This window comes from Podarcis vaucheri (assembly GCF_965113315.1).
Source record: "Podarcis vaucheri genome assembly, chromosome: 3".
In the NCBI taxonomy this organism is placed as follows: Eukaryota; Metazoa; Chordata; class Lepidosauria; order Squamata; family Lacertidae; genus Podarcis; species Podarcis vaucheri.
Genome location: NC_138761.1, coordinates 53,728,843 through 53,873,021, shown reverse-complemented (window position 1 = coordinate 53,873,021; position 144,179 = coordinate 53,728,843). Strand labels below are relative to the sequence as shown.

The 144,179-nt window shown below is 42.7% G+C and overlaps 3 long non-coding RNA genes across 8 annotated transcripts; 2 read left to right on the top strand and 1 right to left on the bottom strand.

Annotated features, from left to right (window-relative positions):
- The first annotated feature begins 20,129 nt into the window (after positions 1-20,129).
- LOC309528142 lies at positions 20,130-50,897 on the top strand. The gene is made up of 3 exons (XR_014217565.1): positions 20,130-20,336; positions 44,521-44,614; positions 50,879-50,897. It is a non-coding gene; the product is annotated as an uncharacterized lncRNA (long non-coding RNA).
- A 21,966-nt stretch (positions 50,898-72,863) lies between these two features.
- On the top strand, positions 72,864-117,130 carry LOC309528126. 6 transcript variants are annotated; one of them, XR_014217540.1, is made up of 8 exons: positions 72,864-73,149; positions 74,971-75,156; positions 76,756-76,841; positions 102,471-102,526; positions 104,636-104,857; positions 108,729-108,798; positions 116,081-116,439; positions 116,669-117,130. It is a non-coding gene; the product is annotated as an uncharacterized lncRNA (long non-coding RNA). The 6 variants fall into 6 exon arrangements; XR_014217541.1 differs by having other exon boundaries at positions 116,081-117,130; XR_014217544.1 differs by lacking the exons at positions 116,081-116,439; positions 116,669-117,130 and adding an exon at positions 101,568-101,630 and having other exon boundaries at positions 108,729-109,238.
- A 2,413-nt stretch (positions 117,131-119,543) lies between these two features.
- On the bottom strand, positions 119,544-124,511 carry LOC309528139. The gene is made up of 3 exons (XR_014217561.1): positions 124,265-124,511; positions 123,420-123,515; positions 119,544-119,740 (listed from the first exon to the last, which is right to left on the bottom strand). It is a non-coding gene; the product is annotated as an uncharacterized lncRNA (long non-coding RNA).
- Positions 124,512-144,179: the final 19,668 nt, after the last annotated feature.

The window sequence follows — 144,179 nt, the reverse complement described above, 5'->3', positions numbered from 1 at the left end:
TAGCATTTTGTCTGAAAACCACCACAATTTGAACAACACATTACAAACCAATAACAAACCAACAGCCGACCAATTGCTTGCAGAAACCAAATAAAGAAACAAAGCCTTTCTCTTCTGCTCCAGCCAGTGCTCACTGCTGTTGACCATGTGGTGCTTTTCTTTCTTTTTTTAATAAAAGAAATGGCTTGCTCTAGACTGCATTAGAGCTAAATTATCATTTATGTTTGTCAGAGGGGTTGCTAATGTGTAATGAGATTTTAGAGTTAATGTTTTGTACAAAGCACTTAGCTGAGCTGGGATGAAATTGGTTTAGGATTTTGATGTGGTGTTTTAATTAAAGATAGTTTCCAATCAGGGTCGAGCAAACGGCTTGTCAGGAGATTTTGTTCCCATCGGCTAATACACCAATGTAATCCCAGTCTTGCTGTGTGCATTTGGATTCCACTGAGGGAATTAGAGCAGCTTTGTGGAAAGAGGACTGCTCTTTTCTGGTGACACCTCATCAAGGAGGCTGGCCATTCGATGGTAGGATGTAGATAGGGAGACTAAAACATGGGTGCGGATATAACTGTTTAACACCAGAGTTTGCTTCTTTTCAAGTGAAACAAAGTTTTCCAACTCAACTGTACTGCACAGGGCCTTGCTTATCACAAGAATTGTGCTACTGGACAATTTCCTACAGTAACAAAGACTTGTGGCACCCATTTTTAAAATCCCAAATCTTTTCCACATTTTTTGTGGGATCACGTGACATTCCACCCACATTTAGCTTCTGTTTATGGAACAAACCGGCCAGCTTTACTCTTGCAACCCTAATCTCCAAATACAACCCCGTCAAATGCCTTTCTTGGGGGCCTGTTCTCCCAGTCGCTTTCCACAGTATCTTTGTAAAGCAGGCATGAGAACTGGCCCAAAAGACCTTTAGGTAGGCAGCTCCCTTGAGCGTCTCCATTTAGGCTCTAGGCAGCAATGACAGCCTGCACAATCTGTGTATGTAGCCTTCTTATGCAAGAGAAAAGGTCAAGGGGAACAGCATAGAGGGCGGATGCTGTGTGCATGCAACATGCTTTCCTGTTATTGAAAAGGCAGAGCTGTGGATCATGTTTTGTATCTCTCTGTGAGTCTTTAACTCATTGAACAGATGGCCATTGAGGAGGAAGCTTGCTAGAATCTCTTTCCTCAGGATTCAAAGGTGATGGGTTGTATTTGACCAGTCTCCTGTATGTCTTACAGATCAGAGTAGGAAGCTAGTGGTGCTGTCAGGGGAGGATTTTGGGGCAGAGGTCTAGGGTCCCACTCAGCAGAATTAACAGGAGGGGCTCCAGATGGAGCAAAGCTGGCTTGCCACATTTTGAATAAACTTTATCATTTAAAGAGACCCCCCCTCACAGAGTCTAGAATTATCTAAAAGCACCATTGTAGGAAGTGATCCAGCAGCTGTTCACTTTTCAGCCAAGCAGCTAATGTTCCTCTCAGCCAGATATGGGGGAGAAATTCCTTGCCTTTAAATTCACATTTAAAGGAAACCTACCCAATTCACACATTCTAAAACCATATGTGGACCACAATGCCTACATCTACTGAAATTTTCATATCTCTGAATTTTGCGGTGCAGTTCTCCAGCCAAGAAATGAGTGCAAAAACATCTACTGGAATAGAGTGTACATAAAAAATACGTATATTAGTGAAAATAGTGCAGAAATATGAGGAGGAATTGCTTCGTAAAAATGTAAACATCAAGAGAAATTGCATACAAACATGTATATTGGGATAAATTTGCCCTTAAAATGCTGATGAATTTTCACAAGGACTTTAAAAAAGAGAAAGCAAATAGATATGGAAATGTGGAGAACAGCACTAAAGACTAGAAAAGTTAGTAACTGTGGGAAACCAAAAATGATAGATTTGCCCACCCCTATGCTCAATAGAGAAAAATGTTTCCTTGAAAGCAGTGCTCAAAATGCGGGCAGCCCCCAGCCCTCAGCCCCCTTTATTTTTTGCAACAGTTCCCTTATCTACTTTTTAAAAAGTAAAACATAGGGAAGTCTTGATTTGACTCAAATTGAAGCGAGTTGAAGTACATGGATTTCATTAGGGGCCCGACCTCTGCCCTCCATGATTCAAGCACTGCTTGAAAGCTGTATCATTTGTAGGTGCCTGTTGAATCAAAAGCCCTGCCATAATTTCCAACACTTTTGAAGGTCTATGGTATGGGTGGCAGGCATGTCAGGGTGTCTTTCTTCAAAGTAAATAAAGAAGGCACATCTATATTTGTCAGGGGTTCAGGAGCAGAGGCAAGGGCAAGGGAGGAAACAGAGAGCGAGGGGGAGGAGGCAGAGGAAAAGATGAGTGATGACGACGACCCGAGATCTCCGAGTCTTTCCACTGAATCAGAAGATTCACAGAAAGGAGCACCAGTGGCCAGGGCAAGGGGGGAGCCTAGGGGGACACCCCAGGGAGATAGAGCCAGAGGGGACTCAGAGGAGAGCAGTTGGAAATCGGGACCAGCGTCACCGCCAGAGAGCAGGGAAGAGGAAGAGAGCCAGGGATCAAGCGCTGGCAGCTCACAACAGGGGGGAGGGCATGAGTCAGGAGTGGCCACACCTCCATCGGGGAGCGAAGAAACGGTCAGACGGAAAGTGGAAGGTTGGGCGCGCGCGCCAAGTTCAAATGCACAGGGAAGTGACGCAGTAGGCAGCCCTGAAAGAGAGCCAGGTCCTAAAGCCCGGCGCAAGGAGACAGGAGAGTCCGGGGGATCGGCGTCAGAAGAATCCAGGAAGGAAGAGACCCCGGGGGGCAGAGGGACCCAGAGGAGAACAGTCAGGCGGAAAAGGTGGAGCAGGGCTAGGATATTAAGTTGGTGCGCAAGGGGCGGAGACTCAGACGGGACTTCGCCAATCTAGCCATTAGACGTAGAGTTGCACGCAGCAGCTTGAGAATGGAAACTGTAACTCAATAAAGACTTTTACTTAATGATCGCTGGCTAGCGTGATCCTCTGTGAGCTAGGATCTGGAAGCAGCTCTGACAACATTGTTGGTGACAAATGGCTTAATGTTCATTTCTTTTCTGAAAGGATCTCTGAACATGGGTGGGGGGAATGGGGAAAGGAGGGGATTTTGAATGTAATTTAGCACCTAGACGTCTTCTGAGGTGGGAAACCATGCCAGTTAAAGTTGTGTTTCTACAGTGACTGGTTATTTCTGTGCACATATTGGTATCAAAAGGGCATGCAAAATTGATTCTTTCTTGCTTTTGCTTCCTGGAGTGTCAAGCTAGGACTCCTAGACTAATGGTCATGGCTCAATGGAAGAGTACCTGTTTTGCATACAAAAAGTCCCAGGTTTGATCTCCAGCATCTCTGGGTAGAGATAGGAGGTGCCACAGTCTGATGCCATAATGGACTGCTACAAGTCAGCATAGACAATGTTGTGCTAGATAGATGTACCAACGGTCCTTATACTTCCACATTAAAGGAGACATGTCTTCTCAATACCCAGCAGATAATTCTGTTGTTCTCTGCCACTTCTATTGTGTCATACTGACTTTACTGACTGGATGTCAAATTTCACATCAACTTAAGGAGCTGTGTACTTCTGAGAATTGAGGAAGAAAATACATAGTTGGGAACCTTCACCCTTCCAGCCCTTAATCATATCAGAATGCAACTTCATGTTGTCACCTGCCTGATGTTTTCCAAGTAAAATATTGCAAGCAATGCCAAATGATAATTTACAGCTCCAAGAACAACACACCCTCTCACCTTTCTCTTGACCCCAGGACTGACAATCAGCACATAGGATGTAGTACACTGTCTCTTTTGGAGCACTGATTTATCAGGGGTGGCATAAATCCGGGTGTAGGGGCAAACCATATTCATAGACAGTGACACGTCTACATTGCAAACTTGCATCACTTTTACACCTCTGTATGCCAGTTGATGAGAATCACAAGTGGGGAGAGTGCTGTTGTGCTCAGGTCCTGCTTGGGGGCATGTGTCTGGCCACTCTGAGAAAAAGGGAGCTGGACTAAATGACCCATTTGACCTGATCTAGCAGGGTTCCTCCTCTGTTCCTAAGGCTTTCTGTATTGAATATTTGTCAATAACTTTGGGAATACCTTTGCGCTTCTCCTTAATCTCTTTCACTTGCTTATGCTGTTTGTGCACAGGGAATGAGAGATAATAGTGGACTTGCTGTAGTACTTGGTGTTTCCATAATAAACGACAGATTCCTCAAGTAAATGGTCTGAACGTGGAGCATTGCTCTTATTTTGTAATGATAAGAGCCCTTTTTTTGATAAGAGCCAAGCATTTTTGTTCTTCTTTTCCTCTTTCGTAATCAAGGCAGAAGAAGGAGAGCAGCAGCAACAGGTCTGAGAAACCAGATGGTGTAGAGAAAGTAGACATGGAGACACTTTAATCCCTGTCTCATAATCATAGGAGTTGTGGGCATCCAACGAAGCTGATTGTTGGAAGGTTTAGGGCAGACAAAAGTAAATACAGCATATAGTTAAATGATGGAACTCACTCCGACAGGAGGCAGTGATGGCCACCAACTTGGATGGCTTCCAAAGAGGATTAGACTAATTCATGGAGGAGAGGCCTACCAATGTCTACTAGCCATGATGGCTATGTTCCACCTCAACTGTCAAAGGCAATGTGAATACCAGTTGCTGGGAATTGCAATTGTGGGGAGCGCTGTTGTGCTCAGGCTCAGCTTGTGAGCTTCCCATGACCCTCTGTTTGGCCACTGTGAGGACAAGGAGCTGTAATATATAAACCTTTTGGTCTTACCCGACAGGGCTCTTTTTATGTTCTTAAAATGGTTTCAAATATACAATCATTACTGTAGTTCTAATGCTCATTGCACTGGCGTTGTTAATGCCTGTGATGAGTGTATAGCTTTCCTCTCTCAGGGGGGTAGGGGTGTATCTGCTATAGTACCTGTAAGTGGTAAGGGGATGGCATGATGCGCACAAAACCAAATATTATGCAACCTTACACATAACTATAACACTCCACTGGAAGAAGTTGGCCATGGGATATATTACCAGTTAAGAGGTCAGAGTTCTTTCCTTACCACTGGCAGTATTTGGAATTCAGGACAATTCTGAAAAGTACAAGGAATATTTTGAGAGAAGATTGGTTTCCCACCCAAAGCATTAGTCTGTTTTCCATTTTTGTTTTTCTCATCAGTATGTGGTTCTCGCTGCCTGGTGCAGTTCAGTGTATGGTTGGAAGATGTGTTCTCTAGAGACCAACCGGAGACCACCTGCTTAATGGGACTGGCCACTTTTGGATGCTTTTTATGAAGTCAAGAGTTTCAGAACATGTTAAAGTCCCTGATGCATTCTTCATCAATTATAAATCTGTACTTGGTGTTTACAAAGGTTCCTTGTTTATCATGAAATATTCATTTTTGAGCTGTGCATCTGCTGTCGCATTGTCGTCTTCTCTTTGCTCAGAGGAAATGAAATACTCTAAAATAACCTTTTAGTTTTGTGGCTTTGCCTTTGTTGAAAACAACCCAGTCAAGCAGTGCAAGGCAGTATGGAAGCAAGGCAGTAGATGACAGGGGTGATGGAAGCAGTTCTTTAGAAAGATATGAAGCTGCAGAATATTATTGATTCTATCATGACCGGTTTTATTTTCCAAAAGGCAATGGCTGTTAGAGTAACATAGTTGTGAAGGAACATGCACCAATTCTGGAACATCAAAAAACTGTATTAGAACTTATTAGAGTCCTGAGGATGGGATATAGGGAATCCACCACATAATCACATCTGGAGACAGATGCAGATGACAGCAGCAATACGTATAGAGTATGTGGTCCAATGAGAAGCCGACAGAAGCATTAAAGGCTCACCCACTCCATGTTAGAGTGCCTCTTGACTGCCATACCCAAAACCTCACAATATCTCACTACCAGGAACAAAATTAGTCAGTCATCTCTTCCATTCAGTAACTCACTTACAACACTATTATTTTTTTTATTTTTCTTCCATTCTATCCCACCTTTCTTCTTTCATCGAATCCACAATCACAAGGTTTCCAGGTGGTCATCCATCCAGCCGCTGAATAGATCCAGGCCTACTTAGCTTTGACATGGTGGTGATTTCCTGTGCCTTCAGACCATACCCTGAGAAAATATCTACTTTGCTGCTACCAAATCGCCTCTATTCTTTATATACTGACAATTTCCCCCACATTTATTTACACATTTTTGAAGCTGCAATCTGTCCCCCACCCTATAATCATGAGGCACTGATCCCAACTAAGTGGAGCATTAGCATGTGTTCAGTCTCTGAGGTGCCTGTAATTTCGTGTTGTAACAAGCCTTTAATATTGGAATGACATAGTCAGTCTTATAACCAGACCAAAGCAGCAAAGAAGTTAATCAGATCTTTGGTAGCATGAATTCATTTCTGAGTGAGACCTGTGCATAACCCCAGGAACTTTATGACCTCACATAATGACTTTTAATTAGAAGGCTTTCATACAATACACTCTTCACCAGCTTTTTACCTCATCTGTCCCTTGGGAACAATTTTGGGATGAGTGTATGTTAAATGGGAGTTGGGTGGATTTGGCAGAAATGACCTACTTAGCCTTTTGATAGTAAGCAATGAGTGTCATCAGAAAACAGAGGAGTGGTTGTCAAAAGCTGGCCAGGAAACATTGTATGATGGTAGTGAAGAGCTGTGACATAGCCGCACCCTTATGGATGCTTGCTGAATGTTTTTTGGAGAGGGAACATGTAAACAGGCAGCAAAGTCTGATGCCAAAGTGATGGAATGCTAGGGGAACGAACAAATGAAAGGACTCTAAATACTTCAGATTTACTTGCTGCTTCAGCAGGGCATTGTACTAAAATATGGAGAATTTCACTGGAGAAGGTTGTGGCTTTTTCTGACTTCTGATTATTGCCCAGAACATGTTCTAGACAAAGTGAGGGAAATTAACAAAGTATCTCCCTTTCAAAGAGATAGCTAACCTGCTGCATTTAATGAATAGCAAGTGATACTCCAGCAGACACAGCTGTCAATGACTTGGTCTAGAGAGTGTTCTCCAACCTTGGGTCCCCAGATGTTGTTGGACTACAACTCCCATCATCCTTGATGGGCATTATGGGAGTTGTAGTCCAACAACCTTTGGGAACCAATGTTGGAAGACACTGGTCTAGGGAATACAGGTAGGGGACCAACATAGGTTTCATGGGAGTCTGTGAAATGTCCAGGTTGCATTTTCACTGGATGTACATCCTTCTCTCTTCACCAACACCATCAAAATGTTTGCTGAGATAAAAGGACAACCATGTTACACATCCTCTTAGACCGCCTTCTTACAGTTGTGTACTACTTACAGCTGCTGTCCTCGGCTATCTTCTGTTTTTTATTTCTGGGTTTTCCAGGTCATGCAGGCATTTGTATCACAGGCTCATGAGATATTCTTCCACAAAAGAAAATTTATACTGACAGGTTTTTGAACGCTAACATGAGGGTGGATGAGTAGGGGTTGAGGATCAGCACAGGTCTCTGTTTTTATTTTGTTTGAACAGCAAATTTTTATTGAAAGGGGCATGTCTGTGTTTCTTAGGACAGGAATGTTGGTTGACATCCTCTCGCACAGCTGCTTCTGGCTGCTGCATCTTAACCGAGCCCTAAAACACATTCTTGAACTGGGAGCAGCATCCCTTCACATTTCTTCTCATAATTGTTCTCTGCAGCTATTCTTAGCTGTTTTGCATCTGATTTAAAATCTGCAGAGAAAATCTGAGGTGTGGAGATGTTTAATAGAATAAAAGGAGAAAAGACAATAAAGGCAAATTTTAGAAAATGAAAGGTGGAACTTCTTTAAAAAATCTACTACCCAGATCCAAAGCACCCATCTAATGATGCTGATGTGATGTCGCTATAATGCCAGTTCACCCATCATGGTTGTGTAATGTTGTACTGGTGCAGCTGTCAGTGAATTCATCTAACAAGCTTTACCACAATGGTCTAACTTTATGATTCCATAACAAGTAGCCTTGATTTCACACAACCCCAGTTTCATAGAACTTAAAAGTCATGAATTTGACACATGCATGTTGCTTACAACCAAGCGGTCATATAAGTAATTTAACTCACAATGTCAGAAATAAATGATTATATTTGCACAATTAAAAATAAAAACAAAGAAAGACAGGTCCCACCAGCAGGGCACTTTAAAGGGCAGTCATGTTATCATTCAAAAAAGACTTGCGGAGATGATTTATGCTGGAATTTGCCCAATAAATAAATTTTACAGAGTTTAAAAAGAGATCAGGTTGAGATGAATAGAAATATTCTGTGAATTAAAAGGCAGCCTATTCAGTCATCAATTATATTGCCATTGTAACAGCATGTGCTAAATATTAATGGACGACACAAGTGAAATAGGAATGGTGCAAGCAAACTAGTGGTCTTTGGCTGTGTACACATTACTGGCTCAAAACTCAGCAAGGTCACTCTTTTTTCAGATCAAAGCTGCTTTAGGGAGAAACACATCACACCCCAATATTTCATAAGGAATTACAAGCTAGATACAGGCTAGATAAGGATTGTGGCTAATGTGTGTATACTACTTCCCAAACCAGTGGTTGGGGTGCACTGGATGCAGTGAATGTGAGTGTACACACAGCCTCTCTTTCTTTTACTGATGTGCGTCTAGAGTATTTTTTAATGCTTCAGAACACGAGCCTTAAAGAAAAGTAAAGGGAGGCATGGTTAAATTAGAGCAGCTTCCCTGGAGTGAACTTGGAGGAGGATAACCAGATGAGGAGTTGTTCTTGTTTTGTTGTTGTTGCTGCTGCTGCTGTTGCTGTTGGGGAAGACCTGGAAACCAAGTCCTATGCAGAACAATCAAAAGAGCTGGGTATGTTTATTATGGAAAAGAGATTTTTGGGAGCCATGATAGAATTATTAAATATCTGAAAGGCTGTAATGCTGAAGACAAAGCAAAATGTCCTCTATTGCTCCAGAACGCAGGACTAGAACCAAAGGGTAGAAACTGCCCGGTAACAGATATTGGCTAAACTTCCTAATGGTATGAGCTATTCAAAATGGAACAGTCTACACCTAGTAGCACCTTTTATCAGCTTTGACTAAAGAAATGAGACCTGGCCACAATCATATATGCCCTGATAACATCTAGGTTAGATTTTTGCCAAGTGTCTGTATGGGACCGCCATTGAAGACTGGTGGAAAATGCTGCAGTTAGACTCTTAACTGGTACAAAAAGAAACTAAAGAAATAAAAACAACCAAGTCCATGCAGCAAAACTTCTCATTTGGAGAATGCATAAGAAGGAAATAAAGTTCTGGGAGAGGAGGAGCCAAATGACTGGTGGTCCCGGTGACACCAGTGGAGTGGGCCCTGCTCTCTCACCTCAGCCTTAGTTGCAGCAAAGTGGAATGGTTGTTAGGACATTGTTTTGTATAATAGTAGTCACTTGTGTAGAATCAGTAGGTTGGTCAGAGGCAGAGGTGGTCTCAATGAACAACCTCATGGGATCATGAACACAAGAATGGAGTGACTAGACAGGGCTCCATGTCTTCCAATTTTGTTTGCCGGTGCCCCATAAGCATGGCAGAGCTAAATGCAAGTATTTCACTGTTGATGCTGAAGGTTACATTTGACTCCAAACTTGGGGAAGGGTAAGACTGGACAGCCCCAAAGGCATGCCTGCCATCCTTGAGAGCTCATTCCCTGCCATAGCACTTGTCATAAAATTAGGTCACTGACAAGCCTGGATCTTGCTGTCTTTTCTCTGCAGAAAGGATCTCAGTCTTACAGGAAGAAAAAGGTGTCATTTTATTCATTCAGACGGAGAGTACTTACCAGGCCAAGCTTCAAGGTCAAGTCCTCCCTTGGGCCTCTTCCATCTATATGAATTAAATGGCTTCGGCAGGAATATGAAACAGTGTAAATACATCATTGTTAGTGCGTGTTCTCAGCGAGGCTTCAGGAGCACTGAACATGCAGCCACTTGCAATGAGACTCGGTTCCTAGTCATTTCATTGCAATAGCTGCTTAGGCTCAATTACAGCCAGGGCTTCTCATTATCTCTTAGTTGCCAAGTTATTACCTTGTAGGAGAACAATTATTTATTTTTTACCACCTTGCCCAGGACATGCTTGTCACAGATTCTCAGGAAGGCTCATCATCATGTTCAAAGCAGAAAGAGAGTGAGAAAGCTCTCTATGTCCCTGTACACTTTCATGGCTCCATTCATCAGAGTTTTGAGTTACGCAAGTGTCACTGGGCAGAGGAGCCTTGGCTCAGAGCAACCATCACTCTTTCTTCGTCCCTCTATACCTATGTCCCATGTCCTGTCTTCATTTTCAGGCTTGGTTTTCTCTCACTTGTATAGGCAAAAGTGGGAAGTGGGGATCAGATTTTGCACCGCCTCCAGTAGCCGGTTTTATTTTATTGCATTTATTATTGCATTTAATATATCCCATCTCTTCTCCAAGGAGATCAAGGTGGCCCTCTTCCTTCTCATTTTATACTCACAATAATCTTGTGAGGTAGACAAGCCCAAGGTCACCCAATGAGTATCATAACCCTGGGCACAAACCATGGAAGATTACATCCATACATTATCCAGCAAAGTCAATGAAACTAAAGGATAAGGGCCCAACAACACCCATTAACATCAGTGGGCCCTGACGCAGTGAGTTGTCTATGGATCACTCCTGTTGGGTCAAGGAGGAAGCTTCCTGGCTTGAGACTCAGATTCACATTCCTGCTCAGCTGAGCAAGTGACTGTGGGCAAGTGTCAGAGCTACGTCATTGGCAGCTGTTAAAGCTGAGCAAGGCATCACACCAATGGCCAGCTAGAAGTCAGTGTCAAGGAATATACCTTGAAGGCTCACTACACAAGGGCAGCTGTGAGTTGAACTGTGGATGCACAGCAATAGCTGCTGGTCACTTGTGCTGCCAATCAGTGGCTCCTGATAGCAGGTTATTGTTCATCCTGGCATGCCCAACTTTTGGGCAGATAAAACAGGATAAGAATGGTAAAAGATTATATTTCAAGACAAATCCCATAGAAATGGTAAAGATTACTGGTGGGAGGACAGCATGGCAGCAGACAAAGTGTGGATGAGAAACACCATATGAATCTCACCATTCCTACTCAAATGCTATAAAATGCATCCTCAATCAAAGGTCTTGAGCAAAGACATTCTTCTTTCAAATTGGGACAAATACTGAAAACTCCCCCCCCATGAAGCACACATAGCATTTTATACCACCTTTCCCCAAACATTTATTTCCCCATCCCTCTGGAGAATATCATCTCTACAAATGCAAATTAAGATTGGGACTGAACTCCTAATTAAAAATGTGACACATATCATCCCACACCTCCTTCTTAGGCTTAACTGTTCCTAAGATTTTTCCCGAAGGACGGCTTTATCCTTGAAGGCTCTTTCTAGACAGAGATGCTTAACTTCTCCAGGTATGCAAATCATCGAGTTAGTCACCACAGGTGAGTAAGCATGCATCTCACATATCTGGGACTGTGTGAGAGGTTGTTTTTTTTTTAATTTTATTTTTACAGGTATCAAAATGTAATAGGCAAATTCTATGCTTTTCATATATTGGTGTGTCTAATTTGTATAATAAGGAATTTTGGAGGTGGTGAAGCATGCTACTTGAATTGAAGGATGGATTTCTATTACCATTTCAGGTTTGCAATTCACAACTGAATCCAAATTGTGAAGACATTTTCTTTATTTAAAAATATAATATTTATTAGTAGTTTTCAGAATTATAAGAAGAAAAACAACATTAAAAAACAACACTATAATAGACAAAAAAGGGAAAAAAAACACAAAAACCAATACAACAATACAACAAAAAGATAAAAAGAAAAAAGAAAACAACACAAATCCCAGATTACATATCTAAAACTTCCATTTGCTTGTTTCATTGACTTCACACCTCCCTTTTTGTATTCTAGTTTAATTAGTTATTTCAGCAAATTCTTTCCATCTTTCTCAATTTTTGTTAAAAAATTTATCCTAACCTAATTTAATCTAATAATTAACTCAACCAATCCTTTCCATCTTTCCCCATATTCTATTATTCACATTACCTTAATTAATTTAACCTTATCTTACCCTAAAACACCTTAAAGCTTGAATCTTAGTTATCAAATATACATTACTCCTGATATCATTTCTGCTAAAGTCATATAGTTTCATTCCAACATTTTCCCTAATATTCATTAATTTTTAGCCAATTCCCCAATAGAAAATTTTCTTTATAAATTTTCTTCCAATCTTCATCCAACGTCCCTTCTTCCTGGTCTCGGATCGTGTCAGTTCTTACTGTCCATTCCATCTAGTCCATCAACCTGGAAGCCTTATGTCCGAGGCCCTTAAGTCTCTTCCATGTCCTTTCTGCAATTCTTCTTCTTCTTGTTTATACTTGCCCTTTTCCTTGTCTTTTGTTGGTCTCTTTCTTAGTTTCTTTCCTTTCTCATTGAGGGGTAGGCCTCTGGGGGATTCCAAGCCAAAATTGTCTCCAACTCCCTTCATCAAACCCGCCCATTCCCCACAGTCCCACTCCCCACAATCCTCAATATAGTCCAAAAAGTATTTAAAAGCATATTCCAAGGTCTCTCCAACGTTGGGAACCTCCTCAACTCCAGACGCCCCCTGGCCCACTCCAACTTCAATCTTCAATGACAACGGCTCCTGTAGGGCCTCGGGACTCTCCATTTGTATTATTTGGGGTGCAACCGCATCCTCCTCCATTATCTTCTGCACTTGCCCAGTCAGTACAGATTCATGAGTTGGTCCCTGGATAATTTCTGTATCAATATTCCCTATTTGCCCACAGTTATTAACTGCAACAGTCAAATCCATTTTCTCATTCATCAAGTCCATCTTCTCATGCATCTGTTCCAGCAGGGCACTTGTCTTGCATAAGGCAAGCACCCATTCTTCTTTCCAACTCATCTTTAGTCAAGGTCAGAAAAACCTGTTCCCACGGTCTTAATCTCACATCTGTTGAGCCCTCAAATGTACTGCAGCAACAATTTGACAAGCTCCCTCTAGAGGAGGCAATTTCTATTTGTATCCATTTTTTTTAGGCAAGTCCAACAAAGGAAAATTACTTTCGTTTTTCAGATATTTTTCAGATATTTTGTTTCTTTAAAATGCAAAAGGCAACATTGGAATCAGCTTGTTTCTCTTCTTTAGCTATCTGTCAAAATATTCCATTGACAGTCAATGAACCTCTCCAACAATTTCTGTCTCTGACACCCCGTTCCCAGGTTAGAGACAGTGGAAACTTATCCTTCTTCACTCCTCTCCTGCTAGGGTTGAACAAAGTTCCCCCCTTTTCTCCTGCTTCCAAGGGGGTTTCAGTAATTCTTAATGAAGGAAATTTAGACTTTTTTGACAGCTTTCCAGGCTTTAGCTTACAAAGTTTTTGCTTTAGTCTATATATAAAAAGCGGAAGGCAGACTTCCTGTTTTGAACCTTCCCGCTTCATTACCAAATTAAGAAATTTCTTGATCCAATTTTCCGTTTCTACTCACGGGTACTTGTTTTAAATCCAACTGTCCACAGGAAAAAGTCAGCGCTCTCCGGCAATGGCTGTGCGGCTTCACTCCGTGAAAGTAGCAGTCAGTTTGCAGCACCGCGCTTCTCACCCCACTTCGCTCCGGAGCCCCTAAATGGGATTCCCTGTGAGTAGGGGGGTGCTCCTGGTGCCCTGCCGAACCCCACGTTCCCAGGCTTCCTCTGCCTGGGATTTCTAGCGGGTCCCCACCTTCGCTGCGGCGGGAAGACCCAGTTTCCACGGAGCCCGTTCCTCCGTACAGAGGAACTCCGCCATTCACCGATGGCGCTGACCTGGAAGTCTGTGAAGACATTTTCAATACGATCCCAGTTATTTTATTTAGGGACTTTTATGTACCTAGTAAGGCCATTTCTATTTTGTTTAAGACTATATAGCCTGAAATATAATAGCATATAAACAACGTATCTTGTGGACATAATGGGAGAGATCTGGCTTCAGAGCAGTGCATGAGGAAAAGATCTCGGTGTCACCCTGAACATGAGCTACCTGCTAAAAAGAACAACACTCTAATGCAGGCATCCCCAACCTTCGGCCCTCCAGATGTTTTGGACTACAATTCCCATCATCCTTGACCACTGGTCCTGTTAGCTAGGGATCATGGGAGTTGTAGGCCAAAACATCTGGAGGGTCACAGGTTGGGGATGCTTGCTCTAATGCAATCTTAGGCTGCATTAACAGGAGCATAAGAAGGAATATTTCCATTCTGTTCTGCACTGGGTCAGGCTCTGCCCCTGAATGCCACATTTTTGGAAGGACATTGGCCAACTGGAGCATGTCCACAAGTGGGTGATGCTGATGGCGCAGAGTATTTAAACCAAGTCCCGTGAATAATGGTTGAAAAATATGAGTATGTTTAGCCTGGAGAAGAAAGGATTACGGGATGGTGCTGGATATGATAGCTGTCTTCAAATATCAGAAGGACTGTCATGCAGAAGATGGAGTAGACTTGCTCTCTCTTGTTTCCAGAGGGCAGGATGAGCACAAATGGTTGCCAATTGTAGGATGTTCTTAAGCAGAGGTGGACAGTCACGACCTTCTGCTAGGGACGCTGTAACTGCATCCTGAATTGCTTATCCTTCACTGAACAAGATGGACCAGATGGCCTCCAAGATGCCTCCCAGCACCATGGGTCTATGAATCAACTTTGTCATAGCGACCATGTCTCATACTTTTTCAAAGCATTCATTCGGATTCAGAACTTTCATTTGCCTCCAGTATTCAGAATAAAGAACCCTAGTGATAACTTTACATGGAGCCACTACCCATTTCACTGCTTTCGTGAATTTATTACACCAAGAACAAGGAATTTGCAGTCTTGATGAATCAAGTTAGGATATGTGTGTGTGTGTGTGTGTGTGTGTGAGAGAGAGAGAGAGAGAGAGAGAGAGAGAGATTCAGCGGTTCAGTGAACTCTCTGTTTTGTTTCCTCCCCATGCTAAATCTAGCCTCCTGTTAACATACCAAGTTGGTAAATAAATAATTGGCCACAGCTCTGCTGCCCATACTACTGAGTATGACTGACTCTAAGATGTACCTCATTCTTGACAAATGATGTTTGCTCCAATAACAGTTGTCTGGAAGGGTCATTAATTATTGAAACTCATTTTCCTACAAGGGGAAGAAACTCAAATGAGGATTTGCTTCTTGTCATTACAGTTGTTACGTTGTTTAAATGCCAGTGTGGCTTGTAACATTTTTCTTCCTTGCTTGGCTTTGTGGGTGTTTTCAAATGGTGCTCTGAAAAAAGGGAGCTGAAGGATGGGTGAAGTAGTCATTCAAATGCTCCAGGGCCAGCCAATAGTCTTTGCGTTTACCTGGCTCTCTCCAGGTAGTAGGTAGGAAAACGTGAATCCCCAGGTGGACAAGAGTGGCTTATTATTATTATTATTATTATTATTATTATTATTTTTATTATTTCATTGACCCGGGGTGGTGGTGTCCTGCCTCCTCCCCTTTACCAATTGATATCAATTTCCAGGGCTCAGTGATGAGAGGGAGTGCAGAGAAACAAACACCAGGCTGCATGACATCACTAGGGCCTGTTCCCTGTGACATCACCATGGATCGCCCATAGGCCTCAAGTTTGGGCCTTGAAATTTCAGGGTCTGTGATGCGCCTGACCTGGCAATTCTAATGTGAGAAGACTGTGGTCTGGATCAAATGTCACCTCAAGCCATGGTTTGGAGATTAGGAATGCACATTCAACATTCCCTTCTGTGATTGGCTGCAGCTATAGACGCTTTTGCACCCACAGCAGGGCTAACTTTGCTTGGCTATGGCCAGGATTGATGAGAACCAAATTACAAGTCATGGTTCCGATCCATGGTTTTAGTGCTGTCATGGTCAGTGCTAACCATAGCCATCCCCAGTTTGACTGTAATGGCAAGCTATTGTTACAGAAAAGCATAGAAGGGGAGTTGGTTTGTTAAGAACAGGAGGGAACATTATCCTTCTGCATCTCCACACCAATTGTAAGGGAACATGATGACTAAGTGACTTGTGCTTCTTGTTCTCTTCTTTGTAATGAAGTGGAACGAACCCCTGCCATGAGAAACACAAGCTCCAAATGTAGAGATACTTTGCACATTCCACTTCAGGGGGAGACACACAAGGGCCATTTTCGATATTACAAAACAGCTCAGAAAATACCACCCTCCATTTTCTGCTTTCTTCTCTCTTCTTCACCTCGCCTTTCTGCTTAGACAGAGTTCAGCTCTAGGACAAGTTTAAAATGATAAGGAGAATTAAAACTGTTCCTCTAATGAAGGGACAACACAAGTCCAAAGGGGCTCCCGCCAGCCTCTGCATTTAGCTTCATCTCCATTGCTGCATGTCTCCAGGTTCCCCACATGTTTCAGGATAAAATCTAAAGCAAGGAGCCTGTTTCTGACATAGGCTCCCCATGCAAAAGCCCTCATGGAGGGGCATGCAGCAAGGCTGATGAATGGCATGGCTGGGGCAGAGTTGGTGTGGCTTGAGGAGGCAGCACAGTATGAGGAGAGTCGCAAGCGCCAGACAGAGATGTCCAAGCCTGAAGTTCCCCATCTTCCCTCTAATGGATCCTGCCAGTTCAGTTTCCTGAATGCCTCCCAGGATCAAATATCTCATTTTGTTCTGATGTTCGGACATCCAGAGAACCTGCCTGGAAATTAGGAGGAGGAAACAGGCCATGAAGAGCACATCTGGCACAGCACAAGGGTAGATATGTCTGTCAGGAAGTCAGCCTTGTTGAGTTTGATGGGATTTATGCCTGGGTTAGTATAGGATTGCAACCTAAATTATTTATGGCATCTGCTTCTGAATCGCTTGGCCTTTGAATGTGGTATATTTGCCACACAAAGCGCCAAATGAAAGAATGGAATGGAGCTCTGGTGGCACATTCCCAAAGATGGTGAGTGCCTGTTGTCAGTTAGGTCAAATATTGCAAGGGACCTATGCAACTCCCAAAAGCCTTGCTGTGAAATAGGAGAATGTTGCTAAAAGCCACCAGTGGTTTGTTTTTTTAAAGGAAGAAGGTAATATGCATTCTGCAAGGTTTCTTCTACAAATGCTCCTCCATTTATTATTGCACTAAAATATTTATACTAGATGCTTTCCCAAGAACCAGGCTGATTGTGAAAACAATTTCCTGGCTTTTTCCTTTCATGGTTGTATGCTGAAGTTCAGATTTACAACCTGTGGGGCTATATTCCGTGCTTGTTTATACAATTATGAAGTTGTGTAACTCTTCTGAAAGCAGATTCCAGTTGCACCAAGCTTCTACATGCATGGAAATGAGAGCACAGCTTGACTTTCAGATGACGTGGAGCTTGCTTGATAGTTCTGTGCCACCAAGGAAGGGACTGGAAATTATGGGGGCAGTTGCATTTGTTTGGTGCCATGGTTAAGCTCAAACAGAAAAATAATAGACTTACAAATTCCATATTACGCTGCATCTTATTTGGTGTTCTGTGTATGAAACGAAGGCAAGAGCTCAAAGATTTATTAGTGGTGCTTTAGAGCATTATTGAAATTAGGATTTAACTAGCTGTGTAATTTGCTGGAACCAGAGTTTTAGCATTTTTGATATAGTATATGTTGTTATTTACAAAGATGTACTAAACTGCTTTCATGGGAGCAAAACAACCACAATGTCTTTATTTCTAAGGTACATTCCTACGAAAGTATTTTTTAATTGAGTGAACTCTGGTTACACCCACCCCTTATGCTTAAAGCATTCTGATACCTTTTAAAGTCATGGTTCCCCCCCACCAAAGCATCCTGGGAACTGTAGTTTGCTAAGGATGCTGAACATTGTTACAAACCCCTATTCCTGTAGTTTGCTTAGGATGCTGAACATTGTTACAAACCCCTATTCCCCTCCCAGAGCTATAATTCCCAGAGTTTTTTGGGAAGAAGGATTGATTTTTAAACTCCTCTAGATTGTAGCTCTGTATGGGGAACAGGGGTCACCTAACAATGCTCAGCATATTTATAAACTACAGGTCCCAGGATATTTGGACGAAGCCAAGACTACATAAGAATGCTTTTAATGTAATTTGTGGATGTGGCCCATACAGTGCTTTTTTATGGGGGTACGCAGGTGTATGCACAGGGGCGTAGCTAGCTGCTCTGACACCCAGAGCAACAGGGGCAAGGGGCAGCGCAGCGAGCTGCCCATGGAGCCTGCCTGGTGGATGCCCAAGAGAGACGCATGGCTCAGGTGCACTGCAGACCAGGCCCCGCAGTAAGTGCCGACCCACGCGGTCTGCCATTTTGTCATCCCCTTCAAGGATGACACCTGGGGCGGACCGCACTCCTGCACCCCTTTGCTATACGCATACCCCTAAACATTTTGTGATTCTAAGTTTGGCTTCATTGAGGGACAGTTTTTCAATATGAATAGGAAAATGAGAGCACCCCTAAATATATTTTTTTAGAAAAAAGCACTGGGTCCGTATATCCAGAAATGCTTACAGAAGGGGTGCTGAAACTTTTCAGCCTGTAGTGTAGATGGATCCTTAGCACCCCATCAGTTGGCATTTTGAAAAGTTGGTGGGGCCCCACACTTGCCAGTCACATGATGTCACCACGACGTCAGGTGACACATTTATTCCTTGCAGCATTACTTGAACTCAAGCTGTCCTGCAATAGAAGTGATTCTTTGGGTAACTAGGCCCAAAATTATTTAGGATTTTAAACCAACATATTACATGACTAGAAGCCAATGCAGATTATAAAGCAGTGGCATTATATGCTCATGTACTGCTAGCAATTTCGCTGCTCGATTGTAGATCGAATTATGTTTCTAAACTGTTTTCAAGGCAGCCCTGTGCACAATGCATTATAGTAATCCAGTGACATTTCCATATTTTAAGTGTTCTTCAATGCAACTCGGTCACTCCATGGGAATGAACAAATACATATTCACAATCAATACCAAGGATCATTTTCTAGTTTTCCCACCACCCAATAATTTCCCCCATTCACTTCTTTTGTCCTTACTGGTGCTGCATAATCTTTTGTATTTTCTTACCTGGGTTCCTTGGCACCTAATACAAGCTGCAGGCTTGGTGTCTCCTCTATGATACACCTGTGATACCTGCCCACTTCCAATGAATCCATTCTAATAAACCCCAGTATGAAGGCTGTTTATGAGGAGCAGGAATATTACCTTGGACTCTGGTAGGCAAAGCTTCCTGTTTTTTAGGTATAATTTTAGGCACAGTATATTAACAATACATACCTTCTGAGAACTCACTTTTGTTTCATTGGACAACTCCAGGTTCTAGTATTATGAAAGAGGGGGAAAAATCTCTCTAGCTACTTTAACCACTCTGTGAATAATCTTACCTCCATTATGCACCCACTTACTTGCATTTTTTCTGAACCAAAAGGCCTCAGACATTGAAACTTTCCTCCAAGGGGAGTGGCCCCAGCCCTTTGATCACTGTGGTGCCCTCTTCCTAGAATTGCCAGCTCTAGAATGTCTATTTTGAGATGTGCCCATCAGAGCCATCTAATTTCAATAATCATCTATTAACCAGAGCTAACCAGGTTTCCCCCCTCTCCTTCGCAATGGCCTTATTCTGAAAGGAAATGCTGCAATGTCCACAAGAATAAAGAGGGAAAAGCTGTAAACATACCTTTTAAAAAGCGAGAGAGAGAAGAAAAATGGGGCTTAAGCATTCTGATGTCTATTTTGGCTTTATCGCTATTCACTGAAATAGTCTATAACCAAGAGCACAAAAGGACACCATTCTACTGTTGCAGGTAGCAATAAGATAGATATTTTATTACTACTACTGTAGACAAATATAAACTGATAAACCAATATCATTTCTCCCCCATTATTCATTTTGTATATTCCAAGGTCTGGGCTTTGCTAGTATTGTCAATCCTGTTATGTTGGATTCTATATAAAATGGCAAAGCCTAATAATAATGGAACCTAAGAGTTTCACAAGGAAAAAAATACACACATTTCAAAGAAAAGCAGGTAACCATCTGTGATCCAGCACAGGCATCAGGGAGTTTGTATTGTACTGCTGTATTTCTTTGTTACCTGCTTACTTTTTCTTTTTCTTTTGTAAATTGCAGGCTATTTACCAAAAAGAGACAAGAAAGAATCACAACTAGTTTGGGGGAGTATCTTCTTTTTCACTTGCTTATTATCTGCATGTTTCAGCAAAGAAGAAGAAAAGATTTGCTGCAGTACAGCAGCATTGCTTCAAAGACAGGTGATTATATAAAACATTGCCAATCACATTTGTGTGGAGTTTGGAATGCAAAATGAAAACAAGTCCTGGCTTAGACAACTTGCTGCAAAGATGAGCTTTGACACTCACCTACGCTCTAAAATATTGTAATGAGACCAAGGTTGGACTAAATCAGTTTCTGGGGTTCCCCCTGCCAATCCTATAGCCCTGACCATGAAAAGAGACTGCCCAATAGGTCAAATGGGATGGAGAAGCTTGGCAGATTCCCTTTTGTTGGGAGACTAGGCCTTTGTAAAACTAAAGAGAGGGTCAGGTACGGGTGATGAGTTGCTATAGAAACTTGGCATCTGAAGAAGTGTGCATGCACACGAAAGCTCATACCAATAACTAACTTAGTTGGTCTCTAAGGTGCTACTGGAAGGAATTTTATTATTTTATTTTTTATTTTATTTATTTTGTTTTGTTTCGACTACGGCAGACCAACATGGCTACCTACCTGTATATAGAAACTAAATGACTGTAGACACTTCTGGAAAGGGTCATGTCTTTGTCCTCTCCCCTCTCTTGGCAGTAGATGATGCCATCAAGGTATCTGTTGTGTGAAAGAGAACAATAGACTACTGTGGCATTGGCAACCCTTAGAAACCTAATGGGAGAGTAGGATGTGCTAAAGCTGTGAACTTTCCAATTTTTTTAAAAATTTTTTAAATAAATATTTATTAAGTTTTCACAAGTTTTAAAAAGACATACAATACACACGATACAAAAATATACATACAATAACAAACAAACACGTATAATTTCAACTCCTTTTTTCCCATAAACTTACTTCATCGACTTCCCCATACCTCCCCTTTCTGCATTCCAATTCCCAAAATTGTTTCAGCAAATCCTTCCCCTTAATTTTATCCGGTTTTTCCCTTTTCATGTCTTTTACTTAATCTTTAACAGCTGTAACCCTTACTTTATATAACCACAACATTTTAACATTCATTAATTTTGCAATATTTCTTAAGATAAATTTTAAATTTCTTCCAATCTTCTTCCGCCATCTCTTTCCCCTGGTCTCGGATTCTGTCAGTCATTTCAGCCAGTCCCATGTAGTCAATCACCTTCATCTGCCACTCTTCCAAAGTGGGTAGATCTTGTGTCTTCCAATACTTTGCTATGAGTATTCTTGCTGCTGTTGTAGCATACAGTGAACTTTCTATTTTATGCTCAGTATAGACCAGGCATAGGCAACCTTGGCCCTCCAGATGTTTGGGACTACAGCTCCCATGATCCCTAGCTAACAGGACCAGTGGTCAAGGATGATGGGAATTGTAGTCCCAAAAAACGTCTGGATGGCTGAGGTTGCCTATGCCTGGGGTAGACAAATGTGTAATGAAAACCTTAAGGCCATAAGTCCCAGTGACTTTCAATTCAAGGAAACCAGTTCCAGAGCAGGCACTAGAATGGGGGCTTGTAACAATATAAACCATGAAGGGCTATTGGATGCAGTGAATCCATGCCTGCCTCTGCCATGATCCCACTGCACTCCTTTCCCTTCCGCTCCATTAGAAGAACATCTACACTGGTGGAACTTTTCACCAGCTTGTGGAGCAGAGGACTTCTGATGGTGTAAGTGTCATCCTGCCTTCAAACATCTGACGCTGCTCTGGAGCAGCACTTACATTGCTTCCTACTGACCCTCAGTCGCCTTCCAATGTGCGGTTTAGATTACACTATTCTATCAGGCTTGAGGAATCCTCTCCTTTCCCCCAGTGGCACCAAAAGGCAGGGAGGAAACCAGAAAGTTCTTACGTATGATTTATTCAGTCATCACAGTAAAAGACAAATAATTCCTGTCATTCCTCCATAACGGAGTTGCTTGCACTGAGCTCCTCCCCCTTCCCTCTCCAGCAACAACACCTGCTTCTACGGCATCTGTCCATGGACAATTGTCTCTGTGCTCTTTGTTCTAGCACCCTTAGCGAACGCCACGTTTTGGGAGAAGGGGGATCGGTTATGCTCTCCAGTGATGTGTCAGCTGGCTGCTCTGCCTCCCCTCCCCTCCTCCTCCTCCTAACACTCTGCTGTTTGCCTGTCTCTGAGCTGCTATCATCCTCAAAGCTTTACTGTAACTCAAGACTGTCTTCATCCTCTCTGGAAGCTACAGGAGAAGGGGAGTGGGAGAGCTCCACCATTCCTCCTCCTCTTCAGTACAATCCCGGACATCTTCTAAACCTGCTTAACTGAGAGTAATCCCATTTGAATGTCCCATTCAGGTATAGGTCATAGCTCAGGGGTAGAGTACTTCCTTTGCCTGCAGAAGGTTCCAGGTTCAATCCCTGGCATCTCCAGAAAGGGCTAGGAGAGACCCCCTGTCAAAAACCTGCTGCCAGTCAATGTTGGCCATGCAGAGCTAGATGGACCAAGGGACTGACTCAATACAAGGCCATTTCCAATGTTCCTTATGATGGAAATTGCTTCTGAGTAGGCATGTATAGATTTGCACTGTAACTGGAAGATTTAAACATGAAATATCCAATGATGTTAAATACAAAGCAAAATGTTTTAAATGCACGTTTGAATATTCTCTCCTCAAAGTCCAATTTTGAAACTCGCAATCTGATATTGGAAAACCTGTTTAGACTCTTCCATTTCTGGGGTATCTTTCCATTTGTGGAACACATTGCATGCAACTATTAAATGGGTAGGCTCTGGCCCAGTCAGCTCCTCAGCTGCATGAGTCCCATTTCATGCCCAGCAATAGGCAAGCCTTGCTTGGTCCAGAGTCCTCGTGGTGTTGGTGGCAACGCATGATTTAAATGGTATCATTTCCCAAAAATAATCAGACTGCAGATATTTCCAGGAAGCCCGGTTAGTAGCTGTTCCTCCTGCTGAGAAATGGAAGAATGTTAACAATTTCTAATGTGATTTGCTAGGTACTCCACTAATCCAATTAGTCCGTATCATCCAATTAGCTCACATAATCCAGATTAAATTATGCCGTAAGCAAAAGGGAGGTGTGCTGGGTGCCAGAGGTGCCACTAGGCTAAACCTTACAGCTGGTCGAAGCTCACCCCAAAAGCCAGCCATGCGAGCTAGGAATGAAACGAAATTTTGTACACCTTTAAAATAGGGAAGCGACTTGGTATTTACAATACAGAATTTTAAGTATCTATTATTCTATATATACCCTGGTAGGATTGTATCCATTGCCACAGCTCCACTAGCAGAGTGGATTTCCATGCATGTGATAGAGCTTCATCTTCCTTCCAGCTCCCCATCCCTGTGCACCCCCAAAATCAGCTATGGGGGGATTAGGGGCCCCTCCAAAGCAGATTTGTGGGGGGAGGAAACTGAAGTCCTGTTGCACTGGTGAACCATGCTGGTGCATAATTAGGTAGAGCCCATAATTAGGGTTGCAATCCTAAATAGACTTACTGAGTAAATTCTATTGAATGCAATTCAGACTAAAAATGTGGAGGTTTGTGGTTGAAGTCAGGAGTGTTCTAAACCTTTTTTTTTTTTTTTAACTGAAACATAGGAAATTGCCTTATACCAAGGGGTAGGTCAGGGATGCAGCCCTGGTCCTCCGTAGTTGCATGGTGCCCTTCTCACACAAGTAAGGTGTGAAGGGGGCTAGTGTGGTAGGCATTCCACAAGAAAGGTGCCACCACTAAAAGTCTCCTGCTTCTTGTGAATGCTGGCCTTGCTCAGTCCAAGGAAGGCAACCTGAAAACCCCACCCCAGATAATCTAATGGCCAAGGAGGCTCTCATAAGAGGAAATAGTCTTTAGAGCACACCTGAGCGATCATTTGTTTAACACTCTTATTGAAGCTTATGCCTAGAACTGTTCCTGTTTATCTACTGCATTATTAACCACAAAAAGGGCATGATCCAGGCAAACACCAGCACTTTTAAGTCCTCACTAATATTGATAGGAGAGAGTTTGTGCAAATACAAAGCTCATCCATTAAAATGAATGGGGACTGTAGTACTTAACTTGGGTTGCAATCCTATACGCAGTTCTGAGAGTTTGCTTCATTTAGCTTAACGGGGTTTATGTCCAAGGGACTGGACTGCAAGTTTTCTCTATGATATCTTTTTAAAAAAGAAAAAGAACTGGGCAAAGATTTTTTGAAATGCTGTTCTTAAATAAATAAATGTGAAACAGTATGAAGGCGCTCTTCCAAAGCTTGCATCATGCAAGGAATATTTGCTCAACACTTGTTTGGACTTGTTTTTCAAAATGCATATTGGTTAGACTTGAATGCTTCTCCCAGGGTGACTGCTGGAGTCTGGTGTGTAATTATGTATTTAGGACATAGGTTATCTTTCCTTTTAGAAGCAACTGATATGGAAATAAATTGGGCTGTATTTGCAATGGTTAGGGGATGTTTTCACTATTCAAAGTACTCTCAATGCATTTAGCTCAGGGGTCAAGCAAACTTTTTCAGCAGGGGGCCATTCCACTGTCCCTCAGACCTTGTGGGGGGCCCGGACTATATTTTGGGGGAAAATGAATGAATTCCTATGCCCCACAAATAACCCAGAGATGCATTTTAAATAAAAGCACATATTCTACTCATGTAAAAACACCAGGCAGGCCCCACAAATAACCCAGAGATTCCCGGACCGTCTGCGGACTGGATTTAGAAGGTGATTGGGCTGGATCCGGACCCCTGGCCTTAGTTTGCCTATCCATGATTTAGCTCAATTTCTCTCTCTCTCTCTCTCTCTCTCTCTCTCTCTCTCTCTCTCTCTCTCGTAGTAATCATTTCTCAGCTTTTGCATTCTATGGTCAGGTCAGTGTGTAGTAATAATTTGAAGAAAATGAAAACAGGTTATGCAGGATTTGTACCTTAAACCCAAGCCAATGAAAACAAAACGTTTGACCTTGTCTCTTTTTATAATGATATTATCTCAGTGACAAGATTTTGCATGTGTGTGTGTGTGTGTGTGCACATGTAAGCATTTTTCAAGCACAAAGCAAATTTGCCTAGTGGAATTGCAGCTGCTCGAGTGATCTGTGCACACCCCTGCTATGAAGTCACAATATTGCAAAGCAATTCCCTTCAAACTTCTCCATATGTAGGATGCCACATATCCGAAATTACTTTTGGAAGGGCTTCCACTGGACAAGATGACCTCTGGATCCCTTCCAGCTCTCCAGTTCAATGATTAGAAGGAGCCTTTGATTTGAAGGGCTGTCCCATCCAAGCCTGATTTAAAGATCAAGAATCATAAGAAAAGAGAATGGGGGGGGGGGGCTTAAAGTTGCCCCCAACAGGTAGCAGAGTAAGTCAGTCTTCTTCACTGTGGAGCAATGCACTGCTTTTTGTTTTGTTTTAAACTCTAGTGATTACTTCTAAATTCACATCTGTACATATAAATCAGCTCTGCCAAATTTTATGCAAATTTGTGGCACAGGGACATGGAAGCTGCCTTCTACTGAGGCCCCATCTACACTATCTATGCAAAGCCTTCTCTCCTTGCTCCCCTCACAGAGCTACAATTCTCAACCACTCTTCCCAGGTAACTCTCAAAATTGCAGCTCTGTGAGGGGAATAGGTCTCTTCTAACAACTCTCAGCACCCTTAACAGACTACAGTCTGAAAGCAGTACCATACCAAAGAACCCTGGGAACTGTAGTCTGTTAAGGGTGCTGAGAGTTGTTATGCTGCAGATGGGGCATGAGCCAGCTCATTGGTCCAGAATAGGCTAAATGCAATACTGAGCAAGATGAACTTAAGAATGGAAAAATGAGAAAGCAAAACTGACATCTTTACCTTTCTCTACTTGCTACCCATTTACACACTCCTCTCCTCTCTATTATCCTCCTCGTCTCTCCTTTCTCCGTGTCCCTCCTGGCTTCCTGGCCAAGCTCCCAGGACAGTAGCTGACCCCACTGTCATGGACCGTCCTGGTGACTCTTGATGCTTCCAGATTTCTCGTCGTCTTGCAAGATGTCAGTAATGGGTGCCAGAGACATTTGCCACGCTGGATCACTGCCTCAGGAAAGACAAGTGACAGTTCACTGCATCCCAACAGTGGCTCACAGTTCCACTAAAACAATAGTTAAAAACTATCCACAGTCTTAGATACGGAGTTGCAAGCTGTTGCACCGTAAGGTCCCCAAGTATACAGTGGTACCTCGGGTTACATACGCTTCAGGTTACATACGCTTCAGGTTACAGACTCCGCTAATCCAGAAATAGTACCTTGGGTTAAGAACTTTGCTTCAGCATGAGAACAGAAATCGTGCAGCAGCAGGCCCCATTAGCTAAAGTGGTGCTTCAGGTTAAGAACAGTTTCAGGTTAAGAACGGACCTCCGGAACGAATTAAGTACTTAACTCGAGGTACCACTGTATCTTAATTTTCATCATTTGAGGGGGGGAGTTCAAAATGAAAACCACCAAAAGGAAAGTTTCATTATGCAGGCTTAGAAAAAATATGCAGACTGTCACATTGTCATAGAAATATAAAGAAAGACATTTTTTAAATAGATATAGCTCAGAAAATAAACATTTATATATATGTAACAATTGAATTCACGCAAATTTTATTGGGATATTTCTTTTCTTTACAGAAAGGCATAAATGGGTAACATCAAAGTTGCAAAGTGGTATATTTAATAACATAGGGAGGGTCCTGCTGAATGAAGCCCATCTAGTCCAGCATCCTGTTCCACAGGACCAACCAGATGCCTTTGGGAAGCTGAGAAGCAGGACCTGAGCGTAACAGACTTCTCTCCGTTTGTGATACACAACAATAGGTTTTCAGAAGTGTACTGCATTGCTATTCCCTGAGGGCTTGCCTAAAAATAACAGTTTTTAGTACTTGTCCAAAACCACAGATTGTCGATGCACAATGCAATGCATCCATATGGAGTATATTCCACAAAATGCCATCAGGATAAATGCTGTCTTCCAAGTAGCTGCCGGGCAGACTTTAGGATCATGTGGCACTACTGAAGAGTTCAGTGTAATTTCATTACATGAGATAGACTCTAGATAATATTAGCCATCCTTATTTATTAGATTTCTTTTGCCTTGTTCCCTCCCAGTAAATGAAAGTTCATTCCTCTGTATGAAATAACTGATTCACTGTCTGAAAAAATCCAAAGCTTCTGATTCTGAGCTTCTTATAGGTGTCCAACTCTGGCACCCAACACCCAGCACCCAGGGGTAATTGCTGGGCCCTCAGCACTCTGGCAGGGCCCACTGATGTTGATGTCTGCCTTGGCCTCACCAGCACTGATGTCTGCTTTGGCTCTTCAGCCTGCCTGTTTACCTAGTAGTGGCTTTAATGGATGGTGTCTGGGAAGCCTTCTGCCATTTTAATTTCCCAGCATGCCCTGAAATAGCAATGGTTGGGCAGGCTTGTGGTTGATAGTGCTGGACTTTTGACATTACACTGTATTTATTATTATTATTATTATTATTATTATTATTATTATTATTATTATCTTTCCCAGAATGCGGAAAGGTGCAAATTGGAAACAGGGAAAGTGGAAATCACCTTCTTATTGTTGGGCTGGATTTCTCTTGCAAAGTAAGAATAAAACTGAACTGAATCAGGAATTGAACCTTCTTCCTTCCGAGTGTTGGACAAAACACCACTCCCTGTTAGTTTTTCTTTCACTTAAAAACAAACCCTGGGCCAAAGTTAAAGCAAAGAGTTGCCTTTCTAATTAAGCAGCATTCAGATATGGCCTTCGCTTTTGCTCACAGGTTGAGTGATGAACTTCAGTGAAAGCAGATGGCCACAATGGTATTAAAACCTAAAGACTTCATTTAGGCTTTTAATTGAAAACAATTGGACCCTGCTGGATGGTAATTACCTTGCCTGTTTGCAAATAACATCCCAGCACTTATACCTATGAAGGAAAAACCCCAGCAACAACCCTGAAACTGAGTTAATAAGAATGCCTTATCTGCATATTGTAAGCAAGGAGCATCAAAGACTGTTTCTGCTTTTAGACTCCCTAAGAATGCTTCCAGTGGTCAGCGCCATGAAAAAGAAACTGAACAGGAACAGGAAAGGAAAATTGAATTTTCCAATTTTTTAATGAAACAGCCTCCAACACACATAGGTGTGCCTACCTAACTTCTACTCAAGAGTCGACCGATTTGTAATTAAAGTTCGGCATGCCTATGAATTTCAGTAGGCCTATTCTGATTTTAGCTACATACAACCCCAGTCCCTCTCTCTCTGCCTCCATTTCTTTCTGAAAGTATAAACATAAATATAAAGATATAAATTGTTGAATCTCTCTCTCTCTCTCTCTCTCTCTCTCTCTCTCTCTCTCTCACACACACACACACACACACCCCAATGCAATATTCCAACATTTTCTCTCTCCCACCCTGAAATAATCCATTACAAACATTAAATATACCAGTTTTTATTTTTGAATGGTATGTACAGGAACCTAGACTGTACAAATAGACGGGAAGTTCATAGCTGCATTTCACTATGCTGTCATCTTCACTGATATAGTAATTTCCACTTCTCATTTTTAGATGGTGCAGCCTACTATTTGGTACATTTCAAGCTGGCTGTCACCAGAAATTTCAGCAAATGCTTCTGTAACCATTTATATATTATATGTTCAGCCTAATTCAGAAAATAAATCTGTGGCCATACCTAGCCATACAGTCAATATTTATTCAATTCTATTTTCATTTTCCTCTCCTAAATGCTCCTTCTGCTTTCCTCTCATTGCTGATATCCTAACCATCTCCTAGAAAAAACTACCCCTGAAATTGTTCCTTCCCTTCTATGTATGCGAGTTTTCTCTTTCTTTCCCCTAAACTAAGAATAAATATATAGACCTTCATCCCTATTACATATGATTTTCCTCCAAGTTGGCATAGACAGCTGGGAATAGTAGGTAATTTTTACAAAGAGAGGGGACAGGATTCTAGCATACTTAGAGATCACATCGAGGCTAGCCCAGCCCAACAATACAAACTACTCAAGTGCTCATTGCGATGGTGGCATCAGTGAAACATTGTGTGATTGAAGAACTGCTTCCTAGAATGCTTTGCAGTGATATGCAATCTGTATACGCAATGCAATCTGAAAGTGGCAGCCTAGCATCTTCTGTGGCAAGCTTGGGGCAAGGGTGGGCAGAAGGTCAATTGGGATCAATGGGTATTCCTCTTGTAGTAGATCAGTGAGGGTTCCTAACTCCCAACTGTTTAATAAAAGCAATAAGAAAATGACTTTCCCCCACCTATACTGCTGAGATGAAGAAAGCAAACTGGGAGTAAATGCCGAGAGCTCTGTTCAGTACTGAAAGTTTGCAGAGGAATCCTGTCCTTTAATTTTGTCGGCCTTTTGCACCATACTCTGATTGGTAGATCTATGGGTTCTTAGCTTAGGGATTGCCAAGGCAGTGAAACCCCCCCCCAACAAGATTTCAAAGATGAAAGCCAAGGAGATGGCCATATGAACAGAGAGGAAGCCTCTTCCAGCTTGTGACATCTAATTTGCAGCAATGGCTGCACTTCAGGTAGAAATTGAATAGGTGATGCTATACCCATTGTTGCATCTCCATGGAAGGAATAGTAAACACCTAATTTCTGCCTGGCATGCAGCAGTTTAGAAGTGCAAGAGGTTTACAAACAGAAACATGGTGACCCTACTTGCAGCCCTATTGAACACTTGCAATGTCTAAATTGGTCCTTGGCAGTCTTCTGGTCAATACCCCTATTCTGTAAGTTAACAAGTGTGTAATGGATACAAGCACTTGTGTTTCAGGGAATAAGTCAATCTTTAGCTGCCTAATACTGCATTCGCAGGTGCTTCCAGTGCAAGCAAAGACTCCCCAAACTGCCTCTCTCTTTTTTGGGGGGAGATAATTGCCATTTTCTTTGTGGCACTGCCATCCCTTTGGAGACAATTCTTGATAAGATCCTGCCTAGCAAATTTTCTGCATTAATACTTAGCTTCTACATGGTGGGAAGTGGCATATTGGCCAACGCATCCTGTGTATCTGTAGGTACAAAACTGCAAAGAACTGCATTTATTTTTATGCCTGGAACCTGTGACAAATAAGCAACTAGAAACTAGTTACATCTGAAAAGTAATGTGAGCAAGTGCCATTATTTTTAGCAGGTGGGTAATAACTACTCTCCACTGGTTCTATACGACATAATTGCACACTGTAATTGCTGCTTGTGGTGTATAGAAAACTATTTTAAAGGTATATGTAAGGCATAAGCTCTATTGATTTGTAGTACACAAAAGCAATAAACATCTGCTAGCTTTGATTAAAGCTGAAGTGAAGCTGAAGCTCTTAATCAATCTCTAAAGCTGCTCTGAATATATCACAAAGCGATACTGATTATTGCTATTATATGGCAAAGTAGGGCATCCAAGAAAGAATGGAAGGAAACGATTCTCTCCCTTCCTCTGGGAGCTATGGATTGTATAATGCTGTCTTTTATTCAGAAATCCACCTGGAGGGGTTACCACACAAGCTAAGATATGATGACAAACTGAGAATATGATGCTTTAAGGAAGGATATTATTCAAGGATTCTTCTTTAAGACTGGGCTGAAACGGGTAAGGGTGCTTTTCATGAACATTGGCTCCCCCTGTGAAAAATATCCCCAGTGGTTTTTTATTTGTGTGTGCAAAACTGTTGCTGGAGAGCAAGTGTGGTCCTTCTGCACATTCTGGTATTGGTGAAATTCTAGAACGGAACATCTTTGTAGCCCTGATTGGCTGCTGCCAGGTGTCCTTTACTGTTTTCCAAAAAAGCTCTTCTTCTGCCTAGGAAAGAAACTGATGTCATTATATAACTGGAATTGGTGATGTGATTACTTCATTGAGGACAAGCAAAGGCTAATGAGATGGAAATGAGGTGGCAGAAGGCTGAGGTCATAGAATGGATGGTACCATGTAAAAACAAACTTCCTAAAAGTTAAAAACAAACAAACAAACTTGCAGAACAACAAAATAGTTACACTAGAACCTTCCACAACAGATACTTTCAATATTGTAAAAATAATGAAATATATATATATATATATATATTATATGTAATTGCTTTAATTGAATTTATACATGCAGTTGTTTTAACTGTTTTTATATAGGCAATTGTTTTATATATGTTTTTACTGTATTGTGAAGTCGCGTTGAGATGCTTCAGAGGAAGTGATCCATAGATGAAATAATAACAATACTACAAATATGCTATGACACTACTTTAAAGAGTCATGGCTTCCCCCAAATAAGAGTGGTTACAAGGTTCCTATTCCCCTCAGAGCTACAGAGCTCAGAGTGATTTTAAAATCAATTCCCCCTCTCACGGAACCCTGGGGATTGTAGCTCTGTAAAGGAAGCCACAAATGCTAAGGTTGGGGTAAGATTTGGACTTGGACTTTGTTTAGGCCCCCCAAACCCATGGAACAAGCCAATACTTGTTCTTTCTATTCTTAGAACAGTCCCCATTTCTTTCTTTTCCTTTTTAAAAACTGCAGCAGTGTGTTAACCTCTGTGGCCCTGTCTTTGCTAAATGGGGAAATGTTGCAAAGCACCATTGTTAGTCTGGATTTGTGATCTATGGGTTAAGCTTTAAAAGAACTCTCTTCACTTGAAAAATCACATTACTGTGAGAAAACTGTTTACTTTCTATTGTTGCAAGTGACACTTAAGACTACTGTAAGTGAAAGAGATTAGAGAGAAAAATTGTCTCTATTTTCTTCTTCTTCCTTTACCTGGCTCTCCCATTAATGCTACATACAGAGATGAGTTCCGTCAGTTTCTCCATACAGCCCTTCACTCGGATTCTCAAAGGTTCCAGCGGATGAGACAAAATAGACCAGACACATCACTGTGATCCAAATCCTTCTGTGACTGGGGCTCTCCTTGGTGGATATGGCATGGGAAGCAGTGAAACAATATGAGCCACTTCTGCAATTGCAGCCAGTTGTCTACTCAGGCATATACCCTTGTGCAGTGCTAGAAAAAATAGGTGCTGGTACTCACCATGAAGTTGTTACAGTAAGTGACACAACAATAAAAAAGAGGTGCTGGTACTGCATACTCTTGAGTAACCCCCTAAAGAAAAACACTGCCCTTGTGGGATGGTGTGGTTAGTTAGACTTCACAAGTGCAACTGAATTTGGCTTTGGCTGAAATTTGTAATGTGAAGGCCTCAATGGACATGGAAATTTCTACCCTGCATTATGAATACACACACATAGCATGAGAGAAGGCCAAATGGTACACTGATTCCTTGTGTAACCACCCAAGGAGAGAGGATTTGATTCCTTAAACTGTGAACAGGGAAGAGCAGTGTATAGCTGCAGAACCCAACCTGCTTCAGAATCCTTCATTTTTCAATTTGAGTTAGATTCTTGAGTGCCCCTACGGTGGTGCTAATGGATGCTATGTGAAGACAAAGAGGGTTTCCTGGCCCTTGAGGCATTCTATAGACCTGGTGGCAATGTGGTGCTTGTGGATTCTATGGCATGCTTGAGATCTTTCCCTGGCACCCAGGAAGCCTCTGAGCCCCTACCTCACTGCCCCCTTGGTCATGAGGTAGTGAGGGTGGTTACTTAAAACATTCCTAGAGTGGAAGTTGGAAGAGTCTTTCTCTCTTTCTGACCCCTCTCTCTGAGTGGGCAGATCTGGGGGAAGGGGAATATAAATGACCAGAGGGTGTGATGTTCATAGTACCTATGAAAAACACACTCCAAATTCCCCATCTTGCAATTTGAACATGCTATTTCAGGTGCTACCTTCTGGAACCACAGAAAACAAATTTACTCCATTTATGCGGCATCCCTCCATATGGCTCTTGTTCTGCATCTCGGTGGTCTTTTCCCCTTTGAGCTAAACATTCACAGCTCTTTCCAAGAGAGACAGAAAGAAGCAGTTGATGCAAAGCAACATGGTATATATGCAGTGCATATGCCAGCCACTTGCTTTTCTTTGAAGTCCAGATTTTACTCAAGTGGGAAGCAAACTCAGCCTCTTGGCTGCCTTTGGGATTGATGAAGTGCTCTTACACCACTCTGGACTGCCATGTCCTATGGAGGCGCATTGCTACCAGGTCTATAGAATGTCTCAAGGGTCAGCAAACCCTCTTTGTCTTCCTGAGATTACTGGAATGAATGAAGTAGCTCAGCAAAAATGGGTTGGATTATAACACATGCATGGGCCTCCAAACAGTGAGAACCTGCCTGAGGTGCAGAATGCAACACTATCTCACTTTGTCACAGAAAGAGTTAAAAAGATATCCCTGTAGTCATAAAAATAAATAAAAACGGAGCTGACATTTAAGCCCAAGTGACAGATTTTCTCTCCAGCTCCCACACAGACAAGTGCCATAACCTATCATATTAAGCTGGGAGTGAGAAAGAACAGTAACAAAAGAAAGCAATATCGTTTTACTGGATTTGTTATGTCTACATTGTGCTGATCTACTGTGCTTGCACTCTCTTCAGACGTCGTGTACGGATGGGCTTGGTTCCTGGGAGCCTTTATGTGACGCGAAGCATTTTGTCCAAACCTGCTCTCTCCTCCAGTTTCCTTTGCAGATGGATAGTCCGAAGTGAATACGCACAAGAATCTTACTTAACAACTACATGATAAATTCTTTAGGTTGCATGCACTGCATCTTTCTCTTTCATCCCTTTTATGGCAATGCAGAGTGTTCAGTTTTCTTTGGACCCACCCACTTCTCTGTATCTTGCAGCCACCCATGAACACGACTGGAGGTTAGGCTGGAATTTCAGTTTAAGTAATGCTTTAATTACAGGATTAGTTCAAATTTTAATTGAGAATCATTTTGCAGAAAAATAGTAAGTTCTGTTTGAAATGTTCCTTTTTTTAAAGGGCACAATCCAGCCAGTTGCACCCCCTTGTTTTTAACAGGAGCGTTAAGCAAGTGCTTAAATTGTCTCTGTTGAAATCAATAGTTGAAAGCTATTCACTTTCGCTGGCTTGTGCCCATTGATTTTATGCAACAGTTTGAGCTAATCCTGTAATCTGTATATCAAAAAATGTGAAAATTCTGAAACATTTTCATTCTTACATGTCTAGCTTGGCATAAATACTGGTTTGAGTCAAAAGGCTGATGTCAACACATTCCTAAGTTTTGAAAAATTCAGTCGTCTTATTTGGCAGATTTTGTTGCTACTCTGTGCTGAGCAGCAACTCCCTCCCTAGCCTTGTAGCACTAGAAGACCTTGTGAAGCACCCTGAGATCATCAGATGAAGGGAACAACAACAACAATGCTTTTCTGATTCCAGAACTTGTCTCCATGTCCAGGCACTGCAGAGCTAATGGATCTGGGAAGGATCAGGGTGAATATTGAATCTGCTGAAGGAGGGACAATGCGGCAGAGTGTGGTATGAAGCCGACATCTTGCCGCATGGATATCATCAAAGTAGTTTCCTCAGCAATCATAGCTATAGGATATATCCACCTTGTTCATATATTTCAGGCTGCATTGTTACCATATGTAGAAAAGGGGTACCTTTTCCTCTGGCCATACTGAGCAGCAGGATGAAGCAACCTGCTTCAGGCACCACCATGGAGAGGGAACTAGGTGAAAGCACAAACTGGTGTCTCAATGGTGTTGCATTTTTTTTTTTGAAGTTTTGGCCCAGGGGAAGGGACTCATAATTTGGGCTCCATTGTAGGTAGCAGCAGCTCTGCCTTTAGCATATGCACCATCGGGGTGCAAAGATCTGCCAAGTGCCCCCAAATTTAATTTAGCCCCCAATTAACTTTTATTATGCTTACGCTTTATCTCTTGTTTACAAAAGAAGGGAGGAAAAAGAAATAAACTTTTTTATTTGCTCATTTATTCACAATACACTTACACTTAAGTGTACAACAACACCACCCTTCAACTTATAAGTATTGTTTAGGCACCTACTTAGGAGAAACACCAGTTGTGTCAAAGGTGCCACTGACCCCACTGCCGCACAGCAGCTCAATACATTACGTAACACAATATTTTGATGTAAGAGTTAATTTCAAGAGTTAATGACAAGCGCTGTAGTTGAGTCTATCAAGCGCCGCTGTTGTGAATAACAAGCGCTGCTGCTGGTGCGGCACTTCTTTCATAAATGAGTGCACAAAGTTGAAAGTCCTTTAGTGAAACAGTAGGGATACATTTTGGTAATGCAGTACCTAGATATATATGTATTTTGTTTTTCTAGCTTGATCAAAATTATTTATTATTTCATAACAGGTAGATAGTTAAGAGCTTAGGCGGCTTCAGCGGCAGGCGCCTTGTGCCCCCCAGAATTCGGTGCCCAGGTGCCCCGCACCCCTTGCACTCCTGGGTAAAGATGGCCCTGGGTAGCAGAATGCCTTTTGCTGACACTCTTTCCATGGATCTGCAACAGTACAGATACAGCCTAGCTACAGTAACTGTGCTATACAGTGGTACCTCAGGTTACAGACTCCGCTAACCCAGAAATAGTACCTCGGGTTACGAACTTTGCTTCAGGATGAGAACAGAAACTGCGCAGCGGTGGCGCAGCAGCAGCAGCGGGAGGCCCCATTAGCTAAAGTGGTACCTCAGGTTAAGAACAGTTTCAGCTTAAGAACGGACCTCCAGAACGAATTAAGTTCTTAACCCGAGGTACCACTATAATGTGTTTGGTGCTACTTTGCATCCTTCTTGGCTGTTTTTCCTTGGCTGGAATGGAGAAGGGGGCTCTGGGAATAAATGTGGCTACGATGGTGCTAAAGGCTACAGAGGATTATCTCTCAATGCAGAGACAGAGCCATGCGCAAAGGGCTGGTTTGGTGTGTGTTTTTAAGCGGTTATTGCACGGTTCGTGGTTGTCTGTTTCCACCTCTAGCAAAGTGAATATATGTGGCAAGGGCTGCTTAAATTATTCATGAAAAGCTTTGCAATCTTGAATCCTTTAATTCTTTCATGTCTGTAGTACAAAAGGAAATGCCAATGTTCCCTGCTTATAGATTTTGTAAAATAAAATCCCCCAGCAAAGCTTGGCAGGTGAAACAAAAATTAATTGTAAAGCATCAGTTACTATATCGCTCACCGAAATTAACAGTCCTGCCGCCGAAGCAAACCCATAGATTAGCTTCTCTGATCTCTTGAGCTTGGCAAGTTGCCTTCTAGGCTCTTTCTCAATGCTCTGGAGGTTGGAAGCCAAGTATGCAAGGGGATTCCTTGATGTCAGTGAAACAGCCCAACGCTCTTGCTCCAGGCAATGATGAGGAGTTAAGATAGCAGGCCGAAAGATGAGGCAAGCCCTATACCCACAGGATGGATTCTGTTTGCATTGTCAGTTCCTTGTTTTGGCCAGTGGATTTCCATTAAAAACGGCATTTGCTTTTCTTTTATTTTAATACCATCCCCCTGTGTTGTCCTTCCTTCAAAATTGTCAAGCGCTCTCTTCAAAAGCTCCATGTGTGTTGCTCACAGTCATTAGAGACTGGTCTTTTACAGCAAATGGGGCATTGCCCCACCATCCTCATTCTGATCTCAGTCAGCCTTCTCCTTTGTAAAGCACAGTTTAAGGTTGCAGTCCTAAATACATTCATCCAGGAGGAAGGCCCCTTGAACTCAGTGCAGCTCATTCTGAGTGGGATTGCATGGCACAATGGCTATATGCACATTTAGCTGAGGATAAGGCCCACTGAAGCCAACCAGACTCATGTCTGAGTAAGTATGCCCAGGCAAGGGGTTGGAGTTGGTGAGGCCTAGACACCTTCCTGCAAGTTGAAGCAAAGCTCCTTCCTGATATTGACTCTTCTCCCCTTCCTGAGCTGCGGGGCTCACCATGATCTCATTCAGCAGCCCCTGAAGAAGCCTTAAATAAAGCAAATCACACCAGAGACACCCTCTCAGTCACCACTGCCATGTATGTGTGCATGTGCAGGATCATATAGTTGTAGAGCTGGAAGGGACCCAAAGGGGATATTGAGTTAAACCCCCTGCAGGGGAGGAATCACAGCAAAAGAACCAGGTCTTATATTTATTGTATTTTAATTTTCTCTTATTGTCCATTGCCTTGGAGACCCATGGTCAGACAAAATGGCAGCATATAAACATTGCAAATAAAAAAGCAATACATTAGGAATCTGTTGAACATGCTGCTTTTGCTCTCTTTAACATGTTCCTAATTTTGATTCTCTGCCCTGAGCCGTTGAGGAAAAGATGGGTTAAAATATCCAAGTCAAATCCACCCTCCTGGGTTTTACTGTAGTGCTGCGTATATTTCCTTCCTTCCTTCCTTCCTTCCTTCCTTCCTTCCTTCCTTCCTTCCTTCCTTCCTTCTTTTTCTTTTTAAAGAACTTACTTTTTAAACATTTGGCCCAGATGTAAAAGAATAATACTAATACAACGCCCTCCGTGCATAAAGAATACATAACTTTGACATCCCTCCAGTTTGGAATACCACTGCCAGGCCTGGAGATGTGTTTCTGCTCCATGAATTATTGCGTGTTTGAGGCTGGAATGGCCTATGTGTGTGTTCCCTCTGCCAAGGCACAAACGCACATTTTTATCAAATTTGTCAGGTTAAACTCCTGTTCACAGCTAAAAGGCACCCGCAGTTGCAGTGCATTTGTGAGGATGAATGAGCCGGGAAGGAAAAAGGCTTTTGCTGTGTGGCTGCTATTTTAATGTGCAATTGAGCCCCTGAGATGCTCTGTTCTAGTTCAGTAGTTCTAAGAGGAGCAGTTCCCTAGGGGTCTTCAGTACCCAGATTAATTGAAATAACTCCAAGGGTTTTTCTTAATTCCTGATCCCTCCCCTGTGTTCCCTCTCTGTCTTGTTTTCGCACTCCGAAAACTGAATTTCATTTTCAATGGATAGGATGAAAAACACAATTCAAACTGAGTTACCATGAAGCTGAGAGGGCCACTCTGTTCTCCAAAACAAAATGCTCCGGCGGGTACAGAGAGGCCAAGCATATTTGGGACATTCATGAATGAAACCTGAATACAAACCATTTTGGAAAGTGGAAACTATTCCCCCCCTCCTTTTGACCTTCTCAGTTGGTTTGGAACTCCTTTGATCGTAATCCAATGCAGACATTTTTGGCCATGTGAGAACACGGCTTGGGATTTGTCAAGCTTGTGAGCATGTGCTGGAGCAGTTCTAATCTGTGTATATATTGTTGTTCCACCCTATGGATAATAATACACAAAGGAACCTCTTCTATAAATACCTCCAAACACAGTGGCAGGGATTAGTTTTCTCCATTCAACTCAACCTTTGGCTGAAACCCAAGCAGCACATCTCACGGCCCAGCTTCTTTGCGCTGGTCTCTGAAATACTTTTGCACACTTTTGCTGTTTTCTTGGTTGTGGTGGAAGCACCTTGGGATAGATGGACTAGAAGGTGATTGAGGCACAGGAAAAGGGCAGGAGTCAGCCATGGGTCGTTGCGCAAAGAAATCTAGTGTTTTGATCCTGTTGCTGCACCAGCTTCTGTGTGTCCTAATGGGGTGAGAGTGCTCTATAGAGAACGATAGGGAGAAACTGATAGACCATGCCTATCCTTAAGAGTGAGTATTCTCATCAAGGCAGGGAGGAACTACTCATTGTTAGCAAGGTCACTTAAATAACACAGATGGAGCCCAAAAAAGGTCTTGATAACACTTAACAGACAAATTGAACGAAAACATTGTATAATTTTAGAAGAACTGAGAGGCTTTCTCTTTCGTAGATCTTAGATCAGGCCTTGTACATAGCACAAGGACATTTGACCAATGATACAAAAGAAGATTCCCTCAGAACTACACAGCCATTCAGAAGACATGCTACCTCAGTGAAGGTCATGCCACTCTTCTTGGTTGTTAAGCAACAACTCCACCCTTCCCCCTCTTTAGATGACTTTAACACTAACGGAATTAGCCTTTAAGTTGCACACTGAATGATTCCTGCTGCTGCACTTCCAGCACTCCATACCTCCTAGGTTAGGGGGGTATTGCAGTGTTCTTAATACCAGTGCTATTAGATAGGACACCTGTTCAGATCATAGTAACTGTGTCCTCCTAGGGCTGAGTTTGGGGATGCCTGTCCTTGGGGATGCCATGGAGGATAGAAGGTAAGGAACGTGCCATCTGTAGCCACTGAGCCCTTCAACGACATTAAAGCTTTGAAGAATGAGAGAAATGGTCTTCCATTGGGACCACTTGCATGAGAAAAGTGCCAACATAATCCAGGCCACATAATATGGCAGATCTACATGTTACAGAGATGATTGAAAGGAGCAGAGAGAAGGATTTCAGGCCTAACAGATGCTTCTGGAAAGGAGGACCTGGGACTGGAAGCAGCTGATGGGGATGGGAAGCACCACATCTTCAAGAGGAGATGAGGAGACGCCAGCACTTTAAAAGGGGATTGGCCTTGAGAATCATTAGATGGGTTCAAAGAATCTGGTGCAGAAAGGTACAAAGGGGGATTTAAGAAGCTGTGTGATATTCTTTGCCTTGATAGATGTTGCAAACCCCTTTACTCTCCAATCGTCTCTGCCCACACAAACACTGCAATTTTTTGTGACTTGCTAGAATTTGTTAAAGTACAAAGTTTAGTACAGAGCACTCTAACACAAATCATCTTAATGAAGTGGAGGGGAGCCAATTTAACCTTTACATTTGGGTTTAATAATCTGAATGAATTAATGTGACTATATTCACTTTTAAAGTCATTTTTGAGATTAAAAGGCACTGCTAATTTTGGCCCAAACAGATTGATTCTGGAACACTGTAGTATCCTGGATTTCGACCTTGAAGGGAACTCAAAGGAGAAAAAATGTTTTAATTTATCCTCCACCTAGGTAAGCTAGAAGTACTATCAGAGTTCTAGCCAGGCCAAAACGCTTGAGGAGGGTGGGAAGCAGGGCCAGTGTGGCCAGGGGAGAGGGGAGTGGATTGAGGAAAACCACATGGAACAGATAGAGAGCCCTAGAAGTTTTCCTACACCTGCTCGAAGAGTTACTCCACACCCTCTCTCAGCAACGGTTACCCTTCAGATTACTCGACTGCTTCCCTCTTTGGTTCATCTGTCTCCAGCCTTCTTTCCTGCCGGAGTACCACCTGCCTGCTACCTGTTTGCCTTCTTTGGTACATGTGAGTTTTTGGACCTGAGCTCCTGATATGCTGTGACAACTAGATATTCTATGTTGTTTCCATGGTTAAGCATTTGCATAAAGGACTGACTTAATTGTGGTTCTATCATTTATCATGACTCTGTTTACTCCCTATTTCCTTTCATTATCCTTCTATGTACGGTTTGGATGAAACATCTGTAAAAAGTCAGGACTGATCTACCCGTTTGAACACACACATGTTGGGTTGGGCCAGGTTAAGCATACATGCTCTGTTTCCCAAAGCAACGATTCTTGGCGTTGTTAAATTCCTTTCCGAGGATTTGTGTTGACAAAAATGCTGGGTGGGGAAAAGGGAAAACAAAGTTGTTAGGACTGGAAAGCTTGTGCAACGCAGCACAAGGTGAGTCCCATGCTCAGGGTCATTAGGAAAGGGATTGAAAATAAAACTGCCCTAGTGCTTCTTCATACAGTGCATAGTTGAATAATGAAATTTGCTCATACAAGAAGCAGTGATGGCCACCAGCTTGTAATACTTTAAAAAGAGGATTAGACAGATTCATGGAGGATGTGGCTAATGACGGAAAATAAGGTAAAGGACCCCTGGACGGTTAAGTCCACTCAAAGGTGATGATGGGGTTGCAGAACTCATCTTGCTTTCAGGGCAAAGGAGCTGGCGTTTGTCCACAGACAGCTTTCCAGGTCATGTGGCCTGCATGACTAAACCGCTTCTGCCACAACAAAACACCTTGACAGATGCCAGAGCACATGAAAATGCTGTTTACCTCCCCGCCACAGCAATACCTATTTATCGACTTGCACTGGCATGCTTTCGAACTGGTAGGTTGGCAGGAGCTGGGGCAGAGCAACGGGAGCTCACTCTGTTACGAGGATTCAAACTGCCAACCTTCCGATCAGCAAGCCCAAGAGGCTCAGTGGTTTAGACCACAGTGCCACCCTCGTCCCTAACAACAGCAAATAGCTATGCTCTACTTGCCATGTTGGAGGCAGTATACCTCTGAATATTCCTGGGAACTGCAGGAGGGGGGAGTGCTGATACACTCATGTCTATCTTGCAGGCTTCCCATAGGCTTCCCATAGTCAGTCACTGTGAGAACAGGATGCTAGACTAGAGGAGCCTTTTCTCGATTCAGCAGGGTTTTTCTTATTTTCTTCTTCTGATTTTGATAATTTATGACTTTTTAATCTGCTTTTTCATTTTAAAAGGCTACTGATAGAAAAGAATGATTTTTTTTTAAAAAAACAAGAAGTCTCTTTTTATGGAAGATACACAGGAGTGGATTGACTGTACTGTACAATGTGGGGAGCTCCTTTCTAAGCCTAGAATCTTCACATTCAGGACAAATCCCTAACTCACTGATGGTTTGAGACCCATTGGGTACCCTTCACCTGGTTTAGTCAGCCAGTCAAGGCCATTTCCCAGGGTCTGGCCACTGTCCCATGCTTACAACTTCAAGGAGTCACAGGTGAGAGCTCAGTGCAGAGTGGGGACCAAAGGTGGGCAAACTACCCCAGAAGGAGTACAACATGCCCCCCACCAGAGGTACTACCCCTCCCCTAACATTGCATGCAATCAATTATGATTATGACATTGGTAATATCAAAGGGATTTATGAATACTTTGTGACAGGAAATTAACAATAGCTGGTTTCGGCATTGAAACGTGTGTGAAGGGGGCGAGAAGGGATGGGCAAGTCTGTCAACACAACATGAAGAAAGTTAGGAAAGACCAAAGTTCATCTGGTCCTACCTCCTGTCCAAATGCAAAACCAAATCCCCTGTCAAAAATCCCCATTGTCCTCACTTGAATAAATGCAACAGCCTTTCTGTGGGACAAACTCTCCATTCGCTTTTCTTTCAGTTAGTCCCACCCTTTACAAAGTTGCTATTTCAAGTCTGAAGCTGGTAGGCAAAGTGGGCTGTGTGCTTTCCTGCACACTTTTCACAGTCCAGCTGGGAGTGCTCTTTGGATTTCCTTCCTTTGCAGATTTTTCCTGCTTTCTTTCCCTTTCTTTGAGGCCAGGGGCAGGGGAGCTGTTTCCCCACACAGACACTGCATCTCTTTCATTTATTTTGGCTCCTGCGTCACGGTGAGCCTTGACAGATGCTCATCTGCTGAATGTGTTTGCTAGGAAATAGCAAAAGGGACTGATTAAAAGTAACAAATTACCGACGTTTGCTACTGAAAGGGATACTGACAGAACACTGATATTACAGAAATGCAGAAATACATTCAGAAGGAGAGATCGGTTTTGGAATTGGGATAGGAGGAAATACTGCTAGTTCCAAGACCCCCTAATTGTCATTTGCTACAGGGCCTGAATGGAATCTAAAGCAGTTGTAGATGTTGATTTTGCATGAGAACTGAGATGCAACAGTATGCTGTGTTTGAACTGCTCGTCTGTTCTGTGTTGGGGGGCTGTGTATGCCACAAATGTGGCCCAGGAATCAGATTCCTGGGAAATATTTGGAGCGTATGGAGTGAGGAAGAAGGATGCAGCTGTGTAAACTCAAGAGCCCACCTCTATACAAAGTAAACAAGCAAATTCTCAACCCTGCTCAGACCCTGAAATCTTCAGATATCGTCCTATTAAAGTGTCAGATTCCTAAACTACTGGTCACAAGGCTCTTGTAGGAAGTTCATGAGCACCAGATTCTAAGAAGGAAATATAAGCAGCAGACCCTATTTAGGAAGGGGCTGCTCAGTTAACAACGCAAGAACCACCCTCCAGAGGCTCATCTCGTCCAACATGCTATTCAACCCAATGACAATGTGAAGCCCACAAACATGACCCGTGTGCATCAGCACTCTCCCCAGCTGCTGGTATTCAGCAGCATATTGCCTCTATCAGCATGGGTACACCATAGCCTTATCTTCCATGAATCTGTCTAATCCTAGCAGGGGAAATACCATGCTCATGATGGTGGTTTTCTCAGGCAGTTTTTCTCTGCAATTTTCCCCAAATGCATAATTTGCATAGTCTTCTTTTAAAGCCAGCCATGCCAGTGGCCATCACTACCTGTTTCCTGGCAAGATTATGGGGATGATGTACAAAGGTGGTTAGGTCTAATCTAACAGAGTGCCATGGACAGCACGAGGGTATATATTATTCCAAATGAGAATCTTCACACAGTGATCTACATGCATGTTCAGACTCTTGAAAAGTGTTCCCTTTTAATAACTTTTCACTTTCCTCCTTACCTTAAAAGAACAGGAAAAATACAGTGTGTATTTAGCCAAGGATGATTGAAATGGTGAGCCTGCTGTAGAGCTATATTCATCCTTTTTTTGGCCAGACACATGTCCTTACCCAGACAATTGAACTTAGAAGCCACTTCTTCCTGTTTCCAGCAGAAGATGACTCTGCTAACTTGTCCCATGTGACAATCATGATGTCACGCACTTGCCCATCTAAGGCTGTGTTCCAAGTTACAAAAAACAAAACAACCTCATGCAGATTGGCTTCTCCTCCTTTTTAAAGTGCCAAATGAATATTAAACTGAATGAATATGTCAAGCAACTGACTGTTGTTGTCTTTAAAGCAGAAAGCCTTTCTGAAGTAGGGTGAGAGGAAGCTAAGAGAGTGTGGAAATCAGCAGCATGAACTAGCATGTATTTGTGTCATTAGATGGATAAAAGCAGGGAGAAGCAGGAAAAAATATCTGCACTATGTCTATACACACTCATATATAGAGAGAGGGGGGATCTATTACGTGTTCCTATCTCATGTTCAAAAGTGAATTACATGAATTATTATTTATTCTGTTTTCATTTATATGCTATGGTTTATTATTTCACTGAAACTTGTGAGAAGTCCCCACCTTCAGGCCATAAAGTGGGCCCTTTAAGATACTCAAGTGCTCCAAAAGGCGAGGGCAGGGGAGTCTAAAAGAGATGGATTAAGCAGAAACTTAAAAGGCCTCAGTGCACTTCCATCCCTTGTCAGAGCAAGCTGTTCACTAGGAGACTTCCTTGACACTTCGACAACTGGCCTGCCTTGCCCTGTGGATGGTTCTATGGGAATAGAATGAAACATCTTCTGTAGAAAGGATGAACAATTGCTGTTCCTCATTTTAAACACCGTTCAGAAACTTTTCGTTAAGTCAGTATTTCCATTTTCTCTCCAGATTTATCTTGGAGACCCTTGCTCACTCCTGAATCCGTTCCAGTTTGTCAACATTCTGTTTCAAATATGGTGCCCAGAAGTAAACACAGTACAAGGTTTGTTTTCGAGAAGGAAGAGTGGGGAAAGCAGACACAAAACACAACCTGATATATATCTGAACTCCTTATGTTTTTATTGGGATTTTCTTGGGGTGAACCCTATTAGATGCATCACTAGTCTAGAAATTTGCCTTTGCCAATAAGACCATCTGTTCTATTCACAGAGCTTGAAATCTCTGGAGTGTTTCTCACAGCCTCATAAACGAACAGCCCTTTTTACAGTCACAGTCTTCTGCGTCAACTCTGTGAACAATGGGAGAGTACCCAGGAGGTCCCTGCAGGAAGCAGAACTTCCCTTGTATAATTAACTGGGTGGGAGGCTGGGGAATGGAGATAGTACATGAGACACATCAGACAAACTGCTGAAACAATAAACAAACAAATGAGCAAGTCCCATTTCCTCTTCAGGAACTGTTGTTCCCATTGCTTCCTTATTCCAGGGCCTCCAATTGCATCCCCCACCCCCCAAAAAAAAATCCTCCTTTGCTTACAGCAAGTGTTTTAACCCCTCATGGGCACTGCCTTTGAATGAACTGGCCCAGCCTAAATTTAGCCACAGGCTTCAGCTTTTCCAGCAGGCAGAGGTGAAGTTTGGCACATTTGAAAGTCACATTTTTCACTGCTTATTGCTGTATTAAAATAACAGAGTTCAGAAGCACAGAGGGACATAAGGCTAGATACTCCGAGGCACTTATGCAAGGCAGAACTATTCATCTGCCAGCCCCTCACCCCATCAAACAACACAGTCCAGACTTCAGTTTGTCACAGGCAGGGAACAGGTGCAAACATGCAAAATCCAAATGAATCAAGAAAGAGTTACAACAAGTGGAAGGTAGCCCCTGCTAGCCAACCTGTTTTAGCAATGAAATTCTTTTCCTGTCTCACCGATGGCAATCAGTCTGAGCCAAAGGGTGAACAAAATATCACCGAGGCGCCTCCCTTTACTTTTCTTACAAATTGTCAGAACATAAGATGAGTGCTGGTTTTGACTTATAAAGCCTTAAACAGCTCAGGACCGTGGTATCTCAAGGACCGCCTCTTTCCATATGAACCTACCTGGACCCTGAGATCATCTACTGAGGCCCTTCTTCGTGTGCCTCCTCCTCGAGAGGTCCGGAGGGTGGCAACACGAGAACAGGCCTTCTCTGCAGTGGCTCCCCGTCTATGGAATGCTCTCCCTAGGGAAGTTCACCTGGCACCTTCATTATATACCTTTAGGCGCCAGGCGAAAACCTTCCTTTTTAACCAGGCCTTTGGTTGATCCAGTTTACATCCTATGCTCTTTTAAAATGTGCTGCAGGTTGCTGTTGGGTTGCTGTTTTTATTTTTATTATGTATTTTGTGGTTTTATATCTTGATTTTATTCTGTGAACCACCATGAGACCCCTGAGTATAGGGTGGTATATAAATTCAATAATAATAATAATAATAATAATAATAATAATAATAATAAGCCTGTTGGATCAGGCCAATGGGCCATCTAGTTCAGCATTCTGACCAGTGGCTGCCCAGAAGCCTGTGGGAAGCCTGCAAGATGGACATGAGTCCAACAGCACTCTCCCTACCTGTGATTCCAAGATACCAATATTCAGATAGTCATTGTGGCTAGCAGCCATGGGGAGGGGGTTGGACTGGAGAAGGGGTGTGGGGTGACATTTGACCCCTGGATGCCAATGGTGAACGCAGTCCTCTGACCAAAGAAGATTAGCCACTCCTAGGCTGCTTCTCCACTTACAATCAACCTGCACAATCATATCAACTCAAACATTACTAAACACAATAAGCTCCCTGTGGCCTCCTTGCAAAGGAAACCACACCTCAGCATCCCTGGAATCTCTCCGTGCTCAGAGAAGTGGAATGATTGTAAATGGCACACAACCTTTCATTAAGTAGGAAGAGAAACATATGTGTGAAAATTGGTGTGGGGCTAATCCATCTGCCCACCAAGAGCCCTGCCGGCCTGGGCACTTACCTTGTCATGGCTGACCTTGCAGGGGAGGAATTGAAGCCAGCTGTGGCCAATTTGAAGCACCTGGGTAGACCGATTTAAAAGGATGCTGCTGCTGAATCAATCCTCTTAGTTGTATGATTTGTGAGGTTCTGGCGCTCAGTTCTGTTTGCTGCCTGTATGTTTTTAAAGCAATGGTGGGTGTAGTAGTTGGTCTGAGTAGCTGGGTGTTTATAGCTGAGGGGGGAGATCCAGATGAGCTGGAATATTGATGAGGTAAAGTTGTTGGTGCGTTTCTTCTCCGGATAGAGGCTTTGAGGGCTGCATGTGCTCTGGGCCTGAGGTTCCCCATCGCTGTTGTAGCAGCAAAGCACTGGAATGATCTGTGTGGGTTGTGTTACGTGAAACAAGCATTACAATGGTTGCTCCAGCTGATGGCTTATTTGTTATTACTTTAAATACACTCTGTTGGCATTAAGCACAGCAAGAACTCTAGTAAAATTGGAATGGTGACATTTAAAAATGAAGGCTCTCAAATAGGCTTTTAATCTCTTTCTAATAAGAAAGTTATCTGCTAAACACCAAGTTTAACAGTCATGTAATAAGTCCATATCTATAATATGGCTAATCATGGGTGGGATATGCCTTAATGCTTGGTGTTTAATTAACCTATAAAGCACGTCCTCTTCTTTTTTTGCTCCATCTAAATTACTCTTGTAGCTCTACAACTATTTAAAGTCTCTGAAAGTGTTCTTAGTTAAATATTTTTGCCAACTGTCTGCATTACGCTGCTGGAAAAAGAGGGGGAAAGATTCCTGGATATTTTTGAGGAGAGGTTTAATAGGTATGGGCAAATCTTGAACAGGACTGTCTTCTCTTGGGGAAGGATTCCCCAAAATTCAGAAATGGCCACTACCAATTCTGGAAGAAATCTTCTCCATAAAAATGCCAGTTTGCAAATGTACACACAATCCCAGTTAAAAATCTATTTAACCCCTACCACCACACAGGGGCGGATGAAGGCATCGTGACACCCGGGGTGGGGCATTGCTATGTAGGGCGCATGTGTGGCGTCACTACGTATGACACACGTGCTGTATGTTGTGATGCTGCACATGCGCTGTACATAGCGCTTTGCCGGCGCCACCGCTTCAGCACCATATGGACCCTTCCGGGATCCCTCCATCAACGCTACAGCCGTGAATGGAGGATCCTCTACATGTGGCTGTAGCAGTGATGGAGGCATCACCTGTCCGTACGGCGTTCAAGCGGCACTGACAGCAAACTGCTATGTACAGCGTCATTACGTACAGCGCATGTGTGTGACGCTGCACATGCGCTGTACAGAGTGGTTTGCCGCCGGCGCCTGGATCCTCCACATGCGGCTGCACAATGGCTGCTTGCGCCCCTACGAGCCCCCGCAGGGTGCCTTTTAACCCCCCAGACATGGCACCGGGGGCACGCTGCCCCCCGCCCCCCATTGCGACACCACTGCCACCGCATTAATATTGTAATATCCAGCATTCATGTCAAAACTGATATTCTGGGTGGTAGAATGTGTCTCACTCCCATTGTGCTAGCAGTAATCCTTTCACCAACAGTGCCCTGGCTTAGTGCTAGATTGGATCCATCTATTCTGTTCTTTCTCTGAGGGGTGTGAGGCTCTTTCCTTTTACACTGATATTTTTTCTTTCTCGTGAAGTTAAATGTAAAAAGCAAAACAAAACAAACTCTGCTCAGTATCCCTGTGGACTACCTATTCCCTTAGTCTCTTGGTTTTAGTCTAGTAAAGAATTGTGTTACATCTAGGTAACAGATGACAGAGAAAAAAAATGCATCTCTATTTTTAACTTTCTCAAGAATAGGTTCCTCTTGTCTTTTAGGGATTTTGTTTATGAAGTAGCATATAAATATATTCATTTATTGTATGTTGATATGACTTATTACTTGATTTTCCAGTTTTAAAAACCCCAGTGATTTTTTAAAAAATACACATATGTACTTAAACCAACATGAGGATAACAGTCACAGCATAACCAGGTGTAAAGAAAAGTAACTGAAATTTAGAGAAGGCATATTTGCTGGGGACGTGAGTCATAACCTTTTCTGTGGTGGCCTCCCATTTGCGGAATGGCCTCTCCTTACAGGTATGTTGGGTGCCAACATTATTATGAAGACATACCTCCATAATCAGACTTTTAGAATCATAGAATCATAGAATCATAGAATCATAGAATCATAGAGTTGGAAGAGACCACAAGGGCCATCGAGTCCAACCCCCTGCCAAGCAGGAAACACCATCAGAGCACTCCTGACATATGGTTGTCAAGCCTCTGCTTAAAGACCTCCAAAGTAGGAGACTCCACCACACTCCTTGGCAGCAAATTCCACTGTCGAACAGCTCTTACTGTCAGGAAGTTCTTCCTAATGTTTAGGTGGAATCTTCTTTCTTGTAGTTTGGAGCCATTGCTCCGTGTCCGCTTCTCTGGAGCAGCAGAAAACAACCTTTCTCCCTCCTCTATGTGACATCCTTTTATATATTTGAACATGGCTATCATATCACCCCTTAACCTCCTCTTCTCCAGGCTAAACATGCCCAGCTCCCTTAGCCGTTCCTCATAAGGCATCGTTTCCAGGCCTTTGACCATTTTGGTTGCCCTCCTCTGGACACGTTCCAGTTTGTCAGTGTCCTTCTTGAATTGTGGTGCCCAGAACTGGACACAGTACTCCAGGTGTGGTCTGACCAGAGCAGAATACAGTGGCACTATTACTTCCCTTGATCTAGATGCTATACTCCTATTGATGCAGCCCAGAATTGCATTGGCTTTTTTAGCTGCCGCGTCACACTGTTGGCTCATGTCAAGTTTGTGGTCAACCAAGACTCCTAGATCCTTTTCACATGTACTGCTCTCAAGCCAGGTGTCACCCATCTTGTATTTGTGCCTCTCATTTTTTTTGCCCAAGTGCAATACTTTACATTTCTCTCCTTTTAAGGTATTTAATGACTGTTTTAGCCTTCTGTGTGACTGTTTTTGTTACCTTTGCTAGTGTGTTCAATTTTTTAAAAAATAAATTATTATATAGCTTCACACAGAGAGTGAGACCCCACTTTAGTCACACTCAGCACACCCACTGAATTCCACCATTTCTGCATATTCGTCTTGTAATTTGTATTGTTCTTGAACACAATTTAATAATTCTTGTCTGCTCCCAGAATTTTTGTAATAGTTCTTCCTTAGATGGGCTTGTGATTACCTTCTCACATTTTTCAAATAAAATCCTTGTAAAAGTAGGAGCATACAGAACTGCCCCCAGTCAGAATATGGCTGCAATATAGTTTAAGTGCATATAACTGGCTCTGACTCCAGCTTTATTTCATATATTTCTCCAATGAATGCCAGTTGGTTTGGTTTTACTCTTTTTCTTTGGTAAGTTATTTGCTACTGTACCCTACCCTGACCTACAAGTCAATGAAGGGCAGGCCATACATGTTTTAATTTTTATAATAAAAAAACCCCATACAAAATGTTGTTACTTATTGGTGGACAGATCCTATCTGGAGTACTGAAATAAACAGGCATCCCTATCAATCTGGTTGGGCAGGAAAGGTAAATAGGGAAATGAGAGAAGTAAAGTATCGGCTCTGCATGCAGAAAATCCCAGGTTCAGTCTCTGACTTCTCCAGGTATGGCTGAGAAAGTTCACCATCTGAAACTCAGAGGAGCCATTGCTAGTCAATGTAGACCACACTGAACTAGACAGAGCAATGATCTAAGTATCTGGCAGGCTATTATATTCCTATGAGGAGCAGTGAAGTAGCATGGCCCCGTTGCTCCCAGTCTATACCGGTAGGTGCCATCAGCGAGCAGGTCCGATTCACATAGGTCGTGGCAATCTGCATTGCATATCCCTTGCAAAATCACACAGTGGCAATCTGTAGCCTAAGGTGAGCGCTGGGAAATGACAGAGAGCCAAGCAAACAAATGTGTCAAAGGCTGGCTAAGCATGAACGAAGTGAGAGATGCTGCTGTGAACAGCCTTAACATTTCCTGAGAGTCTAGGTGAATAGAGGAGGACAGTCCTGGGATGCTGTACAGACTAATAATGAAAACTGGTTATAGAGATTATGCAGCGCGATAGAAAACTTGCCACAATTGTACATTATCATAGAAATGAAAAAAGATCCACTATCTCCTTCTTCAAACACTGCTGAATGCCCTTTAGTTCCGTGCGGATCCCTGAAGCCACGGCAGCCTCAAATAACAGCAGTGTCTGCTGCACAATTAGTTCTGACAGGTGGGCCTTTCCAACAGCCTGCTGCCAGTTGCGGAGGAATTGGACTCCCAGGAGGAAAAGGCATGGAGTCAGGGAGGGACAGCAAATCCTTGAGGTCTCTGGTGATGGGCATCTGTTCTGTGTTTACAGGCCTGCTTCCTCCAGGGCTGCAGGTAAGTGCTCACAGGGAGCTAGCCGAGCCTCTCGCTTGCCCCGTGGGGAAGAGTGTCTTATCACAATCAGAGAGGAATGTTGCTGTCAGGCAGGTTTTTCTACATCTCCTTCTGATCTCTTTTGGCAGGTCTGTGTGCAATTGAGAGCGCTTGACCTCGTGCTGAGTTCTAGCCTGTCACAAAACATGCGCTTCCACAACATGAACTTGATTATAAGAAGAAGAAAGGTGAGGTCTCCAGTTTTCTCCTTCAACTAACTGGAACAGTCAGTAACAGTAGCCTTAAAGATCCCACCTGGGTCTGAAGGCAAGGTTCACTACCCCCAAATGCAAGCTGTCCATTATCAGTGGCAGACTTTCAGTAGCACCCTGGGCAAGGCCAAAACCGGCAACCCCCCTGCCCCTCACCTTCCATTGTTTGTCATTGGTGCAGTGCAGTTGCAGTTTAGTACCCAGTGCGAGCAAATTGGTTGCACCCCTCTAAATCCACCTCTGCTATGATCATGCATATGTTGGGTGGTCATATTATGTACATGGTGTAGCCAGTTTCAAGGTAGCTGAACTCACATATTCCATTAATGTAGCTACAGTGGTACCTCGGATTACGTACTTAATTTGTTCCGGAGGTCCGTTCTCAACCTGAAACTGTTCTTCACCTGAAGCACCACTTTAGCTAATGAGGCCTTCCGCTGCCGCCGCACCACCAGACAACGATTTCTGTTCTCATCCTGAAGCAAAGTTCTTAACCCGAGGTACTATTTCTGGGTTGGCGGAGTCTGTAACCTGAAGCATATGGAACCTGAAGCGTATGTAACCCGAGGTCCCACTGTACTTTGAATGTGGATGTGCATGAATGGCACGGGCGTTTCACAAAGCACGGCCACAAGCATAACAGGAGGACTTCAGTGCTGCGATCTTCTGATTCAGTGCAAGCATTTTGCCTAGCCATTTAGAACAAGCCCAGTCTCCTGGGGTTTCTCCCGTAGCCAATTTTGGGGTATGTGTTGGGAGAAAGCTCCATTGCACCAGCTCCTTGTGTAGTGCTTCTGATGACAGGACTAATTAGTTGAAGCTACCCAATGACAACAGGGACGCGCGTGGCGCTGTGGGTAAAAGCCTCAGTGACTAGGGCTTGCCGATCGAAAGGTTGGTGGTTCGAATCCCCGCGGCGGGGTGCGCTCCCATTGTTCGGTCCCAGCGCCTGCCAACCTAGCAGTTTGAAAGCACCCCCGGGTGCAAGTATAGTGGTGCCTCGCAAGACGAAAAGAATCCGTTCTGTGATTCTCTTCGTCTAGCGGTTTTTCCGTCTTGCGAAGCAAGCCCATTGAAGGATTAGCGGATTAGCGCTATTAGCGGCTTTTAGTGGCTTATCTGCTGATCGGATCAGCTGATAAGCGGCTTAGCGGCTTAGAAAAAAACGGGGGGGAAACCCAGCAGGAACTCGCAAGACATTGTCATCTTGCGAAGCAAGCCCATAGGAAATTCGTTTTGCGAAGCACCTCCAAAATGGAAAACTCTTTCGTCTAGCGAGTTTTCCGTCTTGCGAGGCATTCGTCTTGCGGGGCACCACTGTAGATAAATAGGGACTGGCTTACTGGCGGGAAGGTAAATGGCGTTTCCGTGTGCTGCACTGGCTCGCCAGATGCAGCGTTGTCACGTGGCCACGTGACCCGGAAAGTGTCTCCGGACAGCGCTGGCCCCTGGCCTCTTGAGTGAGATGGGAGCACAACCCTAGAGTCTGTCAAGACTGGCCCGTACGGGCAGGGGTACCTTTACCGTTACCTTTACCTTTACCCAATGACAACACTAGTATGTGGCAGCTCAAGCCCATCCAATAGACAGGCTGAATACGGACAACTATTTCATTGTTTTGTGTTCAAAAAAGACCAACAGCAAATGATGTGGATTTGTTGGATGGAGGATAAGGAGATATCCTCCTTATTATTCTCAAAGTAGAGTGGAAGCCTATGTAGCTACAATGTTTTCCTTTAAATATGCCCTTGCTTTCTTTAGGACCATGGCCTTGCTCCATCTTTCTCCAACAAAATTCTGCTTCCTCCTCCTCTTATGCTTGTGGGTTCATCCTTCAGCCAAGCCTGTTTTCTGGTGGTCTTTTTCATGCCTAAATGACACCACCATCTACAAAATGGCCTGGCAGACAGCCTGGTCTATCCTCCTACCTTCCACATAGTTGGAACTTTTCAGCTCACTATCTCCTACTTTTGCATTCTGGTCTGGCATTTATGTGGCAAAAATACATGGAGGAAATGTAGCAGCTTCTCCCATCCTTTCTTCTCATCTCTCTCCAGTTATCAAGACATACACAGTATTTGATAAAAAGGAGCCTACCATGTCTTGTTACTTTTTCTCAGTTAAGATACAGTTTGAACAGGAACAGTTTATGTTCCTGTTTGTTTATATGTTGCTTTTGGTTGAAGGCCCTCAGTAATATGATGCCTTGATTAGGTGCAATTACCTTTTTAAAAAAAAAAAAAAATTGAGCCAGTTTTTTTTTTTTAGTTTTGCAGAAATCAGGCTTAAGATACATGGGAAAATATGCTTTTGGTAACTTAAGAGAACAGAGGGTGGTTTGCTATATGAGGCAAGAAATAATTCTAGGAACCAGGTCCAGTGTGAAAAATAAGACCACGGCAGAATGTAACTTCAAGCAGGAGTTCTCAGCAAATCAAAACTCTGGCTATATACTGCTTGACGGACTCTGAAAAATACAGGAAGTATATTTGCAACCACTGGATTGGAAAGACAGATGTTTCTCTTATTCCTTCCTGCTTGTGCCTAGCTGTTGTCAGTTCAGCTAATAAACTGTGCCTGTGAGTGTAGCAGGGAGGGTAGTCAGTGGGAATACTACAATAATGCACCTTGTACTACTAGATATCTATCCTTTGTCCCTCTTATTTAACATGGGGATGGGGATAGGATTTAAAACCAAACTGAACCAAGCCACATTAGTAATAAATTTGTGCAGCTATTCTGATTCCAAAATGGATTATTTGTTTGAACAGAAGAGAGAATAATTACTAGAAACATAGCTTAGTGTATATGAAGTCTGCCCAAGAAGCAGAATTGCCACCAAAAAAAAAAGGTGTCACAGCAACCTAATTTCTGGGAGAAAGACAGCCAGGTTACTAAGGCCCGTAGCCTAGACTGTCACCATGCAGTACGTTAACCTCCATTCAAGGTGACTTTAACATACATCTCTGTGTGATGGTTGCATGAGGCGCAGCTGGTTATCAGTGCTGTCCTTCAGCTATCAGTGTAACCTATGACTCCAAAGGGCAGGGAAGGATAATTACGTGTCAGTCTACACTATTTAAAAATAAAACCAAGCAGTTCATGGACAGAAACACTGTATTGATTCCAGGATGCTGCATTTGTTCTATGTCCATGGAGTCAATTAAAGTGCTACTGTATAGTTCAAAGGCGCTGGTTGTTAATGCCAATCAGCTGGCTGGAGCAGGCAGCAAGCCCTGTTTTTGTCCACTTGCAGCCATGGTTTGGAATCAAACCATGCCTGTAAACAGACATCTCCCCCCTTGCAGACTGACAGAGCTGGTGAATGTGGGCAAGGCTCCTCTGGGAAATCTGGACTTCTGAATGCCCCCAGGGATCCCAGGTGTGTGGAGGGCTTTATCTGTGTACAACTACACCACACAGAGGTGAGAACTGTGGGGTCATGGCTGGGGGAAACAGCAATGTTGGGATTAAAAGCAGCAAACATAGTCCTGTTTTCCATGTTTAGTGAATCCATATCAGCCAAATGAGTGAACAACCCTTAATTCTTTGGGCAAGCAGTTACTAGAAATACATTTTTATTTGCATATTAGGAGCTGTACAGTACAAGAAAAAAATAATCAAGAGGGCATCTGGCCAACATCCTTTAGGATCTTTTACAGTTATGGAGTAACAACTCTAAGAACAAACACATTGTATGAATGACTTTGAGGATGGACTGGTTTGCTGATAGGTTGGCATCTCAGTTGCTATTCTTAAGTCTTGTCTGCACTTGTCCTGCTGCTCTGTACCTCTAAATCAGAGCAAACATCAACTGGGTTTTCTGTGGATTGATGTTTGCTCCAATTCAGCAATAAAGAACATGATTCCCCAGGGAAAGTGATGTGGCAAAAGGAAAACCACTCAGACCTTTGCCTAGAAAGCACAGGACAAGCAGAATACCTCTCAGACCTCTGCTTTCCAGACATGGGACAAGTGAAGTATGGATGAACTCTTACGAGTTCATCCATACTGAGGAGCTGTTCTGATAGCTAAGCCACTCATCCAACATGTTTACATATGTATTCCATCATAAGATGGTCCCAAGTCTGGGAAAACATCTATGAACCATGTGGCTCTAATTTACTAAAATTGCTACAGAATTCCAGAACATTCCAGGAAGTTCCTTCTGCAGATTCTAACAATTCTTCCTGTCCTAGAATGACTCTGCACATAAACACTCCATGGAAATGGGAGTCACATAAAGAAAGCCACATTAGAACCAGGCTTTTTACCAGCACCCAGTGACCACTTTTTGCACAATTTATTCTCTCAAGAACCCATTTATGTCTCTCCACTGAGAAATCAGTTAGCCATAGAGTTGACTGGCAGGGACACAAGCTCCTGCTTAATACTGTGTAGTACCGAAGACCTGATACACAGCATAAGCAATGAAGTATTTGGGAACAGTGACTGCTGTGCTGTCAAACTGAACATGCATGTGAGTGTTAAGTCACCTGGAAGGCCCAAAGAGATCACATTAAATTTCAAAAGAGTAAACTTCTCAAAGATAAGAGGCATGGTTAAAAGGAAGTTGAAAGAGAGTGTCAAGAGGGTCATGCCTCTTCAGGATGCTTGGAGAATATTTGAAAGCACAACAATAGAAGCACAAATAGAATCTACACCTCAGATTAGGAAGGGTATAGGCAAATGACCAAGAGGACACTGGTGTGGTCCACAAACTCAGACAGGGAAACTTTGAAAGGCAATATTTCCATTTAAAAGCCCTTCATGAATCAGGAAAATATGAAAAGCACAAATTCTGCAAAATGCAAGTCAATAATAAGGCAGATAGGTATGTTGGGATTTTGCCTACGTGCTTTGATCCAGCTTTCTCACAGAAGCAATTAGTGAGTTGGCCGAGGATACAACTCTGCTATTGGTCGAGGTTACCCATATAGGCAGGATGACTCATGACTTCTGTGTGGTTGGTCGGTCTATTTGGAGTTAGCTGAAGTTGAGTTCAGTGAGAGAGAGTTAAGATCCATATCCTATATCCTGTGTATAGTAACTTGTGAGTCTGCTGTAAATAATAAACCTCTAAGTAACCAAGTTACTAGCGGGCAGCGATTTGTTCTTGGTCATCATGTCAGCTTGCAACCAGATACTTCCAGAAAGTCTGAATATACTCTGCAATATTCAACATGGTATGGCTTTGAGGAGCATGTTGTTAGAAACCTTAAGACACACAATAAAAACACATTTAAGCAAAGGAATCAGCTCAGGAGGTTATTGGACAAAGGCGAGAAATGATCATGGAAGAAACAGAAATTGCAGAGGAGCTGAACCAATTGCTTGTGTCAGTCTTCACAGCAGAAGATAATAAACAGATATCCATACCTGAACCATTTGTTTTTTAGAGGGTGCCAGAAGAATCAAGTCAAGCAGAACTGATAAGAGATGACACACATAGGCAATTTGAAAAATACAAAACTAACAAGTTTTGAAAATATATGTACCTGGGAGTTTAATTTAACAATTTAAATTGTTGACATTGAATAAAAATATGCATCACTGAAGTTGGCATCTGAACTGTAGGATTGGGAAGGAAGCTAATGCAAACCAATCTTTACAAGAGAGAGGACAGTTCTAGCCTTGCCTAGAGATGCTACGTACAGTAGTACCTCGGGTTACAGACGCTTCAGGTTACAGACGCTTCAGGTTACAGACTCCACTAACCCAGAAATAGTGCTTCAGGTTAAGAACTTTGCTTCAGGATGAGAACAGAAATCGTGCTCTGGCGGCGCGGCAGCAGCAGGAGGCCCCATTAGCTAAAGTGGTGCTTCAGGTTAAGAACAGTTTCAGGTTAAGTACGGACTTCCGGAAAGAATTAAGTACTTAACCTGAGGTACCACTGTATTGATCTTGGGATGCTCTACTCCTGAGCCTACTGGCCTTCCCCAAGGGCCAGCATCAGCAGCAGGCATTGCTGGGCATCTGCTGAAGCCCATGTCCCTGAAGGGGGCCCACTGCCATTATCTAGTTGCACACCTACTTGGGAGTGAAGGCTCCTCAGTTCCATTAGCCACAACTCAGTGCATAGACTTGGGCTGCATGTCTATGAGGAGCAGGATAGGGGCCTCCAAGCAGAGGAATAAGGCAGGCAAAGAGCAAACCCCATCTTAGAAGTGTCAATTGGAGAAGAACACAAATGTGCTGATTTAGTTAATTAATTGCATCTATTTTTAATCTAATCTATATCTCAGCTGTGATCAAGTCACTAAAAGGCTGTTTGATGGGTGTTTCTGTCACTGGTTAAAGTAGCTGTGCAGAATGCAGCCCTGGAAATACCAGCTTATAGGTATCTTTAAGCAAATGGCTACAAAACGATGATTTGAATGACCTGGAAGGAGCAATGCAGATGCTTTGGGTCTGGGACTCAAATGTTTGAGTGGCTGTGACAACACCTGTACTGACTGCACTGGTCATGCAAGCAGCCCCAACACGAACATTGGCAGCCTGCGGGCCTCGGAGGAGGTTTGTAAAACAAGTGTGGCCTTTCTGCTTCAGGAGCCCTGGACAGCCGTCGGAACCAGATGGAACTGTTTGTGACACCAGCCTACCTCCAGAGCACATGGGAAGGCATGTGTGAAATTGCTAATATTTCACCATCTTTGTTCTCGAAACAGGGGAGTGAGGAAAGGCTTATTGTGATTTTTGCAGGGGTTGCGGGGAGGGCAGAGGAGGAAACTGGATTTGCATTATTCTTCTGAAAGATGGAAGCACTAATGGTCAGAACAGGAATGAGAAGAATGTGGAAATGAGTCACAGGTTTATCCATGCACATTTTTGTGGTACATTATTTAGTTTGCATTGCATTTGCACAGATACCTCCCAAGCTCCATCATGGGAGCAATCCATGGGTCCCTACCTCTGTGTATGTATTATGTTCCCCTAAGAGGAAAGTTTGCAACTTGTGGGGGGCGGGGTTAGTTCAGAAAAAGATGAGTAAGTGGGGATATGATGGTGCTGTATAAAATGATGCATGCTGTGAAGAAAATTGAGAGAGAACAGTTTTTCTCTCACAGTACTAGAACTTGGGGACTTCCAAGAAAGCTGAATGCTGGCAGATTCAGGACAGACACGGTGAATTTGCTTCCACAAGATGTAGTGGTGGCCACCAACATGGATAGGGGATAAGACATAATCATGGAGCAAAAGTCTATCAACCAGTCATGGTAGTCACTACCTCCAAGATTAAAATCAGCAGTGCATTTCCAGAGTGCATGTCCAGACTATACTCAGCTTTCCCTTGCATCTGTATAATGAAACCCAAGAGGACATGACTTCTTCCACCCAAGGTTCCCAGTACTTTCCCTTTGTCAGTCAGTTCCTCCCGGTTGGTGAGGACCACGGCCAGGATAGATGATCTCCTTGTTGCTTATGAAGAATCATAAAAAGGAAGTGCTTTAAAGTTATGCACCAACAGTTAATACCTGGATAATAGAATGAGGTACACAAGTCACATGGTCATAGTCTTCCCCACTCTAGGGAGATGTATTCTGTTATGATTTAATTTATAGTAATAATGTCTAAATCTGCATATATTCATATAAGTTAGAATATGCAAATTATATGCAAACCTGTTCCCGCCTCTCAATGAGCTTCCTCTCTCCCCCTTACTCCAGTTCCCATTGCAAGTTGTTCAAACAATTCATTCAGTCATCTTAAAAAAAGACCTCATAATTGCACTTTGTTCTTGAAGTCTTCTTTCCCTAACACTTTTCTCCTTTGGCACTCACCACTGGAGAAAAAGCTGTGGCCAGACACTTGGCTAGGTGACTGAAGGATAGCCAGATTGCTCAGCTATGTCCGGAGATTTAACATTGTTAGCAGAAGGATATAGACTCATTATCGGAGTGTGCTAATTTTAGAAGGTGACTTGTCAATGTCACACAGCACGTCCAAGGAATCCGGCTTGAAAAGAATTGTGCTGTATTTTATCTATCTAGCCTGACAATAGGATTGCATAGTGGCTGTTGGGCTGTTTGCTGAGCATATGGAACTTGAGCACTCACTGGCTGGTGGCCAGGCATCCAAAAGTTAAATTGATGGGTATTGCCACAAGGACTTCCAGCCTGTGCAAATTGCACGGAATGAAGCCTGCTTTAGTTTTGCTTTCTTTCCTGGGAGCCTTCCTCACAGAACAAAGCCAGCAGGTATAACTTCTTCTGCTCTCCACACCCTAGGACAGTGCTGTCAACCTTTTGGGGTCTGTGTGCACACATTCGTGAAATAGAGAAAATTTTGTGGGCACTGCACCCACACTGCGACTAGCCACACCCTGCAACCAATTCTGCTATTTAGATCCATTCCAATCTGGGTTCAAGCCTGGCCACAGAACTGAATTGGCCTGAATAGCACTGGCCTTTGCAGAGAGCAGGACAGGGGGAGTGCAACCTTGCTCCTGCTTCCTGATCTCTTGCTGGCTTTTGATGCCCTTGACCATGGTATTCTCCTGGACTGGCATTGTTGTTTAGTCGTTTAGTCGTGTCCGACTCTTCGTGACCCCATGGACCAGAGCACGCCAGGCACTCCTGTCTTCCACTGCCTCCCGCAGTTTGGTCAAACTCATGCTGGTAGCTTCGAGAACACTGTCCAACTATCTCGTCCTCTGTCGTCCCCTTCTCCTTGTGCCCTCCATCTTTCCCAACATCAGGGTTTTTTTCCAGGGAGTCTTCTCTTCTCATGAGGTGGCCAAAGTTTTGGAGCCTCAGCTTCAGGATCTGTTCTTCCTGCAAGCACTCAGGGCTGATTTGGGGACACTATTACAGTGGTTCTGCTCCTACCTTTGTGACAGAGTCCAGGGAGTAGCACTGAGAAGGGCCTTTAGGCCCCCCGATGGCTACATTATAGGCTGCTGAAGGGGACTATTTTATCTCCAGTGCTATTTGATATCAACATGAAGCAGTTGAAAGTGGTCATTTGGGGTTTCAGAGCAAGATGTAAACAGTCTACTGATGACACTCAGCTCTATTTCTCCATAACATCTGAATCAGGAGAGGCCTTGCAATCCCTGAGCCATTGCCTGGGCACAATGGTGATATGAATGAGGAAAAGCAAGCTGAGCTTGAATCCTGGCACTGTGGGTGAGGAGTTCCCATGTCTTAGAGACGGGTCAGCTGCCTATCCTGGATGGGGTTGCACTCCTCCTGAAGGAGCTGCTTCTGGATCCAGCTGTCACTAGAGGCTCAGGTAGTCTCCGTGGCCAGAAGTACCTTTGAGCAACTGTGGCTGGTTCCATAACTACAGCCATTTCTGGACCAGGAAAGCCTTGCCACAATAGTTCATGCATTGGTTACTGGCATGGGAGGGCTGTGTCAGATCAGTATCATAGCATGTGTGTTTGTACAGGTTTCCTCTATTGCAAATATTAATATTGCATAGCTTGAAGCAACTGGACACATCATGGTGGCGCAAGGCACATGAGAACCACATGGGGCCAAGTTGGCAAAGCTGAAATAACTTATAGTCAGATCGCGTTATGTTAGCTCTCTCTCTCTCTCTCTCTCTCTCTCTCTCTCAACAAGCATTCCAGACCCAAGGAGAGGCATGTTACTCCCACTAATGCCTGAGAACAAAGACTAAAGGCAATCCCCTTTCAAAATGGAGCTTTGCAACCAGTTACCTTTGTTAAATGATCAAAGGTAAACATTCAATATTAGAGCAGAGAACAACAACAGTTAATTATCAACCCACCTAGGAGCTTAGAGTCCTTTAGTATGTTGACATGGAAAAACCCTAAATGTTAGCAATACACACACACACACACACAGAGAGAGAGAGAGAGAGAGAGAGAGAGCTTTATTGTGGTCCATAGACCTAAAATACGCAGTACAATAATAAACAGTTATTAAGGTGTAAGATCGCTTCTCGGCCTTTTGGCTAAGATCAAGTGTGGTTGGCAATACACATTTAGCCATTCTCCATTTCAGTGTCAATTAAAGAGTTATACTTAACAGTAATCCCTTTCTCCCACTGTGTTCCTGATTAGAACTGCTGTTTGCATCGAGAGAAAAGCTCCCATCAGCTCTGAGATCTTCCACAATTAAATGGAAAAGGGTATTTGGCATTTTCCATGTGGCTATTGTAGTGTTTGCTCGAACCATATGAAGTCAAAATTCTATTGGCCAATCCAATAGACAACTTATAATACTGCATTAAAAAAAATGGTTAATATGGTATGAAGGGAATTGTCTTTTTCCGTTAAAAGTCCTAGTAAATTGATTTATGTCAGAATGACTACAAGGGCTGCTGAGATAAAATCTGCAAACACAAAAGATTAATTATAGACAGCAGATTGCAAGTTCCCTTGGTGAATCATTTTTGCGATTTGGAGCACAGCAAGAAGGGCCTGAAATTTTGGACTCTAGAGGAGTCCAACTTAAAGCCCTCTCTCTACAATGCCAGAGCCCCAATCAGGATCAATGCTCCTTGTCTTTAACTTTCCTTCTAAAAAGCCATTCTTGCAATTGCTAATTAAGGTAAAAAAGGTAAAGGACCCCTGGATGGTTAAGTCCAGTCAAAGCATGAATTGCATTTTGGGTAGTGTTGGGCTCTTTCCTCCCTCTGTAGTACAGATTCCCTGTATGGGATGTTAGCCCTTTGGGGCCTCTTCACATACTTTATTGGTCTAAAATTGTAACTTGTTATCCTTCCCCCTCCCAAATCATGCCCTTCATCTCCAATCCTTATTCTCACAGTTCCACAAGTTAGAATTTTGGAAATCCAAGTTGTTCTGCCAAGGACAGGGCTCTTTCTGGATCTGGAGCCAATAAGCATACCAGTGGATGAAGAATAAGTAATGCTTTATTTGTATAAGGTTAACAGATAGCAGCAGGCATACAAAACACAAATTATAGCATACCAGACAGAAATCACACACAATCTCCCCTTCAGCTGTCCAGGTAGAGCAGCAAGAGACCCCGGGCAACAGCCTGACAGCATCTGGTACCTCAACCTGTGAAGATGCTCTCTGAGCCCCTTCAACCTACAACTTTTATAGCCAGCTTTGATTGACTTGATTGTCTGCACCTGGTTAGCAGGCAACACTCATGATCAGCCCGGGACACCAGGAGTGACTCAATAGGAATGCGGATCCACTGAGAGTCTCCAACGCAATTCACTGCAACTGGGTATCCTCCCCACTAGCCAATCAGCACTTAGAACAGGAGACCCAGGAAGCTCCTGACACAGGTGTGTGGAAAACAAGTACTAGTCTGAATCGGCAAACTTTAAACCGGAGGCTGTAAAAGGAAAGAGACATGTCATCTAACTCCTTGAAATTACAATGGTCTTCGGCGTTTCCCCAACACAAGTATATAGTGGATCACCCTCATCTACTTGCTTGCCGGCACCATCCAAAAGAGGCCTAAAAGCCTCAATAATATTTTTGCATCAATTTACCTTGGCAAGTCTTTAATTGCCTAAGTTCCCGAGGTCTTTTAAAGAAAGGTGTTAGGATGGCTATCTGCCAATCTCCTGGGAAGGAATCTGATTTACATATTCACACCTTATATTTAAAAGTTCAACAATTTAACATTTTAGATCTTTTTAGAACTCTTGGGTAAATGCCATTCAGCCATCGTAGCTTACTTTCCCTGTGCCAGTTACTTCTAATATTTTGGCCTTTGTCACCTTTGTTTGACCTAGTTATTCAGAATCACTTGGTGGGCAGGGGAGAATGGTTCAGGAGTCGATCTCTCTACTATAATACCTTCTGCAGCAAAAAAAAATTCATTCAGCAATTTCCCTGTGATCCTTCTGTGCTCCTTTAACACTTCTCCTTCTCTGGCTGGTTTGCAGCTTTGGATATATTAAAAGCCCTTAATTAAAGCTTCCTTTCAATAAGCCGAATGTGGGACAAGGCTTTGTTCTATGACCAGGTTTCTGTCTCCTTAGCTTGGACTCAGTGTAGCACTTGGCAGATTTTAGACACTGGATTTAATGGGCTCATGCAAAGGGTGGGGCATGAGCCCATTAAGTCCAGAGTCTAAGGGTAAAAAAGGAAGAACCTCTGGACGGTTAAGTCCAGTCAAAGGCGACTATGGGGTTGCGGCGCTCATCTGGCTTTCAGGCCAAGGGAATTGGCGTTTGTCCACGGACAGCTTTCCGGGTCATGTGGCCAGCAGGACTAAACCGCTTCTGGCGCAATGAAACACCATGACTGAAACCAGAGTGCACGGAAACACCATTTACCTTCCCGCCGCAGCAGTGCCTATTTATCTACTTTGCACTTGTGTGTTTTCAAACTGCTAGGTGGGCAGGAGCAGGGACACAGCAATGGGAGCTCACTCTGTCGTGAGGATTCAAACTGCCGACTTTCCAGTTCTAAGCCCAAGAGGCTCAGTGGTTAAGACCACAGCGCCACCCACACCCAGAGTCTAAAATCCAAGTCCAGAGTCTAAAATCTGCCACGTGACAGTGGCCATGCATGGGGGGGGGGGGAGAGATGTGTGAAGCGCCTCATAGGTTCCCTGTATATATTGTTGTTGCTGCTGCTTGTTATTGTTAACTGAATTTATATAATGCCCTATACCTGCAGGTCTCTGGCTGACTCACAGGATAAAAGGATTCCTAAAATGATCCCTACACCCTGTTGTGGAATGCGTGGCCATCATGGTGTGTGGCCAGCAGGTGTGTTAACATCAGGTGTGGGGCTGGTGTTGCAAAGTGTTGGAGGCAGAGCTGGGAATTGCAGTCTTTGTGCCGGAAGAGCGATCCTCCTTTTGTCCTAATTGGGTTATGGACTGCTAAGAGGCAGCAGTAATGAGATCTTAAGGAGGCTTTCTGGATATCCAGACCATGACATGCTGTAAGCAAGATCAGAGCCAATATGCTTCCCAAAAATATGTTGATATGCACCTGCGCTTCAGATTATACACTTCAGTATATATCTCTCTATATCTATTTATAATTGAAGAAATGCCAGTGTTTCTGGATGGAACTCACTATATACGTTGTGGATTTTTATTTTACTTTTATGGTTTGCTTTGAAGCTTTCCCCCCCTGCAATTGAAACTCGGCAAATCAAAGGCAATTCATCCTCGGAACCAGTGATTGACTCAAGCCAAACAATGCTTTCTGATTTATCATAATTGAAAAGATTGCAAGACAGGAATAGGATTGGGCTGCAACTCAGAGACTGCAAATGCTTTATGACGAGTATCATTACATTTGTATGCTCTATCAATTCTGCATTATGGGGTTTATTTGCTTTTTTAATATATAATTTTATATTAAGTGAATTTAATGCTTGGAAATGACCAGCAGTTCTGGAAGTAGAAGTTTAATCTACTCACTGCAAAAACAGGGCTGAGATTCTAATTCTGCATGGCTAACATGCCTCATCCCTGATCAGTTTAGGATATTGTATTGCATTTACTACAGGCAATCAGCTCAAGTGCTCAGGACAGATTCTATTTCGTTTCCAAAATACTCTGTAAATGAAAAAAATGGAATTTAAAATGCATGCAAGTTACATCGCTAGCCAAGTCACTTTACAGTATGGAAATATGTGATTTAACTATATTTTCTTTTCTGAATCGCATGCATTTTGCTCTCTGACTTACCCGTTTACTAAATGTCTTCAGTATGGTATTGTTACATAGGTTGTGAGCCACCCCCAATCTCTGCCCAGTGGTTGCAGGATTCCAGGGGGTTCCAGGCACTTACCTAGAGTCATGTTTGCATTTGAAATTCAGGCACGTCTGAGACTGTAGTGTTTAAAGATATATGGTTTATTTTACACATTTATACACCTGGGTCTAGGTGAAGGAATAGAGTTCACAGCATTATATCTCCTGCACACCTCTGTGTGCAGTGCCTCTGTCCCAGTTTGTCGAGATGGTTCTGCCATGCATAGCCTCTGCCTGGCTCCTCCTTTCTCCTTCCCAAGAATCTTTGCTAAGTGGGCCCTCCGTGTTCTCCAAATCTTTCTGCTTTTAAATGGAAACACATTTCCCCTGTTACATCACACACCTTCGCCTTGGCAGCCTCCCAAATCTCCTGTCTGTGTCCACTCCTTGGAGCAGGGGGGAAGGACAGCTGTTTGCATCGACAATTGCACTTAATGGCCCAATACCTGACTCCCCATTGTTCCTCAATGGCTCTGCAGTTAGCTAGCCCAACCATATGGGTTTGCATCAGCTAATTCAGAAATATCTTAATACTACTGTTCATTAGTTTTTTTTACCATTCACTATCAGCCTCTGGTACCTATATTTGAGCATCAGGAGCATTTTGATGACTCTTGCATTCCCACCAAACTCCAGAAATTAAGGAAGAGCCAAGTAGTGTGCAATTGAAGCTAATACACTCATCAACGCCCAGAGCGCATTAGTCTCATGGTATTGCACAGTTGGAGGGAGAGAGTAAAATAAATAAATAACCCTGAGACTAAAGAGGAAGAGGAAGCCTTCCCACAAAGAATTCTGGTAACTGGAGTTTACCCCTCACAAAGCTCCAATTTCCAGCACCCTTAACAAACTTAAGTTCCCATGATTATTTGGAGGAAGTCATGTGCTTTCAATGTACATTGAATATATGGTGTGCATGCAGCCCAAATCCTTTTGACAGTATAATAATCTCTTGGTGTCTGAATTGTTCATTCTTGTCATGTTATTCCACATTCATTTCAACCAAACTTTCTAGTCACTTATCACTTTTGCCAGGAAAGGTGAGACCTTCTTGCCACTCTGAAGAAACTGTTCTTAGGTTGGCAGCCTTAGAGAGGCTGTCTGCTGGATTTACTGAGTCTCAACCCCACCCTGTAATATATTTTAATTATAAAAATGCCTCAAGCCGCCCAGGTTTTACTTATCAGACGAAACAGGGGGAAAGGATAAAGGGCTGGGAGACTGGCCTTAGTCATACTCTGCTCAGATGCCAACTTATTTTTCAAAAATCAGAATTGCCTTTTCTGAGTCACCCTTGTGAATAATTCCCTGAGTGACACCTTGGAATATTATTCCTCATAAATCAGGCATTCGTTAAAGTAAGGACAAGTTTGGATAATTCTATTGCAGCATTGTTGTTGACCTTGATTGCTAATTTTCTTTTTTCTTTTTGCCTTGATTGCTATTTAGGTTTTCTTTAAAAAAATAAATAAATTGTTGCCTTAGTGATGATAAATGTTATATAACTGTATTGACCGTCTTAAAGTGTGTGTAATCTGCCCTGAGACGGCTTTTAAAGTTGAAGGCAAACCCCACTTTTCTTTTGGCCCTTTAAAGGAAACTCTCCACCCCACCCCCCGAATTTACATGAGTCTTTGGAGATTTCTCAAACTACAGGATATATGCAAGACCCATAAAAAAACCCGGGGGCAATTAACATCCTGGTACACATCCTACATCCCTTAGATCAATTTTGCAGCAATCCATTTACAGACTAACTTCTCAGGTGCACAGATGGGGCACTTCTATACTTTCACTGTTTAATGGTGGGATAACATACAGGCAAATTCAGATGGAGCAAGTATAGTTGATTGGGAGTTCCTGTGCAATAAGCCCTCTTTCCCAAAAGATTAGAGTTTTTGCAATAACAGAAGTGATGGGTAAATGCACTAGAAAGTGAGGGGTAACACTTGCACTGATGTAATGTCATGTAACAACAACAACAACAATTTATTTATATCCCGCCCATCAGGCTGGATTTCCCCAGCTACTCCCGGCAAGCAAAACAGAATGAATACTCCTGAAAGAGCAAACGTTATCTAATCTCTCTGCAAGGAAATCAGGACGAATGCTCAATAAACAGGTTGCCTTGAAGTATTCAAAGGCAATGCAAATAACAGATGATGAGTGTGGTTTGTGAATCAGGTTGAATTTCCTAGAAGAATCTCTACCCCACTGCTTCCAGCTTTACCCACCAGAATGTTATGTTTACTTTAGATACCACTTTTTAGCCCAAAGGCCAAGCAGTGAACAGCATATGAAGGAAAGAGATGACAAATGTCCAATAAGTCCAATAATTAAATCTCAGCAATATAAAATGGCCAAACCACAAAATACCCACCATTTGTGCTTCCACTTTGCACAGTCACTTAGGACTTACAAATTTGTTTTGGCTGAAAGTGTGTTGACGCAGTGCTTTAAACATTATACCTGAATTAAAGTCCAGATCGTGTTCAGTCCTAATTAATTTGCTACTCAGTTTTTGGGATTGCCAGTTACTGTACATGACAGCTAGGAGTTGTTTGAGGAAGAGGGAGTAGTGGGGGAACAAATGACTTTCCATTTTCTCATTTTACATTCACTACCAGAAGCAAAAGCCTGGCCTTGCATATGTTGGTGTTGTGTGTGGTGTGAAATCCGCTGAGATATTTGTGCACCGTCATGCTTTTCACCACTATATTTTACAAATTGTGTGCTCCTGCATAGTTAATTGCAGGGCTGAGTACTTTCAGTACTTGTTTTCTTTTCTCCACCATCACCATTCCTGGGCTGATAGTATTTACTTAGCAGGCATTCATCTAAAGAAAAACGTCCCTACTTTTATATAAGTCAAAGTGAGCTCTCTCTCTCTCTCTCTCTCTCTCTCTCTCTCTCTCTCTCCACACACACACACACACACACACACACACACACACACAGGGGTTAGACTCAGTGTTGTCTATTGTTTTTGGATCTATGAACCAAGATAGATGTGATGGCATACCTCTTAGAGACACTGGAGAATCACAGTGGATCAGTGAAGACAGCAGAGAGCCGGACCATCTAAATCGGTATAGGTAAAGGTAAAGGACTTCTGACTGTTAAGTCCAGTTGCGGACGACTCTGGGGTTGCGGCACTCATCTCACTTTACAGGCTGAGGGAGCCGGCATTTGTCCACAGACAGCTTTCTGGTTCATGTGGCCAGCATGACTAAACTGCTTCTGGTGCAACGGAACACTGTGACAGAAACCAGAGCGCACAGTAACGCCATTTACCTTCCCGCCAAAATGGTACCTATTTATCTACTTGCACTGGCATGCTTTCAAACTGCTAGGTTGGCAGGAGCTGGGTAGAGCAACGGGAATTCACCCCGTTGCAGGGATTCGAACCACTGACCTTCTAATCGGCAAGCCCAAGAGGCTCAGTGGTTTAGATCACAGTGCCACCCATGTCCTTTTTATCTGGAAGCTGCCTTGAGTCTCATCAGGGACAAAAGGCAGAACTGCTGCTGCTACTACTACTCAGTGGTAGAGCATCTACATGCAGAAGGACCCAGGTTCCATTCCTGGTATGTCTAGGAAGGGCTGGGAGAGATGCCTCCATGTAATCTTGGACAGGTGCTGTCAGTCAATGTAGACAATACGGATCTAGACAGACCAAGAGACTCACACAGTAGAGGGAAGCTTCTGTTGTTCCTATCCTCCTAAAAACCATATTTTCACAGGAGCAAAACTTCCCAAGGATCCCCACCCCTAACCTTTCCCCTTCTGTATATCCTGGGGTGCTTCCGCAAGGGCAAAATAAACTGAAATCCTATCCAGGTTCTTTTGATCCCTGGTTAGTTGACAATCCCATGTGCCTTGAACAGTTGGGCTCAGCTGTAAGGCATGAAAAGAGAAACTCAATATATAAAGGTTCCAGCTGACTGGTCTAGCAAGGGGCAAAAAGGGACTAAGTGAACTTTGGAAGGGACCATAATAATAGGAGCAAATTCTTCCCAGAGTGTGAAGCTGTGGGCTTTTTCAAGGTCTGAAGAGGATGCAGAAGTGCTGTTGGTTGACATTAGATGGCCTTGCCAGAAAGGGCATCAAGCTGAAATAAAATATTAACGTATCTAACAAGCATGTTACTAGCAGCATGAATTAGTTCACACATGCATTGTAAAACTTGATTTCCCATTCCTTTATTTTTACTTTGTTTTATGCTTGGTTGAACAGCTGCTGAATGTGAGAACTGTGTCCGCGGAGAAGCATTGCATTAGAGGTGATGCAAGACAACATGATGAACGTTTTATCTCTGGTATTTGATCTGTGATGGCTTTTCACTCAAGTAAACAACCACTTGACATGACAGACATAAAGTGATGAGCATGTAGTTATGAACTAAGCCTTTTTCACTGATGTGTACACATGATTGCAGCAGTACTGCTAAACTGGCACTGAGAGTAAGCGGCCGAAAAACAGCTTCATCTGTGTTACTGGTGGCATGCTAATATTGATCCACTGACATGCACACAAGTATGCTTTAATATGTATTTTTGCTGTTGTAAACTGCTTGGAGATTTTTCTCCTCGTAAGCAGTATAGTAATATTTAATAAATCATGCATAGTAGAATCATGGAATCGTGGAATTTGAATCCCTTAGGATCATCTAGTCCAACCCCCTGCATATGCATCTGTGGGGATCAAACTTAGTGCCAGAAATCACCACGGAACATCTAAAGATAACAGTCTGTTAGTCATGTTATGTGTAGACATTTATCCTGAAAGTGAGAATTAGCCAAAGTCACACTACAAACTTGTGGTTGGTAGGATTTGAATCCAGGCCCCCTAGATTCAACGAGTGGTCCAATGGACTACATTTCTTGCTAATCAGCTTTAACTTTAAGATTCCATAATACACCTTCTGCTTTAAATATCCAAAAGACTTTTACCCAAGAAAGAAATAATGGGTTCTCATATCTATACAACTGAATCTGCAGCTTCAGCCAAGGCTGGGTCAGCGCACATCAAAGAAGCGTTTCAGTTAAACGTGTTGTAAATTTAAACAGGGAAAACAGGTAGAGAAAAATGGAACTCCATAGCACCATCTTGTGGCACAATGCTATATTGCATATACAACACATATAAATCGCTTTTTCTTTACCAATCTAGCTGAGCCCCAATTCCATTTGCTGCTTCTTTGACTAATGTTTCCCCTCTTGCATTCCTCCCTCACTTCATTGGCTTAAACAGATGATTCCTTTTTGCATAAACAAACGAGTCACAAGAACAACCTGAAAAGGGAAAAATAATAAGAAGAGTTTGGATTTGCTATCCCGCTTTATCACTACCCGAAGGAGTCTCAAAGTGGCTAACATTCTCCTTTCCCTTCCTCCCCCACAACAAACACTCTGTGAGGTGAGTGGGGCTGAAAGAAGTGTGACTAGCCCAAGGTCACCCAGCAGCTGCATGTGGAGGAGCGGAGATGCAAACCTAGTTCACCAGATTACAAGTCTACCACTCTTAACCACTACACCACACTGGCTCTCAAAATAATGCTGCATATAACACTGTATAAGTGCTAGTGTGGGCTGTACTTCCAAAGGCCAAGACCAGCTCTCAACTACACTCTGTTTATACCCCACTCTTCTTCCAAAGGGAGCCCAGGGTGGCAAACAAACAAGCAATAAAACAAAAAGATCTAAGAGCAATTCTAATACAGATGCAGACTGTGAAAAATCCCTGCTTAAAAGGCTTGTTTATATCTATCAAATGGGGTAATATGTTGGGACTTTCTCTCTCCTTCCCTCTGGCTCAAGACAGACAAATGTTACGGCTTTGTTTTGGTGGTGTTACAAGACCATTTTTTTGCCTTGCTTACCTGTAATGATCTGTCCTGTATCTCCAGCTCTGAAGACTTCACAGCGGAAGTTTTCACAGCCAAAGCTGCTGTCTTCATCGTTCCCTAAGTTTAAAATGTGTTCTCCTTACTCAGTTTTTCACTTGTTATGAATTCTCTAAGATGTGCAAGGGAGTGGGGGGAAGAAAGCATTTTGCACTGTCCATTATACAACTAGAGAGAGCGGGCAAGTCTAAAGTGCAGTAATTCACATAAGTGACTATGGAAAGTGGTGCATTTTTACTCAATGATTTTATTCCCTGGTGTGCTGATTGCTTTTCCGACACCAAAATATGTATCCTATTACTTTTTACTATTGTTAAATAAGGAACTGGGTTCTATTATGCTCTTCTGTACCTGCAGCACACCATTAACACTATTCTGTTTGCCAAATGTGCCTCTCTGGTGATGAAACTTGAGCAAGAATGAATACTGACATTTTAATGGCTGCTTCTGATTTCATAAAGCTGTTTTTATAGAAAGGTACATTGATAAATCTATTTTGTGAAGTACCAAAAAAAGGAATCCAGGCTTCTGAAATGGAATAGCTATGCCCAGCTCAAGGATTCAGCTAGACTGGTAAAGAAAAAATGATTTATATGCGTTGCATGTGCGATATGTAATTTCGTTGTCCCCGAAGGGGGCAATGACAATAAAGATATTATTATTATTATTATTATTATTATTATTATTATTATATAACATTGTGCCACAAGATGGTGACATGGAGTCCTGTTATTCTCTACCTGTTTTCCCTGTTGAAACTTACAATGTGTTTAACCTAAATGCTTCTTTGATGTGTGTAGATCCAGCCGAAGTTTCATTTTCTGGGTTACTATTTTGTTACTGCTCAGAACCTTGCAAACAGCTGACTTCATCATTTCACAGAGAGCAGGGCTTCTTGTGTTTACTCAAGAGACAAAAGGTAGCTAAAGGCTTACATGCTGTGTCTTCATATTCCATTGATAGAATGATATTCAGGAACCATGCACTATCCAACACCTGTTGTTAATTTCCTTCTGGTTCATGAAGAACATCATGAATTACTGCTCCCGCTGGTAGCTGGTGATGTTCTGAAGGCCAGCCTGGGAGCTCACTGCTGAGACGAGATAGGATTTGGATCCAGATCCGTTGTTGTTGGCATACATCTGTCTCACGAGACAATGGAGTGTGCCTCCTGAGGCGAAGTCAAACCATTGTGTTGACATCACTGAAGTCACCTCCATGGAGCACAAGCCTGAGCAGCATGTATAGCTTACAGACATACAGTTTAAAGTTATTACCATATATGCTAATAGGCTGGGAACAGGAGTGTTGAAACCCAGATAAAGAGGTACAATTTCTAGATACCCAAAGGACTGTGTCCTAGAACAGCTGGAGCCAAGCAGAGGTGGTGGTGCCAAAGACTCGGTGTGAGATGCTAAGTTTCAAATGTTATGGAAATTAATGACATCTGAGGGGGCACCACTTAACTATCCCTGATCTAACATGTATTTTGGAGAGCTATGGTCTCGTGCTAGCTTGCATGAAGAATTTATATATCCACAAATGGATATCAGCTGTTTAGTGCAGTTCAGTTTGACTAAACAAACAAGCAAGCCCCTTCTCTCTCTCTCTCTCTCTCTCTCTCTCTCTCTCTCTCTCTCTCTCTGAGTATCATGTTTAGGCATTGATGAAGTCATAGAATATATATATATACACACACACACACACATTTTAGGACATCTGGGAAATTACTTGCAACAGTTGCCTCCATCCGCTGAAATATTTATATTTAAACAAAGTTAGGAATACATAATACAAAATTGTCTGGGCTTAATATATAAGCCTCTGTGCATTTTTAAAATCTGCCTGGGCGAGACAGCCTCCATTTCAAAAGGGCAAGACTGCACAGAGTGATCCTTGCTGACATTCCAGGCACTAGCTGCTACTCATCCCATAGGAATTACTCAATGTGTTGGCTTATGATACTCCCAGACAGTATCAAAACAACTGAGGAGAGCACTGGCTAGGACAAACTTAAATGTACTTTACCTTATGTCCTATGTGAGAGACTACCTCACTCATTCTGGCCTGTCGTTCTGCTTCCTAGATCAAATTGTGCCCTTCCGATAGAGCCAATTTCATGGCTAAGGCTGGTAATAAGGGGAAGGGGGGAGAATGTAAAGCTGGTGTTAGGAGTTTGAGGCTTCATACCCCACAAGTGGAATTGGCAAAAGCTGAATTCCATGCTGTGCCTCTTTGCACAAGAAGCAGGGAAGATCTTGGATTTTTAGCTGAGTCAGCTTCCAGGCTGTCACCATATTACAGGTAGGGATGTCCATTTCAGTTTCCCCCTCATCTTTTCATTTTTTCCAATTTTATGTTCAGTTTTCCACATTCACGAAAATTCACCAGTGGATTTCTCCCAGCATATACACCTTTGCGTGTAATTTTGCCTAATATGCACAGTTTTACAAAGTAATCTTCCTGGATGCATTATAAATGTTAATATATACTAACATATGCATTTTACGGACGTTACCTTAGTATATACACATCACTTGGCTGGAGAACTGCACTGCAAAATTCAGAGGAGTCGAAGTTTTAAAGGATGGCTCTGATTCGGTTCACATATAGTTTCAGAAAGTGTAAATTAGGAAGGCCTCTAAATGTGATCTGAATCAACCCCCCAATCCCTAATAGCAGATGGGGTTCAATCAAATATTTGTAAATTCAGGTTTTGCAGAAAGTGATTTTTGTGTTCTTGTACAACAAACCTGTTTCTACTCCTGCCCCTCCTCCAAACATTTGGCAGTAAATGAGAAAATGCACTGGAAATGCACTGGGATAACAGTCACTTTATATGATCTCATATAGCCTCCCTGCTAACAAATCAGAATGAATCCTCAGTTACCAGTAAACGTCATATAACTGCCCTGCAAACTTTGTGCAAAGAAGTCTGAAGTAATGCTCAACAAGCAGGTTATCTGCAGGCAGTCCTAGTCATATGGTTGCCTTTTGCTGTGGACTTGCCTGTAATGAAGTAAGATGTAACTTCTGTGCTTCTTATACCAGCCTGGGGAAGTATAATAAGGTAAATTCAACACTTGCTTCTTATTATCTTGATTGCATTCTCTTGTGTAAATGCAACTAACTTCTTGGTTAAGTAAGTCTGTGTGTTGTAATTAGGGCAAATCTTAATCCATGTTAATGTTTTTGTCCTTTGGGCCGAGTTACTGAGAAAGTGCACAATTGGTTTTTTGGGTTAGAGAGGAGGAAGACTTGGAGACTGTGGATTTATCCCCACTTCCTCTTGTCTAGCAATTCGGGTTTTTCCAGATTGATGTTTGCTCTGCTTTAGCGTTAAAGAGAGGGTTTTCCCTGGGAAAGCAGTGGGGAAAGAGGGAAACTGCCTGCATCCACGCAGAGAAAGTGCTGGGCAAGTGGAAAACTGCTCTGACCTATGCTTTCCAGTCATGGGGCTAGCAGAAGTGTGAATGAGTCCTGTGTCAATGATAAAACGAACACACAAAAGGGATGTGGCATATTATAACCACAAAGACAATTTTATTGAGGAAGGGGGCTTGTTCATTCCATTTTTGAATGATAAAGTCAGAGATGAAAGACCTCCTTATAATTTATTCACATTGGTTTAATACTCTGTCGTCATGTAACCTTCTCTCTCCTCACCTTTCCTCACTCTAGAATATCACTTTTGGTTCTATTTAAGCTATACTATTGGAATGTAAAATGGGAGATATAAAAAATATTTTAAAAGAATGATGAGAATCTTTCTGGGTGGGTTACAACTCAGTACTCCAGATAGTTCTCTGGGTGGCACAGATGCTGGTATTATTATTATTATTAATTTATTTTAGAATGTTTTAGGGTGAATTTAGTCCCAGCGGTAAAGCTGGAATAACTAGGCACCCACCTAGTGAGGGTTCTAACATTATACGAACACAGCTTAGAAGGCGAGGCCAGATCGACTTGAAATGCTCGACTCCATGTGAAGCAAGTCTTACAACCCTGACAGTAATTCCTGGCAATCAAAACCTGAGCCTGAGAAGAATCTAAGGGATATCCAGTGACCCTCAGAGATGTGACATAAATATGCTCCTGTTTACTTCTCTGCTTTCTCTTTCACAGACTCTTCTCTTCTGCTACTTTGTCGCACCTACTGGAAAAGTAAAGCTGAAGAGACTGACAGATTTATTTCTCTTTCATTTAATGGACGTTGAGACAGGGTGACTTCTGCCCCATTGATCCAAAGCAGCTCCTATACTTTCAGAAAGAGAATCACTTGAAGATCCCGAGCATGTCCTTTTTCTTCTGGTAATTTGCTTTTTTTAACCCCCCCCCCCATGTTAGCAAACTATACATGAAGTGGAACATGGCAGAATATCCCCAGTGTAAGATAAATTGTGTTGCAAGACTTGGGACTAATTATCCTCTGCAACATCAGAGCTAGATGGACCAGAAAATAAAATGGTATCTTGTGGCTACAGAGAAAATTTGGCAGCAGCATTCCTCCATACACGATTAGATGGGTATCATGCTTGCTATTGTGGTCCAGCATTCGCTTGCAGGGTCTCTACGGGCTACATTTATTTTGTCTTTGACAAGAACTCTTTGTCTTCTCTGCCGTGTGTATGCTCTATGTATACATTTGCTGGACTTTTCTCTCCACAGCATTTAACCCATCCCCGCTGTTGACATGCAAGTGTTTTTATCTGGGCTTGATTAATTAGGAAGCACACTAGGCTTTAGCACAGTACCCACAATGGCAGCCTAAAGAACTTTCCCAACCACCAGTCATCAAAGTAAAATGCTAATTACACAAGTGCACAATACAGTAAAGTTATTTCAGGTGGTGTTTACTAATATAGAAGTGGAAGCTCTCAAGAAATGTGCAAGTAGGTTTTCTATGGAACGCTTAGAGGCGTATATCTATGGAGCAGAGATGTTGATGCAGTTATTAGGGCTTGGCCCCAGCATTCTTTGGGAGGTCTCAAAGAGGCAAGCATTGCAGTTCTTCATTAGCTTGGGTAAGATTTAAGTCAGAAGAATTTCCAGTTTACCTACTTACTGTGGGCACTCACCTGTCTCGGCAGATAATGGAAGAGTTTACCTATAGATTACTAACTTAACAACTCCCAGATGAGAGCTTCACATGCCCATGGGAACTCACACTGGGATCTTGAGGCTGTCAAGAGCGTCAAGGATCAAAGCGAATTGAAAACCTATCACAGTCCTTGTCTTCAACAGCTGCCCACACAAAAAATTATTCTTCAGCCAGGATAAATTTTCCTTGGCCACAAAGTTGTCATCTGGTGAAGGTGTAAATTTTTCCTGGATATTATATTTTAATCTTTGATTGTCATAATTTCGATGGTGGTGAATCACTCTTGAATACAGTGAACTGTGAAAGCAGCATAAACCTGATTTTAATCAACATGTCACTATGCATTTTTATATATCTGGGAAGCCTGCAAATGAACCCTAATTGCCAACTGTGGATGGAAGCTGGGGTTGACTTCGGATAGGCTCAGAAACAAGGCAATCACTTTCTCAATTTATTTTTTTTGAGGGGGCACCTGACATTCTAGTTGGGTATTAAAATAAGGGCAAATCTTTCTTTCTTTCTTTCTTTCTTTCTTTCTTTCTTTCTTTCTTTCTTTCTTTCTTTCTTTCTCTTTGGAAATGCATTCTTCAAGGCATTACACTCTGCTTAAAACCACCTAATCTTTTATTAATGTACATGGTCCTAAAAAGTAACTTCAGACTTCAGTAAGTAGATTCATATGCAGTGCAGTATTTTAACTAACTGCGGAATGCGCTCGCATATCCCTGAGCAAAAGGGACATGCTTGGGGGAGTGTGAAACGGGCCCCGTGGAGCTCAAACCGTAATCCTCTCCCCTCGGTTTCTCCAGGCGATGCAGCTGAGGAAGCTTGAAGAACAGCCTCGCAACATCCGAAGAAGCCTGAACTTTCAAGTCGGCACTGCAAAAATATGCAGGTGGCATTCATAAATTAGAATTTTCTAAACAGGGCCCTTGGAACTTGAGCAGTCATACATTGCAGTCACAAAGCTGTGAATTTTCTGATTTTTGTCACACTCTGATAAGATTAACGCTGCCGTTCCCGCTCCCCCTTGCACACACCACAGTTAAATTCACTCCTGCTGGTGGAATTGCAGAAGTAATTTCTCTGACAATAGAAATCTAAAACTTTTGAGATTTCCTGCCCATTGGGATGGAATGCAATTTATCAATTCCTATTAACTCCAGTCACCAATAAGAGATGCCTTTATTTTCCTCTCAGGGAGTATAAAATGCACACCACCTATATTTTATGCGCAAGCGTGGATTTCTCCATTCAAATGGCAAAAGCACCTTGTTTCTGAAACCTCCCCTGAAAGAGAGAAGCATCAATTTTAGTAGCACTTCTTATTTGCTGTGCAGCTCTCACAAGCAGAATTATGAAGTGTGTGAAGTCTGCTTACATTTGACTGTGCTGAGTCCCTTTGAGGTGTTCCATGGGCGCTTTGAGCTTTTCCCGTCCCTCTCAGTTCTGTATAGACATCTTTTCTCAGCACCAACTTTTCCCAGAGTATGGCTGCAATCCTTGTCTACTTACTTGGGAGAAGGTCCCATCAAATATAGCAGGACTTACTTCTGAGGAAAAATGCACAGGATTGTGTTGTATGGCTGTAATGCTCCACTTACTTAGGAACATATCCTTTATATTGGTAGACAAGACTGAGCTAGATGGGCCAATAGTCTGCTAGCTCAGTCTGGTCTACATTGAAGGGCAGTGGCTCTCTAGGGTTCAGGCTGGGGACACTCCTAGCCCTACTTGCAGATGCTGGGAATTGAATTTGATGCAAAGTGGATGCTCTGGCATTGAGCTATGGCCCTAGTGTGATTTCTGGCTAATAACACATGTCCAGGCTTGGGCTTCTCATGGAAATACAGTAGAGCTGTTCCCAAGTGAGTGTTTTCATACTACACTTGCATCTTTTCTGTCTGTGGAGCAACAGAATGCTTCGTACACCAGACAGGGGCAACCAGCTGTGGCTCCTGATGGGTGTTTATTGTGAGATTGGTGCTGCTCGTGCATGCAAGGTTTTCACAGCAGCCACACAATGCCACATTGGCATCCAAATGCCAGGCCACCTTCCTCCCTGTTTAATCTGGATTTACCCTTTTGGCCAACAAACACAAATAAGTTAAAAAACAATGCTGTTGCCAACAATCTATTTCCAGTTTGTGAATGCTTGCAATGTTAAGCCACAGGCAGAAAGGACCTGCTGTTCTGCAGATGACATCCAAGTTACATGTTACAAAGGAGATACTTGATCGGATATGCTGCCACATTTTGCTTGTCTGGAAAGCAGGTTCCATCAGTTTGGTTCAGGGACATGACGCAGAGGGGATTTAATCCTTTCTTCCATACCTCAATGCAAATCCCCCTTTCCCCTGCAGCTAACAGCAACTGCAGGTGGTGGTGAGAGTGTTGTATTGGGAATGGGCATAGGAGGAAATGGGATCAACCAGTTACACACTGCCAAAAATATGGAAGTGCAACACACGCACACTGTGGGGAAATGGAAACATGGATTGTCATAAAATTTGCATATGCTAATTTATATATCTATAGGTGCTGATGTATTCATTTTTTAAAAAATAGCATTACAACAGATTCCATCACAGTAGGGAAGACTGTGACCAAGTGACCTGTGTGCCTGCTGAGTCTCCTGTCCAGAGCAACTTCAAGGTCCCTGCTTTCTCTTCTTGGGAGGCTTTCTCTCTCAACTACAGTGGTACCTCGAGTTAAGAACTTAATTCGTTCTGGAGGTCTGTGCTTAACCTGAAACTGTTCTTAACACTTTAGCTAATGGGGCCTCCCGCTGCCGCTCCGCTGCCACCACGCGATTTCTGTTCTCATCCTGAAGCAAAGTTCTTAACCCGAGGTACTATTTCTGGGTTAGCAGAGTCTGTAAACTGAAGCAACTGTAACCCAAGGTACCACTGTAGACTTTAAACGCTTCAGACATAAGACTGTCCTCTGTCAGCCCTTCATATTGAGGACTGTGAATTAGAATGCATGACCACTCCATCCTCTTGCCATACCATAGGGCCCCTGACCATTAGGTCCAGTCATGACCGACTCTGGGGTTGCGGTGCTCATCTTGCTTTATTGGCCGAGGGAGCCGGTGTACAGCTTCTGGGTCATATGGCCAGCATGACTAAGCCGCTTCTGGCGAACCAGAGCAGCGCACGGAAATGCCGTTTACCTTCCCACCAGAGCAGTACCTATTAATCTACTTGTACTTTGACATGCTTTCGAACTGCTAGGTTGGCAGGAGCAGGGACCGAGCAACGGGAGCTCACCCCGTTGCGGGGATTCGAAACACCAACCTTCTGATCAGCAAGTCCTAGGCTCTGTGGTTTAACCCACAGCGCCATAGCCTAGTCCAAATCCTTCTCTTAGCAAAAGAGAGACCCAGGTCCATTTATGGATCTCCTCTGTAAGGTTCAGTTTGAATCTGAGTGTTCTGAGAAGGAGAGTTTGGTCTTACAGCCTGTTCCTACACAGGTTTGCTCAGAGGTAAGATTGAAACGAGTTTAGTGTGACTTGTCAACTTGTAAATAGATTTAGGATCCTAGCCTGGGTGTGTGCTAAAAGAATGGAGCTGGAATGAATCCCACACACTTTCCTTGCTTACCTTTCTCCCTCTTACTTTGCACATCAGAAGAAAGAAACATCACCAAAACGATAACCAGGGCTTTCAGCTTTTCCTCAACCTGCGGCCCTCCAGATGATGAGCTACAACTCCCAGCATCACTCCCCACTGCTCCTGTCTGTGGCAGATTCTAAAACATTCTTGTATGGGTCAGAGGCACATAAAGAATTAGGGATGCAGTCTAAGGTTAATGGGGAAAAATGATGAAAACACAGCATTATAAAAGGAATTATAATAGACAACATTGCCTTCTTTGAAAAAAGTTGGGAAATCAGTAGATTGGGAAGACAGGAGTAAAATGCAGGACAATTTTTGCTATTAGTGAGGTATTTGAAAGAATGCCTCTTACTTCAGATATTCATTCTTAATGACCTGGTTACAAACAGTGTCACATGGCTGGAAGAAGGATAAATAGATGGCAACAATTTGTTGTGATCTATTGAGTCCTGGGGAGGCACCCAAGTGGGGTGTCGCAGACACTAGAAGTCTTGGTTTTATTTATCTTTCCTAATGTCTTGGAACGAAGAAAGGAAAACATCCCATTAATTAAAATTGTGCATATTAAATTGGGAGGTGTAGCAGAAAATAGACTAATCACTTAGTCATTTATAGGGTGTCCTGAGCTCATATAATTTACTATGCACCAATTAAATGTGAAATAAATCCTGACTCATAGCAAATTTTATTCACTGGCTTGATATTTAGAGCCACAGTTTATTTCCTCCCAGTGCTATATAGCTGCCACGTGAACTGGGCACCCACCCACTTTTCATTTAAATCAAGAACGTTAAGTTCTGAAAAATGTCTGCCTATTAAGAAATATGCAGACAAAGTTGAGAGATTTGGAACTAGGAGTTCAGAGTTCATTTATGAAGAAAGAATGAACAATGCGGCAAAACTACAGGGATGCCACAATTGCTGAGCCTCTTAGAAGCAGGGAGAGACCCTTGAATATAATAATAATAATAATAATAATAATAATAATAATAATAATAATAATAATTTATTTGTATCCCGCCCATCTGGCTGGGTTTCCCCAGCCACTCTGGGTGGCTTCCAACAAAGATTAAAAACTCATCAAAATAGGAATAGCATAATTCTAATGTTTAAATGGGGGGTCTCCTGGTCATGGTATTCCCTGAAGCTTTTTGTGTGGCAAAGGGATTGTGGCTTCACTGCCATGCAAAAGACCCTCAGACCCCCGAAGTGGGGTTGTCATGGGGTTGGGACAACAGAGCAATCTAATTACATCTTGCCCAGTTACTTCACTTTGGGGAGTGAAAAGGTCTAACCTGCACTTGTTCGATTCAGCTGCCTGCCCACAGTGGCGCCCCCTGGATCTATCTGTCCAGGAAGACCAAGCAATGATAAATGGGCTACTGGGAAGAAGGAAGAAGAATCCCCCCCCCACCTTGATGATACAGTATATTTTGTAGGAGGCCATCAGATAGCTATGAAATGGCCATTGCTCAAGTAATATAGATGAATTCACAATTTAATCTAGAGACCTCATAAAATGCCCTTTTCTGGAAAAAAAACCCCAAAACAACAACCACCCAATTCCATGATTGTCTTGCTTATTCTTCAGCAGACATCCCTACTGATGTTGGCTGGATATAGTCTCCTTACAAAAAAATGTCCATTGGGGTGATAAAGTATCATATTGAAAGCGCTATAAATCCTCTGCCGTTTCCACAGACAGTTTTGTAAGCAGACCGTTCCAAAAGCTGCCTCACCAGAGCTCTAGTAAATCAGGAGCCATCTGGTGTGTTTGCATTAACTCATCCACATTGCCTGTTACTCTTGCGCAAAATGCCAAAGGAAACCTGAGTTCGATGCAATTAGGATCAGCTGCAATCTTCGCTTATTGGGAAATTACCACTCCCACAAATCCAGCAGGTAACTGAGATGTGCTCCACGGAGAGTCAGGAAGCGCAATTTTGCATTTGGGAACATGGGAAACATTTCAGTTGCTTCACTCTAATGAGTCTGTGTGGTCTTGGCATTTGTATACAGACTGTAAGTTCATGGAAGATAAAACTAACAATGACTACTACCTGTGATGGCTATTCTGCTTCCATGGTCAGAGACTGGAATGCTTCTGAAGACCAGCTGGTGGAAATTACAGGAAGGGAGTATGTTCTGGTGCTCAGGTCCCACAGGGTTTCCCACATGCTGACCATTGTGAGAAAAGGACTAGACTGGCCTGAAGCAGCAGACTCTTCCTATGTTCTCATGTTTCCTTGTGAACACTTCTAATCTGATGTAGATTTCGATCCCTTCCTATTCTCAAATCTCAGGCTGGCTATTTTTTTCTTGGGCTCCATTTTAATAGCGGGGAAAATGAGCCTGACAAACTGGGATTTGCAAAAGCTTCTTCAAGGAGCTCACAGATTGTGACCCAGGCTTCACAAAAGTGTCTCAAATATGGAGGCACGTTTTATGGACAGGGGCAGGAGGGGCTCAACTCCAGTGACTCCGAGGGGAAGCCTACCTCAATCATACACAGTTGTACCTTGGTTTTCGAACGCTTTGTGACTCGAACGTTTTGGCTCCCGAACTCTGCAAATCCGGAAGTGTTTGTGAACTTTTTTGGAAAGCCGAAGGTCCGATGCAGCGTCCGTGGTCTCTGATTGAGTGCAAGAAGTTTTGCCTTGATTTTTGAACGTTTTCGGAGGTTGAACGGACTTCCGGAATGGATTCCGTTTGAGAACCAAGGTACTACTGTATGCTTGAGTCAAGGAAAAAGCAGATTAGGGGCCTTTGTCTTCTCTCTCTCTCTCTCTCTCTCTCTCTCACACACACACACACACACACACACACACAGAGAGAGAGAGAAATCTAAGAGCTCTGTGAGTGATCCCATGCCCATGAGGACAGTTTGTATGCATCATACAGTTGCATGAGCAGATCAATCAATCAGTTTATTACGGTCATAGACCAGCAGTTTGAAAATGGTTAAAAATACAATAATTATAACAACAAGATACAATAGTTATAAGAACAAGCCAGAATAAAAGCAAGGAGACAAGAGTCACCACCAGCTAGAATTTTGGCTGAGCAGATCTTTCCCCATACGTTTGGAAGGGTGCCACTCAAATAGCATAGACTTGTGCAACTGGCCCCATTGTTTAATTCCAGGGCTGGCCCTACAATGAGGCAGAGTAAAGCAGCTGCCTCAGGTGGCAGATGCTGAGTTGTGGGGAGGGGACAGCTGCGCCCTGTATCTAGTCTGCCGCCGTCACGTGCAGTGGAAGATACTGTACTTGCAGCAATACTGGAGTAAGATTCAACAACCAGTCAGATTGGTTTCTCCTATGTGCCTTGAGGGAAGTTTCATCTTGTCCTTTACCTCGGGCAGCAAAATGTACTGAGCTGCTCATTTAATTCACACATGGACTCATGCCAAAGGGAAACAATTTCCACATCACAGGGTGTTTATCTATATCTGTATCTATCCATCTATGAATGGGCCAACATTGTTACCACAGCACATTTTTTTGGTACAGTTAATGAAAATGACCGCTCCCCTCATAAAATGGGGGGGGGGCGCCCTTCGTGTGGACACGCGCAGCCCCTGAATCTGGAGCGGCTCCATCAACATAGGCTTGGCTTCGCCTTCCCTCAGGTGGGATACCTGGAGGTCTCCGCCTACCTCAGTCAGTTGTCCAATCCCGCCTGGGGGAAGCATCGCCAAGGAGACCAGGCCAGGTAGGGAAGGGACTACCTGCCCACACAATAGATGGAAGATCTTACCTGGGAATCCTCACTTGGCTCCAGAGCTTCTCCCACCCCACCCTACTCACCCTCAGTTAATGTCTTATTTTGCAGGTTAACTTTTCTTCACAGGTATGCGGGCGCTGCTACGTCAAGGTTGCTGTTAAAGGGCTGGAAAGGAATTCCCCTGCATTGGCAGGTTTTGCCTTTCCCTTAGCAAAACATCACAACTTTGGCGGTATCAGGCCTTGGGCGGAATCCTTTAGTCTATCTTCCTCTTTGCAGCGGCGATACCAGGGTTCCCTGTTAAAGGGGTTTCTGAATGGAGGCTTTGACCATACGCCGAGAAGTCGTCATTGCTCTCCCCTGCGGCGGTGGCGTAACAGGGGCGGCTATCTCTGCTTGAACATATGTTGTCCAGAGTTGGCCCATCCCCCCTCCCTGATGTTCCCTAGGTCCCCGGCTGGGGACTGGGGAGGGATAACGCCCAATGCCTGAGCCAAGGTCTACCCACATCTGAAATTTAATAAAGTTGTGGCCAATTTAATCCCATAGCACGTTGTCTTGAGTCATTATTCCACATGACAGGGGGGGGGGGCGCACCCGGGATCTGGGGGACTCCGCCTGTCCACGCAATGCCACTTTCTTCTTTTTCTTGGTTTGCTGTCTTTTGTTTTGGCAAGCGGAGCCAGGAAAGTGCCCGCAATGACAACACAAATGTATGCTTTTGAAACAAAATGCTCCTGCCTTCCTCCCCTCCTCCATTGAGGGTTCTGTTGCACCTTTGTCTCCCTGCTGCTGCACAAACCACATTGCCTAACGCCCTTCGTGGTACCTGGAGTGAAACCTCTCACGTAAAGTTTAGGTAGGTTATGATGATTAAACGCTGCTTAAAGATAAGATCTATTGCTTCTTTCTTGGGCAAGCCTCCCACTGACATAGGACTCTGTGAGAGAAAAGATGTAGCTAATTGTAAGACAATTCCTTTGAAGTTCTGTGAGTGCCAGTAACTTCAGTAAAAGATTTATAAAGGGCTATTGGGAAGGGGATGGGCAACCTTTCTAAAGTCCAAGCTACTGAACTGGCAGGTTGTTCGTTTTGACCTGACAGTCCGGTCAGGTGAGGCTGTCAGTTCTTTGAAGTATCTGTGTCTGTAAATAAGACACAAGTCCAAAGCAAGGAAGTTCTGAGCAGCTCTTTTGCAGCTGCTCTGCTGAAACTCACAGTGTGGGAAAGATTTACAAAGAGCAGAAATTTGCCTGAAGTTAGCTTCAGGCACAGTGGAATGGTAGCTGTACCTGTTTCTGCCAGCAAAACAGTGGCACCATACAAACAGATTATTGAACATGCTCAAGGTAGGGCCAGCTGTTTCAGAGTTAAAATTAGGAAATGTTAAGCAAAATGCTGTTGCATAAGAACTGGGTTCAAAACTAAACCGACTGGGCTTCTGTAGCTGCCCATTCAACCATAGATGCGGTGGACACATCCGTTAATTGCAGTTTCTCTCTGTTTCTCATTTTCCCCCACTCATAAACTCAGTTTGCAACATTCCTCCAGAATTTTGCAAATTTTAAAAAAGACCTCACAAGTTTTTGCAAGCATTTTTAGTGCACATTTCTGCTTAATATACAGATTTTTGCATGCAGTTTTACCCAATATGCACACCTTTGCAAGCAGTTTCCCACACCACAATGCAATTCATACAGTATGTAATTTTTACATACATGCACATTTTCTTCTAAGTATTTTTATACACATTATCTGGTTGAAGAATTGCACTACAAAAGTGTAGCTTTGTATTAAAATGCAAACCAAACTGAATTTCTCCCTTATCACTAACCATAAGCATTGTGCAGCCTTATCCATGTGTTAGGTTTCCTTTCCCAGGATGCTTCTATAGCAGGAATCCCAGGGCTGGTGTTGGGTGGGGGCCATTGAGGTGGAACCTGACTAGTGACATCAGAGTCAACTAATTCTAGTTTTGTCCTCATCTTCCTCCCTGCTCAGTTCTGCAAGTGCAGTGCTGAAGACGAGGAAGTTGGCACTCAATGCCACAGTCTAGATTGGCTGTAAGGGCTTTAGAAAAGAAAGGGGAAATAAAACTTCTGATATCAAAATGCTATTATTCAAATCTATGGTTTGCAACCACATTTGGATTACTATGTACAGTTCTGGTCATCTCATCTGAAAAAGAATATTGTAGAGTTTGAAAAGGCTCAGAGGAGAACAACCAAGTCTCCTTTCCAAATCATGGATATAAAGCACAGCCAGTGCTATTTTTCTAGAAAAAAGGTGCTGGAACTCACCACAAATGCCTCCCTTGTTCTTTTATACAGTGGAACCTTGGTTCTCAAACAACTTGATTCTCAAACGCTGAAAACCCAGAAGTAAGTTTTCTGGTTTTGGAACATTTTGGAAGTCAAATGGACTTCCGGAATGAATTAAATTTGGCGCTTTTGTTTTTGCTATTTATTTTGTGTTATCGTTTTTGAGGCTTTTTTGGCTCATTTGTTTTTGTGACTGTATGGAGCCCAGTTCAGCTAGTGATTGATTGATTGATTGATTGTGTGACTGTGGAAATGGATAAAAGCCCCCCATCCAAACAATGACTATCATCAGTGCACGTGAGGAAAAAATTAATTTAAATTATTTCATCTACAATACTGTTTTATTTATTTTATAGTACAGTACACTGATTATTGCTTTCATTTTATGGCTCAGTGTTCTCGTTAGATAGTAAAATTCATGTTAAATTGCTGTTTTAGGGGCTGTTTTTAAAAGTCTGGAACGGATTAATCCGTTTTGCATTACTTTCTATGGGAAAGTGCGCCTTGGTTTTGAAACGCTTTGGTTTTGGAATGGACTTCCAGAACAGATTAAATATGAGAACCAAGGTACCACTGTAATGGCAGTGCCACCCACCTGAGAGGTGATGGAACTGAGTTCCAGTGAGTTCTGACTGAAAAAAATGCTCTGACCACAGCAGAGATGGTAGGGGAAGGCAGTCTCTGGACCTCACAGGCGCTCATTAGAGCAGTTGCCCCTTGTTCTGGGGCATTGGGGAACTTTTGTACATCTCACGCAACTGTGAGTTTCCCACCTGACAAGAGAAGAAGAGTAGCTGGTTAGCTTGCTTGATCAGCATTTAAAGCAGGTTGTTTGGAATGCAGAGCTGCATTCAGATTGTAATAAATAATGTTGTGGCATGTTAGAGCAGCAAAGGCACACAGGAAAGTGACTGCTCCTAAGCTCTGTCATTCTATGCCTTCAAAAGTTGAAACAAAAGAAAACCAGAAGCCCCAATGTAATTTGTGCGTCCCACAAAAACTTTTTCTTCAGGCTAGCACAATGACAAATTCACACCATTAATGTCATATTTAAATTGCTTCAAAATTTATTTGAAAGGTATCTCCTGTTGGACAACCAAAGGTACTACTTAACATCTTGACCTGTAACATGAATTGACTCCGGACATAAATATTTTGCCATTCATCTTTTCACTTGCTCCTGGATTATGCCATAAATAGTGAACCCTGGGTTAATAATACATATAAAATCCTCATTTCCCCCCTTTAGTGAGCTTTTCCCTGAGACAGAGCGACCAAGGCCTCCCAAAATAAGGCCAAATTTGAGTCAGAGTTCACCAGGGCCCCTCTACATAATCTTGCTTCAAAACTAGCAGATTTGCTTCAAAACTAGCAGATTTGATGCAGCTTAACTAATTTCCCCCTTCAATAAAAGATTCTTCCCTGCCAAACATTTCCACTGTTCCAGTACTGTTCTTTCCTTGTTTTTGTTCTCCAGCTGCTGCTTCTCAGTGCCATTTTGCCACCCTACCCTCAGTATCTCTGGCATTTGCCAGTGCTGCCATTTAATGTAATTGGCTGGGCAATGCATGCTCAGAATCCCCCACCACACACACATATTTTCAGGCTTGGAAATACAGTTTTTGGTAGCTCCAATGCTTGCCTCAAATACAATATGAGTGTTAAAACTCCAAAACTTCTGCAGCTTGTGAATCTGAGCCAGAGAAGAACTTTTTTTTGCTTTTTCCTCCGATATCCACCCAGTTCTTACACACCCATCCATTCCTCCAGGTGATCCTACCCTTTTCCATTAGCATGGAATGGGGTGTGTGTGTGCTGAGGGACATGGGCAAGCAGGTATGTCAGGTGTGTAGCCTGCAGGCACAGTCCTATTTCCCCATAAATGTGATCTGTGCAGATTGGGGGAGGGGAGAGGAAGAATATGCATTCTCCTTTGATGTCCTGGAATAAGGTAAGTATCTTGGCATCCACATGACTGCTGCTTCCCCTTTCGTAATGCAACATGCTGCAAGAGATGCCTTTCTTTAAAAGTTCTGGAGTGAGTCTAATAACAAACAAGTATAGCAGCTGAAAATTCCAGCTCTCTGGGCACGGTGGATTAGAAGCAGGTATAGGAATCGATCTGCTAATAGCAGCAGCTTCAACTCTACATAAATCAAGGGGGAAAGCAGGATTGTGAGACTTTGGGAAGCAAGATCGAAAAAGCATTGCCTCATCGTTGTCAGCACTGATGGCAGCTTTAGAAGACAACTGGCCCCCAAAGTGTCGTGAAGCAGTTGGGCAATATACACATCAATCCAAATTCTTTACAAGGGATTCACAAGAATGGGGGCTGGCTCTCGCCTAGCAGCTGTCTGCTTAGATTTTCACAATGCTGTATTTTTTGTGCACCATTTTCTCCTGTCTACAGGATGGCTTAGAGAAACCTCCATGGTACTGCTCTTACTTCTACAACTATGTAGGATCTATAAGTGAAGGAGAGAGCAGGACTGCAGTAGCAGGTGGTGTCTACAACCTTTATAAGTCCATAAGCCAATTACACTGAAACATAGGCAGTAGTGCTTCTGAATACCAGTTCCTCGAATCCACAGAAGGGGAGAATAGTCCTGCCAGAGGGCTTTTCGTGGGATATGTATGACTGATGTGATTGCAGAAATGGTTAGTGGTTGCTGTGGGCTATGTCCTCAGGAGAGGCATCCAGAATTTTAATCATTATTGAGAGAAGCGGTCCAAATATGTTGTTTTTCTTGCAAAACAGAAAAGTTTAGCACCCATGGAGAGACAGTTATGTTTCTTCAGTTCATGTAGAGTTTCAGTAGAGTAATAGCTTCAAACGCTTGAAACAATATATAAGGTTTAAAGTAAAATGGATGAGTTAAAGTAAAACAGGCCAGCCAGCTCCATTAAGTGAAATGCGTGGGGCGGAGCAGGGGGAGAGATGACCTTTCAAGCAGTCATTGAAATTCAACTGTGCCCATCATTATGCAAACAGCCTAAGAACCGCTCTCAGGCTTGGTCTGAATTGCAAATAGATTTTTTTTAAAAAACTGCAGACAGTTCCAAGGTTAGCAGGTTGGGGTATGTGAAACCCGCTTCTGAGATCCTGGACCCAAGTGATATTCTTCTGCAGCCCTTCCAAAGTTTGGTAAATAACTGGGTGTGGTCTCTCAGTTGTACTACTTAACAGTGTTTGGCTGAAATCTGTAACACTTGTTCAGGCATTATGTCTAAAGAGGGAATTAGAAAGGAGTAGTCAGAAAAAAGGTCTGTATAGTTAAAGCTATGGTTTTTCCATTAGTGATGTATGGAAGTGAGAGCTGGACCATAAAGAAGGCTGATCACCGAAGAATTGATGCTTTTGAATTATGGTGCTGGAGGAGACTCCCATGGACTGCAAGAAGATCAAACCTATCCACTCTGAAGGAAATCAGCCCTGAGTGCTCACTGGAAGGAATCATGAAGCTGAGGCTCCAATACTTTGGCCACCTCATGAGAAGAGAAGACTCCCTGGAAAAGACCCTGATGTTGGGAAAGATGGAGAGCACAAGGAGAAGGGGACGACAGAGGGCGAGATGGCTGGACAGTGTTCTCGAGCTACCAGCATGAGTTTGACCAAACTGCGGGAGGCAGTGGAAGACAGGAGTGCCTGGCGTGCTCTGGTCCATGGGGTCACGAAGAGTCGGACACAACTAAATGACTAAACAACAACAACAAGTCAGAAATGGGGGAGGGCACTCTCCCTTGCTCCCCATGTTTCTGTCTGCTCTACCCCCAACTTTCCTGTTTTGAGAGAGAACATCTGAATGGGTTTTTTTTTAAGTGCATTCGTCTGAAGACACTTAGAACCCTGCTGGCAAGTGGGAAGCCTGCACCCTCAGGATTCCTAATTGCAAGGAGACTTCTCTGCATTTCAAAGCCTCCTTTAGACTTCCCACACAACTTGAGAAAGTTGGGGATGGAGCAGGTTGGGCCGGCACACACAAGGACAGTAGGATGGCAGCATGGGGCTGCACTCTTCACCTGACCTTCTTCTGGCTGCTGCTGCATACGGCCATGGAGAGGGGGAGGGGCAAGGACATTGTGGTACAAATCCACCAGTGAAGCCATGCTGGCATTTCCGACAGTGCTTTTGAATTGTGCCAACCTCACCTGCTTTCTCTTATTGGGCACATTACATGAAGAGGGTTTTCATCTCTTTAGAAACCATGAGGGGATTTGCATTAAGTTATCAGGACCATCAAACGCTTGAGATAAAGGCAGCTTCCGATAATTTGGGGAAAATTTTGAATATGGGTTGTATGAATATCTATAAGCACCTTGTTCTTTTGTCCCCAAAGCTGAACTCTCATCCCCCAGGAATATTTCTTTTAGTTACTTAGGGTTACTCATCCCCCTTTCTGAGCTTGTCCTTTAAGGCCACAGTGAACATGGCAAATTAAGTGAATGCCTGTCTGGGGAAATTATTACTTCAACACTATAATTTCAGACTGAATGCAAGAATCTCATTTAGAAAGGCGGTCAGCATAGGTAAGGTTTAAAGACCTCATTTGATGGGGACCATGTTACATCCTTTGTGCCAATAAATACTTCTGTAATTATAAGCTTGCTGCTTCTTTTCAGTTTTAGTTTGCCTAGTTTCAACTTCCAGCTCTAAAATATCGTAATGCTTTTTCTCTATTAGAAATCTCTCCATGGGAGGCACTTACAAACAGTGATAATAGCAACACTTAACCATCTGTTTTAAGGTCATTCTATTTAGTTTGGCAATCTTGCTGGAAGCCAGGCTTTCCAAGCTATGAATCATTCTGGAAGCCCACTTCTGAACTCTTATACATTTCTTTTCCTATTTTTTTAAAATGCTTTGACACAAGCCCCTGACCTACTATGCCATTAACTCACGCTACTGATGAAGATTTTTTTAAAAAAACAACAAAACTCTGAGCCAGTTTATATAGAGTGTTTACAATAAGTCACTTGCCTTGAGGAGAAGGTTTTACATCCAATCCGCCTCTGTTCTTCTCAAGTTTCCTAATCAAATAGAAGAATGTAAAGCCTCTGTATTCTTAAATATAAAACTGGTTTAATAAATTACTTCTTCAAAAAACAAACATGGCCTGGTTGAAACCTGGAAGTTGGCTTTATACCCTTAAATTCCCCAAGAAAACTGGCGATGGCACAGCTATGACTTGCATGCCAAGGCTCCATGATCCTGTCACTCCTTAGATGATGAAGAACTAAACAAGCTTGCTAGCATATAGCTTGGGCTCAAATAGGCCACAACTTCATTGATTACAGATGTGAATAGTTTGCTATAGGCATTGAGTGAAGCCATTTATTTTGCTCCAGCCCGTCTGCTGGGAGTAAACCAAGGGTAAACCACATGGGGGGGGCTATGACATACATTAAATAGGTGTCCCCCCTGAGGGGTCCCCGTTGGTGGAGTGTTATGGCCTTAGCCGCCACCTGGGCATCGGATACAGGCAGCTTTGTGCGAATCTCTTTAATGGTGCACCCTTAATCAAGGAGGGGCAGGCAGAGGCTACAAATTCCCCTCCACCCAAGGCTTACCCAATGTCTAGCCTCACAAAGTTGTGATGACTGCTATGAGGTAGGTGAAAACCAAATGGGTGGTGCCAATTTGCCAAGTGGAAAAATTCCTGCCCGGCTCCAAATATGGTGCTAACAAGGTCCTTCTTAGCATGAAAGGAAAAGCGTATGACAAAGGGGGGGAGGGGGGAGATCTGACAAAATGCTGAGAATGATTTGGCAGGCTATTTATTCCCCTGGGAGTGAACCCAAACATGCCCATTGGCTGGTTGGTCTCACCCTCTGGGGAACTCTGGACCCCAGGCCAGTCGGCTATTGGCCAATCTGCAGGTAGGTCTGCAATCCACTGCAGCCAGCCACTAGGCTGCAGATGTTGTCATGACCAGCCTACAATGCTGTCTGACCATTAAAGGTAAGTGGACTTCTTCCACCACCCACCCATCAATTTATTCACTCATCCACCACCCCACATCTACTTCTGTTATCCACCCTTCATGCCACATATTGGCTGTGGAGCTCCTCATCACCTTTATACAGAGAGAGGTAAGGTAAAGGTAAAAGATCCCTGGACAGTTAAGTCCAGTCAAAGGTGACTATGGGGTGCAATGCTCATCTCTCTTCAGGCTGAGGGAGCCAGCATTTGTCCACAGACAGCTTTCTATGCAATGGGACACTGTGTTGAGTGCCAAAGCACATGGAAATGCCGTTTACCTTCCTGCTGCAGTAGATGATGATGATAGATGATAGATAGATAGATAGATAGATAGATAGATAGATATAGATAATTTTTTCTAATAACAATTTTTTTTACGTATCATTTCCAAATTTACATTGATTGACTTCCCCCCCACCCCTCCTGGTTTCCATTCCCCCCTTTTATTTTCCTTGCATCCAATTATTTTTCATTACTTAATTTCAAATTCTTTTTCACATCCTAATTTTGCCTTCAATTCAAAAATGTTGCAACAAACCTGCTAATGTTTCCATGTTTTTACAGTGTTCTTAAAAATAATCTATAAATTTTCCCCATTCTTGATTAAATTTTCCTTCATGGTGTCTGATCTTCACAGTTAATTTAGTGTATCATCTTAGTCTTCCATTCTTCTTTCGTTGGGGCGTTCTCTTCTTTCCAATTCTGGGCAAGTAGCATTCTGGTAGCTGTGGTTACATACATAAATAGTCTATTTTGCTTCTTGGCACTTCATCTCCTAGTATTCCTAGTAAAAAGGCCTCTGGTTTTTTAACAAATGTATTTTTAAACATTTTTTTCAATTCATTGTATATCATTTCCCAGAAGCCCTTTGCTTTTTTACATGTCCACCACATATGAAAAAACGTATCTTCTTTATCTTTACATTTCCAACATAGGTTAGATGAATTTTTATACATCTTAGCAAGTTTTACTGGAGTTGAATACCACCTATACATCATTTTCATATAATTTTCTTTTAGTGAACTGCATGCCGTAAATTTTAAATTCTCTTTCCACAGCTTTCCCCATATTCAAATGGTATGTTGTACCCTATATCTTGTGCCCAGTGTTTCATTACAGTCTTAACCTCTTCATCTTTCATCTCCCATTCCAACAGTAGTTTGTACATTCTTGATAAGAATTTCTCATTATTTTCCAATAATTCCTTTTTGAACTTTGAGAATTCCTTCCCAAAGCCCATCCCTTTATCACCTCTGAATATGTCAATCAATTGATGGTATTGTAGCCAATCTGTTAGCAGACATTTTATATCATTATATTCTTTCACCTTTAACTGATTTTCTGGTTCTGTTAACAGATCTTTATATGTTGCCCAATTTCAAGTTTTCCCTTTTCAAAGATATTGCTTCCATTGGGAACACTGTGATGAGTACCAGAGCGCACAGAAACGCCATTTACATTCCCGCCACAATGGTACCTATTTATCTACTTGCACTGGCATGCTTTTGAACTGCTAGCTTTCCAGGAGCTGGGACAGAGCAACAGGAGCTCAGTCCGTTGTGGGGATTCAAACCGCTGAACTTCTGATCAGCAAGCCCAAGAGGCTCATTGGATTCCCCCCCCCCCGGGCTAAACTGTGAATATTATTCTGGAACAAAAAGTATGAGAAACCTTTTTTACTTAAAAAATGCATTCTTCATTTTATGGCAAAGCATTAATGTCAGTTGTGCAATCTGGATGCAAGTATGCATTGCCTTGCACTTCAATAGGAGGAAAGGTGCATTAATATTCACTTTGGGAATGGTTTAATGATGAGTGATTGATGCATTGCCAGCTCATAAAATCCGATCAGTATCAGCTCATTAGCAAGAAGTTGAACTGTATGCATTGTTTTGATACACCCACCCACATCCACATGATAAACAACACTCAAGACGGAGCCTGCTTTATTAAAACATAAAATATTAATTCTGAAAATCAGTCTTCGAAACTGAGATATTGACTACATAATTCCATATTCTCCTTATTCAGATGTTGATGTTGAATGAGGAAGACATTTTGCAAATGACTGATAAATGGTGAAATAGTTACAGTGGTACCTCGGGTTACAGACGCTTCAGGTTACAGACTCCGCTAACCCAGAAATAGTACCCCTGGTTAAGAACTTTCTTCAGGATGAGAACAGAAATCGCGTGGTGGCAGCGGGAGGCCCCATTAGCTAAAGTGGTACCTCAGGTTAAGAACAGTTTCAGGTTAAGAACGGACCTACAGAACAAATTAAGTTCTTAACCCAAGGTACCACTGTACAGGTATTACTTTCCCCATAGTCACATATATTCCAGTTGACCCAAAATGGAATGACGGTCTCATTCACTAATCCAAAGAAAACATCTTTAAAAAGATGCATTGGGAGGAATTCAATCTACCTCTATAACACTTACTCTATCACTGAAAGCTTCTTAGCTTGCAAGACAAAATGATTCCTTCCAGGAGTGCCAACTTGAATGAAATATGGGGCAGGGGAAGGTAAGTCCAGCCCTGCATAATTGCTCACATGTTGTGGCACACACTTACCATTTCAATGGCAATACTTATCAACTTTGGAGGGCTCAAGTCCCCTCAAATATTTTATGGGGGAGGGGAAAGGACCTTAGCTCCTATGATCCCTTCTCTCTTCCTCATGTTCACTGTTCTGGGGATTTTCCTTACCTTCCCTTTTTTGGACGGGAGGGAGGGCTGTGTGGGGAGAAGCTTGGTAACCCCATTGCACTAGTGGACGTCTTTGTTAATTGAACCCCACAAACATGAATCCCGATGGGAATCTACCTGCAGCAGGAGTGCTCAAGGGGGATTATCTAACTGCAGTGGACCTCATGTAACTCTGAACAGCTTCATTCCAAATCCCTGTTGTTTCCAGGCAACTGCATGAACATTCCTAAAGAAATCTGAATATTTCTGAACATTCCTAAAGAAATCTTGGGATCTGAGAGAAACATATAGGAGGTTTCTTCCAGATCCCAAGATAAAGCATATGGAAGAATGAAGGGTCATGTGTGGTCTGCTGCAATTTTCCAGCCAACCAAGAGTTAACCTTATTTACTTAACCATGAACTGTAGCAAACCTTTATGCTTTTTAAAAAAAATGTATAGTTTGAAGCTCTTTTCTTTCACAACATAGCAGAATATCATCTGGACTAGCAGTTCACAAAGTGGGCAATAATCCCCCCTGGGGGTTGGGTGGGAATTACCTAGGAGGGCACTAAGAGGCCAGGCGAGATGATGCTGAAAGTGCAAAGACTCTGGAGCTTTGCAACATGAGTCTCCTAATGTCAGTTGAGGATCTCTCGCTTCCAGCAGAGAGAGTGATTCATATGCACATTGTCAAAGAGAGAAAGCATAGAAGGACAGGCACAAAATGATCCTATTCGAAAGCCCCAAGGCCTGTGGAAGGAGTGCTTTGAAGAACACAATGACAATACAGTGGAGTTTAATATGACAGAACTGCCAGGGCTGGGCAACTTCTTCTATGCCCAAAGTGGATTCTTGGAGGCCTCTTTAGGCTTTAAGCAGTCAGTTAAAAGCAATTCTCTTTCATTTCTGACAGGTTTGGGCATGTAGACCCATTAAAACGAGCTCAGGTAAAACAATTGGCAAAACAGACTGTGACCCAGGCAGTTTCCATCTCTTTTTCTCACATCGTTTAAACTTGTAAAAGCTTGCTTAGTTTTCTTCTTCTTCTTTGGTCAAAAAGCTTCTTAATCCTGAATCTGATAAATGCAGTATTTCCCCCTCTTTTCAAGATGAATTAAGCCTTCTTCCCTGAAGATATAATCAGCAAACGTAAAGAAATTTTGCAACATGAAGCTGATTGTGGCTATAGTCCTATTAGTGTGGCCAAGTACAAAGAAAGAAGCAACCTTTAGTCTTGCAGCAACCTTTCGTTTTTTGCGTAGAAGGAGGGCCCTCATTAGGCGTAGCCTGTGCAGCCAGCTAAATCTCCTGAAATTCCCCCTTCTGCAGAACAATTAAAGCTTCTTTTACCTTTGGCCAGCCTAGGACATTTACCCGGGAGACCCATTGAACTTAGTGGGATTTACTTCAAAATAAACATTCCTAGCATTGCACTGTTAGTGGTGGGCAGAGTAATTCAAATCCCAATTTACTATGCTGGAGGGGGATGGAGCGGAGGGTTTCTTTTGCCCAGACTTGCCCAGATCAGCCAACCTCTGCTGTGGGGCAACTCCATCATTAGTGGCTCAGCCTTGTCAGAGAGGAGCACCCCAACGCTCTTTCTCAAACATTGAACAGGTAGAGCCTACCTACAGCTATCAATATTTCCACCAGTGGTAGGTACTAGAAACTGCCCAAAATAGGACATTTCAGAGGCAGGGAGAGGACAGTGCTGGTCCAGCATATGATTCACCCTAGAATCACCAAGGAAACATTTTTCCTGTCCTTCTCTCCAACTTCCACCCTGGCAGCTATGAATGATGGGGATGTAGATTCAGCGCCGGAATAAGGGTGCTGTGGGCAGTTCTGCTACACAGGGCACCGAGCCAAGGGGGCACAAAACTGAGAAGATTCATAATTGAGAAGATCCATTTGGAGGCACAAATTTTGGCCTTGCACAGGGCGCCATGTTACAAAAGATAACCTGGTGGAGGCAGCCAAGGCTACACTGCCCTGCTGCTGCAAATCAGGAGTTTGGATTGCCCCTCTTGGACTGCAGTCCTACACACGTTTACTGTGAGTCAACCCCATTGAACTCAGTGGGTCTTACATCTGAGCAGACTTGTGTAGGCCCACACTTTAACTATTAGGTATTTTAGGTATAAAATAACTCAGATAATAGAATAATAGAACTATAGAGTTGGAAGGGACCCTGAGGATCATCTGATCCAACCCCCTGCAATGCAGGAATACGCAGCTGTCCCATATGGGAATTGAACCTGCAACCTTGGTGTTATCAGCATCATGCTCTCACCAACTGTGCTATCTCACCCAGGTCTGATGAGTTCACTGTTTGTGATAAGCTTCTTCTTTCGCTGTATTGAGAGTAAAAACAGATACAATACTACTACTACGAAGTAGTTAAGTTGTAAGTGATGAAGCCATGGTGGTCTTTGACATCTTTTGACTGATTTGGCGGAACACAAACAGTAAAGTTAAAACGGGCCTTTGTTTGATCCTGGAAGCAGCAGTAAAACAGAATGGAGGAGGTGGCCTCTACAGAAGGCTGCCTGGGAAAAGTATATCTGCTCAGTTTTATCTGTGATCAACAGTTCCATTTTGTTTTCCATTTTCATCTAATCTCGAGAAATTTGATTGAATGTTGCCGCGTTTGTATTGTCTCTGTGCAAACCACTTAGGGACTTTTATTCTATTAAGCAGTATCATTTTTAATTGATAAAGAAATGCAATATAAAATCTCGGAGGCACTTGGAGAGGAGGCAGCTGCTCATATCCAGCCTCAAGGCTCCTTTGCTCATCCTCCTCTCCTACCTATTCTGGCAAGCAAGACACTGAGCATAGCAGGGCTTTCCAAAGGGGAGGATGAAGGCTCTAAATGGCTGCATTGTTCAAGTAAATGATTTAGGTTGGCCAATGGGGAAAAATGAAGGGTTTCTGCACCTTTAATTGTTTTTCAGAAGATGAATTCATGCTCAGGGTTGGTCCCACTGTTGGGCAGAGTGAGGCAACTGCCTCAAGCAATGGATGCTGCAGATTGGGAGGCTTTTGGGAGCCTCTAAAGTAGCTTGAAGTCCTCAGTTACAGTGAAGGATGCTGTTCCGTCATCTGTAAGGTTTAGCTGCCAGTCCTTAAGCCTTCTATTCAGTTGAGGGCACCATCTTGTCCTTCAATGAAGGGATCAAGATGTCTTAGACAAGCCCTGAGTGAACGTTAAGAAATCCCCCACCCTTTCTCATGTGTTCACCTATTCATCAAAGACAGCTCCATTTGGTTTGCGTTAGAACAGGCTTGCTTAAGGGTCAGGGAGACAGGCATGGTAATGTATAAATGTCTGTTAAAAACTCACACCTTCAGGCTTTCATTGCCAACATGATCTTCAACCTCAACTATTCTCCGCTCCTTTTCTCTTGGGTGTATTTGATTTAATGAACTATGTGACAAGTTACTGTAGGCACTGTGGAAACACATTATTGCCAGTACTACCATCATCACCACCAGGCAGGAAAGTACCGTATTTTTTGCAGCATAACACTCACTTTTTTCCTCCTAGAAAGTAAGGGGAAATGTCTGTGCGTGTTAGGAAATGCCTACGGGTGGCATGCCTACGGATTTTCCTCCTCTAAAAACTACGTGCGTGTTATGGTCAGGTGCGTGTTATAGAGCGAAAAATATGGTAATTACGTGACAGCATATCTCTGTGAAGAGAGGCCCTGCTTTCTTCTGTGTGGAACATGGTGGACCTTGGTGGTACCAGAGGGAGAGGCAATGCTCTCAGGACACGTAGCTCCCTCCTTCCTCCCCACTGCTGAACCCTGTAATTATTTACAGGGTCACTTTTCCTATATTGAAAGTCACTTCTCCTATATTGAGAGTGGATTCTTTATTATCATCTATCAGTGTCGAAGCAGAAATGTTTAAATAGAATAGGACAGACAAATAAAAGAAGTCTGTGTGTGATCTGAAGCAGGAACTCAGGGCCTAACCATGTGTCAGGGTATTTGTGGCACACAGTACCTCAGAGTATATTCTGGGCACTAAATACCTATTCAGTGGCAACTGGGCATGAAGGAAGTACAAATCCCAATAGAGAATTCAAATATCCCCCCCCCTTTTACGAATTGTGTAGTTTGAATGACAAATTTTTCATTTGTGAGACTGAGGCCACATTCACACCATACATTTAAAGCCTGAAGATACCACTTCATGGCTTCCCCCAAAGAATCCTGGGAAATGTAGTTTGTTAAGGATGCTGGGAAAGTCCTTGGTATGCAATCTCCCACCCCAACATAACTTCTGTCTCACGGGACTGAGCTACAGTTAATTGGCTCTCATCCATTACTTCCTCAAGATGCTGGTTCAGCACCTTCACAGCTTTATGGCAGCATGACACTTTTTGTTAATGTCTGCACATCAAGCTGGCGTTAAAGGCGCAGCTACAATAGACGGTTAAAAAGTTGGCCACCTGCGTTGGCACAATCTGAAACGGAGTTGAGCAGAGAGGCTGCACTGCCTGCGAATGGAGCCAACCCACCTTTGCTGCTTTAGTCAATTAGCTGCGGGTGAAAGAACAGTCAAGGTCCACTGGGTGAGATGCTGGAGGTCACTACCTGAGCAGTGCTGTGAATGCTGGGCAGCGAGCCAGCGAAACTTTGAAATGGAGGCAGCTAATTAGCTGCAGGTGACTGCGAGGAAAAGTCATTCAAACCCGGAGTCCCCTACAGCTGGGGACAGATGAGAGCAGATGGGCATTCCAGGTCTACTCTTGTCGGCTTCACTTCTGGGCTTACTGCCACTACGTCGGCCTCTCCACTTGCTTCCCACCCCCATTTTATCATGTAATTTACAGCATCTTGCTGTGCTGGTTGTAAACACGATGAAGCAAGTGTAGCTAGTGCGGCAAAGGCAAGCTGAAACAGTAGCTCAGAGAGCAGCAACCGCCTCTCTCCATCTTATTTAAGGGGCGCCTCCCGTGTTAAGTGTTCAGAGTCAGTTGTGCACATAGCTGTTGCTTGGGATGTGGGGAAGTGCTTCCAGATTTCAGCTTCTCCAGCCCCAAATGCTGAAAAATGAAATGAGAAACACCTCACAAAAGAGGTGTCTTTTACATAGGTACAAAAGAGGTACTGATTATACACCACTGATTTTACAAGTTACTTTGGTTGCTTCCAGATAACTTGTTTATTGAGCACTTATTCCCAATCTCTCTGCACAAAGTTTTTTTGGGGGTGGGGTGGGGTGGGATATGTCTGCTGTTAACTGAACATCCATTCTGATTTGTTTGCAGGAGGTTAATACAAAATTGCCTAAAGCAATTGTTATCCAACGCTTTCCAGGAACATTTCCTCATTGCTTTCCGTACCTTACATATGATTTTTTGGAAACAGGTTTTGGTTGCACAAGAACACCATATTCACTTTAATCGCACAACTTGAATGTGCCAGGACCCAACCATTTGCCACACCCTGTGCTAATTTTGTTACAACTGCATGATCAGATTGGGCAATGAGAACAACTGACACCTGACTTGCCGGTGTCAGACACATGTTTGGTTTGGACATATGACATTTTAAAAATCTGGAGCCTTCATTCAGGATAGGCTGGGGAAATGATCTGAAAGGCAGTAATAATGTGTCAAAATCTGTCTTCCCTGGCCATTGAGAAGCTTGGATGTGTTTTCTCAGGTGGATAACATTCTAGAGATATTGGTATCTTTGCCCAGTCACAAATGCACAAGGGTACAATGCAAGCAGATTCAGATCCAGATTCACAGCAGCACCAGTTCGCACCTCCCAGATCCTTTAAAAAATAATTGGGCGTCAAGCCTCAAAACCCACCCCCATGGAATAAAGACACAATGGAAACAGAATTTAGTTTAAAGGTTAATGGGCAAATTTAGGCCACAACTTTATTGCGTACACAGGTGTGACTGGTATTGGCTTAGGCATTGGTATCTAATGACTATAATTGGCTCCTGCCCACCCAGCAGCAAGCCTGCAAAGGGTAAACTACCAGCAGAAGGAGCTCCAACAATGGCTATTGACTGGTGCTCACCCCTGGGGTTCCCGAGGGTCCTGGCATGGCCCTAGCCCCTTCCAGGGCTTCGGATGAGATCCAGACCCCTGGATTCCTTTAATGGAATACCCTATCACATGGAGGGGCAGGTGATGGCCGCACCTCCCCTCCCCACATTCCCCTAAACAAATGCCTAACCGCCTAACCTTACAAAGTTGTGACAATTGCTAAGAGGTAGGCAAAAACCAAGTGGCCACTGCCAATCTGCCACATTGGAAAAAATTCCTACTCGGCCCCCGTTCCAAAAAACGGCAACCAACCAAAGTCCAAAGCAAAGCCAGACACCGATCTAACAATGGGTGGGTGGGTGGGTGGGTGTTCGGCAACACGAAACAAGAGACAGGCACATGTTGCGCTGCTGTATATATACTTACCTTGCAATCATGCCAGCACCACTGATTAGCCCAGGCCCCTGGCGTGATCGCAGCATTACCGACCAGTTGTGGGGCCAAAGCCTCCAGGCCATTTGGGGGGAGTTCTGAGGGTAAATCCTCAGGTAGGAGGATCCAACTAATCAGATCCTAGCTAAATGAACCACTTTCAAAAGGAAAAGGCCTCCTCTTTCAACACCTTAGAATTGTTCCTCCCAGATGGAATTGGTTTCATTCCTCACCTGGCTTTAATTCTAGATCATTCCAGAAGCTTGGATGCAGGAAGAAACCATTTGTTATGCTTGCCTACTAATAAATTAATAGCAAACTCATTCCCCAAGTGCTGACTGTAGAAAGTATCAGCAGACCTGCGGTAACTCCAAGGTTTGCAGGAGAATAAATAGGGGGAACCCCCTAAAAAGGATTAAACATGCTCAGAGGCCACAGTACATTCAGTATATGTTGGAGGTGGTTTGGAAAATTGAGGTGGTGGTAATGGAATGGAGTATGGCAGAAAGGGGCATGGTTGGCAATGGTCATAGAGCAATGGTATGTTGCAGGTCTCACTTCTTGCTGATGAATTTTCACTGTTCCCCATGAATGACTAGGTCGTTCTAAAGCTTAAAGGCATCATAAGATGGCATAGCCCACAACAAGCACCTGTATGTGGGGTAAATCTGGATAAGCTGCTATAGGTTCAAATATCGTCTCTCCATAAAAGATGTTGGCTATAGTTTTTCATATATATTGAGTGTGACTCTGGAAAGGATGCACATATATAGTGTATGTAAAGCAGTGTAAGCACAGCTTTCTTTCTGAAACATGCATTGCTTGACAGCACAATACTATATTTGGCTACTCAAAAGTAAGGGCCATTAACATCAATGAGACTTCCTCCAAGGTACGCATGAGTAGGATTTCCTCTTCACCTTTAGTAATAGTATTATATGGATTTTTTAACCCACACTTCACTGTAAGTCCCAGGGTGGGTTACAACAATACAAAAACACAATATTAAAAACAGTTAAAGCAATTTACAATCAGAAGAATAGGGTGGATCCATATAGATACACCAGGTTTCAAAGGCAAGGGTAAAGAGATGTGCCTTCAATATATGATGCAAGATATATAATGAAAGTGCTGGACAACTTGTGGAGAGAAAACTCCACTGCTTAGGAGCTGGTCATGGAGAATGCCCTCGCCAAGCTGCCCAAGGGCAGTAGAACAGCCAGAAGAGCCTCCTTTGTTGATCTTACCACTGAGACGGCCTGTAGGGAAGGAGGCAGATATTTAAGGCCTCTGTCCTTTGGGGCTTAATCTCCCTGATGGCATTTTATCCAGCTCACCTTCCATCTCTTGGAAGTGTGTGGCTGAGTTGCAGCTAAAAGTAAGCAGTAGAATTCTGAATCCAAATGGTTATTAAAGTTCTAAGCCAAGCCACGAAGACTAAACTCTGATGCTTGGAGGGCAGAAAGCATTAAATTTGGGCATCTAAACATAGTGGTATCGATGCATTCTTCTGAGGCCACTTTCTGACATTAATTAAATGGATTCACTAGTGCCGGTTTTATTAGAGAGGAAGATGAGTGAGCTCGTTTGAGCGCAATATGAAGTGACTTGAATCTTTGCCCAGAATGCTAATGGAAGCTTTTTGAAATCAGAAAAGTAGATAATAACATTTTATTTAATTAATACATATTTTTTTCTTTCCTCTTTCCTCCTTGCCCTTCTGTACTTGAAGATGTGGGAGAATATTAAAATCAAGGCTGGCTCGAAGCATTTGCAACTTGACTCAGGGTGACTTTAAAAGCATACTTTAGATCCAGTTGCATGCCTGGAGATAGCTTTATGTGGCTGTGATTTCTTCATCGTTTGAAATAGACAACTTCCAGAAGCTCCCAGTCTCAGCAAGTTACATTTGGGAACTTTTGATGTAGATAACAAATGATACGCCATCCCAGATGAATGGGTCAGGGAAACTTTTCCAGCCTGAGGGTCATGTTCCCTTGTGGGCAACCCTCCAACAGAGGTCAAGGAGAGAGGAAAAAGTGGGAAGAGCATGGATGTGACTCTTCCAGAAAGATACATATTAGCTTGCAAAGTCAGGGGGTTCTATACAGACAGACAGACATATACAGTCGTACCTCGGAAGTCAAACAGAATCTGTTCTGGAAGTTCCAAAATGTTTGGAAACCAAGGTGCAGCTTCCGACTGGAAGCCAATCGGAACCCGTGGAACCCGTGTTGAATATTTGGGTTCCAAAGAACGTTTGCAAACCGGAGCACTCTCTTCTGGGTTTGCGGCGCATGGGAGACGAAATGTTCGAGTCACAAGGCATTCAACTTCTGAAGTACAACTGTAGACTTCTCAATCCAGGCAAGGAAAAGGCCTCACAATCAAAGTACCCATTCCAGCAAGGCAAAAGGACTCAAGGAAGACACAGAGCAGGGCCAGTGAGGGGTATGGCTTGGAGAGAGAAGGGAGCAACATCATGGGAGGAGTCTAAGGTGAAGCTGTGCAGCTTCCTTGTTATTTTTGCCATTGGATGCTGCATGTTGTTTAAGTAATATTGTTACATGCATAGTATTGAAATGTGGTTTGTTGTGGTTGTTTTGCCATGCTATTATAAAATGGCCACTATGTTGTTGTTTTACTATGTTATTATGAAATTGTTTTTGCAGTGTTTGTTTGAAACACATCCCTGTCTTTCTCTAGTAAGCTGTTTTGAGCAGGATTTTATTTTTTTTTTGCAGAAAAGTGGCATACAAATATAATGTAAAGAAAAAAGAAAGCAAAGGAAAAATATGTGGCCTGGAAGAAAGGGGTGTCACTTGGGAACAGTTCAGAGAAATGGATAATGAGGAGGGGCTTACAGCAATTTTCATATACAGTGGTACCTTGGGTTACAGACACTTCAGGTTACAGACTCCGCTAACCCAGAAACAGTACCTCGGGTTAAGAACTTTGCTTCAGGATAAGAACAGAAATCGTGCAGTGGCAGCGCAGTGGCAGCAGGAGGCCCTATAAGCTAAAGTGGTGCCTCAGGTTAAGAACAGTTTCAGGATAAGAACGGACCTCCAGAACGAATTTAATTCTTAACCCGAGGTACCACTGTAGCTGGATTTAAAATGGCCGGCCCACATTTCTGCTCCTCATTTGAATCTACTTTTTAAACAGAAAGGGGTGGAGTGGGTATGGGGCAGGCTTCAGCACGTTCTGCCGACGCACGATGACCCAGAACGCATCCCCCATGCAATATATATACTGAAGGGGAGAACAATCAATGAGCTGGAAGGAAAGGACACAAAAAAAAATGTTTAATAGTAAATGTCCGTGTGTGGCTTGCAGCATTTTTGAGATCAGTTTTGTCTTGTTATCCAACCTAACAATGTTTCTCTGTTTGTTCTTTAGCTGCACTGGTTACTAATTGCACGAGTGTTTTGCAAATACTTTAATGGCTTTAGTAGATTAAATCTTTGGTAATGTCTCTGCCGGCAAATAAAACTCAGTCGTTTGCAGTGCTGGATATTATGCTGTTCATTTCTAACTGCTGCACTGAGAAGTGGGATTACAACAGTTTAGGAAGCTGCAGAAAAGTCAGGCAAATTTTAGAATTTTACTAAAGCAAAATAGTAAGAGTATTCTCAGGAGCAAAGAGTTCAAATTCCTGTGTGAAAGGAAACTTTCCTCAGAAAGGAAACTGCAGAACAAGGCCATTATTTTAAATCCCACATTATTAAAATATTTCTTTTAGGAATTGGATTGCTTTGTATAATAAAGCCTTCCAATTTCACACACCGTGAGCAGTCCATTTTAGTAAGCCTGAACCTTCTTCCAAGCTCCCTGCCTTTTTCTTTTGCATGCTCCGCACTTCCTATTTTTTTCCTCCAACTCCTTTTTCAACAGCCCACACAACACCCCATCTTACAGCTGGGATTTGTCTCCTGTATGTGCCTGTATGAAGGAGGCAGATATGGTATGTGACTAGATGCCATGCTGCAATGTCCCACCACTCACTACTAGGCAGAGGATCACAACCGCCTTGTACTCAAACTGGAAGAGGATTTCCTGCCACCTGCATGTGGAGCTTTACTTTGGGGGGGGGGTCACATTCCTTCCAACCACTAGGTAATGCTACCAAGTGTAGCTTCTATTGACTTTTTTTTTTTAAAAAAAACTTAGTACACCAACTAAAATTATCTCCAGCTTGTTCTTATGAAAACCACCTCCATGTTTCCTTTTTACTTCTGTTCTCTACCTAACAAAAAACCTTTGTGTTTTCTTAAGGCTAGAAATAGATCTGAGTAACAGCTGGATTATATATTTTCAAAAATGTTGTGTGCCTAAACCAGTTACTTTGTGCTTCTTTCTCCTGATGATCCCAAGTGCAGCCTGCACAGCACCCAGTGTAGCCTAATCCAATAGTCTGCTACCTCCTCTTATACAGTCGTATCTTGGTTCTCTTACACTTACACTTAATTTTATTTACGGCTATTAGCCCATAAAATATGTACAAACGTAAAAGGACAGAGGCATAAAAACCGATATATTCGGCACCAGAAAGAGAACACCGCGATGCAAGGGTGGGACATTGAGCCGAGCCAAATAACAGCTTGGGGCCCGGAGAGCTCCAAGGGACGGATCGCAGAAAAAGGAAAACTGAAGACGAGATCCGACATGCACTCTCATCATAACTGTCCGATTAGTTTTTGATGTTGTTGTTGTTTTTTAGTGGTTTTTGTGTGTGAGATAACCGCGTTCAGGAATCTCGCCACCTGCAGAGTTACAGAAGGATCTGTATCCTGCAAAAGTAGTGCGGCGTGTGACTCAACAGGCCTGCCAACCAAGCACAATAAAACAGGACCCAGGAATTTAGTCCTGGCTATGCTATGTAGTTTTCGACTTCTGAAAACGTTTGAAAACCAAGGTGCGGCTTCTGATTGGCTTCCTGCACTCAACCGGAAACCACAGAAGCCACATTGGACATTTGGCTTCCAAAAAATGTTTGCAAACTGGAACGCTCACTTTCACGTTTGCAGCATTCGGAGCCAAAATATTCGAGTCGCAAGGTGTGACTTTATACCATTTTAAGACTGTGTCTGTGTACACACCATACATATAAAGCACCTTGTAGCTCTGTGATGGGTAAACTACAGTTCCCACGACACTTTTTTGGGGGGAGGGAAAATGCAGTCTATGACTAAAGGCAGACTTTTGACCTCTCTGTGCGTTAATCACGTGAAGGGGGCATCGTGTGACTACAGGGAGTGTGGGTGTGCTTCTGCCCCCACCCCAGACATCCATGCATTGACAGGTTAATATTGCGATACATATTTCTATATCTCATTTCATTACTTTGCAGCTTTAACAAAGCTTATTCTCAAAGCAGCTCTGGGAGGAAGGATAAAACAAGGACAATCAAGAGCATGCCTAAGGGGGGGATTTGAACCCAGGTCTTCCACATCAGCACCCAATATGCTAATCAAATGAAACCCCCCAGGCTTTACTTGGACATATTGTTTTATTTATGACACAGGTTTTTTAAAAAGTTTGGACACTAAATGAAATGCCACTTTGTTGGATTCTATGGCTTTCTTTTAAAAAAGTTCACTTTGATACTTACTTTTAAAGAAAAAATTACTTAACATTATTCACATTGTTTAAAGCTGTGACTGTTCATTCTGCAGAACAATACATCCCCATTGTGTTAGATACAGTTGCTCTAGATAATAATACATCTGATCATTATTTCAGCCTATAAAATAATATTTATCATAAAGCATCACTTCTACCCACCTTTCCTTTTCTTAAATGCCAGCATGACAGCATTGTCTTGGTTAATGCCGTCTCGGGATTTTCTTTCTTTCTTTCACAAGAGCTTATGAGCTTCCAAAGGCTTTAATTAAATATGGCAGGGCAGCAGATGTAAAAGGGAAAACACACACGCCCTTCCCCACCATGAAGTCCCTGAGAGAGCTTAATAGGACTTTGGGGGGACTAATATTCTAAAACTAGACAAGTTTCTGATGTTAAACCCTTCACACAAATGAACAATTTTGGTCTTGAAGCTGGCTCTCATTTTGCCTTATATTCATTCTCTAGTCTTAAGCTGAGAGGGTTTGACGTTTTTTGCCTGCTATCATGATTTTTGTCACGAGTCTAACATCTCACAGGGTGGAAACCAAAGTAGCACCATTGGTGCAAGGATTTCCGCTTGTACAGTGGAACATTTTCCCCCTAGGCTCCACCTCAATCTCTTTGTGGAGTCCCCCCCAGCCTCTGGAGCAGATTTGGTGAGAGTGTGGGGTGCATATGGGGAAAGGGGAGTCCTGCTGGGCAAGTGAAAATCTCTGCACTGATGGGACACGTTAGTAGAATACTATCAATTATCATTTTTCCTCAAAGGTTGTTGTTTTTTAAATAAAAAATATAATGATGATTTGGCACACACACAAACTTCATATGTGCCAATACAGTTCAGATTTCTAGTACACCCTGATATGATCATGGATAAAAGAAATGTACAGGAATGTAAAGGAATAGGTCTCCAATATGTACTGTGAAGGATTCTTCTGGTCAGACTTAGAAGGTCTGCCTGCAAACATCAAATAGATATCACTCACCTTCAAAAAGTATATGTATTACCAGCCTTTTCTACCCCCAAAATATGGAATTTCTTTTTGCAGCTGTGGAAGCTTTAAAAAAAAAGAAAAAAAGATTAATATAGTGCAATCAATGTATATGGCACTTTACATAGCAACCAAAGCCAAAACAGTGTGTTCTTGCCATAAAGACTTCACATTCAAAATTTCAAGAGAGGGAGAACAAATAACACATGGAGCAGAATTATACCAAGATTTAATATTTATTTCATATGCCACTTTTCTATTGAAATAATATTCAAAGCAACATACAAGAACAGAGAGGTGGGGAAGGAGAGGGCAAGAGAATAGTCAACAAGGAGGTGGAATGGGAGATGGAAAGTTATGAATAAAGTGTTTCTGTCAGGCATGAGAGACTAAGGGTGGATCTACACACAGCAAAAAAAGGCTATAAATAAGTCAGAAATTAAATCATTATAACAAAAAGGGGGAAAATGCTATGGGAAATCATTTAGAAATTTTATTTTTGCTCTCTGGAGCCACCTGGTGTTGCATGTTTATAAAGCATTCAAAATCCTGTTTCTTGACTAATGTAGCTGAGTCCTAAGTCAAATGTTTCATGGGAAAGCAGTCTTTTGAGGAATAAGCAACAAAGATGGCCTCTTGTATGGCAGAGGTGGCCCTCCAGGTATTGCTGGTCTACAAGTCCAGACCATTGTCCATACTGGCTGGGGATTGTGGAGGTTTGAATCTCACAACACTGGAAGGCCACGGATTTCCAACAACTGATGTAGGTGTTGTGGGGAGGAGGGTCCAGTTATGGAGGCTCTTTCAAGTGCTTACATCAAGACTAGCACAATATGTCAACCCTCAGCAACCTTCTAATTATTTCCCAAGCTTCCTCCTCCAACTTTCCTTCTGTATGGCCTCTCGGGTCATACTGAAGGCCACAAAGATTCTGTGAGCAAGGGGTGAATAGGCCTCTTCCTTTTGGCAGTGAGTCCGGGTGAGAACATCACCACAATATGATAAGTGGCTTTTGTAATTGAAGAAATGGAGAAGCGAGTCATTATAGCTTTGCCTTTCTTTCCTCTAGGCAGGCTACTAGAAGTTGATGTACTAACAAATTGGTCCAAGAGCTCATAAAACAAAAGGAGGCATTATGATGTCATGGGGCAAGTTCTGAGGAGAGAGAAAAGGGAAACAGCGGTAAACAGAAGCTCGGCCAGTGACTCATAAAACCCCAGAGTAGTTTTAGAGGAGGAACAAATGACTCATGTGGCTTACAAGCCACAATTTTGCATGGAAAAGTTCCAATTATGCTGCCCTCTTTCAGAAATCATCTTCTGTCCTTTCTTTAGAAAGAAGAGGGAAGATCAAACTTTCCTTCTCTTCAGCTCTGTGAAACCTTGGCGCCTGTCACCATCCCAGGAGACGAGCGAATCCTCTTTGACGACTGCTCTCCAAGTAACTATAGCTCCTTCAGAGAGGGATTGGATCTATTGGTTCTCACCTGCTGCTTTCTAAAGCAGTCATTAGTAATACACACAGGGGAAATCTGGTTCTACTGCTCAGGCTCAATTCTATCACCCTTCTGCTTGAGAAATAATTTCTTAGTAGGGTAAATCATCTGAAGATATAATCTGTGGATGCATCCTGGCGTTTTAGCAGGTCTAGTCATGACACTGGACAGGTGGGAGGAAATGCCTCAAGAACTAATCCATTGGACTCTGGATGTTCAGCATCTGCTGGAGAGCAAAGGCAGCCTCACTGATACCAGCAGCCCTTAATATCCCAGAAGCTTTGGCATTATTATCTGATGCCCAACTTTTTAAAAGTTTAGGGAAGTTTTTAATGTTTGATGCTTTATTGTATTTTTAGTATTTTGTTGGAAGCCGCCCTGAGTGGCTGGGGAAGCCCAGCCAGTTGGGCAGGGTATGGATGGATGGATGAATAAATAAATAAATAAATATAAAAGAAAAGTTAAAATTCTTTAATTATTTGTGTGTGTGTGTGTTTAACAAAACTAATTAAATTGTAAGCCAAATTGGAGGGATTTATATCCTGAACAGGTTATAATACTATTGTATCTTGTCCTAGATCCTTATGGTGAATGGCACATAAGAAGCATAATAAATAAGACTGGATTTTTTCTTATTTAATTACTGGCCACAGAGAAAATCTAAGCAGTAGCACTGAGGTTATGTGATTATCATTAATATTGATTTGCACAGTCATACCTTGAGTTACAGATGCTTCAGGTTGCGTTTTTTTTGGGTTACGGACCTGCCGAAATCTGGAAGTACCGGAACGGGTTTCAGCGGTCGCATATGCGCAGAAGCACTAAATCATGCTTTGCACATGTGCAGAAGCGCCGAATTGCAGCCCGCGTGTGTGCAGATGCAGCGCTGCAGGTTGCGAATACTGCGGGTTGCGAACGTGCCTCCCGCATGGATCATGTTTGCAACACGAGCGTCCGCTTTATACCACTCACATGCCAAAAAAGACATGGGTGTTGTACCCATATAGGAGAAATATTTATCATTATTTTGTGATGGAAACCCTTACCTGTAATAAGCATTTATAGCGAAATGACACCAAAGCAGAAAGAGCTAACCAAAGTGTTTAATCAATGTTTGTATTTATTCTTGATTTATTAATTAAATATTTATACTGCTTAATATAATAACAATAAACACTTTAAGCAGTTTACACAGAAAATAATAAAAGTGCAAGCATTAATGTTCAATCAAATTCCTAAATAAGTAAAATGCATGTTTAAGTAAAAACAGAACAAAACTATATATTGTAGTGAAAAGTGTAAGACCTTTCACCTTCAAAAAACTTTTTTGCTGTTCTCTGTCAAAATTAACTTAGCAGGAAAATATAACAGATAACATATTAATCTGGGAATAAACAACAAATCCACCCCCCTTTTTTGAATAGCTGTTTTATTTCTGATTAGTCACATTCCTTTCCTTGCCATTTCAATATAGTTCCTCTATTATCCACCCCTTTCCCCAACTTTGGGTGGGAAGACCATGAGATTTATGCCTCCGTCATTCTGTGCCTTGCCATCCAAGCATATGCTTTATGGTATCTGATAAGCTTTGAAAGTCATTGTCGTTTCTAACCCTCCAGTGCCTTGATTGCTGATGCTGCAATTACCTATCAGATGACTCTGCAATATCAGTGGCACACAGGGAGAGCATGCAGTAATGTGCCACCACAGGTGAGGGACAAGAGCTGATTTTTCCAGACATCAGCCTGATCAAAGAAATTCTCTGCCTAGGGCCTCATTTGGGGACAGTTGATAATGCAGAGCTGCTTCCCTATGGATAAGTGAGCCTTGCTATTTTCAAAGAATTTTACATACAGAATTTTTGCTTCTTCCCTTCCCCACAGAACCACTCAGTTCCAGCCCTATTCTGAGTTTTCTTTTGTCATTCTAGCATGCATAATATAGTGAACTCAGATATGAAGATTGCTACTGTATGGACAATGTGTCCTTGTCAGTAAGGTTGAGGAGAAATGTCTATTTTCAATTAAAACCAATTAACATGAGATTGGACTTGCCAGTTATCCATTGCTCACAGTTATTTGAAATGTATACATACCCAGAGGGGTGCGGGTGGTGTTGTGGTCTAAACCAAAGAGCCCTGGGCTTGCCGATCAGAAGGTCGGCAGTTTGACTCCCCATGACGGGGCGAGCTCCGTTGCTCAGTCCCTGCTCCTGCCAACCTAGCAGTTCGAAAGCACGTCAAAGTGCAAGTAGATAAATAGGTACTGCCCCGGCGGGAACGTAAACGGCGTTTCCGCGCACTGCTCTGGTTCTCCAGAAGTGGCTTAGTCATGCTGGCCACATGACCCGGAAGCTATATGCCGGCTCCCTCAGCCACTAAAGCGAGATGAGCTCCGCAACCCCAGAGTCATCCGTGACTGGACCTAACGTCCAGGGGTCCCTTTACCGTTATACATTCCCAGGCTGTTGCATTACTGCTTTAGTTCACTGCCAGACTGAATATGGTTGTTGAGTTGCATTGAGTTGAGCTGCATTGAGCAAGTTTGTGCAGAAAAGTAAACTTTGCTGAAGGAAAGCTACTGTAATTATCAGTTGTCTTTTTTGGCACAGTGATAACTTTTCTGGAAACAGAGAAGGGCCTCTCCTAGACAAAACGAGATACAGTATAAAGAGGTACAGTATAGAGTGGCTCATTTTTTTTTCTCCCACCAGCCTCTTACATGGTTATACCAGGTTCCCAAAGCCACTTGCCCTGCCACAAATTTTCCCAGAAACTCATTTCATTTTTATTTTTTATTTTTTTAAAAAATATTTTTATTGCTTTCCAGGTACAGATATAAAGTCAGATATAAAAAGAGAAATAACAGAAAAAGAAAGAGAAAAAGAAAAAGAAATCCATCTTTCAAAGACATTTTTCCATCACCAACCGGACTTCCCCACGTCTCCCTCACCCTGCATTCTTTACAATAAAAATATCAGCAAATTGTTACCTTGTTTCGTGCATTCTTTTGTACTTTCAAAACAATATATTTTAAGTTTAAGGTACTTATTATCAGTTTACTTTTACCCTAAATTAGATATAATGTTGCTTTAAACTTTAGTCCTTTCATAGTTATAACTTAGTTTCCCATATCACCAAATCTTATTGCTGAAGCTAGATTTTCCAAATCATGCAAATTCTTAACATTCATATAGCTTATAATATTTTTGTAAATAGTCCTTAAATTTTTTCCAGTCCTCCTCCATTGTTTCTTCTCCCAAATCTCGGATTCTGCCAGTCATTTCAGCCAGTTCCATTTAGTCCATCCCCAGAAACTCATTTCAGGTGCCAGGTTCTGGGTACATGTTTGGCATCATGCAGAATGGCATCATGCACAGTGACATCATTGGCATTCCTGGACACAGAGATCATATTGCAGTCACTTTCCCAAAAGTACTCAAGGAGGACTTGCATTGGGAGGTGAGTAGTAACTAATTATGGAGAAGACAACCATGACCAGTTGCTCAACACCATTTATAATTCCAAGAATGTTCAGCTCCATGAAAAGAAGGCAACTGAAAATGGCATATCATTTGCACTGCTCCAAAACTGGGCCTAAACCCTGATAGAAATGGATCTAGAAAATCAGTTTCCTTCAAGAGTGCCTAGATCTGGTCCATGACAACCTGCTCAAGAACCTTGCCCAAAAAGGGGAGAAGAAGGATATTGACAAGCTGGTACATGTGCCGAGGAGGGCAACCAAGACGATCAAGGGTCTGGAAACCAAGCCTAATAAGGGAGTTGGGTATGTTTAGCATGGAAAAGAGGAGACTGGAAGGAGATATGATAGCAGTCTCCAAATATATAAAGGAGTGTCCCATTGAAGATTGAGTTTTTTCCTGCTCCAGAGGGTAGGATCCAAACCAATGGCTTAAAAGAAAGGAGATTCTGACTAAACAGCTGGAAGAACTTTCTGACAGTAAGAGCTGTTTGACAGTGGAACGGACTCCCTCTGAGGGTGGTGTGGTGGTCTCTCCTTCCTTGGAGGCTTTTAAGCAGAGGTTGGATGGCCATCTGTCATGGATGCTTTAGCTGAGATTCCTGCATTTCAGGGGGTTGGAATACATGAACCTGAAGGTCCCTTTCAACTTAAAAATTCTATGATCCACATCATTAAAAATCATGTGTAGAATTTTAATGATTCAGATTGTGCATGATTTGGGGTAGGTGGCCAGAAGAAGATCACCTGGCTTGGCCAGGACGTTCTCCACCAGGGAATACTATGAACATCTACCATTTGCCACCTGAATACACTTTCAACTCCTTCCTGTAATTAGTTTAGTGTCACAGCGTAGAATCAAAGTGCAGTATGAGTTTGGTATGAATTGCTCTGAAGCTGTGATTCCAGCTTCACGATACAGGTGTGCAGGAACTCTTGCTTACACCTGCCTTGCTCTTCCTCAGACAGGCGTCAAATTGTGTTGACTTCTCTCTCTTAAAGAGTCTGCACTCTTCTAGTGGCAGATTCCAACACTGTTAGGAGAAGCTAGCTTAAGAAGAAAAATAAATAGCTTTAGGGTTGTTATGAGGTGTGTGTGTGTGTGTGTGTAATCTCATTTGAAAACACCTAGTGCACAGCCCAAACTTATATCACATTTGATGGCAAAGCCTCAAGGCAAAATAGAAGAAAAAGGGAGGCTTTATGACAGGAGTGCCTGGTCTGCTCTGGTCCATGGAGTCACAAAGAGTCGGACACGACTAAACGACTAAACAACAACAACAACAATCTATGATGCAATCTGAGCAAATTCTCCCATGGGCACAGAACACTTCTCCACGTAATATTTCACATTTGTAATTGTCATTATTCTTACCAGTCATACTGACTGACTCACTCACAACAGGGCTGTCTTTATGACTGGCATGCATTATGTAGCAAAAGACACTGGAATTGTGGGGGGAACGGGGCCATTTTATTCTAGAGATGCACACTCAGATACTTTGTTTAGGGTCCAGGGTCTATAGATCAAGCTATGTGCAAAAACAAAGTTCCATGGGAACCTAGCCTAGTCCAGGGCTCTCCAACAAATGACAAATCTTTGAAGTGTCCCTCATTATTATGATTATGTGATTTGCCACATTTCATGTATTTGTGCTTTTGGATTTTTAAAGCCAGATGAACAAAGATACAGTACGATGGTGGGCGGAGTGCCAAGTAAATGATAAATTATACAAGTCAGAGGTCGGAGGAGTTGGAGTAGCTACGGACTTGTAAGCATACATTGAAGTAGCAGAAGAGGAGGTTCTGACAGATCGTCAGCTGGAAGAGCAGCTGTCAGTGGGTCATAATAATGCCTCAGCAAAGCTGCGAGAGTTCCTTATCTGATGGAACTTTTCAGGAGAATGAATAGGCATTCCTTTTAGGGAATTCTGGCATTTCTGGAAGTTTTGTGTCACTACAAACATGCACCAAACAAGATCCCTTCCAAGTCTTGGAATCAGTGAAACAAAATGGTTTTCCATGATGAAGTGCACATTTCTTGGAACTGTGTAAAGGGTTGATGATCAAATGGGGAATTCTCTTGGCTCACATGAAAACACCAGCCTTTGGCCCACTGCTTCAGATTTATTGTTCTGGGAAGCAGGTCCCTGCAGCAACATTAAAAGCAAAAGTCTGCAAGATAGCCTCTTGTCTAAATAAGTAATTATAATGAAACTCATTTTTAATTGAAGGAAGGTCTTATCCAAACTGTAAATGAAACTTGGTGAAGTTGCTGTTGAGGGCTTAGTATCCAGAAAACATGAATCTGAGCCAAGTGGAACTGAAGATGGTGGTTTTGGTAATGGTTATGGCAATAGTAGAAGAAGAAATATTAAGTATTTGTATTAATTTTTGTGTGGGGATTAAAATACATCTCCACAATTGGCAGTGATTCTTTAATTTTAGTGGGGTTCAGTGGACAATCCAAATCTCAGGACTTGGAATACAGCTTTTGTGACTGTATTGTAGTTCTCAGGACCAGATTCTTGTGGATGATTACAGATTTCCCACATATGTAATTTGAAAATGTTTCCTTGCACTATGCAGATATTTATTTTCTATGGGTGATAGCCAACTAAATTATATGCAGAGTAGACTACTGAAATCTTAAATCCATTAATTTCAAAAGGTTTACAAGCTGAACAATTCCTCTCCTAATATAGACATATTGTTGTACACTTGATAGGTTGGAGAACCTAAAACAGCAAAGTTTGAAGAAGTGAAAATTTTGAAGGATTGCTGCATTTCCATTAGTGTGTTGGTTCAGCAACAGTGAATAAGGCAGGTCTGCATAAAATTGCAAACTGAACTGAATTTCTCCCCTAACCCCTACATCCTAAACATCTGTGCATACACTGGCACATTTGTCCAGCACCATTCTGAAAGAGTGCATGTAGATTTACTTGCACAAGGTTCCTTCCAGAGGGATGCAAGCACTGGCTGATTGGTGCTCCTGAGCCCCACGCGTGTAAAGTCATACCTTGGAAGTCGAACGGAATCTGTTCCGGAAGTCTGTTCGACTTCCAAAACATTTGAAAACCAAAGCGCGGTTTCTGATTGGCTGCAGGAAGCTCCTGCAGCCAATCAGAAGCCGTGGAAGCCCCGTCGGACATTTGGCTTCCAAAAATAGTTTGCAAACCAGAACACTCACTTTTGGGTTTGTGGCGTTCGGGAACCAAAACCTTCGAGAACTAAGCTGTTCTAAAACCAAGGCACGACTGTATATCCATATGCAGACTGATGCCAAGTACACGCTGCCTGGGTGGCATGGCCTACATGAGTGTTGGCATCTAGCGGGTGAGATCCCCTTTCCCCATTCATACTGAATGCCTGAAGGAGGTTTCTGTCTCTCTTCTTTGAGACAATATCATGTTCAAGTGAAGACTTCCATGTGTGAATGATTGGACACCCCAGAAGGAACATTTTGTCTCAGTGCCAAGAAAGGGCTCTAAGACTTGTGGAATAGCTACTGCAGAATGATTGTAAAGCTGCTTATTTCCTGTGAGTAATTAGCAGCTCAGTTTAGACCCCTCTTTGAGTGATATTTGACCCCTCCCCCTCCCTGCACTCTGTCTATGCACATGATAACCCACTGCTTTCAGCTTTCCCCTTATCTCTTGTTTTTTATATGCCTGCCAGCCCTGTCAGAACAGCTGGTTTCTTGAGCTGCTGCTGGTGCTCTGACAATGCTGTTCTACCCCGACAGTGGCATCACCGGAAGGTATTTGTGCTGCGTCTGCAATGACAGAGCCTGACACTCAGAGCTTGACTTCTTCCGACTGCTTGAAGGGGGTCGCCAGTGAATGCCTGCCTGGAAGCTCTAGCATTGCTGTTGCCCACGCTTCGAAGAAAGACAGCGCCTCGGAGGCAAATGCCGCCTTCCCTGAGATGATCAGGTTGCGCGACCTCGCTCAGCGTGACCTTTGCACGGGGCAGACTTTGTCCATGCCGGTTTGTGAGTTTACCCTCAAATCACAGGGACTGTGCTAGTGATTAGGATGTCAGATTCTGAAGGGAACTGCAAGATACAGCAGCCTCTCTGCAGTTCAAATCAGCCCTGATTAGGTATGAAAAGTAATCTGTCTCCTTTTAGACTGAGGCATTGTCTGCCTGTAGACATTAGCATTTTATCTACTTAGAAGATGTCAGCGGCAACAGAGTGTTTGTTGGAAGTATACTTCTGTATTGTCATAAATGGCCTGTATTCCCTCCCCCCTTTTTATAGATTGCTGAATGTTTATTTTGTCATTTCCTTTTTAAACTCGATGCCACTGATCTTAGCTCCTGGTTTCAGATTTCTTAATGTGACAGGGAGCTGAGAGAGAAAGAAGCAGATTGCTAGAAATATGGCTCAGTCAGAAGGGAAATTGTTCTATGCAGTGCTGAAGAAGGTGACAGCTACAGAAATGGTGTAGAGGAAGGTGAAAAAGCACTTAGGGTGCAATCCTGAAACTCTAGAAAACAATGGTAAAATAAAAATAAAAATGGTTGTAATGGTTTGGAATTGCAACTTGTGGGCTTAAGTAGAGGCCTGAAGGTCCATCTAATAGGGTCCTAAGTCATTTAGGGCTTTATAAATTAACATTAAAGAGTCTGGACAGAGTAAAAGAACAACAAATGGCATACCCTTCAACATTTCTCTGATGAAAATAGGGACATCCTATTCAACAACAACAACAGCAACTTTATTATTTATACCCCACCCATCTGACTGGGTTGCCCCAGCCACTCTGGGCTACTTCCAACATATATAAAAACATAAAGGTACCCCTGCCCGTATGGGCCAGTCGTGTCCGACTCTAGGGTTGTGTGCCCATCTCGCTTAAGAAGCCAAGGGCCAGCGCTGTCCGGAGACACTTCCGGGTCATGTGGTCAGAGTGATGAAGCTGCTCTGGCGAGCCAGCACCAGCGCAGCACACGGAAACGCTGTTTACCTTCCCGCTATAAAGCGGTACCTATTTATCTACTTGCACTTAAGCATGCTTTCGAACTGCTAGGTGGGCAGGAGCTGGGACCGAAAGATGGGAGCTCACCCCGCTGCGGGGATTCGAACCGCCGACCATGCGACCGGCAAGCCCTAGGCACTGAGGTTTTACCCACAGCGCCACCCGCATCCTTTTTATATAAAAACATAATAAAACATTAAACATTAAAAAAACTTCCCTATGCAAGGATGCCTGCAGGTGTCTTCTAAAGGTTGTCTCCTTGGTTCAGGGGTTGCATAACTCTATATCTTCCAACATTTCTTGGATGAAAAAGAGACGCCCTAAGGAAAAGAGGGACATTCTGGGATCAAATCAGAAACTGGGATGGCTTCTGTAAATCTGGGACTGTCCCTGAAAAATAGGGACACTAGATTCTGAAATTGGTACTCAGGGATACGCTACATCAAAGGAGTGGCCCGAGGGCCACATCCCCTCTGGACAACCTTCAGGACCACATGATGGGCCAGTAGTGGGCAGGGCCAGTTGCAACATCGGAGGAGCAACTAATGTAAATTTAACCTTTGTAAAGTAGGCTGGTTTGTACACACACTCACACACCACTCTGCATCTACCATTCAGACAAGCAAGAGTCCAAGGACTCATTTCAGCTAGGCAAAAACACTTGTGTGCATGTGTGCAGCAGAGCTGCTGTACTCTCGTCAGGCCACACCCCTCACTTGGAGGTGGAAGTTCCCCCAGCCTGTTGACCTAATTCAGCTACAGGGACCCACTTTTATGCAAACAATTTTCCATGCACAGATCTGCTATAGTGAGAACAGAACAGTTTGGGAGGAAGACTGAATGCAACCCATTTCTGACTTTTTCGGTTCTTACCCAAAGCTATGTGCACAGTTCCAGTTATGAATAGTTTTCATATGTGTTTATTTGGTTAGGAATGAGACTGTAATACCTCATGTTGTTATTGATAGGACAAAAGGTGTTTAGCCTCAAGTTCCTAACAACTGTTGCAGTGCACCAAGGATGTTATCAGACAATGCTGAGTTATACTTTTAACAATGGTTACAGAAACATGATTTTCTCCTTTCTCTGTATTGACATATTGTAGATACATTGCAGAAGATGGGAGGGGAATTATTTTCTGTCATTCTCTGCAGATATGAAGGAGAGAAGAGATTGAACATAATTTGGAAGGGATTGGATCTTGAAGTGTATAGAATCATGCTTAAATGGATAGATTTGGAGGGAAGGGATGTGGTTTATACAAGAAGGTTGTACATATTCTTATACATGTCAGATATTTGTACAATGGGTTGAACTATTGTTAGCCCTGGTTTTACTGGTATTATTTGCTGCTGAATTGTTGCTGATATAAATTGGTACTATAAATTATGCTTTATTTGTATTTGCTGTTTTATATATTATATTTGTATACCACCCATTGAGATGGGCTTTTCAGAGCCCTGGGGGTTTATATCCAAGCTAGGCTCAGATGAATTCTCAGACTCAGATGATACCCCTAGTTACCACCTGAGAAACAGTTGCCCAAGCCAGCAAATGTCTCCTGTGTCTTGTGCCTGGTCCTCTCACAAACAGATCTGTTTATAAGGTCCAACCTTTCACTTTACGCACAATTTCCCTGTCAAATGACTCTTTCTAACCACAGCACAGGTTTTCATTTGTCAATTCCCAATCTCTACCTATGCCATTAATTTAGTGTGGACTGTATGTCTCTAGAAATATTTGGGGAAAATCCTACTGTTTGTAAGAAAAACCTAAGCACTGCTTTGCTGGATCAGGCAAAAGTTCTATCTAGCCCTATGTTTTCTTCCTGACAAGTCCTGGGAAGCTCAGAAGCACACTGGGATGAGCGCTGCGTAGCACACTGGAGGTGCTTAATAAATGTAGCATTGCAGTAACAGTACTAGTAGTCGCTGTGCATCCACAGAATTGTTTGTGGTGTCTTATTTCCCAGGTCCTGCAAATGCAATGTCCTCTGAAAGTCTTGAAGTCAAGGAAAATAGAATGGAGGGGAGGGGTGCTTCTCATATATCACAAGTCCAGAAGCTGCTGCCAGACTAAGAGGAAAATGCTTAAGCATAGCATGACTCCAAAAGGAATTCAATATTCCACTCTCCAGAGTGAGCGACTGATCAAAGCGACTAGTTCTGAAAAGACAAACTCTCCCATTCCACCTGTGCAAACTTTATTTAAGAATGAAAGATCTTTGGGGAATGTTAATGACAAAACGCCACTTCGTTTAAGGATTGGAGCAACCTTCTCTCCAGATCTTGCATCCCTCAAATGTATCGATGGATTCTGTCATCTGTTTTTTTAACGGTGGGGCAAAGTGGGTCTTAGTAAATCTTCCATATGTGATGTAAAGCTTCTTAGGAGCTATTTTAAGGATGACTCCTGCACATCTAAAAAAGAAATAGAGAAAACATTATGTTGCACTGGCATTCTAGTCAGACTTTTTCTGGCAGTAAAAGCAGATATGACCACTTCAGATTTTTAGGACCCCGTTTTTGAATAAAAAGCAGCTTACTCATCTGACAAGATGAAGAAAGCAATATAGGAATGGTTAGTTAAGCTGTTGAGAGAAAGGGGGATATTAGGAAAGAGACAAGGCACCACAGTGCCACAAATATGTACTTCTGTTTCCTCTATTGAATTCTGATGACCACACTGAAGCCATGTCGGCAGTTTTGACATTTGGTGAGGGTCCTAAGAGTAATCTCTAGCCTCTTTCAACCAAAATGCAATTTCCAGGTGTCCCTGAGAATTGCACATAATCCCAGTTTCAGTATGTGATATAGGTCAGCAATGGGCGGAAGGTCCATGGGGACCACCAGCCAACTTGGCGTGGATCACTAAGTGATCACTGTTTGATGGGAATCTTGCAGCAAATGCTGGATTAGGTGGGCCCTGATCTAATCAGGCAGGACATTTCTATGTCCTTAAGCAAGACTAGCAGGTCAAAGTGGGCAAGGCCTTAACTGCATGTAAGCAAGTAACAGCCATGGTTAACAAGATTTCAAATAGTTGCCAGGGGAAGGAGAGCAGGGCCCTAATTGTGGCCGGCTGGAAGAAGGTTAACCATGTCTTCTTTTCCATGACATCAATGGAAAATACCGTATTTTTCGCTCTATAACACGCACCCGACCATAACACGCACGTAGTTTTTAGAGGAGGAAAATCCGTAGGCATGCCACCCGTAGGCATTCCCTCCATAACACGCACAGACATTTCCCCTTACTTTTTAGGAGGAAAAAAGTGAGTGTTATGGTGCAAAAAATACGGTACTTTCTAGGGCAGCCTTTCTCAACCTGTGGGTCCCCAGACGTTGTTGAACTACAACTCCCAACATCCCAAGCTAGCAAGGCCAGAGCTCAGGGATGTTGGGAGTTGTAGTCCAACAACATCTGGGGACCCCAGGCTGAGAACCGCTGCTCTGACAGCAGCTTGGGGGGAGTGTCACACAATTTTCATGGAATCTATTTTGTACGAAAACTGAGGATGCAGATTGCATATATGGAACCTGTGCATTTTCAGGTTGACTCTGTATATTCATTCTGTTTTAAAGGAATGTTTGCACAGGGCTGTAAGAAAACCCCAATGCTCCTGAGTCTTCAATGCAAGCCTCCTAGCATCATAGTCAAATGATACCACTGAAGTCAGGGCTGACTCCTGAGGATGGCAAAGTTGGCCATTTACTAAGGCCCCCAAGACCAGCAAAGGCACTGCCATCTCAACAGAGGTACCATTGTCACTTTGCTTGCAGCACCCAGGAAGAGCAGAGACAGCATGGTAGAATTCTCTGACTACATTTTCTCTTCCAAATAGGGGGGCTCAGTGAAGCTGCATTTCCTGAGCATCCTCCTTCGCAAATACTGAAGCTGACACTGTCCAGCCAGCCATTTATTTTTCAGCTGGTTCTGCTGTGATTTCACAGCCTTTAAGCTATTTGCTTTCCTGCCGCAAGGCCTCCACGGATGTCACCTGTGCTTGGAGTAGCGCCAGCAGCAACTGGATTTGGCCCTTGGTGCCTATCTTTCATAAAGCCTTTCACATTTGAAAATGCTATCAAACTAAAAATATAAAAGCACAAAATTGCATCAGATCAGGCAGCCACAATTACAGCAAGCACATGAGACAAAACCCATTGTCATTTATCTCTCTGGGGACACCGTGCCTTTTGTTTCAGAGCCCTATTATTGGCATTGTACATGTTCTAAAATTATAATAATTAAAATGGTGATTATAAGTGTCAAGGATTGCAATTCCCCCCTCCCTAATAGCTGGGAACGATCTGTTCGTTATTGAAGGAGGAGGGTGTGAATTGGCTTGAAATCCACATTGGCTTAAAAAAGAGAGAATTGAACAGAGTGCAGAGCAGATATCCAGACCAATGTCGTCGTGTTGCCAACCAGAACCCAATCACCTTTTTTGTATGAGGGTTTAAGTAAACCTTGGCAGCCGTCTCTTTTTAAGAATAAAGAGCACTTTGAGACAGGAGAGTCTGGAGCAGATAAGTAGCTGAGGAATGAGCACCTTTTGCTTCTCTGTTCCAAATTTCCCCCAGGGCATTTGCCCCTCACGTGAAATTTATCTATTCATTCTCAAACACTGATACACCACCTTCCATACCAATCCCAAGGTGATTTACAACCTTAAAATATGACCCCTCAGGCAATAGGCAAAATTTAAAGCCAATAAAAGTTTAAAGCCAGTAAAGCCAAAAAGAAGAAGTACATATTAAAATGCAACCATACATTCAGTAACCAGAACACTTCTTCAAGGCCAAATCTCAATGCATTTTCAGAAGGCACTGAAAACTCATTGCACACCTTATTTCCAGGGGGAGACTGTCCACCAACAGAGAAGGACCTCATTCTGGTTGCCATCAGACGTGTCTTTGCAGAGTGTGCTACAACCAAAGATCCTCAATGCTCAGCCATATAATCAGGTTGGTCTATATGGGTGCAAGTGTTCTCTTGGTGGGGAAGCAGTAGATAGGAAAGGGCTATTTCAGCTTCTCTCCATTTCTCATTTTTCCAGTCTTATGTTTGGTCCTCCACATTTCTGCAACATTTTCTTTCTTCTTTTTTTTTAAAAAAGCCCTCATGAAAATTCAGTGCGATTTTTTAAATAACAATATTTTCTTTTTCCATATTGAAAGTTACATTTGTTACTCAACAGTTATATTCCAATTCAACAGAACTAGTGACTTCCTGCTCACCCAACACCAATGTTTATAACCCAAATTACATACAATTGCATTTTAATGTTCTTCCTTATCTAATTTCACCCTCATGAAAATTGTGCAATTTTTCCTCATACACACATTTCTGCAAAGCAGTCTTCCATTATATAACACATTCTTGTATGTTGTTTTCACTAATATATACATCAACGTGCACATTTTACCTTTGCATTTACATTTTTGCACACATTACTTGGCCAGAGAACTGCACTGCAAAATTCGGAGACGTGTGAATTTTGAAGGATGGCTGGGTTTTGGTTTGCATGGCGTTTTGGAAAGTGCAAATTCAGTATGTTTGCCTTGAAATGTGAACTGCATCAATTCCTCCCCCATCCCTGCCTGCGGCAACTGTCTCACTTCTGAAACCTGATAGAGTTTCAAAGCATTTTGCAGTAGGAGAAGAAGGTGATTGTTTTTGAGGACAGGGCAGGATGGAGAGACAAACTTCTTATACATCTCTACTCAGAAGTAAGTCTCCTTTAGTCCAATGAGACTTTCTCCCAGGTAAGTGTGCACAGGACTGCAGCCTTAAAACATAGCCAAACTATGGAACTCGTTCCCACAGGAGGCCATGATGGCCACCAATTTGGATGGCTGTGAAAGAGGATTGGACAAATTCATGGAGGGGAAGTGCACTTGTGCTAGAATCCTGCTTGCTGTTTTCCCACAGGCAGCTGGTTGACTACTGTGAGAACAGGATGCTGTACTGGTCTGACCCCACAGGCTCTTCTTATATTCCTATGGCCCTGATTGCTTTGGGACTGGTTTCTCAAAGTATGTGGAATCTGAGATGAATTTCCATTGGGTGAGGACAGGGTAAGGGATGCAGACTTTACCTTTGATTAGCCGGTGGTCAGGAAGTCACCGGCCTGCCTCCCCACACTCTTTTTAATGACGATAACAAAAATGGAAGGCAAAAGGGTTGAGATCATCTGGGAAACAGAGCAAGGAAGCAGGGAGAAGGTGGGGAGGGATGAACTGGAACAGAGGCTAGCGGAATTGGAGGAACGCTGATAAGTTCTATTTAGCGACTAACACAATGTGCGTTGTAGCACAATGGCCTTTTTCTGCAGGCAGATTATCCCAGCCAGTCTTTCCTATAATAAAGAAGAAGAAGAGTGTGTGTGTGCGGCAGCGGCGGGAGGGGAGAGAGAGGAGGGAAATAGAGCACCAAAGAAAAGGAAAGGCGGGCTGTGAGGCAGCAATCAATACTGCCCTTTATGCTGCCTGACATTTGAGGGACTTGTTATCAACGATTGCTGCCTGCTTTATCTAAATGTATCTCCCCACCTGCCAGGCGCAGTCCTGATAGGCAGCTGAACGTGCCGATGGCCTCTGCTGATACAGCCGACTGCCCAATTCACCCACGTGCTTCGGTGGCAGGAGCCTGATGGCTCTTGTCATTCCGTCGCTGACACACCTCTGCCAGCCTCAGTGGGAAGGAAAAGGGCAAAAGAAACACACGAGGAGAGGGCATTTTCCAGGCTGATTGCTCTCTCTCTCTCTCTCTCTCTCTCTCTCTCTCTCTCTCTCACACACACACACACACACACACAGCTATTTCAGGGTTTAAAAGCAACCCCCTTCCATTTAATAAAAATAAAGGGAGGTAGTGAGCAAACAGGAGAGAGGAAGGTGGGTGGAATCCGCCTGACTTCTTCCTTTTGTCACTTGCTTTTACCTCAGCTTTGTCCTGCGCTGTTCCTCTGGCAGAAATTGACTTATGCACACACACCTCTCTCTCTCTCTCTCTCTCTCTCTCTCTCTCTCTCTCTCTCTCTCCCTCTCTCTCTCTCCATCTCTTCCTGGTTTCCTGCAGAAGAGTGATAAGACTAATCTACAGCTCAACTGCTAGTTTGTCCTTTATTGTACAAAATGCTTCCGTTTAATATTTCATAATGTATACTCTCATACCCACACAAATATAATATGAGGTATCCGTTTGAAATGCATATCCATGCTTTTAGAGACCTGCTGGTTAATAGGTGGGTGGGTGGGTGGGTGGGTGTATAGGCAAAGAATAATAAAACGAAAAATGGGGGGGTCACTTTATGTCCCAAAGCATCCCCATTAGCCCTTCCAGTTCAGTCTAGGCAAACCAGAATGTGATGTTCCTGTCAAGGGCAGCACGGTTTGAGCAAAGGGACCTTTCTGACTTTGCCAACTCATAACTCCTCAGCTTTAATGAAAAGTGATTTGATGGACACACATGAACACCACTTCCCAGATTTCTGAAACAACCTTAAAGTGGAGTTTTGCACCTTCAATCCACAGTAGAAAAATACTTATCCTAAGAAACTGCAAACTACTGTTCTCTGCAGCTGCAACAATAGTCATAAGGAAGGCCTGGAAAAATATTTGCTTTACAGAACTGGCCATTTTGGCATTCCATTTTAAAATGCAGGTTTTTAAATTTGAAATCTGTTTTCGAATGTGAAATTCAAGTGTCTTAGATTTATTGGCAAGCCTTTATTGTTGGTATCAAAAGACATATCAGCTGTCAAGTACCAAGCAGTTATATCACATACGCTGTAATACATCACAAAACAGAGAAACTAGTAGGAGAACACTTCAATCTCCTAGGACATTCTATACAAGATCTCAAAGTAGCTGTTTTACTAGAAAGGAATTTCAGAAATAGTCTGGAAAGAGAAGCTGCTGAATTGCAACTCATTACCAAACTTAAAACCATGGGGAGACCTGGTCTGAACAAAGACATTGGATTCCTATCTCATTATACATGACTAAGCCATTTCTCACCTTCTCACCCCTTGCCTTTTCCTGTAAGACCTATTACAGTCGTTAAGAGTCATCAACAGGCTCATCTCAGCTATCTGCCAATCTCCCATTCCCACCACCCTTCTGAGTAATACCCCTCCCCACCTTCTCACTATATAGAAGGGTCTGGCAACTTCTGTTTCAGTGTATCTGAAGAAGTGTGCATGCACACGAAAGCTCATACCAAGAACTAACTTAGTTGGTCTTTAAGGTGCTACTGGAAGGAATTTTTTATTTTGGCTGTAATACTAATTGCTACAGATCAAATATTAAAAATCAATATTTTAAATTAAATATTAGAATTAAAGAACAGAGTGTTAAAGAATATTTGGAGCCTTGGAATTTGTTTTCAGTACTGAAACTAAGCACACCAGTCATTTTAGATAAAGATCTACTCCTGGTTAGCTATCTTCATTTCAGCTAATTCAGGTGAAAAAAACCCATTTTGTTGCCGCTAGGGATGGGTAAATCTTTCAATTTCTGTTTATCTTGGTTTCTCTTTTTTTTCCAATCTTCAGTTCAGTTAGTAACATTTCTGCATCAGTTTGTGAATTCTTTGTTTTTTATAAAAAAAAATCCTCATGCAAAATATCAGCATTCTACTATTGATTTCTCCTAAGGTACACATTTTTGAATGCAATTTTGCTTCATATGCACATTCTTGTAAGCAATTTCCCCATACATAATGCTTTGTTATATGTTATTTTCACTAATATGTGGATCATTATGCACAGTTTGCCCCAATATACACCATTTTGAATAAACGTCTGTTGTTGTTGGAGAATAGCATGACTATATTCACAGAAGTGTGAATTTTGAAGGCTAGCTGCATTTCGATTTATGTAATGTTTTGGGAGCGCAAATTAAATAGGTTGGCATTAGAATAAGAACATAATACGAGCCCGCCGGATCAGGTCAATGACCCAGCATCCTGTTCTCAGAGTGCCAGCCAGATGCCTGTGGGAAGCCTTCAACTAGTACATGAGCACAACAGCACTCTGCCCACCTGCATTTGGCATTCAAAGGCATACTGCCTCCAGCAGTGGACATAGAACATAGTTATCATGGTTATTCGCTGTTGATAGCCTCGTCCTCCATGAATTTGTTTTCTTTTAAAATGAACTAGTGCTTTTTTCTGAGGGGGACACAGGGGTACACATACCCCTAAACATTTTGTGAATCTAAGTTTGTCCTCATTGAGGGGCAGTATTTCAAGATGAGTAGGAAAATGAGAGTAACCCTAAACATTTTTTTTAAAAGAAAAAAAGCACTGAATCAACGAAGGTGGTAGCTATCACTGCCTACTTTGGGAGAGATTTCTGCAAATCAGCCAGAGATATTCCAGTGGATCCTGCACACTTCTGGTCCAAACAACAAAGGCATTCTCTTTCTAAACACCCTCCAACATTTCTCTGATGAAGATAGGGACATCCTATTCTTCAACAACAACAATTTTATTATTTATTACTCTGCCCATCTGACTGAGTTCCCCCAGCCACTCTGAATGGCTTCTAAGATATATAAAAGCATAATAAAACATATGTCAATATGAAAATTCCTATGCAGGGCTGCCTTCAGATGTCTTCTAAAGGTAGTATAGTTACTCATCTCCTTGGTTCGAGGGTCACATAACTCCATACGCTCCAATATTTCTCAGGTAAAAATTGGGACAGCCTAAGGAAAAGCGGGACATTCCAGGATCAAATCAGAAACCGGGACAGCTTCTGTAAATCTGAGACTGTCCCTGGAAAATAGGGATACTTGGAGGGTCTATCCCCTTGTATCTTTCCTTTGAGAAGCAAAGTTGAATACACTTTTATGCCCCACATTCCCTACAAAAGAAAGCTTGGGGAAGCCTTACTGTGGGAGAGAAAACTGTAGATGTAATCTTATAATAATAATTTTTTTATTATGGGCCCGAAGAAGCAAATGCACAGGCAGTCACAGATTCATAGATTCATCAGTCGAAACCCCCAATTCCCTATTGTAGACTAAAGCTTGTATGAGACCTGCATTCCATGTGGTATGAATAGCTGAAGGCTCTTTGGTGTTTATGGTCCCTATCAGCAGCAAGGCCATAAGGAAATCTCGAGGGGGACACTTTGCTTAACAGGACTGTATGGCTCACACAGCCAATATTGGATTTATATGGATTATTAACCCGCACAGTCTCCATAGGTTCAGGACAGAAAGCAACATTTACAGATACAAAATTAAAACATGTTAATCCTTTTCTGAAAACCAGCAAAGAAAATAACCCCTGCTTGCAAAATGCTTTGTGAGATAAAAGGTCTACCATGGCATGTGGAAAATACTCAGGGTTGGACCTTCTGAACCTAGGACAGCCATTCCTTACATCCTAAATACTGCTGATGAGCTGAGAGAATCATAGAATCATAGAGTTGTAGAGTTGGAGGGGATCCTGAGAGATATCAGCTAGCCCGGGAGAAACCCAAGCTTTGTAGGAATGTAGAAAGTCTCCAGAGACAAAACCCCGCAGTTGCTGGGGGGTGGGGTAGGGTGGGCTACCCCAAAGGGAAAGTAACGGTGTTTTCTGGAGAAGGGTGAGGCTGTCTGGAACCAAGAACAGGAGCAGTCAAGAGTGCAACATTTGGATGCATGTTCCACTTGTACCTTCAACCATTCAGATGGTGCATGTAGGAAAACCTCTCCTTGGCAGTGTGTAGAGATGATGATGGTGCACTTAATGCAGACACAGGTTGATAATTTCCCAAGAACATTTGGAAGTAATCCACATACATGAAGTTGAGGGTTTAGAACAGGAGTGACTCACTATAGTCACTCGCTAAGAGGAAAAGCAATAACTAAAATCTAGTTCCTGCTGGAAAGTAGCAGCTTTTAAAACCCTTCTTGGGGTCAAGGGAGTTATGCATTTGCTAAGAAAGTAACCAATTATTGACAGCTCTTAAAGTACAAAGACCTTAGTTATCTGTGGCCTTTTATTTCAAAAGACAGCTTAAATTATTACCTGCAGTAGTGAAAGGTTTCGAGGTCTACGTGGAAATGTCAGCTTGTAGGCTTTCCTAGAAGTATTTACTTTTTCCTTAGTGATAATGAATCCATTTAAAAACCAGTATATGTAGTATGGGCTAGAGTATAATATTTCTCTAGCAGAGAATTGCTACTGCTATCAAGGAAAGTGCCACAGAAAATGTATGCAGGACAAATGTACTTTAAAAATGCATGCATCAAAATGCATAAAAAAAACAAAAAACCCTCAAAAATGTGACAAGATTAAGTCTTTGGTGTTGTTTGACTATAAGTAAATTATTCTGTACCAAATGCTTAAAATTGGACTGCACTTCAGGTCAGCAATTAATGTTTGGCCTCCTTGAGGTGGTAAACTACAGTATTTTTCCATGTATAAGATGATGCTTTTTGCTTAAAAAAAAAGGTAAAAATTGGGTGTTGTCTTATACATGGATAATGAATGCGGAGGGGGAATGTGCGATTAATGGCAGCAGTAAGCAGGAGATTGGCAGCAGTGATTGCGTGGGTGATTGGTGGCTGCAGCAAGGCCTGCTGGCAATTGGCTATGGCTGTGGCAACTGGACAGGCGACTGGTGGCTGTAGTGAGGTGGGCAGGCAATTGGCGGCTACAGCGAAGTGTGCAATCAGCAGTGGCTGTGGCAAGCAATCGGCAGTGGCAGGCAGGCGGGTGAGTAATTGGTGGAAGTGACCTCCCCCACCCCCCCAAAAGCTAAACAACTCAATTTCTTGATTTTGGGTTAAAAAAAATAGGGGTCATGTTATACATGGGGGCATCTTATACACAGAAAAATACGGTAAGTAGTATCTAGATAGCAGCATTTCAGATAGCAGGAGGGACCTTTCAGGATTGTACAGATGAACATTTAATCATAGAATCGTAGAGTTGGAAGGGACCTTGTGAGTCCAACCCCCTGGAAAGCAAGAATCTCAGCACATGGTTCCCCACCCAATTTGAAACCACACCTGACCCTGCTTACCTTTGCAAATGTGCTAGCAGTTTTATTGTTGCACCACTTGGAGAATCTATCATGTGAGTCCCTGTCTTCAGTCTGAAGTGGTACAACCCAGATAGCTTACAACACAATGTGGCTCAAATCTGGGACACCATCTTCTGGGTCCAAAGTCCCTTGTGAGTCACATGATCTGGTTCATTTTCGGGTGCCACACAAGATCACAGACCTCCTCCCCCCAAAAATGCTTTTTTTTCGGGGGTAGATCTTGGCCCCAAATCACATCAGAGCAAGGTGCCCAAAATGGCCACCGTGCTCTTGCAGAAAAAAAAATGGGATGTCCTGTTTTTTCCAGGGCAGTTGATGGGTATGCTGAGTCAGAACTAGGCTTTAAGAGAAGAAGAGAACCCACCTCTCCAATTGTAAAAAAGCACTAATGTTTTATTAGATGGTACAAGTATAGATAGACACAAGTTGTTTTCCTGAAGGAGTGTCTCCATCCCCATCGTTCAGCCCGGACACTGAGATCCAGCGCCGAGGGCCTTCTAGTGGTTCCCTCATTGCGAGAAGTAAGGTTACAGGGAACCAGGCAGAGGGCCTTCTCGGTAGTGGCGCCTGCCCTGTGGAACGCCCTCCCAGCAGATGTCAAAGCAATAAACAACTATTTTACTTTTAAAAGTCATCTGAAGGCAGCCCTCTTTAGGGAAGTTTTTAATGTTTGATGCTGTACTGTTTTTAATATTCAGTTGGAAGCCGCCCAGAGTGGCTGGGGAAACCCAGCCAGATGGGCGGGGTATAAATAAATTATTATTATTATTATTATTATTATTATTATTATTATTATTATTATTATTTTCAGGTATTGATACAAAATCTGGTAAGTTGAGATGGTGGCTACAAGGATGGACTCCCACCACCACGACCATTTGTGTGTATATTTATTTCTCCACACATATATAGGGCCAGATTCAACTAAATTGTGTTTTTGATATTTTGTTGGGAGCTACTCATAAATAATAAAATTAATCTTATTATTATTCAGTGTCCTCCAATGAGTCTTGCTAACATAGTGTGGCTTCTGTCACTCTCCTACACCATGTGCCCCCAAATAAGCTGGGGGAGGGGTCCAGGAGAACCCCCAGAACAGTATGTGTGGGGGAGAGGAGATTGTACTGTCTGGAAAGCACAAATGTTTGCATTGTCAGAATGATTGCCTTAGTGCAATGTTGAATTCCGCTCACAATGCTTAAAAAGGGCTATAGTTTCATATTACTGTTCTAATTTGTAGTGGTGGAGGAGAATTTATGTTGAAAATACAGCCATTGTCCTTTATTTTTAATAGATGCAAAGTAATAAATCCACAATCCCGCTAGTATAAATTAAGGGGGATAAAGCCTCTTCTATTTGATGAGTATTTGAAATGAGAAAGCCTTCCTTCCAAGTATATAAATACGGAAATCAAATAAAAGTGCTGCCAGTAACTGGACAATGCTAATAGAAAAAAGGGACAGCTAATTAATATCAGTGAGAGGACTATGCAAACTCATGAATCCTAATTTCTTTGGCTATAATCCTCACTGTTTCAGATAGATATATGCATATATACAACAAATTCCAACCACATCCTTGGGATTTTGGGTGCTTTCGGACTGTCTCTATTTTCAGATGGGATCTGATCACATGCTGACAAATTAAGGTTGCATAATCAAAGCTGATTTGCTGCTCCTGTGCAGCAGACCCACTTCTTCCTCCAAAACTCAGACTTTTTGCCTTAAGGAAAGTGACGGGGAAAGGCACTGGAAAGCATGGGATAACATTTGCTTCACACAATGTCATTTAACCTTTCTATAAACAGTCTGACTAATGTCCACACAGGCAAATCAGGATGAATGCTCAATAAACAGGTCGTGTGGAACTGACCTTTGCCGCAGTGTGCTGAACCGCAGACTTTGGGCACGGTCCAGAGGGGTTATCTCCTGCACAAGATCCAGTGATGCATATGAGAGTTATTCACTGAGTGTGCTCCCATGCAATTCCTATGCATTTCAATGGGATGCCAGGTAGAGATATTCACAGTGGATTTCATTTTAATCCAAATGTAAATCACGACAATTTTAAATACCCAAGGACAGAATGAGGATGAAGCATTGTTCCTTGATCTTTGTCGGTGCTTGATAGCTATACAAGTTCCTTTTGGGCACCTCATTTCACGCCATCCGAATACCTATCTATGCAGACGCACGCTCAGAGAACACAGTTCAAAGAGCGGTATACTCAGACATTCACAAGCCATAACCTTCTGGAGAATTTCAGTTTCTGTGGAGCCAAGGAACATTAGGAAGCCAATTCCTCCCAAGAGCACGTTTATATCAATCTAAAATTCATTTTGGCTGAAATATTTATGATTTTTGGAAGGGAGGGGGCAGCGCCGGAGTTCGGCTCAGTCAGATCAAGTTAGCTGAAGCTGCCAGTGTTGACAGTAGTCGAGATCTCCCTGTCCCCTACCTCCCTACACTTAAATGTGCGTCTCTCCCAGAGTCCTTCCTTAATGCTGTAACATAATTCATTAGGACAGCTTTAATGAGTTGATAATTAGTCTGGAGGGAGGGGGCGAGGGGTGGGGGGAGAGAAATGCTAGACAGAAAGAAAGGAAAGGAGGCTGGGGCAGCATAAAGAGTCCTGAGAGAGCTCTTTGTCAACAAAATGGATCTGCCTCGCAGGCAGTAAAACTTTCAAATGACCTTCATGTCAAAGTATTAGGCTGCTGGTCTTTTTTTTCTTTTTTTGCTAGATGGTATATTCATAAACATAAAAAAATACACATATCATTCAGAAGGCACTAAAGTGTGCCTGAAAGATGTGGCGCAGCCCCTCCCTTCCCCCATTTATTTTTAAGGAACTGAGGTAGCCTTCAAGCAATGGAAGGGGGAAAGTAGCATCTAATATCGCTGCTTTTCATCTTGACTGGAAAATGACATTAACAGCAGGCTCGTCTTTGTTTTCTAGGTTGCCAAACAAGGCACTAAAATGTACACAGATCTGAATAAATTTGAAGATAACGGGAAACAGATCCGAAGCCACAGAGAAAGGAGGTTTTAGCTGACTTCACAGAAAATTGCCCATTTGGGTTTTTGGACTGTGGGAAAGTTAGCAAATGGCCACTCTGGTTATGTTTAATCTGCGGTGTAGAATATGGCTGGGGAGATTATAAATAGAGCCTAGGGCTTGTTGGTGGAAGACAGAAGTGCCTGGCGTGCTCTGGTCCATTGGGTCACGAAGAGTCGGACATGACTAAACGACTAAACAACAACAAGGGCTTGTTGATCAGAAGGTCGGCGGTTCGAATCCCCACGACAGAGTGAGCTCCCGTCATTTGGTCCCAGCTCCTGCCCACCTAGCAGTTCAAAAGCACCTCAAAGTGCAAGTAGATAAATAGGTACCACTCCAGTGGGAAGGTAAACGGCGTTTCTGTGCACTGCTCTGATTCGCCAGAAGCGGCTTATTCATGCTTCATCTGAGGACCCTAAAGGAAGCAGACCATCTCATATGAGAGGAGGCAATCCTTGAGATACTCTGCTTGTAGGCTATAATTAGGGTTTTAAAACAGGGGTGAGGAACTTTTACTGTCCAGGTATTGTTGGACTCCAACTCCCATAAGCCCTAACCAGCCTGACCCCTGCTCATGGATAATGGGAATTGTGGTCCAGCAACATCTGGTAGACCACAGATGAGCTACCCCGGTTTTAATAACAAACAGAGTCTGTATAATTCAGCCAACACTGCTGGTTTTACATATCTGGCCATTTCCCTTTGCTTTCAGTGATGGTGCAGGACCGACTGATTCCTGCTAGCTGAAACAGGCAAAATGAATTTTTATCTGATATAAATAAATCAGTGAATTGGTGGGCAAGCGAGAATGAGAGGTGGAGAAAAGGAGGAAATGGCGTCAAAGCACAGACAGGCTGTGACACTTGCGCTAAATTGAAGTCAACGTACTACTGTCAACTTGGGAAAATACCTCTTATCTGAATTAGCTTGAGGCAGGGTTTTTATGGCAGTTATAAACCCCTGGAAGTTTGTATTTTTAATGGAGGCATTGACAAACCTTAATTATAGCAGTGCAAGTGCCTTTCTAAACAGCATTTTAAAGAGGTGAACAACAGAAAAAGGTGCCAGAACACAAGTCAGTTGTTTGATAGTATTTGTCAAGTAATGGTGTGCCATGCAGGGAGGGCACATTGTGAAACGACTGATCAACGGTGTATTTGCTTTCTTGAAATACACAAAGGCAAACGATTTAATCTCATGGCTATATTTGGGTGGCATGGTTTATGCTCTGTGCAGAATTGAGATTAACTGATTCATAAGGCAAAATATAACCATTATATATCCTGCTGTGTGGCACAAAATTGCAATGCTATCTACCTACTACCAACACACACACACACACACACACACACACACACACACACACCCTAAAGGAAGTGGGCAAGATCATATGAGAGGAGGAAGTCCTTCAGATAGGGCTTTGAAGCTGAAGTGGGAACCTGTGCCCTCCAACCCCCAGATGATGTAACAGGGAATGTAACAGGGGTGCCATCTTGCCCTTGGGATTGTGGGTGTCCCTGCCATTGCAATGCAGTCGTGTGATGTCACACACCTGCACATCGTGCTTGTGATGTGACACACATGTTGTGCAAGTGTGTGCATGTGACACCTCGTGCCCATGTTGTGGGTGGTGAGGGTGGCTCCTCTTCCTCCTCCTCTCCGCAGCCAGTGAGGCAACCTTTTCCATGGGGAGGGGCTTGGACTTGGAGGCAGAGGGACTCTGCCTCTTCCTCCAAGGCCCCCCATCCCAGAAAAGGGTGCCTCACTGGCTGGCTGTGGAGGACGGAGCTGAACAGCTTCTCTTCAGAGGAATATGCACATCTCTACTGCATTTTGTAGATTCTCTGAGGGTCTACAATAGACACCTTCTCTGGTCAGTATGCATAGTCTCTAAAAACATGCATTTCCCCCCCTATTTCATGTTGTGTGGTAGTGCTTGTGAAGCGATAGTGACAGCTTCTGGAAAAACCTTGCAAGTTCTCACTGAAATCTCTCCAGAAGCCTTTAATCTCTGGGAAGAACTCTGGAAGAGCGACCTGAAGTTTACAGCATGTTATTCCTTGAAGGAGAACTACTTGAAAATGATTTACAGATGGTATTTTACTCCGAGTAAACTTGCTAAGATGTATAGGACTGAATCGGATAAGTGCTGGAGATGCAATGAGGTCGAGGGTACGTTCTTTCATATGTGGTAGATCTGTAAAAGGGTAAAAGAGTATTGGGAAATAATTTATAATGAATTGAAAAAAAATGTTTAAAAGCACCTTTCCAAAAAAGGTTTGGAAATTCATTTTTGTTGGGGATAATTCAGATGGAAATTCCCAGGTGTATGCCACTACGGGGGCCTGTGTTTTGTTAGCCCAGAAATGGAAAACGAGCGAGGTCCCAACCAAAGGAGAATGGCAACTTAAACTGATGGCATATGTGTAGCTTGCGGATCTAACTTATAGAATAACAGAACAAGAAGAACATTCAGATAAAGAAGATTGGAAAATGTCTATTGAATATATGGGAGGGAATTGTGTACACTTGAAAGCGTTGGCAGCATTAAGATAAATTCAACAATGTAAATAAGTTTTGATGGAAGAAATTATGGAATACTGAATGGTTTAGTTTATATAAAATAAGCAGGGATTTATGCTATGTAAAATGAACCATGGGAAGAGAAGAATGGAAGTCATGGATATTTTAAGGTTGTTTAAATGAATATTCTAAATTGTAAAACAGGCAATATATATATATATATATATATATATATATATATATATATATATATGCAGGTTTTGGTGTCTTCGGGTGTCTTCCCGTGTAAGAGTCGGGGTGTCTGTGCGACGTTTCGACGAGGTCTCACTCGTCATCTTCAGGCTGGTGCTTTCGGCTTCTTGTTACTGGAACAGAGCAGAATCTGGTGTTTGAGTTCCTATAAATACTGTTGAGGGGTGTGGTGTATAGCCTCCAACGTTCTGGGCAGAGAGGAAGTTCCTAGATTAGTGTGCCTCTTCTTCTTTTGTTCCTTAATTACTTGAGGGATATCTTGAGTGATTTCATGAGTGATATTCTGAATACCACTGGGTGGGTCATTAAGTGTAGATTAGTTGCTAAAGCTTTTGTGTCTTGACCTCTTGAGCTTGTGAAGAGTTTTTCTGAGAAGATGGCTGTGCTGCATTTAGTTGTGCTCTGGCTTGGCTTCGTGTATAGGGGCGAGCTGTGGTTTTGTGCCTTGTGCCAGCCAGATCTGTGTAGGGATTGCAGGGGGGTGCAGCATCCGGAGGTGCCACTATAGTTTGGCTACTGGATGGAGTCTGTAATATGTCTGTGGAGAGGGTCTGGGTTTGGGTCTGGTGTGGTTGATTGGTGACGGCGTTCTGTGTGCCTCTGGTTCTGGTGTCGGTTTTTGTGGGGAGGGCTAATTTCCAGATGTCTGGCAGGCGGGACGTGTCGTCACGCTTGTTCATGTTGTGAGGGTGTTTCTCTATCTCGATGGCTTCCATGATTATTCTCTTGTGGTGATGTTCCATGTTAAAGAGCAATTTGGAATCTGCAAAATTAATTTCGTGTCCTGTTTCTTTCATGTGTTGGAAAAGAGAGGAAGTTTTTTCTTCTTTTTTGACGGCATTCTTGTGTTCTGCGATACGTGCATTTATTCGTCTGTTTGTTTGTCCAATGTATAATCTTTCCAGAAGCCAGCACTGGCTTCTCCATTGGCTGCAAAGGCAGTGGGGCGCCTCTTGATCATCCACCATCTGAGGTGGCTGCCTCATCCTACCTCATGGGTGGGCCGGCCCTGCATGCCACTACTAAGCTTCTTCCTAACCTTAACAGCAGCAGAGGTGGGGACAGTTTTCATCAGAATTGTGGGAGGGGGAGGGATGGTTTCAAACTTTCTTCTCCCTGAAATCCCCAGCTGAGAGTGTTGAGAACAGGGTTGGATGTTGGAAGAAAGTCCATCTTTAGCTAGGCCCTTTCTTCCTACTGCTGAGCTGCCCAATGGGAGTGTTTGTTGTGAGCTATGTAAGATTACACAGCATGCCAAAAGCAGCCTGGGGAACACAGATGGCACACTTTTGAAAAATAAATGGAGGGGGGGGAAAAGGCATTTTTCTTGGAGACAATTATACTTAAGGGAGAATGTGCATTTTACCCGGTAAGTGTACCAAATGCAGTTGAGATCTGCACATTCTCCAAGGCCTGATGGAAATCCTTATCTGTGATTACTGTGACTGCGCATCTTTGCTCCATCATGTTCCCAGTTTACGTCAGAAGAAAGAAAAAGAGGCAGACCCATTGGGGGCATCAAAATAAGGCCATTTCTTAGAAGGTCTCCATTGTATGCGCATGAGCATATGTATGCCTGGGCCCACAAAAGAGAGAAAAAGATTCATGAGCACCACAATAACTTTCATCGACAAAGAAAATTCTTTTTGGGAACTACTGGAGGCTTCCCAATAACAGTAAAAGCACTAGCAGCCAGGCACAATCATGTTAATGCATTCACTATCTTCCTCTAAAAGGATGAAGACGTAATTTAATTTGGAGGCTCCTGGTGTTCTGAATTCCCCTTGCACACTGACACAGCACGTTGCCAGACAGCCTTTTGCTTCCTTCCCTTAAAGGTGACCCATTAAAGAAGCAAATAACCAATTCTTTGGACAACTGCAAAGACTTCTAATCAAGAAGAAGAAGAAGAAGAGTTTGGATTTGATATCCCGCCTTTCACTCCCCTTCAGGAGTCTCAAAGCGGCTAACATTCTCCTTTCCCTTCCTCCCCCACAACAAACACTCTGTGAGGTGAGTGGGGCTGAGAGACTTCAAAGAAGTGTGACTGGCCCAAGGTCACCCAGCAGCTGCATGTGGAGGAGCGGAGACGCGAACCCGGTTCCCCAGATTACGAGACTACCGCTCTTAACCACTACACCATACTGGGTTTTGTGGTCTCGGATGCTAGGACTTTTCACAGGCAGTGGGAGTTGGGCTCAGTCCTTGGAGTTTGAAATCAAATTCCAGGTGCCTGGCTGTCCCTCTCTGTATAGCCAGCTGCCACCTTTCTGCGTCCCTGGGAGCTTACCTTTCTTGCTGTAGCTATTTTTGAACTGCCAACACTATAAAGCTACATTCACAGGATGCTAAAAATTGCCGTTCCATTATGAGGAGGGGGAGTAAGGTGGCAAGCGGCGCTTTCCAGATCCCTCTCGCTGTAGCAGCTACACACCAGTAATCCTCAGAGAGGATTCAGTGTATCCTCTGAGCTTTACCACCACAATTCATCATGTTACCAACACCACTGGGCTATCTGTGTGATTTCTCGACCAAGCCACTGTGTGAAGAATCAAGAAGAGAGGACAACGGAGGAAAGAGCAGAATGGGAAACAGTTGAGACTGATTTCCAGTCTCTGAGGAGACTTCCTGCTTTCCTAAGTAGTGGCAGGTGGTACAAACTGGAGGCGTAGTAAGCTGCTTCCCCAGTAAATCTACTGTTAAGAATACAAGGAGAAAGTCTTCTGACGGACTGCATTTAAAATAAATAAATAAAAATACAGTGGTACCTCTGGTACCTCTGGTACCTCTGGAGGTCCTTTCTTAACCTGAAACTGTTCTTAACCTGAGGTACTACTTTAGCTAATGGGGTCTCCTGCTGCCACCACACCACAGCAGCGCAATTTCTGTTCTCAGCCTGAAGCAAAGTTCTTAACCTGAGGTACTATTTCTGGGTTAGCGGAGTCTGTAACCTGAAGTGTTTGTAACCCAAGGTACCACTGTAAGTTGTTGGTGTTATTTTAAGTTGCTCATTTTCATCATGTGTAGGTAGGGATGGGGAGAAATTCAGTTCCTAATACGTACTTCCCGGAACAATACACAAACCAAAATGCAGCCGTCCTTTGAAATTTTAACTTCTCCAAATTTTGCTCTCCCAAAATGTGTATATTATAGGAAAGTATGTATATGTTAGTGAAAATAGCATTCAGAGATGCATTACGTTAGAGGAAACTGTTTGCAAATTTGGTATACTAGGCATCCAAAAATGTGCATATCAGAGGAAATGTGAAATAAAAGGATGCCCTTTTTTGGGCGATGGCTTCTTAAAATAACAAATTACAAACTAATACTGAAACATGCCGAGGTGAATTCAAGAGTAGAAAAATTAGCAACTAAAATGGAGAGATTTGCTTATCCCTCCATGTGAGGCAGCTTGAGCTCGTGAGAGCAGGTATTCATTCAGATCATGCCAGAGCAATACTGGCTTCAACTCTTCCTGAGCAGCAAATGGTTTGTATTGGGCTGCTATTTAAAAGTATCTAAAGAAGGCTAGAAAGACTTTGCTAAAATATGTCTTTCTCTTACTTATTTTATATATCAGATGCCATGGAAGAAAGCTATGAGGGATTTCTTGCTGGCATCCATCTGTGTCGAGAGACAATGGAGTGCGCCTCCGGGGGTGAAGTCAAACTATGAGTGATACTTAAGAATAAAATGCAGTAGAGACAGGAATAAAAATGGATAAGATAAGAGCCAAGAAGGGGGGGAAATATGAAATTGATAAAAAATGCCCCTCTTTCTTTGTTATTTTCAACCTCAAATATACCTGCTTTGTTTGGTGTGTGTGAACGTCCTGTTGCCCCTGTCCCCCTCATCATTAAAGCCTTTCATTTGCATTTTCTGTTTACACAAAATCATAACATTGTATTTTTTTAAAAAAAATATTTTTATTGAATGATTTTATATTACAAAAACCATTACAACCATACTACCACAAAATATAATTGAGAAATAAAAATTACATACATCAATATTTTGTTTGTTATTTGTTATTTACCGTCTTATTTCCGCCCAAACACCCCATACAAAACACACACACACAAAGAAAGAATAATAATGATAATAATGAAAATAAATATTTTCCCCATTTTTCTTAAAAAATCTTTTCTTCTATTTTGACTTCCTGTCAAGTCCCTTCGCCTATGTTTCATCTTACAATTGAATGTACACAAAACAATAAACCTTTCTATATAAGTTTTCCAATACATTCAGAAAACATAATAAATCCTTAATTGTTATCCACCTCCTGAATCATAGCATTGTAGCGGTGAAATGTACCCCAAATTCATCTAGTCCAAACCCCTGAAATGCAGGAATCACAGCTAAGTGATTCCAGCATGATGAAGGAACAAAGTTATGCAGATGAAGAGATGCTCAAAGGCATCCTGATCAAATTTGCAGATGACACCAAACTGGGAGAGGTGGCTAACACCCCAGAGGACAGGATCACACTTCAAAACGACCTTGACAGATTAGAGAACTGGGCCAAAACAAACAAGATGAACTTTAACAGGGAGAAATGTAAAGTACTGCACTTGGGCAAAAAAACCGAGAGGCACAAATACAAGATGGGGGACACCTGGCTTGAGAGCAGTACATGTGAAAAGGATCTAGGAGTCTTGGTTGACCACAAACTTGACATGAGCCAACAGTGTGACGCGGCAGCTAAAAAAGCCAATGCAATTCTGGGCTGCATCAATAGGAGTATAGCATCTAGATCAAGGGAAGAAATAGTGCCACTGTATTCTGCTCTGGTCAGACCTCACCTGGAGTACTGTGTCCAGTTCTGGGCACCACAGTTCAAGAAGTACACTGACAAACTGGAACGTGTCCAGAGGAGGGCAACCAAAATGGTCAAAGGCCTGGAAACGATGCCTTATGAGGAACGGCTAAGGGAGCTGGGCATGTTTAGCCTGGAGAAGAGGAGGTTAAGGGGTGATATGATAGCCATGTTCAAATATATAAAAGGATGTCACATAGAGGAGGGAGAAAGGTTGTTTTCTGCTGCTCCAGAGAAGCGGACACGGAGCAATGGATCCAAACTACAAGAAAGAAGATTCCACCTAAACATTAGGAAGAACTTCCTGACAGTAAGAGCTGTTTGACAGTGGAATTTGCTGCCAAGGAGTGTGGTGGAGTCTCCTACTTTGGAGGTCTTTAAGCAGAGGCTTGACAACCATATGTCAGGAGTGCTCTGATGGTGTTTCCTGCTTGGCAGGGGGTTGGACTCGATGGCCCTTGTGGTCTCTTCCAACTCTGTGATTCTATGATTCTATTCTATGATTCTATGAAAATGGGCTATGGAAAATGGGCAGGCTGTTTCTCAGTGGCTGGAGGAAGCAGGGGCGGGGACCAGGCCCCACACCCATGTTTCCCTGAACCACATCCCTTGGTCCTCCGTACGTAAATTACTGCCATTCATTTCAGTGGAAAGAGAGAAAAAACAACAACTGCTGCACTGGACAATCGGCTCTCTGCACAGAACATATAGAGAACACCCAGTCCTGGGAGGCTTTGTAGGAGAGCTGCTCCAGAGGAAGAACTGTGAGAGGAGACAGAATTCCTGCCAGCCACCAGGCAATGGCTTCTCCACCTGCCTTGCCCCAGCCTCCAACCCTGAGAGCCTTTCCCTGACCATGACTTTGAGAACAGCAGACGCAGCTGGGAAAAGAAGAGTTCAGGGATATATTTTTTAAAATAATTTTACAAGTTGTGTGTCCTTGTTTCTCAATTTGATCCTTTTACATGGTTTTGTATGCTTTGTGGTATTTTATGCATTATGATTTGCTGTTATTTTTATTGATTATAGATTAGTAATTCTTTATTGTAACTGATAAGTGCAAACTGTTTAATTATTATTTGCTGATGTTGAATTTTACTGTTTGCTATCAGATTTTAATGGAGTATTGAATATTGCTTTATTTGATATAAGTTCCTTATTTTAAAGTAATTGTGACCTTTTTTAGTGGATCAGATTATTACTATTGTTTGATGTTTTATTATGTTTTTATATGTGCTGGAAGCCGCCCAGAGTGGCTGGGGTAACCCAACCATATGGGCGGGGCATAAAAAAATATTATTATATTATTATGTGTTGTAGCCTGCAATAGTGGGGCAGGAGAGCTGAAAATAATGGCAATATATTTCACATCTGGCAACCAATGCGCCCCTTTGCTTTCAGATAGCACATGGGTAGACGAGTCTAAATATCCTGGGACATCAATTTTTTCATCCTTCTAGTGGCTATAGCGGCTCATTTACCAGAAGTAATGTATTTAGTGTTAACTCTAGAAGTGTATACTCAATTCTGACCAAACTAAGCCTCCTAGGGCACAATATACACTTCCAGAGTTAATGCTAGAGGGCTGAGAAAATTTGTGTCCCTGGCTTTTTAGACTTGTCTACCCTTGTACTATCTGAAACCAAAGGGGTACTTTGGCTGCCAGATGAATAGTTTTTCAGCTCTCCTACCCCACTACAATAGAGTCCTTATAGTACGTAAGGTGGTCTTTAAGGTATTATTCACAGCTTTATACACTAGTATAAGAACTTTGAACCTGACACGGTAGCAGATGAGAAGCCAATGCAGCTCTTTTAACCCCGTGTCAGGTGTGGTCTGTAGTCTGTTTCCATCACCAGTCTAGCGCAGCAATCTGCACTGGCTGAAGCTTCTGGGCCAGACCCAAGAGCAACCCGAGAGTATGCTATAATATCAGAGTGTGTTATAATAATAGATTCAGGTAGGTAGCTGTGTTGGTCTGACGCAGTAAAATTTTTTTTTAAAAAATTGTCCAGTAGCACCTTAGAGACCAACTAAGTTTGTTCTGGCTATATGCTTTTGTGTACATGCATACTTCCTCAGATACGTCTAAGGTGCTACTGGACAATTTTTTTAAAAAAAATTGTTATAATAATAATTTAGCTGTTTTAGCTCTTTTAAGTTTCAGAACAATTAACATGCATCATCTGAGTTAAACACTAGAATGGTTAACAGTCCCTATAGAGAGAGCAGACCACATCACTTCCACAGCACCTTGCAGCACTGAGGTTATTAAATAGCACCAAACAAATCCATAATCTCAACCACAAGCCCTTTGCTCAGCTTCTGGTTCATCTGGTGAGTTTTCTTCTGATACTAGGAGCAGGAGGTGGTTGTTTCCAGAAAAGCCATGCTGGAATCTCAAGAGTTAAGCATTCTCGGCGAGCTTAGAAAAATGGCTGGAAACCTAAACTAAGCAATCTCCACCACCAAAAAAAAAAAAAAAGATTGATAATAAAAAAAGACATTTGGGCAATTTGATCATAAATAGTAGAGTTCACTAGCACAAGAAATCATGCAGACTGTGCAGGGAGACATAAAAACCACTGAATTATGTATTAATATGTCATATAAAAGGAAAAAGCACTAAAGAAATATTGTAGGAAAAATAAATAAAACAGCATTAAAAGTGAACATGTCCCATTTGGTCAGTTATTCCAAACATAAAACAACAAAGAGCACAGTTTGGAAGTTAACAACACTTTTAATTTTAGTACTGACTTCCCCCTTGCAAACCGTGTGGAGGTGTGGTCAGAACGTAGTTCTGAGGATTGATTTTCTGTCAGAGCTCATCTAAATCAGTGTGCATTTTTTTCCTGGTTTTTTAATACAACTTGGAAGCCGAGAGATGTATGAGCTTGCTGACATTAAATTAGAACTGACACAACCACAAAGGGGATTTCTGGATGAAAATAGCCTCAATTGAAAACTTCTGGCACCAGTGTGGAGCTTGGCTTCCCCCGCCCCCGATGTAAGGTTAGCTGTGTGGGGAGGTGTTCTGAATGGGCGGGTATGAAAAACGGCATGCAAGTTTATCCAAGGCTGTCTGCACAGAGACAATGATATTAATGAGTTCCTGTATACCAGACACAGATAAAGTAGCACTGGAATAACGGAGTTTGACTGATGTTGCTGCATCATGTCTATGCTTGTACCCCAATCCAAAGCCCCACTAGTGCTTGAGTGCATATGCAGATGTTCTTCTTGGTGGATGAGGCAATTTGACAGGCATGCAAATCAGGGACGGGGTAACTTTTTTTTTACAGCCTGAGGGATGCATTCAAGGTTGGCCAGTTCTTCTGGGGCCACATGCCAGCGGCGATCGTGGCCACAGTTGTCACATGGCCGTCATGACACAGAAGGATTACATACCCCTGTAAACCACATGTGCACACTCACCACACTATACACACAGAACCAGAAACAAGACACACACAGCACACATTATCAGAGAAGCAGGGTGTGTGTGTGTGTGTGTGTGTGTGTTTTCCTCCCCATTGCAATGCTGGCCTGAGAGAAGAGGATCCTAGTCACCCAGCATGATGCTTTGGTGAGCAGGGAAAATGTTGTCTATGCCCTTCCAAGACCAATCTCTGAAGAATGGACTATTTCCTCTGCTTCCAGTCACAAAGCAGAGACCACAACTGGGTCCCTAGGTCTGGCCTGAGGATCAAAGGGCCGGAAGCCAATGGCATAATTGAAAACAGGCTGGTGATCAGGTTTTGGATCAAGCAGATCAAGAAGACGAGGACTCATCTGACTTGGGGGCAAAAAGGCCTGGCATGTCACAATTGGCTCATAGGCCAGCTGACAGTATTCAGACTGTGGGGGGGGGGCATCTCATTTTCATTGTAAACTTGTGCTGTGATCCTTGGATGAAGGGTAGTACAGAAATTTACCGGTAATAAATAATAATAAATGCATAATTGCATTCAGGTAAAAAATTCAGTGTCTTGATCCACAGAGCCTAATCTGCTCATGCCCTGCCTAAATCTGTTCAATGGGTTTGCCCTCAAACCTCCAGAGCACATTTGGGGAGGGATCACCGGGAAAGCTAGTTGAATACAGCCCCCAGATTAATTTTACAAGCAACCCCCCCCCCCCGTTCATGCACA